We start from the raw sequence: 144,179 nt of genomic DNA, 5'->3' as shown, positions 1-144,179 counted from the left end.
TCCTTGGATGAGAAGTTCAGAACATGTGCTGTTGTGGCTAGTTTTTGGCTAGACTTCATCTCAAAAAGCTATCCTACCATCTCCTAAACTACCTCAACAGTGATGTTTCCATTCCTGTCCTTCTCCAGCTCCCTAAACAGCCACACCATCAACCATGACTCCTTTCTTACAAACCAAGTTTGATGAACCTTCTTAACATCTCGTAGCCTTCATCCCTGCTTCCCAAAGCAATAGTAACTCATGATCACAAGAATCAGCCACAACAGTACAGTGTTCTCAACCTCTCAGCTAAGAACTTCTTCCCTCCTGTATTATCAGTAGTGTCCAAGGTCTCACTTTCAGCTCTAAACCTGTGTTTAATCATTGCTGCTTTGGTTAGGGACCTATTTCCTTCCCGTCTGACACCAGTTTCTCAGAACTGCAGGTGGGAACTGGCATTATTGGATGTCCTTGGTTCTCATCACTCAACTGGCCCTAGTTTATATTAATTTCTTTGGTGTCAGAATTTATTTTCAGTAACTATTCTTCCTTTGCACTCTTTTAGTTTTTTATATCTTTTGTTTGTTACCTGTCTGAGGTAACCTGAGCAACAATTTGCAGTTGGGTGCACCCAGTGCTCTCTATCGCTGCTGGCAGGGCCTCCTCCACATCTTGGATGAGATCCCCCAGCAAGCAGACAGAGTGAACACTGGCCTTCTTCCCCGACCTTTCCGCTGTTTTCCTAAGGGGCTCCATCACCCGCCTAACGTTGGAGCTCCAAATCACTAATAAACCCTCCCCCCATGTGCCTGCTCGGACCTTGCTGGAGGAGCGGCCACATGTCCACTCACAGGCAGAGCGGGTGATGCCACACGGCCAGCCTCCACATTGACCCTCCGCCCCGTGCACCGTGAAGGCCGCTGAACGCTGCTGAACCTGCCACTCCCCTCAGGGAGAGGGTGGCCCAACCGTGCCCGGTACCCGCGAAGATGTCTCGACAGCAGGGACAGTGGGTGAAGCATGTAACACCTGGGGTGTACCTTGCGACGCACCAGACTCCCCACTGCCGCTACACTCCGAGGCAGCAGCCTGAAGATGGCTGACTGCGGCCATCAACACGTTCAGCTGTTCGCGAACAGTGGCCAGCTCCTCCTGCGTCCATACACAGCAGTCACACATCCTATCCATGCTAAGAAATCAATTTACTGTAGAGAGTTAATCAGCTTTTTAACTAGACTGCTAATTCACTAAAGATGGCTGATAGTTGACTAAACTGTGGTTACTAGACACTTCTTGCAGAAAATAGCACTACCTGTCTCTGGACTGTATTCAAAACAAACACTAGCACTACTGGCACTGTGGCTGACTAAAGGGACTTTCTCTGACTGTATTCAAAACAAACACGAAATCTGTGGAACACTATTACTAGCACTCAACAATTAAAGCTTCCTAAAAGGAAAAACACATGGAAGAAGAAGTAACAAGTAAGAAAAATACAGTTAATACTTAAATTAACGTAGCTCACTGCACAGCAGACGTGACGCAGATGGCAGTTACGACGATACTGACACGAATGCTATTTCATTCACAAAACTGTTCAAAATCACATGAAGTGAACTGTGGTCTATCATCTACACAAGTACTTCTGGCAAACTGTCTATGCAAAATATGGAGGACAACACTTGAATGGTGCTATGTGATGAGGTAGAAGCCATAGGCACCATGAATGGGAACTTGCTAAAAGAGTCTACCACTATGAGCCAACAAGTGTTCCAAAATGGTCGTGCAAAGTCTATGTGCACTCATTGCCATGGGGATTGAATCTTAGGCCAAGCTGAGAATGTCTGTGTTGGAGTGGATAGGTTTTCTTTGCATGAGCATCACTGTGATGTCATTTATTCAATATGGGAATCCATGCCCTTCCAAGAACATTGCCATTGTGCTAATTGTTTAGTGTGGACAATTCCCCAATGTCCTTGGTGGAGAAGTCACAACACATCCTTTCACAGCACTTTGGGATAAGCACATGTGATTGTCCACTTTTATTATGAACTAGAATCTCACACTGTTGGACTGAAACGTTATGCCAACGTGCAAAATGTTGGTGCACAACTGAGTTCTGTATACTATTCAATGAACGAGGCCGAGATGTGTGAACGTGATGCAACAAAATCTTGAGATCTGGGTCTGCTTCCAGTGGCTGTGCTATTTTTCTGTATTGCAAGGGAAAAGATTCCAGCAATTGAGAGTCCTGTGCATCAATTTGGCAACAAGATGCAGCAGATGCATCAAAATCAGCATCTGGGTCAGTCGGAGGGCGAGATAAGGGGTCTGGATTGGCATGCTTTGCCATAGGTCTGTATACAATTTCAAACTAATACTGTGAGAGCAACAAAGCCCAATGTTGCAATTTTTTAGCAGTGTGTGTAGGAACTGGCTTTGATGTATGAAACAATGACTGCAATGGCTTGTGATCTGTCACTAAACAGAACTTGTAACCAAACAAATAGTGATGAAATTTTGTCACAACATACACAATAGTGAGAGTTTTTTTTAATTTGTGAATAATTGCACTGAGTATGAGCTAAACAACTTTGAGGAAAAAGCAATAGGTCTGTCTTGTGCACCAGTTCTGTGCAAAAGCACGGTGCCAATTCTGTAGGAAGAAGTGCCAACTTGCAAAACTACTGGCTTTGCAGGATCAAAATGCACTAAACATCTGTCACTGAGCAAAGCATTTTTGAGTTTCTGAAATGTGTCTCGACACCCTTTGGTCCACATGAAAGGCACATTTTTCTGTCGCATGCAGTCCAATGGAGCCGCACTCTGAGAACATTCGGTATGAACCAAATTAAGTATATCATCCTGCCTAGCACTGACTGCTGTTCAGACACATTGGGAGCAACAGGCAGCTCATGGATTACAAGCAAATGGGATTGGAGGAGGTGCACACTGACTTTATCACATGACCTAAGTACTGGAGTTCTGTCTGAAAGAAGTCGCACTTTTCTTGATGATACTTGAATCCTGCTTCTGACAACACTTGAAAAAGAGTATGCAAACTGGCAATGTGTTCCTCTGGCATATGACCTGAGACAACAATATTGTCAAGGTAGTTTGAACAAAATGGCACTTTTGCAATCAGCTTTTCCAAGTAATGTTGGAAAATGGTGGTTATGGAAGCATTGTCAAAGGGCAAACACAAATACATGAACAGTCATAAGTGGATATTTACAACAAACACTTTCTGTGATTCTTCATCCAATGGAATTTGCAAGTAGGCACCACGCAAATTTATCTTAGAAAAGTAATGTCCTGCACCAAGCCTGTCCTCAAGACAAGGTAACGGGTAAGTATCAACTGCTGTCTGTGGGTTGACTGTATACTTGAAGTCAACACGAACAAAAATGCGACCGGAAGGCTTGGGCAACAAAACAAGAGGGCTTGCCCACAGAGTAGCTTGAATGGAAGCAATTACACCATTATGTTGCAATTCTTTGAATACACTGGCTACTTTGTCTCTTAAAGCAATTGGAATGGAACAGGCCCAGAAAAACTTAGGCTGTGCATTGTTTTTCAGTGTAACATGCACTACAAAATTATTAGCTTTTCCCATTCCTTCTGTAAATAGTTCAGGAAATTCTTGAAGGAAGCTAGCTACAATGTCTCTTGGTTCAAAAGCAGACACTGAAAGTACAGTGTCTTGGATGTTAAGTGCAAACAAGTCCAAATACTTACTCACTGTCTCTTGATTTCAACACAGTATGTAACGTCTATGCTCGAGCGTACATTAACTCTTTAAAGCCTGTACTATGGTAAGTTGACGGGCTTCACCTTACAAGAAAGGATTTTAGTAAATATGTTGACCGCGTGTACCTGAATGGAGGCAAAATCAGACTTAGGAGGGAGGAGGATAGTAGTGTTTAACGTCCCGTCGACTGCGAGGTCATTAGAGACGGAGCGCAAGCTCGGGTGAGGGAAGGATGGGGAAGGAAATCGGCCGTGCCCTTTCAAAGGAACCATCCCGGCATTTGCCTAAAGCGATTTAGGGAAATCACGGAAAACCTAAATCAGGATGGCCGGAGACGGGATTGAACCGTCGTCCTCCCGAATGCGAGTCCAGTGTGCTAACCACTGTGCCACCTCGCTCGGTAAATCAGACTTCCATCCACTCAGTAACAACACTGATACGTCAAGCAAGTCTAAAGTGCAACTACACGTTAGGATGGGCAAGAAACATACACAGCAGATGCTACCAATTGTAAATAATACGGTCGCCAGCCTAATTAGGCATTGAGTGAGTTTTATCTTGTACAAGTGGATGTACGTGCAAGCATAACAACACGTAGTAATACTGCATTATATGGTAAATTTTAGAACCAGAAAAATCTACTGAACTAATATTTTCCCTTTCTGTACTAATTTGGACAAGCTATAAACACACAACATTACACTATAATGATTACTACAAACTGCGTTTTGTCTATTGATCTGACTGAAATCGGGCTTAGGTTACCCTAGAAATAGCACTTTTGAAACACACATACAATGTCAATTTTAAGAAGGGTAAAACACTGATAAATTTAGGTTTTATATTGACTTTAACTTTGCTGGTCAAATCAGTTCAGTACACTTCAGAATTCAAATGAATAGAAAAGAAAAAAAAGGGAGGGGGGACCCTGAAACTATTATGATCACTGTAGTGAAAGTTTGATTATTGAGAGCATTAAGCATTCAAGATTTTCAAAATATGATTTACCGCTCTTTTTGTCTTATTTCCTGCTCATTTAACTACCATTATTTTTGTCTCAATTTAAATAAACTTCATTACTAAACCAATTTCAACATTATCTTCCAACTTTGTCATACCTATATTATTTGTCCAGTATTCATTAACAACAAAGATCTTTGAACATAATTTTAACATTGATAGGTCTGCAGGTAATTATTATTAACATAAACTTTAAATCTTCATCTTAGGATACTCGGATTGCACAACATGTGGAAAGGACCCTGTCTAGGTTAGTTGTGAGGATAATTAATTGATAGGACAGTTCTGGTAAAATTTAAGTTGTTATTGAACAGTATGTAGCAAAGGTGACACTGGTCCACACGAATACAGTACTGAAAGTTTCAACCTGTTCGTATCGATGAGGCAGTCGGCAGGCGGCGAGACAGCGAGGCACAAAGCACACGTGCAATTACAGCAATGGCTCATGAAATATCGGCACTTTACTTCTTCATAGCGTCGCAATTCTTTTCCATTTAGTGCCTATGGAATATTGCCATGCTGTATAGACGTCGGAAACAGCGCATCCGAGGTTCAACGAAACCACTTTTTCCAGGAGAGCCTCCTCGATCCAGCACATGTTTCTCAGATTGATGCCCAACTCCGACTAACTGCTGAGCCCGTTATGCCGTGCAGCGCCCGTGTGCATTTTCCCGCGTTCGCCTGCCTCCACCTTTTACCGCTCCCCTACAGACAGGGTATTCACCAAAGGTTTTACATTCCACATATTCTAATACATTGCCTACGGATGGACCAGGCGTACAAATGCAACTTTCACATCTTACAATAGTTTCAACATTAGGTACACTTCCCTTTGATTACAACATTGCTTGAAATTTGACATAAATATTAAAATTTACATCGAAAATTGTTTATAGCTTCTTCAACATAATGGCATGAAACAAAAAAAGAAATGAAATCAGAACATCGATTATACCAATTTATTGAAATTCAGAAAAAAAAATTTATTACATATACAGTAGGATAACGTTAGTGTTGTTATAAGTAAAAGTCACTGTCCTAGTGTGGGATTTGTAAGTGGCAGGGAAACTACAATGTCCAAGCACTGGAATTTCCTGTCTGTTGTAAGCAGTGAGGTGCTTGCTAGATTTAGAAAAGTGTGGTGAGTCTAACTGTTCGTATGTGGCACAATTAAGGAAAATTATTGAGGCACCTGTATCTGACTGAAAATTCACATGTTGGCCAGCAATTTGTAATGAGACAAATTGTTTGTTAGAATGTCATTGTACAACACTAGGGTGAGAAGGAGGCAGAACCTTAATCTTACTTTTGTCAGAACCTGTTGCAGGTTTTGAAAACACAGTGTTCACTTTATGTGCACAAGCCTGTTTTTTCTGGGAGCAGACAAAGTTGACATTTTTGAGCCATTGCAAACAAACTGCTTGAATATGGCTTTTTTTTTCCTCATGTGTAACACATTGCGTCATGTGATGGGCAATCCTGTCTTTTATGGTGAGCAAAACATCTAGGGTAAGACTTCAGTAAATTCACAGGCCTGATGATGATGATGATGTTTGGTTTGTGGGGCGCTCAACTGCGTGGTTATCAGCGCCCGTACAATTACCCAATCTTTGCTCAGTCCAATTTCGCCACTTTCCTGGATGATGAGGAAATGATGAGGACAACACAAACACCCAGTCATCTCGAGGCAGGTGAAAATCCCTGACCCCGCTGGGAATCGAACTCGGGACCCCGTGCTCGGGAAGCGAGAACGCTACCGCGAGACCACGAGCGGCGGACGAAATTCACAGGCCTGTTTACATGTCTGCATAGCTGTCCATGCAGCTGTGTATACGCTCGTTGTTGTGGCTGTGAAGAAGGGGCGACTTGACCCAGCAAATTGAGGCCTGTACAAACTTATCAGCTGCTGTGGCACCCGTATCATATTGCTCTAAGATCTGCAATACTTGGGGAAGTGATGCATCAGAGTACTTTAAGATTTGTTCCCATATTCTACTATCTGGGAATTGAATGTTTTGCATCAAGTATAATTAAATCACTGTAAAAGTTGCCACAACTACACTTAAATTTACACTTCCTAGTTAATTCTGTGTACCATTGGCTATATGTCTGTTCTGGCTTTTTCTGCAAGCAAAAGAACTGATATCTAGATGCAACTACTTGGACTTGCTGGTCTTAGTATTGAGTTAATGCAGCAATTACCTGGTCATAGACAAGTTCATCGAGAGACACAGTTGGAAATAGTTCTTGTATTAAGCTGAACACTGGGAACCCTACAATTGAAAGAAAGTATTGTAACTTTTGCAGTACCTTGAACACGATGAACTTGACAGTGTGCTTGGAACTGAGTCAGGTATTTAATCCATTCCTCCTCTGTTTCCTTAAATTGCTGGAACATTGGTATACTGGTTGGTGGCACTTCTTGGGCTGGTTGGTTGGTCAGTTAAGGTTGTGTGGCCGATGCAGCTTGTGCAGCCAGTAGTTGTTGTATTGTCACCAGTAAGGTAGCAATTTGTTGGTTCTGAAACTGAAAAACTTGTGTTAGATCCATCACATTGGCCATCTGTGGCTGAGGTGCAGAGGCAAGAGGTGGAGGGGGTGGGGAATTCATGGTTTACACAAATATGTTGTATCAAAAAGCAAGCAAAGCCTCTGAAAAGAGAAATTTGATTAGTTCTGTGGTTCCCCTCCTGGAATACATGCAAGAACACAACAACAAATTAGCAAATAGAAACACTTGAACACCATCACCTCTGCAAGCTAAAACACAGGAGAAGCAAGCAAAACCTTCAGCCCAGTTGATTATCTTCGATTGCCACTGAATTATCCTTGTTCGCCACTGTAAGGTTGTGTACCACGAGGAAGCAAGGGAGAGGACATTGTTATGGGTGTGTGGTACACTCTTTCTACAACAAAAATGCACACATGGATTAATACAGTTATTTATTTACATGAAATGGAAACATTTACTAAACTTGAATAGAGTCCATGTTTTGTGGTACAAGCTCATCAGTAATAGTCCTCTTGCAAACTGATGTAATGCCAATATCAGTAATCTTGCTGTTACAAACTTTAGTTCCTCACTGCTAATAAAGTACAGTTCTGTACTGTAGTCCTACTATAGTCACTAATCTGGTTGCTATGTATTGTCATGGCCTGTGATGAATTAAACCTGCCCTGTGAGTAAACTGATAGACACCAAACTGGATGATTGAGTGAGGCCCACCGGTCAGTGGTGGTGGCCTAAATACATGCTGTCAAGAGGGCATTAATGGCATGTTGCTTGTGGGTGTGTCTTTGGCCTCTCTCATGATAGGCGAGCTTGATCCAGTGTCTACTAATCGATCTTCATCTTTGCTGACCAGTGTGTTGGTGACAGCTTATGCCACACATTTCTCGTGCCACCGCTTGGTTAATAGATATTTTTATCAACCCAATTATATTATATTTTTGTGTTATCTTACATGTTACTGTTATTACTGAATGTTGACAATTTTACCCAGATATTTTATGCATACCTCACACTGCCAGTATAAATAAATTTACAATGGCCAAAATGAAAGCAGCTGTATCCGCTGTAGATCTTAGATGCAAATTGTGATGCTGTGTTAACACCTTGGCTGTTGCTGGACACCATTAGCTTAGACCGGGGTTCCACCATATCAGGAGGAAACTTCCATTCACGAAGGTGTACAGACAGTGATGAACTTGCCTCTAAGTGTCACAAAAACGTTATTTTTTAGTTTTACTAATACTAGGGAAATCTGAAATAAATAATCATTACATTTCCCTCAGACATATTCTTTTTGAATACAGAATAAATGCATTTTAAAAAGAATACAGAGGGTGTCGGATTGAATGCTCAACTTTGCATGTACTCTAAATTTCATTTACTAGTAGACCATGAGGAGATACAGCACAGGAACAGTTTCAGTAGAAGACAACAGTTTCTTCACATTTTTCTGCACCCTGCAGTCTAGCTATTTTGTGCAAATGACAGGACACTTTGGTTTCTGAGTATTAAATTTCTGGAGGCTGGCAAGTTTATTGTCATCTTAAGTGAATACCACAGACGTAATAGTTGAAATAGCCAACTAGTGACCTTTTTTTTTCTTTCTGTATGTTATTGCTTTTAGTTATGTGTACATCAGCCTTATATAGGAAGAAGATTAGCTTTTAGTATAATATTTATTTATTCGTCCTTTAAGTCTTCTTTAGAATGATACTGGATACTTCAGTGTATATTTACAGTTGTAGGGTAAATCACAGTTTGAGAGCTTCCATTATTTTACAGTAGACTTATACACACAATGCTCAAAATTTCAAGGGAAACTTGTATCAACATCTGGCATGGTAAATCTATTTTGATACAATCTGTGGTATAATTGCATAGCCTGAGATCTTCGCTTTCAGTGTATGTGGCAACTAAAGTCATTCACACTCTGCCACGTGTGTTATGCATTGCAGTATCAGGTGACCCCTCAGAAGGAAGCAAGTACTGGTTTCCCAATGTTCTCTAGTGAGTTATACAGACAGAATTTGTCATTTGGGGACATAGTATTCAACTAAGCACCAGCAATAAGACATCTTAATGTAGTGCAGGTTGCAAGGACAGTCTGTTTGATTCAAGAGGCATGGGCTTTCTGTTGTGTTACTGCCAGATGCCAATGATTCTCCAGCTGTCATCTATTAGGATGTGAACATGCTTCAGGGAGACAGGTCAGTATACAAAGCAAACTGGATAAGGTCATGTGAAGATCGATATCTGACAATCTCTGCACTGCAGTGTTGTATGGCTACCACCAGAGCACTGCAAGATGATTTCAGAAGGGTAACTGGAGCTGCTGTGTCTGATCAGACTACAAAGAAAAGGTTACAAGAAAGCATGACTTTATAACCCAGAAATCCTACTCGAGTTTCCCTCTTGACACAACACCGCCTCACAGCTCGTCTTGAGGTCAGCTGTTCCCATGTCAACTGTCAACTTTGTCACAGGTGAAATGTGTTATTCACAGAAAAGTTCAGATTTCTTTGACACAAGGTGATAGCCCTGTTAATGTGCGGAGATGATGCGCTAAGCGGTACCTGACAAATGTTGTTCAAGAACTCGACAGATTCAGCCAATGTTCTGGCTGATAAAGACCCAGCCAAACCCATGAACTACCAGGCAATTTAAAAATGTAAAAGCACTACCAGTCTTCAAAATAAGACTAAGTGTACTTGAAAACAGCATGCCTGTACAGTATTAAGGAATATTTTCACAGTTGTCCGAAAGAACTAGAATTGTTGTACTAAGGCATCAGTGTTGAAAGCCGTGTGGATCTTGTCATTGTCCACGATCACCTTACTTAGGCAGTACATAAGACAGATCCTGCAGGACAACATGGTGGCTGCTGCATACTGTGGTGACCTTAAATTCCTTTTCATGCATGATCATGCCAGGTCCCTTGTGGCAGGCATCAGCAGCAACGTCTTGCGAAACCTGGACATGGAGGTAATGGAATAGCCAGCAGTGAGTCCTGACTTAAACCCCATAAGCATGTGTGGGACATGCTTTACAGGCATGGTTGAGGTCCTCATGTTCCATCACAGATTCTCCAAGAAGTCTCAATGGTTCTCATTGAAGAATGGGAATGGACATCACAGAGTGACCTCCGTAGATTCAGACAGAGCATGGCACACAGTTGTCAGATGGTGATAAACACTAATGAAGAGCATACACATTATTGAAGCTCTCGGAGTCTGATGTAAAGCCCTCAGGATGATGGAATGAATAATTGTTTCCACATCAATTTCAACACCTGTCAGACACATCTGTTCTTGTGATGTATGTGATCTAGGATCCAATGCTGTTTTGTTGTGTACTTCATTTGTGAAGCATAAGGGTATAATTAACTAACATACCCTTGCAGACACCCAAAATCATGTTCCCTCAATTCTTTTGGACAGTGTACATATATGTATAAATAACAAATGAAAACACAGTCAAAACAAAACCTTTATTACTAATTTAATTTACTTGATATAGACACACAGTTTCACTTTCTGCTGCGATGCTTAACTGTCAATCAGACATACAAAAAATTTCATGTGTTCTTTTCACTGACATAGTATATGTAACATATTTCTCCGGATGTTGCCTTAGTACAACAATTCTAGTTCTTTTGGACTACTGTGGAAGTATTCCTTAACACTGTACAGGCATGATGTTTTCAAGAACACTTAGTTTTATTTTGAAGACTGGTAGTGCTTTTACATTTTTAAATTGCCTGGTAGTTCATGGGTTTGGCTGGGTCTTTATCAGCCAGTTATAGTCAGACACTGCTGCTGTGATAACAATCTTTGACTCTTGTGCTGTAATTTTGCAGTTCCCTGATTAGCATTTCTGCACAATTTAATTATAGATACATAACATATATAGAGAAAATGGTCAAAATTTTAAAGGCTTTGAATTCAATTTTTTCAGTTTTACAGCATGCTCTTGGTGATAGCCATCTAATACATCTGACTGCACTCACTCCCCCCCTCTACTTTTTCAGCTTCAGCAGTAACTCTACATGGTATACAGTCACTGTGAAGAAACTTCTAAAGAAACAGTGACTACTGAATAAAAAGTGTAAAACAAAGCATAAGGCTATAGACAGAAAGATGCTGAATGAAATGCATTTGGCTGTCAAGAGAGCAAGGGATGAACCTTTCAGTGACTAACATAGTAGAATTTTGTCAAATTATCTTCCACAAAACCCTAAGAAATTCTAGTTGTATGTAAAGGCTGTTAGTGTTCAGTCACTCACAGAGGAGACAAGAACTGTTATTGAGAGTAGCAGAGCAAAAGCATAAATGCTTAACTCCACTTTAAAATGTTCCTTTACAAAGGAAAACCGAGGATAATTGCCCAAATTTAATACTCATACCAGTGAAAAGATGAGTGAAGTAAGTGTTAGTGTCAGTGGAAACAGCTGAAGTCATTAAAACAGGACAAAGCTCCAGGGCCTGATGGAATCCCTATCTGATTCTTCCCTCAAATGAAAACCCAAACCTAGTAGTTGGAAGAAGGCACAGGTCATAACCATTTTCAAACAAGAGTTGTAGAAATGATTCACACAACTGTCATCCATTATTCTTGAAATCTGTTTGTTGTAAAATCTTTGAACAATTTCTGAGCTCAAATGTAATGAGATATCTCAAACAGAATGACCTCCTCTCTGCCAACCCAGATTCCAAAAACATTGATCATTTGAAAACCAACTCTCACTTTTCTAACATGACATACTGATAAGCTTTGGTTCAAGGCAGTCAGAGATGCAGTATTTCTTGACTTTCAAAAAGCATTTGGCTCAGTATCACATCTATGCTTATAGTCAAAAGTTTGATCATAGGGGGTACCAAGTCAAATTTATGACTGGATTGAGGACTTATCGGTAGGGTGGACACAGCGAGTTATGTCAGATGGAGAGTTATTGACAGATATGAAAGTAGCTTTATGTGTGGCCCAGGGAGGTGTGTTGGGATCCTTGCTGTTCATGTTATCTATTAATGACCTTGCAGACAATATTAATAGTAACCTCAGACTTTTTACAGATGATACAGTTATCTATAATGAAGTACTGTCTGAAAGAAGCTCCATAAATATTCTGTCAGATCTTGATAAGCTTTCAAAATGGCGCAAAAATTGGCAGCTTGCTTTAAATGTTCAGGCAAAATTGTGCAATCTACAAGACAAAAAAAGTGTAGTACACTATGACTATGGTATCGATGAATCATGGGTGGAATCAGTCAACCCATACAAATACCTGGGCGTAACACTTTGTATGAATATGAAATGGAATGCTCACATAGGCTTAGTTGTGGATAAAGTAGGTGGTAGACTTCAGTTTGTTTGGAGAAATGCAATCAATTTGCAAAGGAGATTGCTTACAAATCACTCACGCAACTCATCCTATAACATTGCTCAAGTGTTTGAGACCAGTACCAAATAGGATTAATATGGCATATTGAACTTCTACAGAGAAGGGCAGCATGGATATTGATCTGTGGGAGGGTGTCACAAAACTGAACTGGCAGTCTCTTGAAGATAGATGTAAACTATCCTGAGAAAACCTATTTACAAAGTCTCAAGAACCGGCATGCAATGCTTATGCTAGGGATATACTAAAATCCCTTATGCATTGCTCCCATAGTAATCTTGGGACAAGATTAGATTAATTGCAACGTACATAAAGGCTTTTAAACAATCATTCTTCCTGTGCTCCATGTGTGAATTGGATGGGAAAAAACCCTGATAACTAGTGCAATGGAATGTACTCTCTGCCATGCAGTTCACAATGGTTTCCAGAGTATAAATGTAGTCTGTTTATATCCTCATTTGTGCCCTACCCATTTTATTATACAGTACATTAAATGCGGATGAATTATTCCATAGTACATATTCAATGGTGTATCTACATCAACTGTGTGAAACCTTTTCTTCATTAAAAATACAGTACACTGCTGCTTATTTTTGAGCAGATCTTGTCTATATGATTTTCCCCAGGTAATAAAGATGTCTATTGTGAATCCCAGAAACTTGTCGCTATGAAATGAAATGAAATGTCGCGTGGCGAGGGCATACCTGTGGTTAGTCCTTATCACCTGTACAAGTCTTTTGAGGTGACGCCACTTTGGCAACTAGTGCATCGATGAGAGTGAAGATGACACAAACAGCTAGTCTCTGAGTGGAGAAAATCTCCAGCCCAGCTGTGAATCGAACCCAGGCCCCTCGGCATGACAAGCCAGCACGCTGTCCACTCAGCTATGGTGGCGGACACTTGTTGCTATCAACTTCCAGTATTATTTGTTATTCTCTTTACAAATATTTCCCTGTATGTTGTTTCTTTTTATTTATAAGTAGATTGTTTCCACTTAAATACAAGGGTAATCCCAAAAGTAAGGTCTCCTATTTTTTTATAAGTACAGAACTCTATTTGTGAGGCAGTTGGTCACACTGTTATAGAGAGTGCTTCACACACTGTGTGTAAACATGCGCACGCCATGCTGATGTGCTCAGTCTTGGCTTGGCAGCTGTTGAGAATGGAGCTCCCGTTGGATGTTACCGCCAAGTGCAAATTGTGCGCACTTATTCGGTTTTTGAACGCAAAGGGCACTGCAATGATTGAAATCAATCGCCAATTGATGGAAGTGTATGGTGAGTCGTACACAGATGTCAAAAATGTTCGTAAGTGGTGTGTTCACTATGAACACACGAGCAGGAGACCTTCAATTTCTGAGGAGACAGTGTTGAAGGTTGAGCAAAGCGTGCTTGAAGATCGGTGTATCAGCCTGGAGGATCTCTGCACGTTGGTTCCTGAGGTTTCCCAAAGCACTGCTCGCAGAATTTTAATGGAAACATTGAACTACCAGAAGGTGTGTGCAAGATGCCACACATGCTGACTGAGGACTACATGCAGCAACGAGTTGATGCTTCCCGCATATTTCTTCACCGCCTTGCAGCCTAACAAGACAACTTTTTGGACTCAATTGTCACAGGTGACGAAACCTGGGCATACCACTTTACACCTGAGACCAAGCAACAATTGCGCCACTGGCGGCATCCTTCTTCACCAAAGCCGGGGAAATTCAAACAAACACAGCCTGCGAGTAAAGTCACAACAACCATTTTTTGGGATCAGAAAGGGGTATTGTTGGTCGACTTTATGCCCACTGGGACCACAGTTAACGCTGACAGGTACTGTGAGACTCTGAAAAAACTCAAATGGGCAATTCAGAACTGGAGAAGAGGAATGTTGAGCAAGGGCATACACATTCTCCATGACAACGCTTGCCCACACATCGCTCGGCAAACCGTTGCTCTCCTGCAACAGTTTCAGTGGAACATAATCACCCACCCACCCTATAGTCCTGACTTGGTGCCCAGTGACTATCACCTGTTCCCTAAGTTAAAAGAACATTTGGCCAGAAAGCGATTCAGCTCCAACGACAAAGTGAAAGAAAAGGTTCATAACTTTCTGAACAGCATTGCGGCAAGCTGGTATGACATGTGCATACAAAAACTGCCACAGTGTCTACAAAAATGCATCGACAGAAATGGTGATTATGTCGAAAAATAGCTAAATGTTCAAGCTGTAAACTGATATAAACCATTGTACGAATAAACAGGTCTATGTACTTATAAAAAATAGGAGACTTTACTTTTGGGATTACCCTCGTATTAGTTTGCCCTTTCTATGTCCATGATAGTTTCTGATTTCTAAATTATGTATTGAGTTTATACATAGACCTACTATGAGTGTTGTATCATCTGCATACATTATTGTATTTTCTTTTGCATTATAATTCACATAAAGTATAAATATTAGTAGACCGAATGACAAGCCTTGTGTTGTTCCATCTTTTACCACTTGAAAATCGTAATAATAGGCTTCCACCACATTGTCTACCCTGTGTTTTAATTATATGCATTGTTCTCTGTTTCCTACAAATGATTTTATTAGGCTGGCACCATTGCCTCTGATACCATATACATGTAGTGTATGTAACTACACAAGGTGTAACAAAAAGGCGTGGCCAGACTTTCAGGAAACATTTCCAACACATAGAAGAATAAAATGTAGTATATGAATATGGATCTGGAAATGCTTTATTTCCATGTTAGATCTCATTTTCTACTTCTCTTCATAATCACATTAATCATGGGAAACATATAGGTACACAGCATTACATGAAATGTTTTCTTACATGAAATGCTCATAATACCCTCTTGGTTACATTTTGGTTAGAATGTACAGCAAGTTATAATTCTTAGGTCTACTGCCAGTGTTTGTTGTTCCAATGGAACAGAGATAATGTTGACATGTGACTCACTTCACTATGTACATTGATGTGTGTTGCTCTATTACACTGCATCAACTGTTTAGTGCTCAAAGCCGACTTGGCTTCCAATGCAGTGCAATGGAAGTGTACTCAAATGTGGAATTGATAGATGCCCATTTGCTGTTTGGATTAGCAGATGGTAATGCTCATATTGAGAGAGATTTTCAGAATGACAGTGCCTGTACGGGAGGATGTTTGAAACAATTGAGCATCATCTTAGGGAGCATGGGACATTTAAGTTTACTAATCATGACTGCGAGAAGCCTAGAGCGACAAGGACACTTCATCTGGAGGAGGAACTACTTTCTGTATTTGACGACAACCCTAGTGTAAGCAAAAGACAATTAACTGCAACAAGTAATGTTGTCTGGAGAGTGCTACACGAGAACCCGCTGCATCTGTACCATGTACCGTGTGTGCAGGCACTATCGGCAGCTGATTTTCCTGCAAGGGTACAACTTTGCAAATGGTTCATTCAACATTGTGTCAACCCTCACTTTAGTGCAATGTTTTGTTCATGTATGAGACTTTGCTTCAGTATGATCAGATTGTAACTTTTCACAATCAGCAAGTATGACCTGTCCAGAATCCTTGAAACACTGTGCAATAGCATCATCAGCAAAAATTTTCTGTCAGTGTTTGGGCTGGCATTGTTGATGACTTTTTGTTAGGATCTTGTGTACTTCCACCCAGGCTCAACAGAGAAACTTACCATGCTTTCTTAGAGAATACTCTACCTGCTCTGCTGGAACATGTGCCTTTATGAGTACAACAAAACATGCACAATGGATCTCCTCATTTTGTGCTAATGTTTGTAGGTCTTTAAATCAGTGTTGCAATGCAATGGCAGGCTGATACATGTATGTATGCTAACGGAGAGCATTTTGAACATTTTATTTCAGTCTATGTTTCATATTATGTTGATATGTTCTCTTCCTATGTGTTTCTCATGATTAATGTGAAGAGTTGTAGAAACTGAGCTCTAACATGGAAATAAAGCGTTTCTGGATGCAACATATTTTCTTCCTCTCTGTGTGAGAACTGTTTACTTAAAGTTTGGCCATACCTTTTTTGTTACACCCTGTGTGTTGTGGAGCTTGCTACTGCTGTTTTGTAGACTTAACTGTCCTAAAGCTGTGCTGTACTTCATCCAGGATATTTTGTTTTTCTTTGAATTTTATTACTCTGTTTGTAATAGCTGTTTCTACAATTTTTGACAAGGTGAGTGTAATTGTTATAAGTGTATAGGTTCCAGAATCGCCCTTGCCCCAACCTATTTAAATTGGTACTATATTACTCTTTTTTTTTCAGACATACTGGGAACAAACACCTGTCCATTATCAGGTTTACTGGGAATGTCAGAGGCTTTGCTAGGTAATGTGAGCAGTGTGTGATTAATTTCACAAATATTCCATATATGCCCTCTGTATCTTCATTTTTCAGTGTTCTGACCATAATTGTAATACTTCATTTTGTTTCATTAGTTTCTGAACTGTAATTATATAATACTGATGTAAGTGGAACATACTTCATGAGGGTCAATCAGTTTCTACCATTGTCCAACAATTATGAATATTATTTTCTCACTTCCTGTCTCATTTGATTCATTCTTGTTTGTATTTATGTGTGACCAATAGAAACACAGGGTGTTTATAAATGATTGATGCAGTTCTAAAAATTAATAATAAATTGATTTATTGCTGTATGTTGGCCAACCTTATAGCACAAAAAAGTGGCAGCTGTTCAAGTTTCTGATGCATTAATCACAATCCTTCAATATGTGCACCCTTGGTGCACAGGCATAGGAAGGAAGAGGGGGGTTTATCATGCCCCAGGCACCGGACAGAGGGACGCCAAATGGTCTCCAAGGAAAACAAGATTTTCTGGAAAGTAAATTGTTATTAGAATAAGTTCTATATATTATACTACTACATGTGTTTCTGGAGTGAGTAGGGTGCCAATAAAATGTATTATCATAACCCACGCACCGAGGAGTGGCGTGAGTCACCAACAAAATGTCATGCCCCAGGTGCAAGTTATGTTTGCTGTGCCATTGCCTTGATCACAAACATCTACATGGTAATAAAATTATTCACATACTCAGAATAGCATGTCACCTGTTATGGTCTGCGGTACATGCTTCATCAGATCGGATACTTCCTAAAGGGACACAGACATATATGGTACATAAACTCGGTCTTTCTCAAACACCCACAGAAAGAAATCAAAGAGTGTTAAATCCAGTGAGTGGGGTGACTGGGGAAGGAGGAGGTTGTGAGCTATTGCAGCAAATCTAATCCAGCATTGGTGAAAAACACAATTAAGAAGCTTTTGTACATTCTTGTGAAAATGTGGCGGAGCACTGTCCAGTTGCAAAATGTTATGTGTGTTCACCTTGCCACGTACATGGAAAGTGGCTTCATCACAGAAGATGAGTCATTCTACAAAACCAGCAACCTCCATTTTTAACTGCAGCTCTTCGCAAAAGTCATGCCTTTTCATTTTGTCTGCTGGTGTGAGGCCCTACACTAATTCCATTCCATACAGTTTATAATATGCAGCACCTTCCACACCATAATCTTTGGCATGAGTGATTTCCTGGTTGATTTACTAAGTGACTTTCAAGGACTTTGGTGGAATGCCTCGTCCACTCTTTCGACTCTTGCATCAGGCACACGGGGATGACCAGAAGCCTTCCCCTTACAACCTTACGAAGGCATCTGATATCCATGAACTGTTGGCACCACCTGCCTGTGTTATTCTTATGTGGTGTACCTTCCTAAACTGTGTACAAAACTTTCACTGCACTTTAACCAAAGATCTGGACACTTCAAAATGGGGTACACAGAAAGCCTTTCCCTGTCGGATGCCATCTTGGAAACAGATGTTATGCCAGCACAGTAAGCATGACAAGTGAACAGTGGATAGTGCATCTTAAACTTGGATAGTTGCTGTTGCTTATGCCATAAGGTTTTACGAGTAATTTTTAAAACCACACCATTTCATTCATATTGTTGTTGAGCCTTGGTGTGCCAGCCAGTAGTATCTCTGACATGAGTATGATTGATTTCCTTGTACAGAGGTTTGTCTTGGGGCTTGGGCTGGCTCGGGATATAAGCAAGTGTCGACTGCGAGTAAGGGGTGGCGGTTATCACATAGTTATACTGGAGGCGGCGGGAGTTGGCCACTGCTGTGCATTCTCCAACAACCTCGTGAGCTGTGGATGTGCCTGCTTCCTTGGAGGGACATGCTGTTAAGGTATTGCGAAGTGATGGTCTGACGTCTTCACAAAATCACCCCAGCATCAAGACACCCAGTTAAGTACTCTAATTACTAAGAGTGCTTAATTAACTGTGATTGTGATCGCTCTTGGTATAGTAAGACGTTGCCAGACGCGTGATGTTATGTGTGTTCAATTTCATTTGATGCCTCTTACTAAGCGTGTGCTCTGCTCCAGCATAATATTGATGTATTTGCAGAATGTTAGTTCATTAGCTATTATTAGCAAGTGCTTAATTTGCTTATGATATTACTTAATCCATGTCAATATGTCCTCTGTGGGCAATCTGTGTTTTTATTTTTAAAGGTTACCGTGTTGAGCTTTTCAGGCCAACTTAAGGTGGCCAATATGTGTGTCATTAAGTCCTAGTGAGTGTCAGTTCTCGTGAGCCAGTTCATGTCCCACTCTTAGTGTTTGTTCATCAGGTACTGTTTCACTTAAAGAAAGGATTTGCGCGTGAAATTAGTTGTTGTTTAGCCTTGATTTTGTAGTATTAATTTATTGGTCAATCTTGAATGTTAAAGTTAGGAAAAGTTTTTTTGGCCTCCTGTTGTCAGGTGTGGTCTGGGTTTCAGTGAGCTGAGGCAGCGGGCAACAAAAGCACAGAGCTTACCTTCAGATTACAAGTTTGGTGTACGGGCGGTGGACTTTGCTTGAGCTTGTGTGTTCCTCTTCAGTAGCGTTTGCTGGGTTCACATTTCAGTGGCCTATTCGACGTGGGGTTGCAAACGGAGCCACGTCTTGGTTTGAAGTTAAGTATTACTTCCCTCAGTCAGCTCCACTGTTCATGGTTAAACTTCGGCCTTAGAACCTTGGGCCTTACTTCTGTTGTTACACATTTATTATTGTACAAAGTTGTAACTTTTTATGCCCTAAATGCTCATCTTACAAGCCAATATGCGTCTGAATAATTTCGCGGTTCACTCTGCAAGGTCCTCTAGTCTAGTAATTTGCAGGATTGCCCAAGTTACATTTTAATAAATATGTTCTAAGTATTCATGTTAAAATTGAGGCTGTGTGTCTATTGTTATTTTACAGAGTATTGGAATTGAAAGGGTCTTAAATAACGTGTCTTAACTAGAGTTGTTTTGTTAAAGTTATGGTTAAATTCAGCCTTAGTGGCGTTTCTCAATGTTTATGGGAGATTGTTGGCTAATGATTTATTAAATTGCTTATGATTTTATATAGTGAGTGGTTTGTAAATAATCTTGCCTGAGTGGCGTCTGTCAATTTTTATGTGAGATTGTTTTTGGTAGTTAATAAACACATTAGAATTGAAATGTTCACTTTATTGGATCAGCCCTTCCACTCCCTTTAGATTTAAAGGTTAAACAAAGCAGGTGTTAAATAAGAATGTTCCAGTCGTTGTTGTAGTCTTCAGTCCTAAAACTGGTTTGATGCAGCTCTCCATGCTATTCTATCCTGTGCAAGCTTCTTCATCTCCAAGTAACTACTGCAACCAACATTCTTCTGCATCTGCTTAGTGTATTCATCTCTTGGTCTCCCTTGGCAGTTTTTACCCTTCATGCAGCCCTCCAGTACTAAATTGGTTATCCCTTGGTGCCTCAGAACATGTCCTACCAACCAATCCCTTCTTATAGTCAAGTTGTGCCACAAATTCCTCTTCTCCCCAGTTCGATTCAGTACCTCACCATTAGTTATGTGATCTACCCATCTGATCTTCAGCATTATTCTGTAGCACCACATTCTGAAGGCTTCTATTCTCTTCTTGTCTAAACTATTTATCATCTATGTTTTGCTCCCATACATGGCTATACTCCATACAAATACAGGGTGTCCCACTCAAACCTCCCTGATTTCAAGGACCCAGGAGAGAAAAACCACAGCAGATACAACAATAAAAAATGCACCACATTGTAGAGCACCTCAAAGAATTTATATTTCCCTATCAGAGTGCCAAGTATCATCACCAGAATGCAGCATGGCCACATGAAGTAAAAATGGTGACTCCACAGCCGCACACACAAGCAGTGGTTTGCAGAAACAAAATTGTTGATTACTGTGCAAAGAAATTATCGTCGTATATATGAATGTGATTCATCTGATGTGAAAACAATTAAGGAATGGTATAGGAAGTTTCTGGCAACAGGCAGTGTTCTGAAATATTCTGGCGGTACATGTTACAGAGTTTCCGATAAAATAGCAGTGGACGTTAGACAAATGTTTCTTAGAAGCCCACGTAAGTCAATTCATCAAGCATCTAGGCAGCTTGATGTACCACGATCAACATTGCATCGCGTAGTTCACCAGCGTCTTCATATGTGTGCTTACAAAGTGCAAATTCTGCAACATCTGACGCTGAAAGACAAACCATGCGGACGACAATTTGCTGGGGATATGCTGCAGCGTATTGATATGGATGCCAGCTTCCTGGAAAGATGTTTATTCTCAGATGAGGCAACCTTTTATCTATCAGGAAGGGTTAATAGGCATAATGTTCAGATTTGGGGTTCACAAAATCTGCACATTGTCACTGAACACGTTTGTGATAGCCCTAAACTAAACGTCTGGTGCAGGCTAATGCATGACAGGATTGTTGGACTGTTCTTCTTTGCAGAACAATCTGTGAATGGGTCAGTGTATCTGGACATGTCGCAGCACTTTGTGTGGCCTCAGATACAATACTTGCAATCCAACATCATTTTTCAAAAAGATGGAGGTCCGCAGCATTGGTCAATGGCTGTTTGCAAGTTCCTGAATAGGAAATTTTTCAATTGTTGGATTGGAATCGGAGGACCCATTGTCTGGCCACCACGTTCACCCAACATTACGCCACTTGATTTCTTCATGTGGGGATTTATGAAGGACCACATGTATGTGACCAAAGTGAACAATATTCCTACATTGTGACATGATATCACTAACGCTATTGCAACAATAACAGAGGAAATGTTACAAAGAACATTGCAAGAAATTGAATATAGACTCAATATTCTTCATGCTACAAATGGTTCATATGTAGAGGTGTATTGATGATAAATAAATAAATTCCTTGAGATATTCTACAATGTGGTGCATTTTTTATTGTCGTATCTACTGTAGTTTTTTTCCTGTATCTTTGAAATCAGGGACGTTAGAGTGGGACACCCTGTACTTTTAGAAAAGACTTTCTGACACTTAAATCTATACTCAATCTCAACAGTTTTCTCTTCTTCAGAAATGCTTTCCTTGTCATCACCAGTCTACATTTTATATTCTCTCTACTTCGTCCATCGTCAGTTATTTTGCTCCCCAAATAGCAAAATTCTTCTACTACTTTAAGAGTCATTTCTTAATCTAATTCACTCAGCATCACCTGATTTAATTCAACTACATTCCATTATCCTCGTATTACATTTGTTGATGTTCATCTTATATCCTCCTTTCAAGACACTGTCCATCCCGTTCAACTGCTCTTCCAGGTCCTTTGCTGTCTCTGACAGAATTACAATGTCATCTGCAAACCTCAAAGTTTTTATTTCTTCTGCCTGGATTTTAATTCCTACTCCAAATTTTTCTTTCGTTTCCTTTACTGCATGCCCAATATACAGATTGAATAACATTGGGGATAGGCTACAACACTGTCTTACTCCCTTCTCAACCACTGCTTTCCTTTCATAACCCTCGACTCCTACAACTGCCATCTGGTTTCTGTACATATTGTAAATAGCCTTTCACCCCCTGTATTTGAACCCCACCACCTTCAGAATTTGAAAGAGAGTATTCCAGTCAACATTGTCAAAAGCTTTCTCTAAGTCTACAAACACTAGAAACGTAGGTTTGCCTTTTCTTAATCTATCTTCTAAGATAAGTCGTAGGGTCAGTATTGCCTCACATGTTCCAATATTTCTACAGAATCCAAACTTATCTTCCGCAAGGTCAAGTTCTACCAGTTTTTTCATTTGACTGTAAAAAATTCATGTTACTTAATTTTATTTCATTCATAAACACTCTGTATGTGATGAGATTGCAATTTGGTGTTTACAGTATCTAGATTTTGCTTGCCTTGTCATCCTACTGTATTCTTTCTTCTTCTGTCACTGATGATGTGAGCATTAGAGACAGATAATCAGTTTAATTTTGTCTGAGCAGCAGATCATTGTTTAGCCCAAAAGGGAAATTAATCGGCAGGTGAATTAATTCATTATATTCTCCATCTTGTCCCAAATGAAAATTTACAAAAAAAGAAATGACTGCAAGTATCAAATCCATCTTTAAAACAGGTATTATAAATTGCTCTGACATTTAAAGATGCATAACCTATGGACAAAATGCTGCGAAGAACTAAGGAGACTTTCCGAAATGCAGCTGGTCTCTTAGTATTCCACATTTATTTCCATGTTGGACCTGTCTGAAATACAGCAGTATCAATTCCCTTGTAGTCAGCCATGGCAGTAGTGGAATTGAAGCAGTAAACAAACAAGTTTGCCAGCTCAACATTTGCACCTCAGTAACATGTCACATCAACATCATTACAATAACTGCAAATCATAGTGTCAGTGTTAACTGCTTTTCTGAGCTGATTGTTTCCAACTGTGTGAACAGACATTGTGTTTTGTTTTCAGCAAGTTATGTGCAACTATTGTAACAAACATGACCCTGTAACTTCTGCATAACAAATCAAAAATAGAGCATAAGTATAAAATCCTTCAATATGGGTATCCTTCAATATGGGTATTGACTTACTATTAAGCAAGTATTTTTGAAGCTTTCAAACATTTTGTCAAATATTTATCTTTCTCTACCAGAAACTTCAGCCAGCACCTTCATTAATAAACAGTTATGTTGCCAGTTCTAAGTTCCACTTTTGGTGTTGGCACCTACAGTTTAAGCTCTGGTCTTGTGAAATTTGCACATAAAAGTAAAGTGAATCCCAGTCTCAGTTTTTGATCTTGCAGAGTTTAAGCACTGAAACTATTGCTAGATATAGTGATGAAAACCCTATGTGAACTGGATTGTGATGTTGGGCATTCTACAGATCAGTTCTGTATAAGTAACTATATAAATTAGTTTTAACAACGGTATTTCATGTAACCTACTGTTGTGTTACAGTACAGACTAATTTATTACTAAGTATATTTATATAATGTATTACATAGTATATTGAAGTATGTTTATATAATCGAGTGTCATAACAAACTAAAAATATTCAATGTCAGTTGGAAGTGACATTTCCAAATTACACTGTCAATAAAGTATGGGTGTGTAAGGTATAACTTGTAAAATAATAAAATGGTGTCAATATTTTGTAAAACTGGATATATTGAAAAGAAAGACCATTAACTTACAGATACATCTGTAATAAAAAAGTACAGAAATGATACAGGATTATTGATCTTCACCACAGTTTTGAGGACCATACAAAAGAAATAATACCCCAAGTAATAATGTAACTTGTAATATTTAGTCTGATTGGAGAGAAAATGCAAAATTTACAGGCAATTCCAAGACGGAAATAACAAAGACACAATTCCGTCACAGGAATGTGCTTCTGGGTGTCTGTGTTTGTGTGTACAAGTGTGTGCTTGCATTAAAAAGAGTAACGACTTTCTGGAAAGCTAGTACAATTTTTGGGCTGCTGTGTGTATCTGTGCACCACCAACACACAATTGCAAGTGACTGGCTGTCTTGCTTCACTTTCATCTGTAAGGATTTGGTGATTTATTCACATCACTCAGATCATCAACTTGGTACTTTGTTGCCTATAAATTTCTGTATCCTTATTTACCTAAAATAGAAAATATATATTTCAATTTGGAATACAGGAATTTGTATCTTCAAGGGTAACACTCACTGTATAGGGAAGGTGTTTGGCAATAGGTAGGAACAGGGAAAGAAGATGAAAGCAACAATTTAGCTTTCAAACTTACATTCCTTTTCAGAATATACAATTTGAAAACTGAAGTAGGCTACAGTGTTCAATGTTTTGATTGTGTGCTTATCTACTTTTCAAAGACTTACCTGTACAGTGAGCCATTGTCTTACTCATTCCACTTCCTCTCCTGCATTCCTGGACAGTGAACAAAATTTTAGGCTAACAGTATATGAAAATAAAACTGTGTGCTCGACTAGAATTCAGACATGGACCTTTGTCTTTTGCAGGCAAGTGCTCTACTGTCTGATCTATCAGATCCACTGGGAGGATGAGTTATGAGCCATACCTGGATAGCTTAGTCAGTAGATCAGTTGCTCATGTGACGCAAAGGTTTTCAGGTCAAACTGCTGTCTGGTACACAGTTTTAATGTGCCAGGAAGTTTCAAATCAGGACATACTCAGTGAAAATTCATTTTGCAAATAAAAGTGCATTCCTTCCATGAAACCAACTAGTTAATGTAACTTTTTCAGGGACATAGTATGCATAATTGTTTCTTAAGTATAAATCAAATGACTTCAGTGTAAACAAAACCTGATTATTATGTTCCTAGTTTATTATTCTAGAACCAGAATAACAGCTCCATGCTAAATTTTTAAAATTCAAGTAAATACAATTTCCTTACAGTCTTAGACAGGTTAAGGGATAAGTATTTACTCCAAAACTGTCCTATTTGCACAAAAATAAATCAAAATTTTTTCCTCTAATTTGTTTTCATATATATTTCTTATGACACATCCAGAAATTGCCACTCTCTCAAACATTCCAATGTCTTACACTAGTTGTTCATAAAGTAGCTGAAGAGTACAGTCCTTACAAAGAATATTATACAAATGTCGGTGGGTAAGAATGATCAAGAATAAGTGTGATCAACAGTTTCTTTTCAACCATTGAGCTGCTGAAGACTATCCATGCACTCCCTGAACACCTTATAGTACCCCAGATGTTCCACTGGCAGAGTACACTGATGTCCACCCATGTAATGTATGCGAGCATAATCATCACAGTCCACTCTTCCATCCCAGTTGCAGTCCTGCAACATTATTATTTTTCTTAAATAACAAGCTAATGGTTCATATAAAGAAAAAAAAAGAAAAATAGTGGTGTCTAAACAGCTTACTCTAGACACACAAGCAGGGTATAGATTTACAAGTAAATGTTTAATCTTTCAGTTTATTTAAATTATAAATAAGTGATACAATACCACTGTCATCATCTTAATTGTACATGTTATGTTCCTCCAACACAGTATAATGAAACAAAAAAATATTAGTTCTTACAATATCATTTATTTAGGAAGTAAACAAAAAGATGTAATGTTCCAATTTGAACAGAATTTCTGTTGTTAGCTTTTTGTGGTAAAGAAGGTGTGTACATTTCTTAACACATGTACTGCTGCACACTTAGTGATGGATGTTTTACCACCAGAGCAGGCTTTAGGCATCAGTCTGTACTGCGGCCACCGTCAGCTGCACTGCAGTAAACATGTTAAGCAACTAGACAAAAAGTAACATTGGATTCTAGGTCAAGAGAGACTAAATGGTATATGACATGGAGCAAATATCCACTGTTAATTTCCATCTCATCCTCATTTGCTGTCTGTCTCTTGTGCTGTAATTATAAGTGAGTTTAATATCTAGTCCTTACAATTCCTGCTCTTCTCCAGGCAATGAAGTTTATAGTTACGAAACCTTCAGAGCTGGGTGTCTGTCTTTTACATGTGACTAAGAAGCTAATTTTGTACTTCACGTTGATAATCTGCAGTCTGAATAATGTTCATTCTGTTACAAAATCAACAAGATAAAACAACATTTTTATGTCATGTACACAAGTCTCACAGTATAGCTTCACAACTGTTGTTTCACAACTATTAACTGTTGTCTATTGTAAATGTGTAACTGACATTCTTTTTTCAATGTAAATTAATTCTGTACATAAAATATTTATATATTTATTTATCTGACTAAAAATAACTTTAAGTTGTCTTATTTTAATATGACCATAAAGTCAAAACTGAATTGCTCCAAAGAAAGAAATGTAAAAATATAAACTACATCTTACCTGTGCATATCTACTGAGATACCCTCTAACAGTAGCAGCAGCACAGAAAATATCTGTAACGCAGCGGTAGTATGCTGGGAAAAAAAAGGCCAAATCATATTACAACCAGTAACACCATATATCGAAAAACATTGTAGCGTTCAAATAGGCCAGTAAATACAAGGTTCACAGGTGGCTCTCCTTTTGATAGTGTATATTTGCCACTTACAACATTACAGTGTGCACAGTCAAGGGGATAGCAGCCATAGGTTAGGGAAATCAGTGCAGAAGGAGCATAAGGTCTGACCAGGATATTGCACAGATTGGTGGGGTAACACGGAGTTAGGTAACTGCACACATACACAAAAGTAACATTATGTGGAGGTATAGCATGAGACTCAGTTATGAAAGGTAAAGGAAATAGAAGACCCTCACTGAAAATATTAGGCACTGATTACAGCATGAGAAATAAACTGTCTCATTCTTCTGGAAACTGTTATTACCTTAAATGATAGATATACGAGACTGGAGAAACTGACCAGGTCAGTAAAATTTGTGTCCGAGTGAGGAAGATCGCCGATGGAAATAATATTTGTAAAAAGTGAAAATGAACATTTGAGAGTATTGCAATGATCAAAGGTGAATTTCTTTCAAATGAGAATATAGATAGCAAAGGTGAAAATAAAGAGTGAAGGGCATGGTTTACAAAAGAAAACTAGTATATGGCATATGATAGCTGAAGGAAACAGAACCGGTTACATAGGCATGTAGAACTTGGTTCAAATGGCTCTGAGTACTGTGGGACTTAACATCTGAGGTCATCAGTGCCCTAGAACTTAGAACTACTTAAACCTAACTAACCTAAGGACATCACACAAATCCATGCCCAAGGCAGGATTTGAACCTGCGACCGTATCAGTCGCGCAGTTCCAGACTGAAGCATCTAGAACCGCTCAGCCACTGCGGCTAGCATGTAGAACTGTTATAGATGGAGACATCAGTGTGTATATGCAGATAAGAGGAAGAGATATCAACACTAGTCTCATTTTAAACTACATTGTTACTAAAAAGGGATAGCTCAGACATGCCAAGTTCTGAGAAACTAGTGTGTTAAGGGCAGACTCACCATATACTAACATAGAACAGATGCCAAAGTTTTAAGTATTGGTACCTAGTTTGAGTGACATGCTTTTAAACCAGTTTTTACTTGACAGTCCTGGTACCATGTTTACAAAGATTTTATATCAAAAAAATGATGTATTATTGAAAATATAACTATTTATAAAAACAAAGGTAAGGTAAGTCTTTCCACTCCCAGGATTGGAATGACTTCTCACCCTCTCCCTTAAAACCCACATCCTTTCGTCTTTCCCTTTCCTTCCCTCTTTCCTGACGAAGCAACCGTTGGTTGTGAAAGCTTGAATTTTGTGTGTATGTTTGTGTTTGTGAGTCTATCGACGTGTCAGCGCTTTCGTTTGGTAAGTCACATCATCTTTGTTTTTGGATATATTTTTCCCATGTGGAATGTTTCCCTCTGTTATATTCATATGATAAATTTGAAAATATAACTAGATGTATAAAAAAATTAACTCCCCAAGCAATGGCAGGAGAAAGCACATATAAAAGTTAAGGAAATGTGCAAGCTTTTGGAGCCAGTGACTCCAATTGAATTGAATTGAATGAAATTTTATTGTCGTTTAGCTATTAAAGCAATTGACAAAGTCAAGTTACATAAATACAAGTTATACAGCATATATACATGGGTTGAAGATCAATATGTGATTATTGGTTTTCCACATAGTACTATATTTAAAATCAAATAATATGAAAAACATTGCATCATAAATTACTCAGTTAAAGAAATTATGCTGAACTCTCTAAACCAGTACCACTATGATGTTTTACAGTGATAAAATTCCTGAGGTGAGTAGCAAGGATTTGCAGCTAACCAACTGAATAATTTGTCTTTAAATAAATCAAATGGAGCTTCTATCCATTCTTGTGGCAGTTTGTTACACATCTTCATACCCACCACTTCATAGCTGTTCAGTGACTTGGATAATCTGTAGTAAGGTATGTCAAGATGGCTACTATTTCTGGTTCCATGAGAGTGTACATCCCTTCTACGCTGGTATTCTGATAAGTTGTTCTTTATATGCAGTAGGGCAGTATAAATATACATGTTTATAACAGTTAATATTTTTAAGTTGATAAAACAGTGGTTTGCTGTGGGCCAGTTTATCACTGTTTGTGATAATTCTAATTAATTTCTTCTGAAGTACCTTCAGGTGTGAGCTATTGCCCCATATAAAAAGCCCATGAGATATAATGCTTTGAAAAAAAAGCTAAGTAGGCTGATCTTACTCCTTCTGGCAGAAAGATGTAGGTGAAGGAAGAGGGATGAAGGAAAAGGACTGGTGAGATTTAAGAAATGGGGGGGGGGGGGGGGGGGAGGGGGAAGTCGCCCAGACCCATGGGTCAGGGGAGACTCACCAGATGGGAAGAGAAGGGAAGGCTGACTGTTGGGGACTGCACACGATGAGATTTGAAAACCTGGGAGCTTAAGGGAGGAACATAGGGTAATAGGCAAGGCAGAGGTTACTGATAAAACATCTTCCAAGAGTTAATACGAGCAAGAGCGGAAAGCTAAGTGCATTTTATGTGATAGAAATGTGAGATGGGGGACAGGGAAAAATGGACAGGTCAGAAAATAAAAGAGATAGAAAATTAAAAAGGAGCAAAGAAAGGAATAGTTACTGAGAAAAAATGCTGCAGATTAAAACTAGCTGGGTGGCCAGCTCCCAACTGTTGAGTTCCGAGAAACTGGTTTCTACGGGAGGAATCCTGATGGCACATGTGATGAAAGATGCACCAATGTCATGACTGTCATGTTGCAGAACATGCTCTACAACAGGATGTTTTGTATTGCAATGTACACCATCTGTCTATGACCATTCATCCTAACTGATAACTTGGTGACAGTCTTACCAGTGTAGAAGGCCGAACAGTGTTTACATATCAGCTGGTACACATGACATCTCATTTCACAGGTGGCTCTCCCTTTCATAGTATATGTTTCGCCACTTACAGGGCTGGTATAGGTGGTGATAGGAAGGTGCACAGGGCAAATCGTACAGTAGGGACAGTCCCGTGGGTAGTAGCTATAGATTAGGGGAATCAGTGTAGAAGGGGCACAAGGTCTGACCAGGACATTGCATGGATTGGTGGGGAAGCTATTCTACATTGAGGATAAAGTCTCAGACATAATGGACCTAATTTCAGGACTTGGTGTTAGAAAGTCATATAGCCTTGTTGAAGTAGCTGATTAATACATTCAAGACCTGATAATACTAAGTGACAAGAGGTGTACTCCTAAGCTGTTTTTTGGAGGGATCATCAGTCCCAGGATTGGATACAATGGCCCAGTAAATTTGCTTTTGAACTAGGCTGATGGGGTATTTACATCCAGTGAAGGCTGAGGTGAGAATGGTGATGTATTGCTGTGAAGTGTCCGCATCTCTGTTTGCCGCAAATACCAAGGCTGTACAGGAGGAATTGTTTGATACAGATGGCAACTGTCAAAATGTAAGTACTGTTGCTTGTTAGTAGGTGTAATGGAATGGAACTGTGTAGCCAACCCTTGGCAAGGATGAGGTCAACATCAGTTAAAGTGGTATGGGATTCAGAATAGGACCATGTGAAATTTAACTGAGAGAATGTATTGAGAGATACTAAACATCTTAACAGTCCAGCCTCATTGTGAGTCCAAATGGCAAAGATGTCATCTATGTATATATAAACCAAAACAGGAGCTGAAGGTTTGAGATCGCATGGCCAAGTCCCTGATCTGTTTGTATGTCTGCCCCTCAAAGGTAAAGTAGTATAAAGTTGATTAAAGTGAACAGGAAGGGTGTTACAGGTTTGGAATCAGGTGGGTGCTGGTTGAGTTAGTGTTCAGCAGCACACAGACCATGTCCATGGGGGATGCTGGTATAGACGGAGATGCCATCAATGGTGACAAGCAAAGTGTGTGATGGAAACAGGTCAGGCACAGGTTTCAGATTATCTAGAAAATGGTTGGTGTTTTTAATATAGGAGGGGAATCTTTATAATATAGATTGTGGGTGTTGATCAAGTAAGGCAGACATTCTTTTGGTGGGTACTTTGAAGTGTCAGCACTATGGGATGACTAGAGTGACTGGTTTTGTAGATCTTAGGAAGAAGGTAAGAGGCGGGAGTGTGTGTGGTCTGAGTGAGGTAACAAATCCTATGGATTGTGGTGTTAGTCCTTGGGAGGGTCTCGGGTTTTAACAATGGATTGTAGATCATTTTGTATCATAGGGATGGTATCTTGAGAGTAGATGCTGTATGTAGAGGTGTCAGACAGCTGGTATGGACTCTAGCTTACATACTCCTGTTGCTCAAGTACCACAGTGATAGATCCATTGTCTTCCAGGAGGATAGTGATGGGGTCATCAGATTTTAGGGAACAAGGAGCCTGGAGTTCTGCTGAGGACAGGTAAGGGTCATGTTCTAGGAACCTGATAAAGGGTTGTGAAACAATGCTGGATGTTAGGAATTCTTGGAAGGCTTGTGAGGGGTGATTTTGAGGTAGTGGTGGTGGATCAATATGGGATCAGGCTTAGAGCTGTTCAAGGCAGGGTTAGTGTCAAGCTTTCTGTTGGAAAGGTTTTGGGTCTGGGTTCCAAAGTGATATTTCCAGCTGCTATTACATGTGAAGGAAAGTAAGACCTTCACCAAGAGAAATTGAGAACACTGTACTGTTGTGAATGGTTCTTGTGATCATGAAATATCATTGCTCTGGGAGGCAGTGGTGAAGGCTAGAGGTTTGTCACTCATTATTATCGTGGTCTTGAATCAGCTACTTCAGCAAGGTTATGACTTCCTAAAATAATCATGCCCTGAAAGTAGGTACATTCAGTCCAACATTCTGCCCACCATGCCTAGAAAAGCTTTTTATTGACCCCCCCCCCCCCCCCACATATCTCTGCAATATCCTGGTCAGACCCTATGCTCCTTCTGCACCCATTTCTCTACCCTATGGCCCCTCCCACTGTGAGATTTGTCCACGGCATTTCTTCTCGGTAACCATTCCTTTCTTCATTCTCTTTTAGTTTTCTATCTCTTATTTTCTACCTGTCAATTGCCCTAAACTCCCCTCTCCTCCCCCCCCCCCCCCACCTCTACCTCATATAATGCACTTAGCTTTCTGCTTCGTATTAACGCTTGCACAATGTTTTGTCAGTAATCTCTGTTTTGCTTATTACCCTATCTTCCAGCTTTAAGCTACCAGGTTTTCAAATCTCATCCAATGCAGTCCTCAACAATCAGTCTTTTCATCCAGTAAGTTTCCCTGACCCAAAGTTCTGGGTGACTTTTCCAAACTTTTCCCATTTGCTACTCCTTACAAGTCTTTTTCCTTCATTTGTCTTCCTTCCCCTTCAGCCCTTCTGCAGGAAGAAAGAGCCACAGTCCCTGAAAGCCTCCACATTTCTTTAACCTTTATATGTTTTCTTTTTTCACTGCTTACACAGATTTTATAAATTTGCTTGTTGATACAAGGGGCACATGGTTTTACATATGTAGGCAAGAGTAACATTTAGCCATATAGGTACATGAATAAATATTTTGAGTGAACTAAAAATATAACTGACCAACTTTTCTTTAAAATGTTTACAAAGGGACATCATTACATCCCAACATTAACATAAAAGTTCACCAACCAACCAAATAGTATTACATGTCTAGTTGGCAAATGGTTTGAATTTGTTTCAATTTAGAATAGAGTGGAACAGAAGAAATTAGTCCTAATCTGTAGACATCATGAGCCTATGTGAGAGCGCCAGTGTAGCACGTCCACAACAATCATAAGCAGGTGTACACATGATATCTGTAAATATGTGAGGAAACTAGAGACAGATCGGATAGTGAACATTCTGAAAAAGTGGCACTGAACAATTCAGATCTCCGATTCTGTGAATAGATTTATGAAATAATTTATTCAAACCCTTGTCTTCCTATCTAAAAAATGACTCCAGCAGAAGCTTTCACCTTACAGAATGTTCTCTGCTAAGCTTATGTGTCTTCCCATTGTCTTGAATGTCAGTAGTAAAATGGAACAAAAAACGTTCTTGCATTGACTTATCATCTGTATCATTAAGCATTTTATCTAGATTACATGCTCCCTCCCCCACCCCTCCACCTATCTATTCTGATGTACAATATGTTTCATGTAAACGTAGGCTTCCATGGCCATTTCATTGTCAATAAAATTCTTCTGTTAGCGGTACACCCTGAGGAAGGCATCTTGCAACAGTCGCTGAAATGTTGGAATTTTATAGTTGACAATGTGGCCTCAAATCCAGAAGAATTTTACTGAATATGTGTCATGTTAGTGCTGTGGTTGTTAGGCTGTCAACACTTCCGGCATGGCTTACCACCGGGATTGGTAGGCCAGTCCCCACGCAGCAGTGGGGATCCTGCATCTCTCCAGTACTGTGGTGCCACCAGGAATGGACCACACAGCGTCCTCTGTGGCAGGCACATGGCGCTCATGTTGCAGCCTGAAGTCGCCTCACATAGGCAGCCCAAGCATGCGTCATCTGCCTCCGGTAGGAACACACCACCTGCCCAAGACACACAGTGACAATGTTAAATATATCTACAAAGTGCCATGTAAAGTTGGTTGTAAAACATCCAGCAGAAGCCTCTACAGTGACCTAACAACTCTTATGTTTACATGCTAATACACTGACCTCTTAATGGCATTTGTGGGTAATAACAAGAGTGCATTAGAATGTTATTAACATTGTGACAACTTCCCATTCCATATTTATTTCCAAAAGACTATGCGTCACTGTAAAAGGTTCTCAATGAAGTTTTATAGTGTGGTGCTAAAGTCTATAACAGAGTGTATCTAAATATCAGGCAGGAAATTAAAAATCTCCAGACTCAATGACACAGTAAAAGAGTACTTGCTTGGTGAATACTTCCATAATTTGTTCAAATACTGGGACTCATACATGTAAATTATGCTTACAGATAACTCTAATATTCGCCGTTATTAACTTTTCAGCTGCGTAGATTGAAATCAGTAAAATAATGTTAATGTTTAGTATGAAGTCCAGCAAGCTCCCAATTATCTGGAAGCAGTTTATCCAGTTTGTAGATTATCTGCAGACAGTAAAATGATTATTGAAAAATGAAAAAGTCTGAAGTACTCCATTATAATAAGAATGAATGTTTTCATTTAGCATGCACTATTATTCATGTGACTCACATTTTACAGGTGGAAAATGATGGGACCCAATCTCACCTTCGGACATCCTCCCTGAAACAAGTTTCTGTTTTATCCCATTTCATATCTTGGTAAAAGCGAGTGCCTGTGCACTTGTTACACGTTCGTGGGCTGATTTCCTGTCGATATATTTGCCTAGCCCTTTCTCTTGGAGAAAAGTTGAAAATTTCTAAGTCATTTTTCCAGTGAGTAATGCAATGGGCTTCCAAATGTGACATAACAAGAATTGTAAATACAGTAAACAGTAATTTCTGGTAAAAAACATGTACTTTGGATTATATGAGTTTTTTTTATTATCTGTGCTGTCTCAGGTCTGTATTAATTCTAATAATGGGGAGGTTGCTGTAGCAGAAAAAACAGCATTTCAACAGTGGAAGAGAAAGAGCAGTGGCTTCATTTTTCCAGAGTAGCCTCATTTCTCATACATATAAATATGAAGTAATTTCTATAATTATCAATATGAATAGATTAGTTCTAGCCATAATTCGTTGTTAGTATGCTAGGTAGAAATGGCCTGCAGTGACTACTTCTGTCAGTTAATGTGTAACTTGCCTTCTTTCATATCCTCAAATGTTCTTTTTCATTATGAGATTTATGAAATACAATTTGGGAGTGAATGAATGAGTGAGCAAGCTAATGAACCAATAAACAACTTAATTGTAAATGAACAAATTAATTAAGCTGATTATTTAATGTTACTGCACATTTTGAGGAAGTAATATACTCTTCACTCTTTATCACCTTTTAATGGTAAAAACTAAACAGATTCATTCATTTCAGCTTCAATTATCATCAGTATCACATTAAAAGGATTTCAGTATCTTTTCCTTTCATTTTATTCTGGTGATGTCTTAAACAGAAACTTTTAAGGTTGTATAGTGAATAAAACAAAACTCTTCAAGACAAAAAATTATATTCTTCTTATTCTTCTTTTTCTTGTGTCTTCATCATGCCTTAGTGCACAGTTGGCATGGTTACTGAAAGATTTGGCATGGTTAATTTAAGAGGTGGCCAGATGCCCCTCCTGCAACCACCGCCTTACTTCCAGGGACGTAATATGTGTACGCCAACAGTTTCCATGTGGTGTTATTCATGTGCAATTGAGCGAACATTTACTAAATGTTTGGGAATCATGTAACTGAGGTAGACATGGACACCAGCCCAGAGTTCATGTAGTAGGATGTGAAAAACTACCAAAAAACCACATGTAGGCCCTCGTCAATAATCTACCAGGTGGATTTGATGCGAGACGAGCACACCTCCCTTTCCCAGAAGTGGCACTTTAACACACATGGCTATTTCTTTGGGTAAGACATAAAATTATATTAATTTATGCAATTAAGCTCACTGAGTCGTATAATGATTTTATGTCATTTAGTGACAAAATATTGAGGAATGACTTAATTAGCATTAGGAGCCACAGACAGTGCTGTGAAGATTAGAGTTAAAGTCAAATTCAGTATAATCTGCCTAATGTTTCTACCACTGGAGCTCATATATGTCTATTGTCTGGCAGCTGCATTAACATTTCATGCACTGCAAGTCATGTGGTATTTCTGACTAATCATATTTTCCTAAGGAAATGACACACTGAACAGACATTTTGGCAAAAAGTCAGCTATACCTGTGGAAAGTATAAAAAATGATAAATAATAACTAAGGATTTCATATCTTATGCTGGTTCAGTCACTAGGAATATTATTATACTATTACAATGGCATGCAGTAAATTTCACTCCTATACACAGTGATAAAGGGTTTGTTTTAAAGTGTAAAAGGTGTTCCAGGTTTCAAAAATGGAGCATATATCACATTCTGTGCCAATGGAGTAAATTGTATATGTAACAGAGTATTACAACATCAGATGCAGTACACAACACTGACCCACCATAGTGAGTCAGCTAAGCACCTTTGTTGGTTTTCAACAGGCTCTGTACAGAGTATAGGTATGAAAATGCGAGGGCAGGTCATGACATCAGCCTGGACAACTCAGACATTAAGAGAATTACCCACAATAAGTATATTATCTTGCTCGAGTCTAGATATGACACAGCTTTAATCTGTAGGATGTTCATAGTGTTTCTGGTTAACTTCTTGATCTTGCTCCTCTCAGGGGACCTAAGTTTCCTTATGCGTGTTATGTTTTACATAATCCACTGTAAAGAGGGAACCAATTTTAATCAGTAAATATAACTTCAGTTCCATATTATTCAGTATATTATTTAATTATTTGTAACTTTACTATAATACTTTTTTTCTTTTTTACAGTAGTACAAAGTAAATCCTGACTACTGCTGGATTCAGAGTCCTAGTACCGGGTGTGGATCAAAAGACATGGGGGAGGGGGATGTCATGATGACTCCCATCCATAAATTGTTTTAGTAAATGTATTAATTTTTTTTCATAGGGTATCAGTTTCCATTTTCTTCACTAGCTTTTGGAGAATAAGGTATTTAGCATGAAAACTAAACATCCTGAAAACCAAAATTATAGGAAATTACATGCCATGTTTAACACAGGATGCTTTACAGTTTCTTGCTCACATGGAAGGGCCTGTGGGGAACATTTCAGCGAAGTTGAAGTGCTCATTCATAGAGAGACCATACCTGCTGCCGGCAACTAGTACGACATGATTTGAGTGGTCATATAGGAAGGGTCGACAAATCACAGGAAGTTGAGTGAAGACAGACACTCCCTAACAAGAAATTACAGAAATGCTGACTTTTATGAAGGTAGATGGAAACAACTGAAAGAAACAGAAATTCTCTCACTTAAATGTTCACAGAGCTGTTATCTGCAGACCCTTGTTCACATATGTAGTGCTGTAAAAGTAGTGATAATGGTGAATGCAGACTATTATTTTATACTGTATACATTTTGATGTTACCAAAGTTCTGAGAATCTGTTTGTATTAGAGTTTTTAAATCAACTGAATGACATATGTACTTCTCAAATTTTCAGACAAATGCTTTTCAAATGTTGTAATTTTCCAGCTGCAATTTCTTGGAAGTTATGGTAAAGCAATTTACTAATACCAAAGTAAACAAATTATTATTATTGTTGTTGTTATATTATATAATTAAAATTTTATATATTTTATTGTTATTTTTATTAAAATTACCTGGGGATGGATGGGTGAGAGAATGTAACAAACAGTACCCCCCTCCTGTCTGTGATGCACCGTCAAGGGTAACCGCAGCCATGGTCCATGGTCTCCGAGCTGATAGTCCATGCTGCTGCATACGTCGTCGTAGAACTGTTCGTGCAGATGGTTGTTGTCTTGCAAACGTCCCCATCTGTTGACTCAGGGATCGAGAGGTGGCTGCACGATCCGTTACAGCCATGCGGATAAGATGCCTGTCATCTAGACTGCTAGTGATACGAAGCCGTTGGGATCCAGCACGGCATTCCGTATTACCCTGCTGAACCCACGATTCCATATTCTGCTAACAGTCATTGGATCTCGACCAACGCGAGCAGCAGTGTCGCGATACGATAAACCGCAATCGCGATAGGCTACAATGCGACCTTTATCCAAGTCGGAAACGTGATGGTACGCATTTCTCCTCCTTACACGAGGCATCACAACAACGTTTCACCAGGTAACGCTGGTCAACTGTGTATGAGAAGTCGGCTGGAAACTTTCATTATGTCAGCACGTTGTAGCTGTCGCCACCGGCGCCAACCTTGTGTGAATGCTCTGAAAAGCTAATCATTTGCATATCACAGCATCTTCTTCCTGCCGGTTAAATTTCGCATCTGTAGCACGTTATCTTCGTGGTGTAGCAATTTTAACGGCCAGTAGTGTATATTTTCCTAGGAACCAGAAGAGGTGAACTGTCTAAAAACTGTATAAAGGACCTCATAAATCTATAGAATATATTTGTTCTACATAGTTCTCCTCTTGTCTGTTACTTAAAAATAAACAGTATCTATAGCAAAATTGAAATTGTCACTGTTTGATTCAGGTTTTATTTGAGAGTTGTTGAGTTTTAATTCGAAACTTAGGGATACTGCAATAAAAACAGTAAAAAATTGAGATTTATGACAGTGCGTTAGAAATTCAGTTACCTAAAAAAAAGGCGAAACACGAAATGTCAACATTGGTTCAATATTTCGTCGATTTTGTAAAAAATTTTCTGTTCTTGCTAAACAACTTTTACACTTACCAGTAAAAAAAGGAAAATCTGGCCTTTGATCATGATTAAGAACGTTCTATTGCGTACAAAATAGCAACAATAGTTACATAGATTTTTTTGTGTTTGTGCATGTAAACTGTACTTGCATCAAAGGTTACAAAAAATCGCAGAAGTTACGAGAGCAGCAAATTTTTATTACTTATACAATGAATTTTGTATTTTCAGGCGTATGAATACCCAGTGGGCTGATACTGAACGATGTACGGTTCTAATTAGTTCAAAGCAGACAAACAAAAACAAAGGTAATTCGTCGGCTCGCAGTTCTTCTCTCACTCATTCACTTATGTTTCTCTCCCTATTAACGCTACCAAAACTACCGGTAATACACTGAAGAGCCAAACAAACTGGTCCCGCAACAGGACGTCGCATGGACCCTACTAATATCTGAAGTCGTACTAGAGAGTATTGACACCATGAATCCTGCAGGGCTGTCCATAAATCCATAAGAGTACGAGGGGGTAGAGATTAACGGCATCCCAGATATGCTCAGTAATGTTCATGACTGAGGAGGTTGGCGGCCAGCAGAAATGTTTAGACTCAGAAGAGTGTTCCTGGAACCACTCTGTAGCAATTCTGGACATGTGGGGTGTCGCATTGTCCTGCTGAAATTGCCCAAGTACGTCGGAATGCACAGTGGACATGAATGGTTGCAGGTGATCAGACAGGATGCTTACGTACGTGTCACCTGTCAGAGTCCTATCTAGACGTATCAGGGGCCCCATATCACTCCAACTGCACATGCCCCACACCTTTACAGAGCCTCCACCATCTTCAACAGTCTCCTAATGACATGCAGAGTCCATGGATTCATGAGGTTGTCTCCATACCCGCGCACGTCCATCCTCTCGATACAATTTGAAACGAGACTCGTCCGACCAGGCAACACGTTTCCAGTCATCAACAGTCCAATGTTGGTGTTGACGAGCCAAGGAGAGGCGTAAAACTTTGTGTCGCACAGTTATCAAGGCTACACGAGTGGGCCTTCGACTCCGAGAGCCCGTATCGATGATGTTTCGTCGAAAAGAGTCGCAACCTGTCACTTGTTGATGGCCCAGCATTGAAGTCTGCAGCAATTCTCGGGTGGGGTGGTTTACACCTCTATCACATTAAACGATTCTCTTCAGTCGTTGTTGGCCCCGTTCTTTCAGGATCTTTTTCTGGCCGTAGCGATGTCGGAGATTTGATGTTTTACTGGATTCCTGGTATTCACGGTACACTCGTGAAATGGTCGCAGGGGAAAATCCCCACTTCTTCGCTACCTCGGAGATGCCGTGTTCTATCGCTCGCAGGCTGACTGTAACACCACGTTCAAGCCCACTTAAATCTTCATAACCTGCCATTGTAGCAGCAGTAACGGATCTAACAACTGCGCCAGACACTTGTGTTATGTAGGCGTTGCCGATCGCAGCGCCGCATTCTGCCTGTTTACATACCTCTGTATTTGAATACGCATGCCTATACAAGTTCCTCTGGCGTTTGAGTGTACTACCATTTACCACGCCACTTACTTACTTTATCAAAACTACCGAACCAAAGTTTTGGTAGAGCGCAACTTCAGATAGGACAATTACTTCAGCAGAGCTCCAGTATATTCTTGTCTCTGTCCTTGTCTAAGTGAGCTTATTGTGCTTCTCAGATAAACCCGAAAGCTATCATCAATCTGAAGACTGATTTGAATACCATAGCACTTTACTAGACATGCACCTTTTGGAGGTCGTATGCTGTTGCATTCCTTCGACCTTTGAACTGATTTAACCAGTCACTTTCAAGGGGGGGTGGGACCTATAGTTTAAAGATGGTAACTTACCCTCAACTTAAAGCCCATTAGTGATACAGCTCTGACTTAGCCGGGGATGAGGAAATTTGTTGTGATCTGGTCTAAAGAATTATTCAGGCACCCTTCTAAGTGATTCAGGTAAACCACAGACAAAGGAGAGTTACATATTAGCGAACATGAGTCCCAGTTTCTTTACCACTGTGTTACCTCGTTCGGTGAAAGACCTTGTATCGATCTGACAACCTTCCTTCTATAAAATCTTTCATATATTACGCAATTTTAAATGGATGGTAAAATTTTGTTTTCAAGTTTACAGCACTACAGCTTAGACAAGAGAACAGGAGCTTTTGCAATGTGGTGCTACAGAAGAATGCTGAAGATTAGTGGGTAGATCACGTAACTGATGAGGAGATACTGGATAGAATTCGGGAGAAGAAAACTTTGTGGTACAACCTGACTAAAAGAAGGGATCGGTTGGTAGGACACATTCTGAGGCATCAAGGGATCGCCAATCAGTACTGGAGGGCAGCGTAGGAGGTAAAAATCGTAGAGGGACACCAAGAGATGAATACAGTAAGCAGATTAAGAGGGATATAGGTTGCAGTAGTTACTCGGAGGTGAAGAGGATTGCACAGGATAGAGCAGCATGGAGAGCTGCATCAAACCAGTCTTTGGACTGAAGACCACAACAACGACGTTTTTTTATTTGTAATATCGATCGTCATTCCGATTAGTTGATCAGTCGTTGCTTGTGTATTTCAGGATTTCAGTTGCCGCGGAGTGGTTCACAAAGAAGGAACGTGTTACCATTGTGAAAAACCATTACAGAACCGGCTAGCGTTATGCATACTGTGCGAGGTGCATTCAAGTTCTAAGGCCTGCGATTTTTTTTCTAATTAACTACTCACCAGAAATCGATGAAACTGGCGTTACTTCTCGACGTAATCACCCGCAGACGTACACATTTTACACAACGCTGACGCCATGATTCCATGGCAGCGGCGAAGGCTTCTTTAGGAGTCTGTTTTGACCACTGGAAAATCGCTGAGGCAATAGCAGTACGGCTGGTGAATGTGCGGCCATGGAGAGTGTCTTTCATTGTTGGAAAAAGCCAAAAGTCTCTAGGAGCCAGGTCAGGTGAGTAGGGAGCATGAGGAATCACTTCAAAGTTGTTATCACGAAGAAACTGTTGCGTAACGTTAGCTCGATGTGCGGGTGCGTTGTCTCGGTGAAACAGCACACGCGCAGCCCTCCCCGGACGTTTTTGTTGCAGTGCAGGAAGGAATTTGTTCTTCAAAACATTTTTGTAGGATGCACCTGTTACCGTAGTGCCCTTTGGAACGCAATGGGTAAGGATTACGCCCCCGCTGTCCCAGAACAAGGACCCCATCATTTTTTCAGCACTGGCGGTTACCCAAAATTTTTTTGGTGGCGGTGAATCTGTGTGCTTCCTTTGAGCTGACTGGCGCTTTGTTTCTGGATTGAAAAATGACATCCACGTCTCATCCATTGTCACAACCGACGAAAAGAAAGTCCAATTCATGCTGTCGTTGCGGGTCAACATTGCTTGGCAACATGCCACACGGGCAGCCATGTGGTCGTCCGTCAGCATTCGTGGACCCACCTGGATGACACTTTTCGCATTTTCAGGTCGTCATGCAGGATTGTGTGCACAGAACCCACAGAAATGCCAACTCTGGAGGCGATCTGTTCAACAGTCATTCGGCGATCCTCCAAAACAATTCTCTCCACTTTCTCGATCATGTCGTCAGACCGGCTTGTGCGAGCCCGAGGTTGTTTCGGTTTGTTGTCACAAGATGTTCTGCCTTCATTAAACTGTCGCACCCACGAACGCACTTTCGACACATCCATAACTCCATCACCACATGTCTCCTTCAACTGTCGATGAATTTCAATTGGTTTCACACCACGCAAATTCAGAAAACGAATGACTGCACGCTGTTCAAGTAAGGAAAACGTCGCCATTTTAAGTATTTAAAACAGTTCTCGTTCTCGCCGCTGGCAGTAAAATTCCATCTGCCGTACGGTGCTGCCATCTCTGGGACGTATTGACAATGAATGCGGCCTCATTTTAAAACAATGCGCATGTTTCTATCTCTTTCCAGTCCAGAGAAAAAAAATCGGAGGCCTTAGAACTTGAATGCACCTCGTAGAGTTCCCGGTGTTTTAGAAGGAACAATGCTCCTACGGAATCAACAGTTCTGCGGTTGATATAGAAATTCGAGGGTACCGGGTACGTCGTAACCATAAAATCTCCTGTTGGAAACCGCACGGTTCGTACGGAACAAAACACTGCGTTAGTGCAGCATAGTGCAGCTGTGACCCCACACAAGTCGCTTCAACTCCGTTCTCAACAACTGGGAATTTCGACAGACTCTTTGCAAAGAATTTTGAAAAAAGGATCTTCATATGCACCCATACAAGGTTCAGTTGACGCAGTATCTTAAGCCCAATGACGATCTGAAACGGAGAAATTTCGCCGAGTGGGTTCTCATAAAACAAGGAGAAGATAACAATATCGCAAAGAGAATAATCTTCCGTAACGAGGCACATTTTCATCTGTGTGGTTCGTTAACGGGCAAAATTGTCGTATTTAGGATCAAGAAAACACTAGCCACATGCATCGACTGCGAACCACAGTTTGGTGTGGCGTATGGGCAGGTGGTGTGTTGGGCCTTTTCTTTTTTGAAGACTTCGACGGTAATGCAGTAACAGCGTCATCGTGAAACGGTCAGAAACAAGTGGATGAAGTGGATACAGCCAACATGTGGTCTTAGCAGGACGAGGCTACGTGTCACACACCCTGCGAGACTAACCTAACCTAACCTAACCTAACCTCCACTGCATAAAAAACTCCCTCAGCCTGTGATTTCAGTTCGCGGCGACTTGGAATGGCCTCTCATATCTTGTGACCTTACTTCATGAGACTTCTTTTTATGGGGTTACGTGAAGTCCAAGGTCTATGAGAATAAACCACAAACAGATCGCCAACTTAAGGAAGACGTTCAACCTGTCATTAACGACATCAGAAGAGACGTACAGTGAGTCCAAAAAGTATTCGTCTAGTTCTAATTTCTTTAAAAAACTAGGTATATGTCATGAGAAAGGAAGAGAACATAAAATATGAACATCCAATCATATGCAACGAACCTTGGTAAGTAATTTTTATTGATGGACAAGGAAATAAATAACATCCACAGCGATAACAAATTCGACAAAATGGAGGATTTATTCAAGGGCTACTACAAAAAGTATTCGTCCGCTCATATTTTTTTATTTACAATCTGAAAATATGATTTCAATCACAAAAATTAATATTTAGTGGGGTTTCCCTTTGCAGCTATTACTTCTTGTAGTCGTCTGGCCTTCGGCTTGACCAAGATTGCCATCAGAGAGGCTGGAATTTTGTCCCATTCGCCTTTAAGTGCTTGTTTTAGGTCTCTCTTGATAGAAATGTGTCTTCTCATGACGCTATATTCCGGTACTTTTCAACGGTGTTCAACAGGATTAATGTCTGGGCTCTGAGGAGGGGTGTCAAGTTGTTTTGGTATATTGTACAGGAGCCACAGTCTTGTATTTAGAGCCGTATGCCTTGGGTCGTTATCTTGTTGAAAACTGTAATTTCCTTGCAGACTTAATTTTTCGGCGCTAGGATTCAGATTGCCCTTTAAAATGTTGATATACATATGGTGATCCATTGTACCGTGTATGAAATGTAATTTTCCAACACCTGCAGCACTCATACAGTCCCACACCATCAGGGAGCCACCACTGTGTTTAACCGTTGGCATAAGATTGCGTGGCAACATCTCCGCATTCTTCTTACGCCACGCTATTCGCCTGCCATCCGACCCGAATACGTTATATTTACTCACATCATAAAATATTATTCTGTTCCAGAAGCATTCCTTTTTGAATCTATGTTCCATCGCAAAATGAAGACGTTTCTTTCGATTCTGTTCACTAACCCAAAATTTATTGCGCGCTACCCGGCCATGTCACCCATACGTTTTGAAGGTATTTCTGATCGTGTTGGCATATACCTTCTTTCCCCTGGGCTCTAACTCCCCAGCCAACTTAGGAGCGCTGATTTTAGGTTTCTTCTTCATTTCCCTCATGATAAATCTCACGTCTGCATCAGCCAAAGTATTACGGCGTCTGGTAGGTGGTTGGTTTCTTAATGATTTTGTGGCGCGACTGAACCGTCGATCTAGGACTACCGACTACTTTACCAATCTCGTAAGAAGATTTGCACTCATTATGTAAGCGCAGAATGTGTTTCCTTTCGATTAGCGTCGTCTCACTACCCTTACGGCCCATGGCGCTAATTGGACTGTATCGGCGCCGTTCAGACCCACAACAGGCGATAGAATGGGGCCGCTGGCGGTTGACTAGTGTGTGCCGTGGGTCAGCGTTATACACTCCTGGAAATGGAAAAAAGAACACATTGACACCGGTGTGTCAGACCCACCATACTTGCTCCGGACACTGCGAGAGGGCTATACAAGCAATGATCACACGCACGGCACAGCGGACACACCAGGAACCGCGGTGTTGGCCGTTGAATGGCGCTAGCTGCGCAGCATTTGTGCACCGCCGCCGTCAGTGTCAGCCAGTTTGCCGTGGCATACGGAGCTCCATCGCAGTCTTTAACACTGGTAGCATGCCGCGACAGCGTGGACGTGAACCGTATGTGCAGTTGACGGACTTTGAGCGAGGGCGTATAGTGCGCATGCGGGAGGCCGGGTGGACGTACCGCCGAATCGCTCAACACGTGGGGCGTGACGTCTCCACAGTACATCGATGTTGTCGCCAGTGGTCGGCGGAAGGTGCACGTGCCCGTCGACCTGGGACCGGACCGCAGCGACGCACGGATGCACGCCAAGACCGTAGGATCCTACGCAGTGCCGTAGGGGACCGCACCGCCACTTCCCAGCAAATTAGGGACACTGTTGCTCCTGGGGTATCGGCGAGGACCATTCGCAACCGTCTCCATGAAGCTGGGCTACGGTCCCGCACACCGTTAGGCCGTCTTCCGCTCACGCCCCAACATCGTGCAGCCCGCCTCCAGTGGTGTCGCGACAGGCGTGAATGGAGATACGAATGGAGACGTGTCGTCTTCAGCGATGAGAGTCGCTTCTGCCTTGGTGCCAATGATGGTCGTATGCGTGTTTGGCGCCATGCAGGTGAGCGCCACAATCAGGACGGCATACGACCGAGGCACACAGGGCCAACACCCGGCATCATGGTGTGGGGAGCGATCTCCTACACTGGCCGTACGCCACTGGTGATCGTCGAGGGGACACTGAATAGTGCACGGTACATCCAAACCGTCATCGAACCCATCGTTCTACCATTCCTAGACCGGCAAGGGAACTTGCTGTTCCAACAGGACAATGCACGTCCGCATGTATCCCGTGTCACCCAACGTGCTCTAGAAGGTGTAAGTCAACTACCCTGGCCAGCAAGATCTCCGGATCTGTCCCCCATTGAGCATGTTTGGGACTGGATGAAGCGTCGTCTCACGCGGTCTGCACGTCCAGCACGAACGCTGGTCCAACTGAGGCGCCAGGTGGAAATGGCATGGCAAGCCGTTCCACAGGACTACATCCAGCATCTCTACGATCGTCTCCATGGGAGAATAGCAGCCTGCATTGCTGCGAAAGGTGGATATACAGTGTACTAGTGCCGACATTGTGCATGCTCTGTTGCCTGTGTCTATGTGCCTGTGGTTCTGTCAGTGTGATCATGTGATGTATCTGACCCCAGGAATGTGTCAATAAAGTTTCCCCTTCCTGGGACAATGAATTCACGGTGTTCTTATTTCAATTTCCAGGAGTGTAGTTTAACCACTGCGCGCACAATTTCGGGATGTTCAGATGGTGGACGAATACTTTATGAACTAGCTGTTGTATTGCATTTTCTATTTTGTTAACTTTGCTGTCGATTTGGATATATTTCTTTCCTCACTCAGCGAGAAGCAGTACGTTGATGTTGTGGAGTAGAGTCCTGCATGACCGAGTAAGCGAGCACAAAATACGAGGTGGGGCGAGCACACCCTAAGTGGATAGGCTACCCGTACTAGTTCTTGTGACCGAGCATAGAAGCCGTGACCGAATACGTAGCACATAACTTCGAACACATTGCACGTGTTATTATGCGTGTGAACCTGCAGCCAGTACGGGCTTCTTATTTGTGGTGTGTCTCTCTCTGTAATCATGCAGCGCGAGGAAGCCAGTGTAGTAAGACGTAAGATTGAAACCAGTGTTTACACATTAAAGAAACGGGAAGGTGTAAAAAGCCAAGTATGGAGTACATTTCTGTTGGTTGTAGATGAAAACATTGCGTCTACTGGGTACGTATCGTGCATAAACTGCTCCACTTTATTGTTTTTCCAGTCGGGAACCACTCATTTAAAGAAACACAGTTGCAAGAAACCTCACAAAGGTCGTTTCTTTGGCCGTCCTTCCGTTATCTTAATATGCTTGAAATAAGTGAAAAGCAGGAAATTCTTAACAATGTGCGACAAATGTGTGCTACGTACGCAGGTACAACATTCAATCATTAACATAATCGTTTTTGCATAGTTAGTGGAAAGTGTATTATAGAGAAACGGGAATGTTGTGACTCGTATAATATTTCATTAACGTAAAACATCTCGTTTGTATGGGAACGGGGGTCAGGTTGTTTGGGGGGAGAGACCAAACAGTGAGGTCATCGAACGGGAATGTTTCGATGACTTCCATATCAGTTCTGTATTACTTGTCTCTTTTGTTTATTATCATAGATCCTTCAAGTACTGTGTCATCGCCACCCAGAAAGAGAGCTCGTTTCAAGGAATGGAGGAACAACAGATCATCCGCAGCAGATGAAGTAGATCTGTACATTTTAATGCACCCCGGAGATGATGATGACATCTTAAAGTGGTGGAGCAGACATGAAACAGATCTGCCAGGTTTGGCTGCAGTTGCAAGACGTATTTTATGTATCCCAGCAACAAGCGCACCTAATGAAAGGTGCTTTAGTAAAGCCGGCATGTTACTAACAAATTGCCGCAGCCAATTAAATCCGGAACGCGTTAGTGATTTCCTGCTGATCAAGAATAACTATAATTTTGTTTATGTTGCAAACAATTGAAACGTATGACAAGTTACGTCTGTAAATGTTTAATGTTCTTTGTATGCTTTCTTTATGAAGATGGTTGTCTTCTAGATTACAGGGAAAGCACTTATTTAATGTTTCCTATAATTGAAAGGAAAAATATATCTTTTGTTTGGAAATGAGACTCGTCTTCTATCCGCGATTGTATCTAAATATCAATTTACTTTCCAGGTGCTCTATGAATTTAGCTGTGTCACGTACCCGTTCTTGGAAATGTTACTTTTGTATTAAAAGAGAGAGAGAGAGAGAGAGAGAGAGAGAGAGAGAGAGAGAGAGGCGTTGGGTTTGTACAGTACAGTACAGTGCAGCGAGCCGGGGCGAGGCGAGGTGGGACGTCAGCGGTGACCGGTCATGCTCGGTTATCCGCGTGTCCGGAATCCGGACATCACACATGGGGCGAGTACGTGGCCGAGCCGAGTCGTATGCGACCGGACACGAGCTGCTCGGTCCCCCCGTCAACAGGCGAGCCGTGACCGGTCAAACACTGAGCGTTGCAGCACTCTATTGTGGAGGTTACTGGTGCAGCGCCGACCGCTGTGGTCGAGCGGTTCTAGGGGCTTCAGTCAGGAACTGCGCTGCTACTACGGTCGCAGGTTCGAATCCTGCCTCGGGCATGGACGTGTGTGATGTCCTTGGGTTAGTTAGGTTTACGTCGTTCTAAGTCTAGGGGACTGATGACCTCAGATGTTAAGCTCCATAGTGCTCAGAGCCATTTTTGAATTGATTCAGCAAGACGTTGACTCTGACGTCGACCAGTAAAGTGAAACCATCTCTGCATACAAGCTCTACCAGTAGGGTGGCGTAAGGCCGTCGGATTGAACGGAGGTTATGTTTAAAAAGAGGGTTTTGTAAGTAATATATTGGGAACTAATATGGTGTATTGGAACCCTGAATGAAACAAACCTGCTTACAGAAAAAATGACTTGAATTACTTTATTGGACACCGCTCATATTTTCCGGGCGTATCTCATCTTCGGATAAAAAAAGCTGACTAGATAGAACAGAGACGTGAAGAACCACTCAGAATAAGAGCTGCTGAAGACCTTTCATGAGCAACAACTCTTCAGTTTAAAACAAATTTATATTCTCCAACTAGGCCAGGCAGTCGAGCATGTATGTATGAAGGAAACTCAAGTATGTCCTGGACTCCAACTGATTGCAGGTCCGTGTCAAATATGTTGGTGTTTATGTCATGGATTGCGCTTGCACATCAGCAAGTGACGTCTGAAGGGTGGCGTTACCATACGTTACTGCCCCAATGTATCCGGACATTATGAGGGACAATTTTAGACAACTTGTTCAAAATATGAGCACTGCTGTTGAATTTGATCATCCACATAGCTCATACAGTCTTTGGCTACAATTTGTCTAACATCTCTGATTATACAGGGTGAAGCGAAATTTGTGCACTCGGGCTTTGCAGCGCGACTCCTCACATGCCAGCGATAAAAAAAATGTGTCACAAAATTTCGTCCGGCGAGTACATCTGGCAGAAAAATGTAATCTTGCAACACTGTAACCACATGAAGATTAACTACTTCTGACAGCTTTTCAACAAAAATGACTTACCGCGGTACTTCTTACATGACTGGCTCTTTAGATTTTGTATACATTTCTTTTCATGTTACACAGACTTTGTTTTCTAACAGATATGCAGCTGGAGGAATATTTTTGGACTCACTGTATGTGAAAGGATCGTCATGAACTTCACAGACTAACTGCCTGCCGAGACAGTTGATGTGGACATACGGCTGCAGTTAAATGGGAGTGAATGTAGATGAAAATGAATTTTTTATTTCGATGCGTTTTTCACTTAATTATTGCATTTTTAAAAATTGCGAGATATCTGAAAGACCCTGTATTAAGACTACGTTAACTGCTTTACGTGCAGAAGTGTATTAGCAGTTTAAGCTGCCCACGATACACTTAATAATACGCTGCCTGAAAAGTGCTACCTGTCGAGCACTTGTCGACTATTAGCAGGGCGGCTACAGTGACATAGATGGCAAGTGGACGAGTTTGAGTCACAGAGGCATGCGTTGAACCGGACGTTCAGCGCTCTGGTGCGTGGCCATCCTCTGACACCCACACGCCGTTCGGCGCCGTTCGAGCATCCAGTGGGGGCGGTAAAGACGGCTTCTCGCCTTTCTGGGAAGCAGTAGCACCGTGTGGTGGCGGGTGCTACACGGCGGGACCAGCGTCCTCATATAGGGGAACGCGGGCGGCCGGTTCGTGACTCATCTCGGCAATCACGGACCAGGAAAAGCGTAAACAGGAAAACGTCTCTGGCCGCATGGTTTTATTCTACAGGGCAGAGCAAGCACCACACACCACAAAAAAGGTAACTGGAATAACGGATGACGAACAATTTGACTCTAGGCAAGGCAATGGCACCAGAGGGGCAATTCTGACGCAACTTAGAAGCAAGGCTTAAGAAAACCCAGGACACGTCCAAAGAATCTGTCGATCTAGTAAAGGTGTTCGACAATATATAGCAGTCAAGAAAAAATTCTCAGAAAAAGCTGTAGCCAGAGACGGGTAATAGACATTACGTACAAAAACCAAGAGAGGACAGTAAGAATGGATGAAATGGTTCGCCTCTTACTTTAAGAACAGAAAGCAGAAGGTAATTCTCCGCAATATTGAGAGTGGTAGTGTTGTTCAGTCCCAATGGGGCACTGTTACGTGGGGCGTTCCCCAAGGGTCGGTGCTGGGGTCACTGCTGTTTCTTATTTATATAAATGACATGCCTTCTAGTATTACAGGTGATTCAAAAATATTTCTGTTTGCTGATGACACCAGCTTGGTAGTGAAGGATCTTGTGTATAATATTGAAACAGTATCAAATAACGTAGTTCATGAAATAAGTTCGTGGCTTGTGGAAAATAATTTGATGCTAAATCACAGTAAGACTCAGTTTTTACAGTTTCTAACTCACAATTCAACAAGAACCGATATTTTGATCAGACAGAATGGGCATATTATAAGCGAGACGGAACAGTTCAAGTTCCTAGGCGTTCGGATAGATAGTAAGCTGTTGTGGAAAGCCCATGTTCAGGATCTTGTTCAGAAACTAAATACTGCTTTATTTACCATTAGAACAGTATCTGAAATAAGTGACAGTTCAACACGACAAGTAGTCTACTTCGCATATTTTAATACGCTTATGTCGTATGGTATTATTTTTTGGGGTAATTCTTCTGATTCAAAAAGGGTATTTTTGGCTCAAAAACGGGCTGTTCGAGCTATTTGTGGTGGAAGTTCGAGAACCTCTTATCGACCCCTATTCAATAGTCTGGGAATTCTGACATCGCCCTCACAGTATAGCTTTCACTCAGTTAATACTAGGCAGAAATCAAATCTGCATGTGGAATGCACTTCCTTGACTCTTGCGCAGAAAGGAGTGCAGTATTCTGCTGCATCCATTTTCAATAAGCTACCACAAGAACTCAAAAATCTTAGCAGTAGCACAAACACTTTTAAGTCTAAACTGAAGAGTTTCCTCATGGCTCACTCCTTCTATTCTGTCGAGGAGCTCCTGGAAGAGCTGAAAAATTAAGTAAATTCCAGTGTTTCATGGTTGATTTTCTTTATTTAAACTTACGAGTTCTCGCCTGAATATGTTTCTTATACTTCATTTTATCTGTTTCTACAATCGTGTTATAATTTCATGTATTGACGCGTTCCATGAGCATGGAGACTTCTCCTTAATTTGGTCCCACGGAACAATAAATAAATAAATAAAACAAATTAAAAAAAGAACGAAATGTTCGGTTTAAAAAGGATGTAAGACAGTCTACACACCGAAGAAGCAACGACGGATAGAAAAGAAAGCTTCAAAGTCTACTGGTTTCAAATGTAAATTTCTGACAAGTAAATGAGTGACATCAAACGCTTACAATCGCACGAAAATGTGCTTAGAATATAAATCGCTTATTCCGAAAATAGTGGTACGAGACATTTGCACGCAACACTGCGTGTCTTATGACGAGAGGCATTTGAATAATGACTCTTTCCAGGTCTAAGAGAGGAGCATTGGTAACGCGAACAACAAAAAATTGATGTAATACACCCATAAACACACATACATTTCAATGTCGTGACTTATTCTTATACCTTCTTCTGCTTAAACTAAGTGCACTATCTGAAGAACAGACTTCTACTACCGATCTTATAACATTGTGCAGCTATTCAGTCTTCAAAGGGCAGGTGTGGGATTTCAGTGAAGCAGTCAAATCAAAGTGGAGCACTACAGCATGCACGTCTGATTAAAGCCACTTTTTCTCACCCGACAACAGTATCAAACGCCGCACTAATTACGTTTTCAAACGGTGATATGAAACTGTCATACCCGCCTTTTGCCAAGAATATTGTAACACGGGCTTGTACTTTGGAATAAAGTCTTTTGCTGAAATGACGACCGTGTAATTTTACTTGTGGTTTTTCGTATTGTAGTCTTACAAAATGAGCGAGCCTTCTCATGCAGAACTTATATTACTTGTTGAAGTATACACAGTGCAATTGTCGACATTGAAATTAGTGTGTTTTTGGTCATATTATAAGTGATATATTTTCTTTCTTCCCGTCACCAAAGTTACTATCTTAGACACTGAATGGATGATCAGTGATCAATCAAATATCGCTCATTGTAGGAAGGGCAGTTTTAAATGCGAATAGCTCACACCATTGCTTTTGGGATAAGCGATTTATATTCCAGGCACATTTTACTGCGGTTCTGAGCATTAGAGGTCACACATTTCCCTTGTGGGTTTATACGTTTGGAGACTGCACTGCATGGTAGCACACTATGGACTGTGGGAAAACTGGAACAGAAGAGAGTCAAAGCGTTTGAGATGTGGTGCTATAGAAGGATGTTGAAAATTAGGTGTACTGCAAAGATAAAAATATTAGGATGTTTTCCGCGGAATCGTCGAGGAAAGGAACATGCTGAGAACACTGACAAGAAGAAGGGATCGGATGGTAGGACATGTGTTACGACATCTGGGAATAACTACTAGGGGAAATTGCAAAGAGTGAAAACTGTAGGGGAAGGCTGAGATTGGAATTTATCGAACATATAAGGGGGGACGTAGGTTGTAGGTGCTACTCTGAAATGGAAAAGGTGAAACAGGAGAAACAGTCTGCAGTTCCTTAACGAGTAATAACCCACTTTCGAGAGCTAATCAAGAACTGTAAACAGCTGTAAACTGCTCTGCAGACACATCCCAGATGGTTGCGTATAGTTAATCAGGGTACAGCCACCAACGTCCATGCCGAAGGAATTAGTTTGTCGCGAAGTATTAGCAGTTTTCCAATGCGTTTCTCACACGCATTGCTCATTCAAGACGTCGTACGCCTGAAAGATTTATTTCAGACAATTGTTTTCTTACCTCACAACATTCATTTTATAATCCTTTTTCAATCGTATCATTTTGAACCAATAGGGCTGGGACAACCCCTAGATGTACATGTAAAAATCTAAGTGGCGTGTAGTGCTGCCGATTGGTAAAACATCGAGGGTTTAAAACTACTTGGAAAATGATTACTGTACCTGACTGAGATCGGATTGCAGTTTAATGTTCTTTTTTTGTAGTGCTGAGACAGTCGAAGGAGAGGGTGACAGAGTAATCTCCCAAATTGCCCAAAGGGGCCATCCATCGGCTAAGTGCCGCCAGCCAGAAGCCGTCGCCAGATGTTGTCCGATGATATCGACCGACAGTTTGCTCATAGCGCGACCTTTCTCCCTAACACCAATTTTTGGCTGTGTGTAAAGAAGTGCATTGCGGATTTTGCTATTAAAACAACTCGGAATGCGTGTGAATGACTTATGACTGTCCCTAAAACAACGTAACGACTACCATATACTCTTTCCTCAGTTAACTGAAATAACCAGACAATTTTTACAAATATGTGAGGTGGAGAGAGAAAAGTTCAATTACACATGGTGATGATAGGTGGTGACATTGAAAAATACGATGTAAACACACTGGACAACTTGAAATACATTCAGCAAAAGAAGCATTTGTCAATCAGTAAGCATATGTGTGGAAGATAAAAATAAGTTTTGGAATAAGACTTTCTAGACACGCAAAGCACTGAAAAGTGGAAGCCATATTCCACATTTGGCTATTGGCTAAGCATCAAAATTGACATGCGCCACTTTTCTCACTTGAACATACATTTATTTCAGGTTATAGTCTAGCTCTGAAATTTCCGATACAGCTTTTGCCCATGTTGCAGATGACATGCTGCACGAAGTACACTGAAGCGGCAAAGAAACTGGTCTAGGCATGCGAATTCAAATACGGAGATACGTAAACAGGCAGAATACGACGCTGCGGTCAGCACTGCCCATATAAGACAACAAGGGTCTGGCGCAGTCGTTAGATCGGTTACTGCTGCTACAATGGCGGGTTATCAAGATCTGAGTTCGAACGTGGTGTTGCAGTCGGCGCACGAGCGATGGGTCACAGTATCTCCGAGGTAGCGATGAAGTGGTGATTTTTCCGTACGACCATTTCACGAGTGTACCGTTAATATCAGGAATCCGGCAAAACACCAAATCTCCAACATGGCTGTGGCTGTAAAAAGATCCTGCAAGAATGGGACCAACAACGACGGAAGAGAATCGTTCAGCGTGACAGAACCCTCCCGCAGATTGCTGCAGATTTCAGTGCTGGGCCATCAACAACTGTCAGCGTGCGAACTATTCAACAAAACGTCGGAATAGCCGAGCGGTTCTAGGCGCTTCAATCTGGAACCGCGCGACCGTACGGTCGTAGGCTCGAATCCTGCCTCGGGCATGGATGTGTGTGATATCCTTAGGTTAGTTAGATTTGAGTAGTTCTAAGTTCTAGGGCACTGATGACATCAGATGATAAGTCCCATAGTGCTCTGAGCCATTTGAAACATTTTTAGAGGATGTGTGTGTGAGAGAGGGGGTAACAACGACTGCAGACAGAAATAAATCGAGCTCATTCGTATTCTCTACATCATGAGTCAGATGAGGAGTAAGTGGGTAAATAAAGTAAGTACAATTAGTCTGAAAGTAATTCGTGCCTGCACAAGATTCAGATCACTCACTATGTTCCGTAAACTTGAGTCTTTCCATTTGGTTAACGTTGGTCACGGATGCGGAAATGCCTCAGTCGATCTTGCTTTAAAAGTCATTTCCCAAGAAGCACACAGGCAAAAAATAATCACCTTGAGGAGACATGACGGTGATACCGTGAAAAACCGCGCCTGGCGTTGACAATGACCTTAATGCGGCGAGGAAGAAAGAGCACAAGTTTCTCCAGATATGCGGTATCCCGCTGAAGGCTCTCATTGAAGCTACTTAATTGAGGATGTTGCTGCTATGTATCATCCGCTATTCCAAATAACCCGAGACATTTTCTCGCGGAACTAAGACTGGGTGATTTAGCGGGACGCTAGAGTGCCTGAGTGTGTGTCAAGGCAGGAACGTTTGCGGGCAGAACTGCATACGTGGCTGTTGTCAGTTTGGAAGACGGAAGTGTCTACAACGTACTCATGAAGAAGATGTAGAAGGAAGGGCAATACTTGGTCACCCAGGTTGTTGGAATAAACGTACTAGTTCATTTTTAAGATAATCAGAATGCCTTTCTTTAAAGTCAGTACCGCCATTAGACTCTTGATTTATTTACAGTGTTACATTTACACTTACACAATCATGATTTCGGCTTCAAAGTGCCATTATCAAGTGTTTTAAGTGTTATAAATTGCCTGGGATGCCATACACTTAAATCACTTTATAATGGCACTTTGAAGCCGAAATCATGATTGTGTAAGTTTAAATGTAACACTGTAGATAAATCAACAGTCTAATGGCGGTAATTGCTTTAGAGAAATGCAGGGTGATTCAAAAAGAATACCACAACTTTAAAAATGTGTATTTAATGAAAGAAACATAATATAACCTTCTGTTATACATCATTACAACGAGTATTTAAAAAGGTTTTTTTTCACTCAAAAACAAGTTCAGAGATGTTCAATATGGCCCCCTCCAGACACTCGAGCAATATCAACCCAATACTCCAACTCGTTCCACACTCTCTGTAGCATATCAGGCGTAACAGTTTGGATAGCTGCTGTTATTTCTCGTTTCAAATCATCAATGGTGGCTGGGAGAGGTGGCCGAAACACCATATCCTTAACATACCCCCATAAGAAAAAATCGAAGGGGGTAAGATCAGGGCTTCTTGGAGGCCAGTGATGAAGTGCTCTGTCACGGGCTGCCTGGCGGCCGATCCATCGCCTCGGGTAGTTGACTGTTTATACCAACGTCTAATACACCACCTATCAGGAGGTTTAACACCATACGTCGTCCGAAATGCACGCTGAACAACTGTCGTCGATTCACTTCTGCCGTATTCAATAACACAAAAAGCTTTCTGTTGAGCGGTCGCCATCTTAGCATCAACTGACGCTGACGCCTAGTCAACAGCGCCTCAAGCGAACAAATGTACAACTAAATGAAACTTTATAGCTCCCTTAATTCGCCGACAGATAGTGCTTAGCTCTGCCTTTTGTCGTTGTAGAGTTTTAAATTCCTAAAGTTGTGGTATTCTTTTTGAATTACCCTGTATAATATGATTGTGACCCCGCGTTATAAAAAAATTATAATCAGAATGAATGGGCTCAAGTCATGGCAAGAAAACCATACCAAAAACATCACAAAACCATCTCCTGCGCGAACTATACCCTTCACACAATGCAGGTGAAGACTTCACTGGGCCATCACAGTGGCGAAGTCACGACTTCTCAGACCACGTTACACGCCTCCAGTCAGCTACTGTTTGGTTTCTGCGTTGTTTACGTTGTGTACGACTTTGCACACAGTGAGCAGAAGATTTACTTAACTTGTATTTCTCCAAGTGTACAAAGACTCATTACAAATAATGCAGCTAGAAACGGAGTCCAGCTATCAGAATGTCTCTACACCAAGCACGAACAATGGAGCTGGAGCCTCGACTTGTAGCGAAGAGGTTCCAAGTGCTAGTGGGTTGAGCAGCTGCCTCCAGCCAACCTACATCACGGCAGCAGAGGGCGTTCGTGGTACGGAGCCACTGAAGGCGTAGCGTGGCTGGCTCAGTGGTCACGCTCCATTGGGTACGTCAGATCCCGCACGACCACTATCGGCATCAAACGAAAAATTGCAATTCCGTTGTCGACTTAAAAAGACGCCCTTGGGGTGGTATCGATGTCTGATACCACAGTTCGGCCCACTGATGACGTGCAGCTTTATGCGTCACTCTGAGCAATGAGCTTTTGCGACATACACAACACCAAATGTCCATTGCATGTAGTTCCCTTCGTAACGTTCGCTCGGAAGCCGTTTGAGATGGACTTGCACTCACTTTCAGCAGCAATTCCTGTCGGGCTTGGCACCGATTGTATTGACAAGACGTTACCCTCGTCTCCCGCCCTGTAAATTAGGGTCGTTTTACAACCACTATCCTCACGCCGTCAAGTGGAACAACTCGCTTCGAAACCTGGACATAGCAGAAAAGAAACTGGCCAGGTTCTAACAGGACTCACGCACTGAGGGCTCTGTACAAACTTAATTATGTGTACTATATCGACAGTTCATCCATTCTGGGAATCGAGAATTTCGACGATTTTCGCCCATTATCGACACTGATACTGGCAAGATATCGTTCCCTAGATTCCAAGGTTTTCCAGAACGTTTTAAGTTCTACAGTATAAATGTGACATAAAGTCATGGCGGAGGCAGGCGACCTTTACTATAACAATCAGTAGTTCTCCATTCAGACTGACTGGGTCGCTATGGTAAAAGTCAAACATCAGGCAAGGAATGAATTTATTGCTCATAAGATGCGTTTCGGAATTTATCCAAAGGATAGTATACTCGGGAGCTTGATTGTCATGGAATGATAATTGCAAAGAGGTAGGAATTATTAGAATACACACCACACTGATAGACTGAGGAAAAACTCAATAAAGAGTGGGTAAAAGAACAAAATGGCCTCCCATCCGCATCTTACGTACGTTTCTAGAAGGTTTATCACACTATTCTTGGATTGTTTAAATACAAAAGTAAAATTATCGCGAGCATGAATATTTATAGGTTAATTCCACTATCGTAAAGAGTCAACCACTCACTAAGTGGTCTTGCATTGAATCATATTTTATTTTCGTTCTTTTCCTTTCTTATATACAGGGTGTTTCAAAAATGACCGGTATATTTGAAACGGCAATAAAAACTAAACGAGCAGCGATAGAAACACACCGTTTGTTGCAATATGCTTGGGACAACAGTACTTTTTCAGGCAGACAAACTTTCGAAATTACAGTAGTTACAATTTTCAACAACAGATGGCGCTGCAAGTGATGTGAAAGATATAGAAGACAACGCAGTCTGTGGGTGCGCCATTCTGTACGTCGTCTTTCTGCTGTAAGCGTGTGCTGTTCACAACGTGCAAGTGTGCTTTAGTCAACATGGTTTATTCCTTAGAACAGAGGATTTTTCTGGTGTTGGAATTCCACCGCCTAGAACACAGTGTTGTTGCAACAAGACGAAGTTTTCAACAGAGGTTTAATGTAACCAAAGGACCGAAAAGCGATACAATAAAGGATCTGTTTGAAAAATTTCAACGGACTGGGAACGTGACGGATGAACATGCTGGAAAGGTAGGGCGACCGCGTACGGCAACCACAGAGGGCAACGCGCAGCTAGTGCAGCAGGTGATCCGACAGCGGCCTCGGGTTTCCGTTCGCCGTGTTGCAGCTGCGGTCCAAATGACGCCAACGTCCACGTATCGTCTCATGCGCCAGAGTTTACACCCCTATCCATACAAAATTCAAACGCGGCAACCCCTCAGCGCCGCTACCATTGCTGCACGAGAGACATTCGCTAACGATATAGTGCACAGGATTGATGACGGCGATATGCATGTGGGCAGCATTTGGTTTACTGACGAAGCTTATTTTTACCTGGACGGCTTCGTCAATAAACAGAACTGGCGCATATGGGGAACCGAAAAGCCCCATGTTGCAGTCCCATCGTCCCTGCATCCTCAAAAAGTACTGGTCTGGGCCGCCATGTCTTCCAAAGGAATCATTGGCCCATTTTTCAGATCCGAAACGATTACTGCATCACGCTATCTGGACATTCTTCGTGAATTTGTGGCGGTACAAACTGCCTTAGACGACACTGCGAACACCTCGTGGTTTATGCAAGATGGTGCCCGGCCACATCGCACGGCCGACGTCTTTAATTTCCTGAATGAATATTTCGATGATCGTGTGATTGCTTTGGGCTATCCGAAACATGCAGGAGGCGGCGAGGATTGGCCTCCCTATTCGCCAGACATGAACCCCTGTGACTTCTTTCTGTGGGGACACTTGAAAGACCAGGTGTACCGCAGAATCCAGAAACAATTGAACAGCTGAAGCAGTACATCTCATCTGCATGTGAAGCCATTCCGCCAGACACGTTGTCAATGGTTTCGGGTAATTTCATTCAGAGACTACGCCATATTATTGCTACGCATGGTGGATATGTGGAAAATATGGTACTATAGAGTTTCCCAGACCGCAGCGCCATCTGTTGTTGAAAATTGTAACTACTGTAATTTCGAAAGTTTGTCTACCTGAAAATGTACTGTTATCCCAAGCATATTGCAACAAACGGTGTATTTCTATCGCTGCTCGTTTAGTTTTTATTACCGTTTCAAATATACCGGTCATTTTTGAAACACCCTGTATAAGCTGTATGTAAACTGAATGGGCTATAGACACCGACGAAAATAAATTAACGAGTTGTTTTGTGGCAAGGATAATGTTTTGATACGGCGTTAAATATCTTTTTTTAAAAAAAGAAATTCGCTCTTCAATTTATTAATTCCTGTATCTTCACCTTTTTGTTTTGGTAAGCAGTCGCATACGGACATATGCTTGGATCCGTCGTATCAGCATTGTTAAAAATGTGTATTTCAACCGTATATTAAAAGTGTTATAGAAAGTTATTAGAAAAACAAAATTTATTCGCACATTTACGACGTCCACTCCTATCTGTTCATCATTTCAGTTGCTGCCGAGATCCTGCTTGAAGAGGTTCGGAACAGACAAGAAGAATTTGCGCGATATCCTGAGGGAACAATTCTGCATCGACATTGTCAAAATCAAGATTAAAGACAATGGAATTAATTTGAAGCCGTACGTAACGCAAATTATGAATATTGACCTTGAATGTATTGATATTGAAGGTCTGTTGGTATTGGTATCAGTTAAAGTTCACCCAGGATTGTGTACAGATTCACAAATTACCTTCAAACTTCTTTCAACTATTCTGTCCAATCAATTTTTCCAATTATTCAAGCAGTTATTAATCAATTTCAATTCCCTACCTATACCTATTCAGTCTCAAGATATCACACTTAAAGCGAGCCGGCCGGGGTGGCCGAGCGGTTCTAGGCGCTACAGTCTGCAACCGCGCGACCGCTATGCATGTGTGTCATGTCCTTAGGTTAGTTAGGTTTAAGTAGTTCTAAGTTCTAGGGGACTGATGACCTTAGAAGCTAAGTCCCATAGTGCCCAGAGCCATTTCACACTTAAAGCGACGAGATTCCAAGTCACGAAAATTACTAACTATGAACTTTTTTTTTTTGTAAATTACCGTTGTGAAACAAATTGAGGCACTTAGAAGAAGAAACGGCAGAGTACATGCACCAAGGAATTAAAAAATTCATCCATGAAGCAGTATTTGAAGCAATGGGACAAGAGGAAGACAGATAGCGGCGCCGACTATGGTGCACCCCAAGCACTGAAGAAAAAGTGAACCTAAAACAGATGTTCTATAACGATTGGTTGAGCAAACGGGACAAAGACGATAGAGCCTTGTATGTCAGAATGAACAGAGAAGTAGAAAAGGACAAACAAATGGTTCAAATGGCTGTGAGCACTATGTGACTTAACATCTGTGGTCATCAGTCCCCTAGAACTTAGAACTACTTAAACCTAACTAACCTAAGGACATCACACATACCCATGCCCGAGGCAGGATTCGGACCTGCGACCGTAGTGGTCACGGGGTTCCAGACTGAAGCGCCTAGAACCGCACGGCCACACCGGCCGACAGAAAAGGACATCTGCAAAAGAAAAATGAAACTTAGAAGAATACATGCGAATATGCCGACCGATGCATGTGGGGCACAAAAGTGGTGCCATCATAAAAGATGATTGCAGGGCTGTGGAAAGAGGGGATAGAAAGAGCAAACCAGCCGATTACCAGTCTGGTAGAGAGGAAGAAGCATTTTAAAGGCCTGTTAACAGAAGAAAGGACGGAGTACAAAGGCCGGCCGCTGTGGCCGAGTGGTTCTAGGCGCTTCAGTCCGAAACTAGGCGACCGCTACGGTCGCAGGTTCTAATCCTGCCTCGGGCTTGGATGTGTGTGATGTCCTTAGGTTGAGAGGTGGCATGAGCCCCCTCTCATATTTCTATCTTACGATTTTCCTCTCTAATTGCATGCAGTGAAAAGTCGCTATTCCTTCACACGCGGACTTCCCACGCAGCGTCTCTCGTCACCCGGGTGGTCCGGTGACAGGCGGGCTCTGCTGATCTGGAAAGCGTTAAGCCGACGGGTGTGAGGAAGTTGAGTGAATGCTTTGCAGACGCTGACATTGTCAAAAGACACGCCCGGAGGGGTCTGAAGTAGCGGCTGGGCTAGAGGTTCCGTTACTTCGCAGAAACTTAGCGAAAACACTTTCTGGTGGGCTACCAGCGAGGCGTGGGAATGACTTGTGTACCCAGGCAGTTGTGGCGGGAAAATTCCCGCGCTTTCTGCAAAATAGTAACTGTGATTGGCTTGCTCAGGGCATAGCTCCGTGACGTAGCAAAATCAGCACAGAAATTGGCCCCAAGAATCTCCATTGGTGGAATGGTAGTGCTCCGGCAATAGAGTGGAATTTTCCGCCGGTTTTCGAGTTGCTGATTGGAACGTTTAACCACGGCCACTGTCGTGGGGGCGGGAATGTTGTGTGTTCGGCCTGTACGGGTGCTCTAGGTAGTCGGCTCTCGCCTTTCGGTTGAGGACGTCGAAGCAACCAGCCATCGCCTCCGGTACGCCAGATCGTGTTCTGGCAGTTAAGAAGACAGTTTGGTAATGTATGTCCGCAGCACCGGCAGATAGGGATTTTCCTAGGTGATAATCAGAGCTCAGCAGAGCACGCCTGTTTGTCTTTTTGTAACTTTGTTCTGTCTTGAGTAGCAGCAATTAATGTTGGGTTAGCTATGTGTCTCTCTTAAGATTTGAGTGGCAAGGAATTGGCTCGAGATACTACTTCGTCTTAAACCTCACAATCTAGTTTAGGGACAACTTCACCTTCATAGCGTTTGTTTGAGTATCCAGTTTGAGCCAATTTGATGTATTGTAAATGTTTTGTGTGTTTTTGTTTATTATTTTGTGTTTAGTCTTAATAAATCATATTGTTATTTTGGACAGAACTTTCATTCTGTTAATCGGTACAGCAACCCATCATTTCTCACTACGTTAATGAAACCTTCCTTTATTTAACTTATTTATCAAATTAAATTATTGGAGGTGCCAAACACTTTTCTACTCCACTTGCAGGGTTGATTACAGTCAGTTCGCGTATATTTTTTAATCCATGTGCAACAGCAAAAGTCGGAGTTAGAATAGGGGGGGGCTTAGAGCATCATTTACATATGGGGATTCTAGAAGAATTTAGTGTTAAATACACTCCTTGCCCCGGCACCTCGCAAGGTTAGGTAGGTTTACGTAGTTCTAAGTCTAGGGGACTGATGACCTCACATGTTAAGTCCCATAGTGCTTAGAGCCATTTTGAACCATCCACCGGAACTGTGAACAAGCGCTGACACCACGATTCTACCGATCTGAAGAGAGTGCTGACCAAAGAATGCCACACTGCAGTGGTCAATGAAAGGTGTCTCTGTTCCGGGTAGTTGCGAGAAGGACCGTGCAAAGCCGAGGCGGGCCGGGCCCTGGCCCGCACGCGATCCTCACACACCGCACGTGTGAATTTTGGAACATCGCGACTGGGCCTGCGCTATAGGCACGATAAGTAAAATTTCCTTATTTGCTATCCTTCCTGGTGGTGCAAATATTAATGGCGACACGTGTATTTTAGTGAGCAACAACATTATACAGGGTGTTACAAAAAGGTACGGCCAAACTTTCAGGACACATTCCTCACACACAAAGAAAGAAAATATGTTATGTGGACATGTGTCCGGAAACGCTTACTTTCCATGTTAGAGCTCATTTTATTACTTCTCTTCAAATCACATTAATCATGGAATGGAAACACACAGCAACAGAACGTACCAGCGTGACTTCAAACACTTCGTTACAGGAAATGTTCAAAATGTCCTCCGTTAGCGAGGATACATGCATCCACCCTCCGTCGCGTGGAATCCGTGATGCGCCGATGCAGCCCTGGAGAATGGCGTATTGTATCACAGCCGTCCACAATACGAGCACGAAGAGTCTTTACATTTGGTACCGGGGTTGCGTAGACAAGAGCTTTCAAATGCCCCCATAAATGAAAGTCAAGAGGGTTGAGGTCAGGAGAGCGTGGAGGCCATGGAATTGGTCCGCCTCTACTAATCCATCGGTCACCGAATCTGTTGTTGAGAAGCGTACGAACACTTCGACTGAAATGTGCAGGAGCTCCATCGTGCATGAACCACATGTTGTGTCGTACTTGTAAAGGCACATGTTCTAGCTGCACAGGTATCCCGTATGAAATCAAGATAACGTGCTGCATCGAGCGTAGGTGGAAGAAAATGGGGCCCAATCAAGACATCACCAACAATGCCTGCCCAAACGTTCACAGAAAATCTGTGTTGATGACGTGATTGCACAATTGCGTGCGGATTCTCGTCAGCCCACACATGTTGATTGTGAAAATTTACAATTTGATCATCAGAATCGAGGAAGTACTACAGTACATACTGACGAAACTAAAATGAGCTCTAACATGGAAATTAAGCGTTTCCGGACACATGCCCACATAACATCTTTTCTTTATTTGTGTATGAGGAATGTTTCCTGAAAGTTTGGCCGTACCTTTTTGTAACACCCTGTATTTAACGCAACAAAGTTTCGTGATTCTCTCAGCTCCTCTTCCCGTCTCGCAGACACTGTCCCTGACAGCCAGGCTTCCTGTCTCCCTGACAGCCAGGCTTCTAAAGGCGTAGCGGCAGACAGGCACGAATTCCACTCGTCATATGCCGTGTCACTGCTAGGCGCCACCCACCCAGGCCCGTAAATCAACGGTAGTCCTCCTACGGGCGCCTCTCCACCAACCCGCAGAAACGGCACGTCATCCCCAAACGGCGCGACCGCGTGTCGGAACAGTAGCCACTTCCTGTCTCACTTGGCTAACGGCAGGAGTCGCGTGTGTTTACACTGCCGCGCTGCACACTTCTGCGGCATGCGTGGTCGCCACGAATGTTTTGTCTTCCTGCAGCCGAGAGCAAAGTCAGCAGTTCTGAACAAGTGTGCTTCAATCTGGCCGCAGCTGCTGCATAAACACTCGTTTAGGCAAGTTTTTTTTTCTGTATTGTTATTTTAACACCTTGCATAAGGAGGGCTGGCAGCAGCATATTACGCTGCTCCTCAGCCTCAAGTTGTACAATGAAAATGCAAAGGAGACGCAGAAGATACAATACAAAGCGGTGGGCAAAAAGACCGTAGACACAGGAACAAAGAACACGAAGCCGTTCACACTCGACGAAAAAAAAAACACTAAAAACTGTGGCACGGCGCACAACTCTGACGACTTCGACGGCACAGGTCAACGTAGGAGCGTGACGGCGAAGAACACTACACACAAACACGATGGCACACACACGAGAAACTGATGGCGATGATATCCGGCGCGCGAATGTCCACGTAACGTGGGCGAGTCCGGGGACCTGCCAAGAGGGGAAGAAGGGGGTGGGGGAGGGAGAGGGGAGAGCAAAGATGCCAATGGCAGAGGAGGTTTTAGGCAAGTTCTGATACACAAATAACCAGCCTGTACAGTGACTTGTTGACTGAGAACTTATACTGGAAAGACGTAGCAAGAAGAACAAAATAAAAGGCAAAGAATCTGTCAAAGTTATGGGAATAACGTGAACGAACGGGCTGGTTCGTGTTAACGTTTAGAAACCCTCAAAGCGCTGCAACAAGTAATTTAATGTAAGACAAATGGGTACGTAAATGTTGGGAAAAACTGCAAAAATGGATGACAAATGTTGAACATGTGACGTCACCAGATGACGTACTCCGCCTCACTTGCAGCGGAAAAGCCTGTCGGTCTGTCGCATCTCATCATCCGAATCGAAGTCAAGTGTGTGTGTGAATTCCTAAGGGACCAAACTCCTGAGGTCATCTGTCCCTAGGCTTACACACTACATAAACTAACTTATGCTAAGAACAATACACACACACACACACAAACACACACACACACACACACACACACACACACACACACATGCCCGTGGGAAGACTCGAACCCCCGGCGGGAGCGGCCGCGCAATCCGTAACATGGCGCCTTAAACCGCGCGGCCACTCCGCGCGGCGAAGTCAAGAATTCACGTTGGTATGGCTCCGGGCCTAGCGCGCGACTCTAGCGCGAGGGTCTCGGAGTTTGAGTCTTGTGTCTCGCACGGCTGTTTTGTTACACTGCGTTAGACAACTATGTGTTTACACTGAGGTAACATCCATCATTTTATCTAGCACTCTCTCGGTCTCGGCTGGTTAACTGCAAAGTACGGTACAACAAACACCTGTCACGTAGGTCGGCCTGAAACTGCCGTTAAAAGTATGCGACCATTATTATTAATATAATTGACTCAATTTTAGAAAAGCTGAGTAGCCGCAAACAAACAGATACCAATTGTTTATTGGTGCACTTATTCCAAATGACGTGTTTCGGGCTCTGCCCATCATCAGATTTCAAAAATGTTCAAATGTGTGTGAATTCCTAAGGGGCCAAACTGCTGAGATCATCGGTCCCTAGACTTACACACTACTTAAACTAACTTATACTAAGAACAACACACACACCCATGCCCGAGGGAGGACTCGAACCTCCAGCGGGAGGGGCCGCGCAATCCGTGACATGGTGCCTTAAACCGCACGGTCACTCCGCGCAGCCATCAAATTTCCTGGTATAAACTATATAACAATAATTTGTTATACATTTCTTTTAAAACGCTCAATGTTAGCAATGCAAAGACGAACTAAGTGTCGGAACCAATACATACGATTTCATAGACAAAAATAACTTCGACAGGTTGCTCCTTACTCATACATTCACGAACCAAAAGATTTTCAGCTTATTCCTTACTCATACATTCACGAACCAAAAGATGTCCAAGTTTAAATTACACCTAACATCTTTTGTTCGTGAATGTATGGGTAAGGAACAACCTGTCAACGTTATTTTTGCTAGGAAATGGTGTGTACTGGTTCTGACACTTAGTGCGATTTTGCGTTTTCTTGTTAACATAGGGTGTTTTAGAAAAATATAAAGAATTATTGTTATATTATTTACAATATACAAGGTGAGTCAGTAACTATCACCATCAAGAATAACTCCGAAAGCATGATAGGAGCTAAAAAGTTTGTGGGAAAAAAGTTGCACGGAACAACGGGGGCCTAACATGACGTTGGTGTTTTGTTGCTGGGGGAGGTTGCGTCAAAGATATGAAGGGCAACTTTGTTTTTTTAAATGGGATGCTATAGTTTGGTACGTATTTTCTGATAGCGGCTATCGAGACGAATCCAAGATGTGTAACAGTAAGGTCTTTGAAGGTCAACAAAGGTCAAAAAGGTGGCATGAACGTCCATTTACAGAAGTTTCACAACTGCGCACACTCCGCAGCAAAATAAAAGATCCAGAAACAATTCGCAGCCCTTGGCTAAGTCATTTTCTCGGCAAAACCTTTCTTCCAGCAGCGCTAGCCCAGCAAGGTATGCAGGAGGGCTTCTGAGAAGTGTGGAAAGCACTGTTTGGCAACGGTAAGTCAACCCTCCGCAATGTGGCTGCCAGAAACGACAAGGGTATGATTGCTAGGTGTTCGGTTGTCTCACTTTCATCAGGCGTCTTAATGATGAAGTAGAGAACGCAGACTAATGCCCGTTCCAAGCTAATGTCGTAAGTGCGAGGAATAAGTGTAAGGAGGAATACGAAAAGAGGATATACCGTAACGATACATACAGGATGTTCGGAAATTACCGCTACAAACTTCTAAGATATGTAGAGAATAGTGGTACATAATACTTTGAACATGAACCCATGTCCGGAACCGTCACCAAACGGCGCTACAGAGATATAGGGGCCGGCGTCTGTAAAAGTATAAATATACGTAGTGACTCAGTGATGACGTTACAGACTTTCAAGGATGGCAGAGAAGGATAAATGTATCAATCTGAGGTAGGCATCCCAATGCCAGAAACGAACGAGTCGAAAGTAAAAAGTGAGAGCCGTTCTGATACCTGTGACATTAGAATACACGTACCGTTACTGCTAAAACTGCAGGGCAGGCAACTTTCAGAGGTGTCAATATGGACAAAGCATGAAAACATGTAAACATGGGTTCTAAGATGCTAGGAGCAGTGGGTCAGCTTCACTAGTCTGAAACACATTTTCTCTATTGAACAAGTGCTCATAGCTCTTAAGGTATGTTTCTCTGCCTCGTGATGGCTGGGTGTTGTGTGCTGTCCTTAGGTTAGTTAGGTTTAAGTAGTTCTAAGTTCTAGGGGACTGATGACCATAGATGTTAAGTCCCATAGTGCTCAGAGCCATTTGATCTTAAGGTATGCATTTGAAACTACTTTGTTTAAATGTGTGTGTCTGTACTTCAATTGCTGAATGACTGAGAAGATAAAACTTCATATCATGTCAACACTGACCCACAATATTCTAGCGCAACGCAATCTGACTGCTCAAAAAAATTAGAACCTGACTTTAAATAATTAATTCAAAAGAATGACCATGACTAAAAAGAAATCTTAACAATAACCTATACATTTCATTAAGCATTTGCCTCACAAAAATCTTCATTACGCGAACTACCGCAATACAGCGAGCGCCAATACTGCAGCTAAATAAAAGATTCTAACTTCTAGAGTCACTAACTGCTAATAGGCATGTGGTTAGCAAACGAAAGATTTTGTTGCAAACCAAATAATGTATTTTTTTTTACCTTCCAGTTCAAACACGAATATAAATCGTCATTGGCATCCAGTACAAAGATATATAATCATGAGTAATTTTCAATCTCCAAGTCGGATACTGGCAGATCGTTAGCCTACGCTAACACTCCAGACCTCTACCCTCCATCATCAATGCTAACTTCTCACATTTAACATCCAACACTGCTGGCTGTTCACCTCTAACTGCCCAAAAGTACTTCCATCACTGCTGGCGACTAGCTTCCAACAGCCCAACACTACTGGCGATTAACTTCCAACGAGTCCAACCAGCCACCGAGTCTCTTACATGGAAATCGCAGCCAGAGATCCAATGCAAAGCGCTACACAGCACTGCCAACACAGAAGCAGCCCGCTTACACATTTTAGAGCCCAGATGTACTAGACATTTTTTCCTTGTTTTGCTCCATATTTCCACCTCTAAAAGTTGCCTATCGCACAACCTTTGCAACAGCAGTACCTGTACATGTATTCCACTGTCACAGGTATCAGAACGGTTTTCACTAATAACTTTCGACTGGTTCGTTTCCGGTACAGGGACCCTTACCTGAAATTGATACGAGTATCTTTATCCTTCTCCATCGTCGTAGTAAGTTTGTGACAACACGAAATGACCTTGCATATACATACAATTACAGGCGCCGGCGCCTATAACTTTGATGCTCTGTAGCGTCGCTGGATGACGTTTCCGGACATGGGCTCCTATTCAAAATATTATGTACTTACGCGCCTCTATAGGTCCTAGAACTTTGTAACTAGAATTTCCAAACACCGTGTAGATAAACAAAGCAATCTTGCCTTTCTGCCTGTACCCTACGTTTTAAATATGTCGCCGGCCGAGGAGGCCGAGCGGTTCTAGGATCTACAGTCTGGAACCGCGCGACCGATACGGTTGCAGGTCCGAATCCTCCCTCGGGCGTGAATGTATGTGATGTCCTTACGTTAGTTAGGTTTAAGTAGTTCTAAGTTCTAGGGGACTGATGACCTCAGAAGTTAAGTCCCATCGTTCTCGATTTGAACCATTTTAAGTATTGTAAGTAGGCTGTTTATGTTTTCTTGTTGGCAACGTTACGTAGCGCTCTGTATGAAAATCACTGGCTGTGCTGTGTGCAGTCTGTGGCTAGTTTGCATTGTTGTCTGCCATTGTAATGTTGGGCAGTTGGCTGTTAACAGCGCATAGCGTTGCGCAGTTGGAGGTGAGCCGCCAGCAGTGGTGGATGTGGGGAGAGAAATGGCGGAGTTTTGAAATTTGTAAAAATGGATGTCATGAACTGCTGTATATATTATGACTTTTGATGACTATTAAGGTAAATACATTGTTTGTTCTCTATTAAAATCTTTCATTTGCTAACTATGCCTACTAGTAGTTAGTGCCTTCCGTAGTTTGAATCTGTTATTTAGCTGGCAGTAATGGCGCTCGCTGTATTGCAGTAGTTCGAGTAACGAAGATTTTTGGTGAGGTAAGTGATTTGTGAAAGGTACAGGTTATTGTTAGTCAGGGCCATTCCTTTGTAGGGATTTTTGAAAGTCAGATTGCGTTGCGCTAAAAATATTGTGTGTCAGTTTATGTACAGTCTTGCACAATTTTTCTAAGGGGTCGTTTCAGTATGTCGAACTGAAATGACCAAATTTATTGCATATATTTTCGTTTTCTGTCCGGCGACTATGTTTCAGTTTAAAATAGATTTTAGGGCAAAATGTCCCATTAAATGTAACGCCCAGTCCGGCTTTCCCATGTATCTTTAACCTGGCAACCCGGCGAACGGTCTACCCGACGGGAGGCCATAGTCACACGACATTTACATTTTACGTGGCAAAACAAGGCAGGCGTGTCGTGCCACCGCGTTACGACTGCACTCTGATAACCTCGCCGTTGAGCGCCCATAAAGTGTAATCACACACACACACACACACACACATTACGACTGCTGAGGGGCGAGGACCGTCGAGGGGAAAGCGCCGCCAACTGCTTTCCGCAGTGCTGGAACCATTATTCGCGTTTTGAGCTGATACTGAAGCAGTGTTGGCAGACGCGGAATTATTGGCAGCGCTCGGAGACAAATGAATATCTTCGCTACTAGCAGCACACTAAAAACGGGTCAAGTTATCGTGGCCAATCAGTAGGAGGGAGATATTGACAGAATTGAAGGCGGATGGTGGGTCACGGCTGGTCGTGCAAAATCAATAAGAGTATTGACCAGCCGGTCGAAGTGGCCGTGCGGTTAAAGGCGCTGCAGTCTGGAACCGCAAGACCGCTACGGTCGCAGGTTCGAATCCTGCCTCGGGCATGGATGTTTATGATGTCCTTAGGTTACTTAGGTTTAACTAGTTCTAAGTTCTAGGGGACTAATGACCTCCGCAGTTGAGTCCCATAGTACTCAGAGCCATTTTTGAACCAAGCATTGACCGCGAAAGGCAAGGTCACGGGTCTGAGTCCCGACCCGGGACACTGTTTTAGTCTGGTGGGATGTTTCAAAACGGTACTTTCCGCTGCAGACTCAAAACGCAGTTCCAGTAATGTCTGTCGTAAGACCGCTGCCGCTTTCCAAACGCTGCCTTTTAAACCACGCAGGTCTAATGAATTCAGCCTTGCTGCTGCTGCCGCATGACTAAGAGTGTACCACGAAGCACTACCATTTGACACGCTCATGAGCAATGGAGTGATGAGCCACGCGCATCAGTTCAGAATGTGGAGCAAAAACACACTGCCTGTTCCTTCAGACACGCAAGGAAAGTGCCGAACTTAGGTAATACACCTTTCCCTTTAGTTATAAAAGTGGCACAAGCGTAGCCGGATATACGACAGTAACAACAGTGCTCCCGATTCCTCGTAGTCTCAATCTCTATGTGTGGGAATCCACTTAACGTTGGCGAGTATTGTATGATGAATATATAGGGGACTATGGCATAAGGATAAACAATGTGACATATATAGATTTGGGTCGATCCAAGGAGCGTGCCCAGAAAACGGAAGTGGTTAAGGTGCATACTGTCTTCCTAAATAAAGAGACTTATTTCCGACACTTTATAATATAATGAAAGAAACAGAAGAATAAAAAATAAAACGTGGCCTTTTAGACATATGTAATTAACGAGATTATTTTTTCGGCACTCGGACAAGCACAGTAAGCTGTAAACGGGTAAAGAATCTGTCCATGTTAGTTCCATATACACTCCTGGAAATTGAAATAAGAACACCGTGAATTCATTGCCCCAGGAAGGGAAACTTTATTGACACATTCCTGGGGTCAGATACATCACATGATCACACTGACAGAACCACAGGCACATAGACACAGGCAACAGAGCATGCACAATGTCGGCACTAGTACAGTGTATATCCACCTTTCGCAGCAATGCAGGCTGCTATTCTCCCATGGAGACGATCGTAGAGATGCTGGATGTAGTCCTGTGGAACAGCTTGCCATGCCATTTCCACCTGGCGCCTCAGTTGGACCAGCGTTCGTGCTGGACGTGCAGACCGCGTGAGACGACGCTTCATCCAGTCCCAAACATGCTCAATGGGGGACAGATCCGGAGATCTTGCTGGCCAGGGTAGTTGACTTACACCTTCTAGAGCACGTTGGGTGGCACGGGATACATGCGGACGTGCGTTGTCCTGTTGGAACATCAAGTTCCCTTGCCGGTCTAGGAATGGTAGAACGATGGGTTAGATGACGGTTTGGATGTACCGTGCACTATTCAGTGTCCCCTCGACGATCACCAGTGGTGTACGGCCAGTGTAGGAGAACGCTCCCCACACCATGATGCCGGGTGTTGGCCCTGTGTGCATCGGTCGTATGCAGTCCTGATTGTGGCGCTCACCTGCACGGCGCCAAACACGCATACGACCATCATTGGCACCAAGGCAGAAGCGACTCTCATCGCTGAAGACGACACGTCTCCATTCGTCCCTCCATTCACGCCTGTCGCGACACCACTGGAGGCGGGCTGCACGATGTTGGGGCGTGAGCGGAAGACGGCCTAACGGTGTGCGGGACCGTAGCCCAGCTTCATGGAGACGGTTGCGAATGGTCCTCACCGATACCCCAGGAGCAACAGTGTCCCTAATTTGCTGGGAAGTGGCGGTGCGGTCCCCTACGGCACTGCGTAGGATCCTACGGTCTTGGCGTGCATCCGTGCGTCGCTGCGGTCCGGTCCCAGGTCGACGGGCACGTGCACCTTCCGCCGACCACTGGCGACAACATCGATGTACTGTGGAGACCTCACGCCCCACGTGTTGAGCAATTCGGCGGTACGTCCACCCGGCCTCCCGCATGCCCATTATACGCCCTCGCTCAAAGTCCGTCAACTGCACATACGGTTCACGTCCACGCTGTCGCGGCATGCTACCAGTGTTAAAGACTGCGATGGAGCTCCGTATGCCACGGCAAACTGGCTGACACTGACGGCGGCTGTGCACAAATGCTGCGCAGCTAGCGCCATTCGACGGCCAACACCGCGGTTCCTGGTGTGTCCGCTGTGCCGTGCGTGTGATCATTGCTTGTACAGCCCTCTCGCAGTGTCCGGAGCAAGTATGGTGGGTCTGACACACCGGTGTCAATGTGTTCTTTTTTCCATTTCCAGGAGTGTAAATGAAGAAGCCCTTCTCTTGCTCTAGGTCTGTGGTTACCAATTTATAATATAATGTCCGATCACTGTATCCACCTACAAAATCTTGACCGTATCCATGTTGCGTTAATCGGATCTTAGCCATTTTCCGAAGTACGCAGGTGGGCTTCAGTTTTTCTTATTACAGTACTACTTGAAATAATAACTGATACAACCTTTTAGGTAATAAAATACACTACTGGCAATTAAAATTGCTACACCAAGAAGAAATGCAGATGATAAACCGGTATTCATTGGACAAATATATTATACTAGAACTGATATGTGATTACATTTTCACGCAATTTGGGTGCATATCAAGTCTGGAACCGCGCAGCCGCTACGGTCGCAGGTTGGAATCCTGCCTCAGGCACGGATGTGTGATGTCCTTAGGTTAGTTAGGTTCAAGTAGTTCTAAGTTCTAGGGGACTGATGACCTCAGATGTTGAGTCCCATAGTCCTCAGAGTCATTTGAACCAATTTAGGTGCGTAGATCCTGAGAAATTAGTACCCAGAACAACCACCTCTGGCCATAATAACGGCCTTGATACGCCTGGGCATTCAGTCAAACAGAGCTTGGATGGCGTGTACAGGTACAGCTGCCCGTGCAGCTTCAACACGATACCACAGTTCATCAAGAATAGCGACTGGCGTATTGTGACGAGCGAGTTGCTCGGCGACCAATGACCAGACGTTTTCAATTGGTGAGAGATCTGGAGAATGTGCTGGCCAGGACAGCAGTCGAACATTTCCTGTATCCAGAAAGGCCCGTACAGGACCTGCAACATGCGGTCGTGCATTATCCTGCTGAAATGTAGGGCTTCGCAGGGATCGAATGAAGGGTAGAGCCACGGGTCGTAACACACCTGAAATGTAACGTCCACTGTTCAAAGTGCCGTCAATGTGAACAAGAGGTGACCGAGACGTGTAACCAATTGCACCCCATACCATCACGCCGGGTGATACGCCAGTATGGCAATGACGAATACACGCTTCCAATGTGCGTTCACCGCGGTGTCGCCAAACACGGATGCGACTATCATGATGCTGTAAACAGAACCTGGATTCATCCGAAAAAATGACGTTTTGCCATTCGAGCACCCAGGTTCGTCGTTGAGTACACCATCACAGGCGCTCCTGCTTGTGGTGCAGCGTCAACGGTAACCGCAACCATGGTCTCCGAGCTGATAGTCCATGCTGCTGCAAACGTCGCCGAACTGTTCGTGCAGATGGTTGTTGTCTTGCAAATGTCCCCATCTGTTGACTCAGGGATCGAGACGTGGCTGCACGATCCGTCACAGCCATGAGGATAAGATGCCTGTCACCTCGACTGCTAGTGATACGAGGCCGTTGGGATCCAGCACGGCGTTCCGTATTACCCTCCTGAACCTACCGATTCTATATTCTGCTAACAGTCACTGGATCTCGGCCAACGCGAGCAGCAATGTCGAGATACGATAAACTGCAATCGCGATAGGCTACAATCCGACCTTTACCAAAGTCGGAAACGTGATGGTACGCATTTTTCCTCCTTACACGAGGCATCACAACAACGTTTCACCAGGCAACGCCGGTCAACTGCTGTTTGTGCATGAGAAACTTTCCTCATGTCAGCACGTTATAGGTGTCGCCACCGGCGCCAACCTTGTGTGAATGCTCTGAAAAGCTAATCATTTGCATATCACAGCATCTTCTTCCTGTCGGTTAAATTTCGCGTCTGTAGCGCGTCATCTTCGTGGTGTAGCAATTTTAATGGTCAGCAGTGTAATACTATATTCTTCTGTTCGATACACATAGAAAATACATACTCCTCACTTATTGACATCGCCTAAAATGACGGTCTACGACTACGCGCTGAGATAACTAGCAGAGTGTGAATCCTTCTTTTTACTGAGGAACAGGAGAAACATCTTATGTTTTTTAACATCTGAAAATCAAAAATACATGACGGTAGGCACAGGCTCTACCCTGGGCTACCGTTTCATCTTTTCTCTATGCCTTCAAAGAAAACGAAAACATAAAAGTATGAAATACAAAAGGTTAGTTACAAGTGGCCGCTGGAAATAAGCGGGAAACCCGGGTTCGTGTCCCATTCCAGCACAAATTTTAGTGTGTCACTACTAGGTACCTAATAAAGCTGACGTCAAATAATTCGTAGTCAGCGAATAAATTTCGAATTTTTTCGTTAAAATTAATGGGAAAATCGTTATAACGTACCTGATTAGAACCAACAAAGTTAATGTGCTTAACAGATCAGCAGCGATGCTGTCCGTCGTAACCTGACATTTCGCAGAGCCAAGGTTTGAACCGCTGACACCCTATAAAACGGCCGTCCCAGCCTGCAGCCACATTCAATCAAGTCGCCACCAGTCGCGTCATCTACTGGGTGTCTCTCCTAAGAGTCGTCGCACGCATTTTCTCTGGAGTTGTGGCAGATATCTGCAATTTCGATGTTGCAGCGAGTAGCTGGAGTCAGCCAAACACATACCGTTCGTCATGTCTTCCGTGTGACGTCCAGTGTCGGCGGAAAGCGTCGGTTTGTTTCTTGTTACAAACAAAATGATTGTCAGAGCGAAATTTTATGCACATTCGATAGAGCGGTCCCAAATTAGTCTAGTGCTGTAGCTGTTTTATCAGAAAAACACGAAGAATAACCGGTACTTCAGCAGGGAGAGCACTGCCCTGGGCTGCGTTGACTACTGCTGTCACACCTGCAGTAACGGTTATTTTTCGTGTTTTTCTGTCACTGTTAAGACATATCGATGAAAGAAATATCGCACTAGACTAGTTTTGAGACCGCTCTATCGAATGAGAACCAAAAACATACCGCTTTTGTTGGTAACATGTAACAAACCGAGGCCTTCCTTCGACACTGAGACTCGCACGAAATACATGACTAGAGGTGTTTGCTTAGGCTGACTCCAACAACACACTAAGAGATAGGATTATAGCTGAACAGGAGGGGAAAATTAGAGCACTTCAGGCTGATTTGGACAGAGCAAGGGAGGAACTGAAGAGGTTAAGGGGGGAGGAGGGCAAACAGCGGTGGGAAGTGGTAGCTGGGAACAGGGACCACAGAAAGAGGACAGCGTCTGACAGTTTCCCAATTGGCACCACCAATAGATTTGCCTCGCTACCACAGTTAAGTAAGGAAGAGGCTCCAGTAGAAGTAGATGTAGTTAAGATGCAACAGAATTTCATTGGGAAACCAACTGTTCCAAAAAAAGTAGAAAGTAAGAGGAAAGTTCTGTTGCTAGGTAGCAACCATGGAAGAAGTGTGGGCCAGATTTTGCAAGAAAAATTAGGTGACAGGTACCAGGTCACAAACTTTTTCAAGCCAAATGCATGTCTTAGCCAGGTGGTAGAGGATATAGGTTCCTTGTGCAAGGGATTCACAAAGCAGGATCATGTGATGGTAGTGGGTGGAGTGGGAAACAGTATTGATAGGGATCAGGGCTACAGCATTGAGTGTGACCTGGTGAAAATAGCCTCAGCAACGACCCATAGCAGTTTTGGGCTGGTGCCTGCTTTCGTGCGGTATGATGAGCCCCAGTTGAACCGCTCTGTCAGGAGGGTAAATATGGAGCTGGATCAGTTGCGTAGGGTGGCCACTCTGTCGGACATTGGATTGGTTCCTGTCGAGGCTATTGATAGGGGGGATTTCACAAGGCATGGCCTACATCTCAGTAGGAAAGGGAAGGATAAACGGGCAGTGTTGTTAGCGAAATCTATAAGGGGGACACTAGTACTCATGGATGTACCTCTTTTTTAGGCTAATATCAGTGTCCAATGAGAAGTTCAGGCAGGCAGGTACTAAAGAGGTCCAAAACTCACAAAATTCTCACAACAGGAAAGTAAATAATAATGTTACCATATTTAACCAAAATATTGGTGGATTAAAGAAAAAAGTAGATTCTCAGAAAAGTAAAGTAAAAAACAATGTTACCATTTTTCACCAAAATATTCCGTGATTGAAGAATAAAGTAGATGAGCACCTGGTTTGTTTAGATGACATTGAATCTAATAATGTAATAGATATACTATACCTGTCTGAGCATCACACTGAGTCTGATATGGGAAAGGTAAATATCAGTGGTTATAAACTAGCTGTAAACTAGCTGCACATATGAGTAGAGAGAATAAGGTGGGAGGAGGAGTTGCCATATATGTCAAAAGTTATTACTGTGTATAAAGCTTAGATACAAAAAAGTTTTGTCTAGAGCAACATATAGAAGCATGTGCCTGTCAACTTAAACTGAAGGAGGGCTCTTTTAAAATTGTAACAGTGTATAGGTCCCCTTCAGGAAACTTTCATTTATTCCTGGAAAACTTGGATTCCTTGTTGTGCTATCTGTCAGATAGGGGAAAGCAAATTATTATTTGTGGGGACTTCAGTGTTGATTCATTGAAAGAGTGTAATAGGAAGAATGACCTGGAAGTCTTGCTCGGTTCTTTCAATTTGACATCTGTCATTAATTTTCCTACTCGGTAGTAAAGGACAGTAGCACATTGATAGATAACACTTTTATAGACCAAGATAGGTTTAAAAACATAAATTCTTGTCCTCTTGAGAATGGGCTTTCTGATCATGATGCTCAGCTAATTACAGTATATGACATAGCTCCAGTCAGTAATTCAAAACTACCCTCCAAAGTTGTGCATTCAATTAATGACTCAACAATTACAAACTTCAGAGAAAATCTTCAGCAGTTTGACTGGGATGAGGTTTACAAGGAACCCAACGCTAATTTAAAATATAACTTATTTCATGATACACTTGTAACAGAATTTGAAAACTGTTTCCCCAGGAAAGTAGTTAAATCTAATTATAAGAAACTATGCAAAAAAACCTTGGCTTACTAAAGGAATAAAAATATCTTGTAACCACAAAAAGGAACTGTATCTAACAACAAGAAAGAGTAATGACCCAGAAACAGCCAAATATTATAAAAACTACTGTGCTACATTAAGAAAGGTTATTAAAAAGTCCAGAAGCATGTGCATCATGTCTGAGATTAATACCTCTGATAACAAAATCAAAACAATTTGGAATATTATTACAAGGGAGACAGGAGAATCAAGAGTACAGGATGACGGCATCATCATCAAAGCGAATGGAAACTTGATAAACAACAAGCCAGAAGTCGAAACCATTTTGAATAATCATTTTTTAAATGTTGTAGAGAAAATAGGATCTAAATGTTCATTAGAAGAAGCAAAGCAGTTAATGGAAGAGGCCTTACCCACACCATTTGATACAATTGAAATTCCACCCACCTCTCCATCTGAAATTAGGAAGATAATAAACTCTCTCAAGAATAAATGCTCACATGTGATTGATGACATTTCCAGCACGATAATAAAAGCTTGTACCCAAGAAATAAGTGGGATTCTTAGCCACATATGTAATAGCTCTCTGAAGCAGGGTATTTTCCCAGATAGACTGAAGTATGCCATTGTTATACCACTGCATAAAAAAGAGGATACGTCTGATGTCAACAACTACCGCCCAATCTCTCTTCTGACTGCCTTGTCCAAAATTCTTGAAAAAGTAATGTATTGTAGAATAGCTTCACACCTTTGTAAAAACAAAGTTTTAACAAAATGTCAGTTTGGTTTCCAGAAGGGTTTTTCAACGGAAAATGCTATATGTACTTTCACTAATGAAATAATAATGCTCTGAGTAACCGTAAGTCACCTGTTGGGATTTTTTGTGATCTATCAAAGGCTTTTGATTGTGTAAATCATGGAATACTTCTAGATAAGCTCAAGTATTGTGATATGAATGGGACAGTGCTCAAATGGTTTAAATCATACCAAACTGGAAGAGTGCACAAAGTTGAAATAAACAGTTCACATAATATGCAAAAAACTAGTGATTTCTCAAACTGGAGAACAATCAAGAATGGGGTGCCGCAAGGTTCGGTCTTGGGTCCTCTGCTGTTCTTAATATATATTAATGACTTGCCATTCTATATTCACGAAGATGAAAAGCTGGTACTTTTTGCCGATGATACAAGTATAGCTATCACACCGGACAGACAAGAATTAACTGGTGAAATTGTAAACAATGTTTTTCAGAAAATCATTAAGTGGTTCTCTGCAAATGGCTCTCATTAAACTTTGACAAAACATAGTATATACAGTTCCACACAGTAAATGGAATGACCCCATTAATAAATATAGACATCCATCAGAAATCGGTAGCTAAGATAGAATATTCAAAACTTCTAGGTGTATGTATCGATGAGGGATTGAAATGGAAAAAAACACACTGAGGATCTGCTGAAACGTTTGAGTTCAGTTACTTATGCTATTAAGGTCATTGCAAATTTTGGCGATATACATCTGAGTAAATTAGCTTACCACGCCTATTTTCATTCTCCGCTTTCGTATGGCATCATATTCTGGGGTAACTCATCATTGAGTAAAAGAGTATTCATTGCACAAAAGCGTGTAATCAGAATAATTGCTGGAGCTCATCCAAGATCATCCTGCAGACACTTATTTAAAGAGCTAGAAATCTTCACTGTAGCCTCACAATATATATATATATATATATATATATATATATATATATATATATATATATATATTATCTTATGAAATTTGTTATTAACAATCCGAACGAATTCAAAAGCAATAGCAGTGTACATGGCTACAACACTAGGAGAAAGGATGATCTTCACTACTCAAGGTTAAATCTAACTTTGGCTCAGAGGGGGGTAAATTATGCTGCTACAAAAGTCTTTGGTCACTTACCTAATAGCATCAAAAGTCTGACAAATAGCCGTGTAGCATTTAAAAGGAAATTAAAAGAATTTCTTAATGGGAACTCCTTCTACTCATTAGATGAATATTTGGATATAGTAAGTGGGTAATCTCCCAACCTCCAAAAATATGTATATATATAAAAATAAAATTAGTGAGTGTCATGTAATATTTTGTCTAATGTAATATCTTGTATAGACACCTTTTATTAAGCTGACACGTTCCACATCATTACGAAGTGTCGTATTCATGATCTATGGAACAAGTACTAATCTAATCTAATCTAATCTAAAAACACGAAATTCAGACATCTGCCGAAACATCAGAGAAAATCGGCATCGGTACACCGAGTAATTCGAGGAGCTCACTGCCATTCCGCTGTCTACACATCGACAAATATATCTACACGAACACAAAGCCATCATTTTTTATGTGGGACATGTTGTCCCAGAATGAAATTAAAAATAGTTTCCTCCCCCCCCCCCTCCTCTCCCCGGTTCTTATCAACGTTACCGGGGACTTTCCCACAGATGTAAGGCCAATGCCAATATTCCCTTCCCAAATATTGCCAACTGGGATATCCTCGGCCTCACTAACAGCTCGCCTGGTATTTGGCTGCAGACACTCTGACTCTACAATGGTATCAACTCGAAAAGCCTACTCTACAAAAAAGGACTGTAATGTCAGTCTGCCTCTTGCAGCCACATATATGTTCGTCGCAGAGAGCCTTCATTAACACTAGTAGAGGTACGGAACTGCGCTAGAGTTGAACATTACTCCCTTCTTTGTAAGTTCATCTTTATACGAGATGGTTACAAGGCCTCGGCTGCTCTATATAAAATGTCAAATCAAGACACGTTCAACCGTCTACACTTCCAATTTTGTTTTAGTTGTACTATCAGTTTCAGCTTAGCATTACGGCATCTTCATGCCCACTAATCGACCTGTATGAAGAATCCGATCTTTTTTACAATCGAAATAGGGGCCAGCATTCAGTCACTGACAGATATTAGTGACAGTATGCTGGCCCCTACTTCGATTCTAAAAAAAGGTAGGAGTCTTTCTACAAGACGATTAGCAGACCTGAAGATGGCGTGATGTAACGCTGACACTGACAGCACAAATAAAATGAAACTGGAAATTTAGACTGTTGTAGATGTTTCGGTTTGGTATTTTTTATTGCTCTCTTCTGTAGAAGGCGATTCTCCAGTTATCAGGGTCAGCAGACTCCTATCGTTGCTTCAAGTAGGGCTGTATTTTGTCTTACATTCACTAAAATACACCATCTGATCAAAACACTTATTAGTATATATAAATAAGTGGTGTGTCTACACTCTGCCCTTATGACGGTTTGAATTCTGCTTAAGACACTTCCAGTAAGGTGTCCGAATGTATGTGGAGGGATGGCAGGCCATTCGTCCTCCAGAACCGGAGCCTGAGGGGGAAGAAATGTTGGACGCTGAGGTCTTGAGCGAAGCCGAAGCACTAACTCATCCCAAAGGTCTTCCACTGGGTTCATATTGGGGGTCTCTCCAGCCAGGGATGTCCCTTTCAGGAATCTTATTTTCCACTGATGGCAACGTGCATTGTCAGGCTGATCAGTCATCGCCTCCACACTGATCCTCTACTGTATGTAGTACACAACCCTGTAAAAGTGTTCCAATCCCCCCGCATTTAGCTTTTCCTTAAGCTCAATAAGGGGGCCACAACCTAACCATGAAAATCAGTCCCATACTGTAACACCACCTCCTCAGTATTTCACTGCTGGCAGCTGGCACTAGAGATGATGCCAGCTAATGTTCTCCAGGCATTCGCCAAACCCAGATCCTTCCGTTTGGTTACCACACGGTATAGCGTGATTCATCGCTCCAAATCACTCGTTCCCAGTCATCCCAGGTCCAGTGGCGTCGCTCTCTAAAGACACCTCAAGCCCTACTGAACACTGACTGCAGAAATGTGTGGCCCGCTAGGAGCTGCTCAGCCAGCGTGTCCCATTCTGCTGAACTCCTTAACCACAGTCATTGTGCCGGCTGGATTGCTGGTACCACTTTGGAACTCGCCAGTTTTCCTTCCGCTAACTTCATGCGATTTCTTACAAACCACCCTCACGAATGCTTGAAGGTCCCCGTCCGTCAGTATATGAGATCTACTTGATGTTGGTCCAGCTGTGATTGTTCCTTCACGATTACACGTGGCAATTGCATCACCAAGCGTCGACTTTTGCAGCTTTAGACGGTCTGAAATGTCCGTTATGTTACTCAACTGACATCCAATGTCTAATGCACGCTCGAAGCCACTGAGTTCCCCTGACTGATTCGATGGTGATGATGTTTGGTTTGTGGGGCGCTCAACTGTGCGGTCATCAGCGACCATATAAAGTCCCAATTTTTACACAGTTAATTTTTTTTTTCACAATCCAATCTAGTCACTGTCGCAAATAATGATCGTGATGAAACTTCCTAGCAGATTAAATCTGTTTGCCGGACCGAGACTCGAACTCGGGACATTTGCCTATGATTATGATGATGGAGACAACACAAACACCCAGTTCCCGGGCAGAGAAAATTCTCAACCCGGCCGGGAATCGAACCCAGGACCCCGGGATCGCGTTACACAGTCCAGTATAGCTACTGTCACGAATGATGATGATGGTGGTGATGATGAAATGATGATAATAATACAAACACCCAGTCCCCGGGCAGAGAAAATCCCCAATCCGGCGGGAATCGAATCTGGGACTCCGTGATCCAGAGGCAGCAACGCTAGCCACTAGACCATGAACTGCGGACTTTCTGCATTGCGTATGGGTGTTCGTATACTTTCGATCACACGATTTATGTTACATCTCTCCCCCTGCTTCCCTCCTTACAACATAGGTCATAGAAAGAAATGTGTACGTCTATTGATGCGTCAATAATCGAGACGTGGGAGGAAATAAAAATTACATCCTCGTCCTACGCTTACGGTCTTCCTCATTCCCACGTATGTCTCTCTTAACTGCCCGCTGCACGCCAGTGCATTGCATAAGCGCCCATATACTGATCCAATGTAGGTGCAGCGACGTGCATTGCAAGTGGGTGGCAATCATCAGCAGAAAATGGAGACGTCTAATGTACTACTTACCTTATTTGTCACTGCGTGCCCCTGGACTGCGAACTTAGCGCTCTGATCACGTAGAAATTATTATAGAAGCGTCACACGTGCTTGTGACCGCACTGAAATCTTCCGAGTGCAGGTATCACCTTAACAAATGATCCATCCGGTTGCATCGCAAGCCGCCATGTTCTCCTTGGATGTGCATAAGGGGTGTGTGAAGGACAGAGGGGCATACTCATGGGAACATCGTGACATCCTCTCTTCGTATAGCGAAGACATTTTTTATGCTTTTGCCACAGAAAGTTGAGCTAGTAGCCTAACCCTTATAGGAAGTATGACTCCACCGCACAGAACTCCTTTATACCCGTTAGAACAACCGCAATGTAGTTCGAAAAATGGTTCAAATGGCTCTGAGCACTTTGGGACTTAACATCTGAGATCATCAGTCTCCTAGAACGTAGAACTACTTCAACCTAACTAACCTAAGGACATCACACACATCCATGCCCGAGGCAGGATTCGAACCTGTGATCGTAGCGGTCGCGCGGTCCCAGACTGTAGCGCGTAGAACCACGCGGTCACAACGGCCGGCTGTAGTTCGAACACTGATAGTGGGACCGGATACTGTTTACAGATCACCCCCACTCCCCCAAATTCAATTTCACAAAGTGGGATATGTTACAACAACGTCCCCCAGCTGTGTCTATCCATCATGACGTAACATGTCAGTCCAAAAAGAAATTGAGGCAAGTTGGAGGTTGTAAAGCTTCAGATGTTCCGCATGGTATCCCCCCGCCTTGAGTGTAACGCTCCAAACCTTCACACAACCATTTGAAACTGTCAGAAAAGTCCTTCTTTGGGATGATGTTCAACTCTCTCGTCACAGTGACTTGGATGTCGCATATGTCGTCAAAGCGTTCACCTTTCAATTGAGTTTCTGCACTTTGTAGTTCTGCGGCAGATTTGTATTGATAGTACCAAGAGCAGTCAACGCGATGAGTTTTTCCAGAGCAGAATAATTGGCCGCAATTTGCATTTCAGCCAAATCGCGGCAGGTGCTCACGCGTCTTCGTTTTTGTTCGGGAGTCAACGTGTGCAGGACAAGCTTTGCACACATTATTTTCTTCTTCCAAACGTTCTGTAGAATTTCTTGAATATTTCTTTACAGACGTTCAGTTCGTTGCTCCACGGCGATTTACGACGCAACAACGCCGTCACACCAGGGCTGCACGTTCACTGCTGAACACAAGACAACTCTCTGGTTAAATGCACATCCGTTGTTTACAGTTGTTAGTTCAAACGGGTACTGTGATTTCTGCGCTGAAGTCGGTTGTATGTCGGGAATTAAATCACAGTGACAGCACAAGAGGACGCCACCAAGCAGCCATTCTTCATTCCCAGCGCCTCAAAATTCCGACCCGTGCCTCCCAGATGGCGCTCATAATCTAGAACCAACTTCTTCTTTAGCAACAAATCCTTCAAAGCGTAAGGCCATTCTGCTGCTAGCTCGTCAGCCGGCACAGCGGCCGCTGAAACCCGAAATTACTTTCTGCTTTCGTCAACGAGGTCGTAAAAGCAAGATTGTTCCACCAGTAGCGGATGAGTGGAGACGTGCGGTAACATTCAGACAGTTCCTGCAGTTCCACAGATGTGGATCCATCTGCGGTTCATCAGTTCTTCTGTGCCTCAGTTCCAGTCTACACTTCCAACCTACACTGAGCAACAGTTGGCGTCATACTAGTTGGCCGCTAGTTTTGTACAGTCAGACGCCGAGCGTCTTGTGAAATTGGGATTCAAAGACTGAACTTAGAACTCACTTACGTCATGCCCACTTGACAAGGATTCCAAACACTTGAACAATAGAACTGGTCGCCCTAACATCTTATATGCAATTTCTGTTATAGATCCACTGCACTTAACCCTGAACCCTTCCAACAAATCTAAGTCTTTTATTTGCTCTCCCTAATGCTGATATTTCGTGACTGCCCCATTTCATACTGTTTCTTAGTATTATCCCAAAATACCTACAGTATGTGATGGGCACAAGATGTTCACCACTAATCTTGTGATAAAATTGGGTTCTTTGTCTTTGTGGCGGCTATTATGCTATCTTGCATTTCTCCACAGACAGCTTCCACTTATTGCACCACCAGCCTTTTCTCAGTGGCTCCACCTACCTAAACATCCAATATATGTATATTGAACACACTTCTCCTCCCCCTCCCTGTGTCCACCTCTTTCTCCCTCTGTCTGTACACCTCATCTTCCCACCTTCCCACCTCTTTGTATGTCTCCACCTCCCCATCTGTCTCATCAACTCCCCCTCCGTTTGTCCATTTCCTCCCCCTATCTCTCTGATCTTATCTTCCTCAACCTCCCTCTGACCATATCCTCCTCCCCCTCTGTCTTTCCATCTCCGCCTACACCCTTTTCCTCCTGCCCACTGCCCCTCTACACCTTCATGCATCTCCCATTTCTCCCCTGTCTCTGTCCATAACCTTATCCTCCTCACTCTGTGCAACCCCTCCTCTACCGATCCCAACCTCTCCCCAGCCATGCATGTGTAGCCCCTGCAATACAGTTCAACGAAGCAGGCTAATACTATTCCCACAATACAGCTATCATGCAGGACAAGGTACACAGGGGCTTGAAAATCATTTATTCGCCCCTGAAATAGAGGCCGCTGCCTCTACAGAGCACGTTGATTTGGCAGGCTGATACTGTTTCCATATAAAATGCCTGTTGAGCAGGGCAGGCCAGGGGCTGAAAAAACATGTTTTTTCTCGTATCCCCACTCCTATTGGAGCTGAGAGCTTATAAACCCCACAGCGCTGTGACTCGTAAGGCCTGCTGTTTCTGCATCAGATTGGGCTTATATATATATGGTGTTACAAAAAGGTACGGCCAAAATTTCAGGAAACATTCCTCACACACAAATAAAGAAAAGATGTTATGTGGACATGTGCCCGGAAACGCTTAATTTCCATCTTAGAGATAATTTTAGTTTCTTCCACCGACGCTCAATGGAGCACGTTATCATGATTTCATACGGGATACTCTACCTGTGCTGCTAGAACATGTGCCTTTACAAGTACGACACAACATGTGGTTCATGCACGATGAAGCTCCTGCACATTTCAGTCGAAGTGTTCGTACGCTTCTCAACAACAGAATCGGTGACCGATGGATTGGTAGAGGCGGACCAATTCCATGGTCTCCACGCTCTCCTGACCTCAACCCTCTTGACTTTCATTTATGGGGGCATTTGAAAGCTCTTGTCTACGCAACCCCGGTATCAAATGTAGAGACTCTTCGTGCTCGTATTGTGAACGGCTGTGATACAATACGCCATTCTCCAGGGCTGCATCAGCGCATCAGGGATTCCATGCGACGGAGGGTGGATGCATGTATCCTCGCTAACGGATGACATTTTGAACATTTCCTGTAACAAAATTGTTTGAAGTCACGTTGGTACGTTCTGCTGCTGTGTGTTTCCATTCCATGATTAATGTGATTTGAAGAGAAGTAATAAAATGAGCTCTAACGTGGAAAGTAAGCGTTTCCAGACACATGTCCACATAACATATTTTTTCTTTCCTTGTGTGTGAGGAATGTTTCCTGAAAGTTTGGCTATACCTTTTTGTAACACCATATATATATATATATATATATGGTAATTGCTTAGCAGGTCACAGCGTGAAAAAATAGTTGTCTGTTCAATCATGAAACAACTAAGATTAGAGGTTAATGTTTCTTCGACAATGAAGTCATTAGAGATGGAGGAGAAGCTCAGATGGAGGAAGGCTGAGGAAGGAAATCGCCTGAATCCATTTGAAACGATGCATGCCAATACCGACCTTAAGCAATTTAAGGAAATCACCATTAACCTGAATCTAGAAGGTCGTTTGGGTATTTGAAACATTTGTCGATCTGAATGCATAGCCAATGTCTTACCACCTCACTCAGTGCAGATAATCATGCATAAATATTAAGAATGAAATAAACCAAGGAAGAGTCGTATTCAGACATGCTTGAAATATTGATACATAGATACATTCTCGCAGGGAACACTTGGCAAGAAATGCTTAACTGTACCAAATCAAGATGCACAGAGCGCCTGAAACAGAATCCTTCTGTAGCCATTGCACACTGCAGTGTTCCCTGTTCTTTGCATCCCAATAGCAACAGGCCTCCAGCACAACTTAACATGGACTGTGAAAAATTCCTAATTTCAAAATCTAAATTGAAAAATTTCCTTGTGGTTCACTACTTTCATCCGGTGCATACCCAGAGTTGGTTCTGGGGATATTGGGAGGAGGCGTACAGTTTGTTACAGCATCTCTCCACCCCCACCCCTTCTTCCTCCCCTACCACCTATGGATCTGTTTCCGCATTTCACTCCAGCCAGAAGCTCTTCACAATAGTATGGAGCATTATGTTGTTCCAAGTTATTTTTTCACAAATATTATTTTTGTGACCTCAGTCTGAAGACTTGTTTCATGCAGCTCTCTTCGCTAGTCTATCCTGAGCATGTCTCTTTATCTCCGAATAACTACTACAACCTATTGCTTAGTGTATTCGTGCCTTGGTCTCCCCCTGTAATTTTTATCTCCCACACTTTCTTCCATTATCAAACTGATGATCCTTTGATGCCCTTCTTTTATCCAAGTTATGACATAAATTTATTCCTTCCTCATTTCGATTCAGTATCTACTAATTATTTACTCGATCTACCCATCTAATCTTAAGCATTCTTCTGCAAGATCATATTTCAAAAACAACGTTTCTTTCTTGTCTGAACTACTTATGGACCCAGTTTCACTCCAGAAAAATACCTTCAGGAAAGATTTCCTAATTCTTAAACTTACGTTAGATGTTAACAAATTCATCTTTCACAGAAATGATTTTCTTGCTATAGCCAGTCTGCATGTCGTATTTTCCCTACTTTGGCCATCATCAGTTACTTCACTGTCCAATTAGCAAAACTCATCTAAAACTTGTAATGTTTCATTCCCTAATCTAATTCCCACAGCATCAACTGATTTCATCTTACTACGTTCCACCGCCACCCTGAGACTTTACTTATATGATAGGAGAAAGAAAGGTAAGCCAACGTTATAGCATTTGTCGGAAAGCTTTTGGCAATGTTGACTGCAGTACTCTGAAATTCTGAAGGTAGCAGGAGTAAAATACAAAGCGTGCAAGACTATTTACAACTTGTACAGAAACCAGGCGGTAGTTGTAAGAGTCGAGGGGCATGAAAGGGAAGCAGTAGTTGAGAATGGAGTGAGGCAGGGTTGTAGCCTATCTCCAAAAGATATTCAATTTGTACACTGAGCAAGCACTAATTGAAACCAAATAAAAATTTGAAGTACGAATTCGAGTTCAGGGAGAAAAATAAAAACTTTGAGGTTTCCCGATGACATTGTAATTCTGTCAGAGACAGCCAAGGATTTGGAAGAGCAGTTGAATAGAAAGGACGGTGTCTTGAAAGTAGGATATAAGATGGACATCAACAAAAGCAAAACGAGAATAATGGAATTTAGTCGAATTAAATCAGGTAATGCTGAGGGAATTAGATTAGAAAACGAGATACTAATAGTAGTAGATGAGTTTTGTTATGAAATGACTGACGATGGCCGAAGTTGAGAGGATATAAAATGACGACCGGCAATGAGAACAACAGCATTTCTGAAGAAGAGAAATTTACTAACATTTACTGTTTATAAATCTTCTCTGAAAGTATTTGTCTGGAAATTGTGGTAAGGTCTTATATTCGGGGATGCAGAGGCTTACGCAGGACAGCATAGCATGGACAGCTGCATCAAACCAGTCTTCGGACTGAAGGTCACAACAACAACACTTCTCATTACCCTTGTTTACTAATGTTGATGCTCATATTATAATCTCTTTTCAAGACAGTATCCATTCCGTTCAACTGCTCTTCCAAGTTGCTGTGTCTAAAAGAGTTATAATGCAATCAGCAAATCTCAAAGTTTTTATGTCTTCTCCCTAAACTGTAACTCTCTTTCCAAATTTTTCCATGATTTTTTTATTGTTTACTCAATGTACAGGTTAAATAACATCAGGCACTGCTTCCCTTTCATGTCCATCGACTCTTACGAGTGCTGTCTGGTTTCTGAGCAAGTTGTAATTAGTCTTTCGCTTCCTGTCAAAAAGTTTTTTTTTTCCACTCAACATTGTCCAAAGCTTTCTGTAAATCGACAAATGCTATAGATATAGGTTTATCTTTCTTTCACCCATCTTTCTAGATAAGTCGAATGGTCAGTATTGCCTCGCATGTTCCAACATTTATCCGAAACCCAAACTGATCTTACCGATGTCGGTTTCTAACAGTTTGTCTTTATTTCGCAACCATGACTTATTAAACTGATAGTTATTTAACATTTACACCTGATAGTTATTTAACATTTACACCTGACAGCGCCTGTCTTCTTTGGAACTGAAATAATACATTCGTCTTGAAGCTGGACGGTATCTCGCTTGGCTTACATACCTTATACACTAGATGGAATAGTTTTGTCATTCCCAGCTCTCCCGAGGGTCTTAATAATTCTGCGGGAAGTCGTCTACTCCAGGGGTCTGGTCACGACTTGGATCTGTCAGCACTCTTCTTGCACTACTATTACTCGCATCTCTTCTACATATATTTTCTCTTTTCTTTCTATGATATTGCTTTGAAGTTCATTTCCTTTGTACAGCCCTTCTATATACTCTTAGTGCCTTTCAGCTTTCCTTTCTTTCCTCAGAACTACCTTACCATCTAAGCTCTCGATATTTCTACAGATGCTTCTCTTTTCTCTGTAGGTCTCTTTATTTTCCTATACACAGCGTCTATCTTGCCCCTCGTTATGCATGCTGCTAATGTCTTTACATTTGTCATCCTGCCATTCAAGCTTAGGCATTTTGCACTTTCTGTCAATCTCATTTTTTAGACGTCTGCAGTCCCACCGGCTTCATTCATTAAATTTTTTATATTTTCTCTTTCTTCCTTTAGTATATACAATTGCCATTACCACAATGAGATTTTCACTCTGCAGCAGAATGTGCACCAATATGAAATTTCCTGCCTGATTAGAACTGTATGCCAGACTGAGACTCGAACTCGGAACCTTTGTCTTCTGCAAGTGCCCTACTAACCGAGCTACCTAAGCTCGACAGCACGTCCTCAGAGCTGTACTTCCGCCAGTACCTTGTCTCCTACGTTCGAGACTTCACAGAAGCTCTTCTCTGAAACTTGCGGGCCTAGCACTCCTGGAAGAAACGATATTGCGGAGACGTGGCTTAGCCACAGCCTGGAGACGAGATTTTCACTCTGCAGCGGAGCGTGTACTGGTATGAAACTTTCTTGCAGATTCAAACTGTGTGCCGGACGGAGGCTCGAACTTTGGACCTTCGACTATCGTAGGCAAGTGCTCTACCAACTTTGTTTTCTTCCTAATCTCATTTTGTTCCTTATTGTTCGTTGTAATGGTTCGGGATGGACGTCCCAATACACCATTTCAAGTTCATCGTTGACCCATTCACTCAGCTGTTTTTATTACAGAGGACAGCTAACCCTCTGACAGAATACGCTGAACTATCGTGCCGGCTCCAACTGAGCTACCCAACCACGACTCAACACCTGTCCTCACACCTTCAGCTGCAGTGTAGATGTAAGGATGGGTCATGAGTCGCGCGTGGGTAGCTCAGTAGATAAAGAAAAACAGAAGTTGGTACAGCATTTGCCGGCAAAAGACAAAGGTCTCGAGTTCGAATCTTGGTCAGGCAAACACTTTCAATCAGTCAGGAAGATTCAATAGACATTATGTTGTTCACATTTTTCTTTAATTTATTTCACAGGCACACTATACACTAGCATGCAGTGTCTTGACCTAAAGCTCGTTGCACTCGAGCTACTTTCTGGCCAAAACCGAGTACTTGAAGTGCGTGTGCCTTTCGTGCCTGTGTGTAAATCAGCAACCAACAACAACGCGAGTGTGTCTATGACGTCAATGGACTATATAGATGGTGCCGGCGCATGCGCAGAGACAAGGGACTATGGTGGTGTCAGCAAACATCGGAAGTTGTAACTTATTCTGGTCGAGCGCACTCCTATTACACAAATGGATTTTGTGCCTTCGTGTCTTCTTAATATGTATTATGTAGTTTGCTTCGTTTTCGTGGCACATTAAAAAGTTAGACAAGATCCTGTTATTTTTTTCCTATCAGTGTTCTCCTACAAGAGAGACGAAATATCGGAAAGTAAAAAGCATTTATGTTTTACAGAAAAACACCTACTCTGTGCTTAAATAAGAACGTAAATAGATAAACGTGTTTCAATGAAAATTATTTCAAGAATGAAAATGGCAGAATTATTGGGTGAGAAAAATAATTTTCGTTATTATTTGGCACTTCGCAAGAAAACAAGATAGAAGGGATAAAACAAAAAAAGATGCTGTTTACTGCGTTCTACATATTGTCTGATGCGTTTTCAAGTATATGTTTTCTGGAGCAAATAAATGTATATGCTCTGAAATGTTTGGATGAAATTTTTGCTATTCTTCCAGTTCTCAGGAGCGTGAACAACTTTTGCACGGCCTTTGACAAGAATTTCCACTATTAATTCTGCTTCAGTCATTAATAAACTGCACTGCCATGCTTGCTCCTACGTTTTATTACTATATTTCGATTTTTTCGTAAAAAGAATAGTTCCCCATAACCTCGTTTTCACCATTTAGATACCAAACAGCCCAGCACAACAACACAACATCGACAATTTTGGCGCTGACGTGCAAACGAAAGTGACCACTCAAAACAGACGAGACTCAGTACGGGAATAAAACGCCACAGGTGCTGCTGTAGACGCAGTTATCTCGAGTAGCTCATAGGGTAAATATCTCTGGAGTGAGCATCCACATGCGCAGAACAGATTTTGTGTTGTCAACATACATTGCCGGCCTGGTCAGGTGTTCTCGGGACGTCGTGTGTTTGTCCGTTTAGCGCCCTGTATATTTAGAATGTCACTACATCCCTAATACAGATGGATTCTTTTCGTACGTGTCGTGGATTATTTATATATAGTTTGCGCAGACATTTTTAACAGTATCCATTTGATACCGGGAATAAACCAGCTACGTAACTTCTAAGGGCAAGTGATATTGCATTCTGCTTCTTTGCGATAGGTGTCACAGTTCAGATGCACCCAATTTTTGGTAGTTTGCGGTATGATACGGCACTTTTTAGTATTACAGAGCCTGAAGTGCATTTTTGCAGTGATAGTCTTGAAACACCACTTGACAGTACGCTAGTACTTTCGCAAGTGTCCGAAAAACACCGAATTTGCCACACATTAGCGATTACATCCCTGCTAATTCGTCCTTCTTTCTACTATTTCTGCGTATTTATTTTCTCGTTTTTTGTGACCTAAAGCACAATTTTTCTTACTGGTGACACTTTGAACTATTTATTTAACGCAATTCACGTACTTGCTCCCAGTTTAGTAAATAAATAGTAGACTGAGTAATCTATATACATAATCGACAAGTCACTGATAAATGCATGGAGGATAGTATTTGCTGGAACAACTAACCATTCACTTTCCTGTTCCACTAGCAAATTTTCGAGAGGAAGCGATTGTTTGTAAGCTTTTGTACGAGCCGTAATATCTATTATATAGTCATAAAATCGTAGAGAAATAGGTCTATAGAATCAAGCCTTCATTATAATGCGTCTCGAAATTTTTAAACATATACAGTGTCTCTTACTAATATGATAACTATAATTAGAGCTACATGGTATGTACCCATGAAAAGTTACTATCCCTCCTTTCACATATCTTTCTTTGCATCCGTAGCGACAACAGTAATTCACCATAGCAACAACAGTAATTCACCATCACTATTACACTATCAACAAACGGTGAAACACAACAAAAACTCTTGATATTATAAACTTCAAACGCTGCAGAAAGCACACACGCACAGCGAGGACCCGAAAACAAGTGACACTCCTGGTTTAATGTTGACAACATGCGCAGAACGCAATGCTCACTCCAGAGATATTTACTCTATGGAGTAGCTAGTTGAGTGTCGACCGTGTAAAAGGTACTTATGCGCGTGTAGGTAAGATAGAATTTGGTCTTACAGATACGATTAGAATAAAATGACAACTAAAATGGGCACTGGCAACTGTCCGTGCAAACGTGTCCTTAAACATTTACTACTCCTCTCGCTACAGCGGGTGTTCCAGCCTGAGTCACCGGCAGCAACACAAACACACCAGCTCTCTGTCCCGCCTTCCTGACCGCACACGCAGCAGAAAGGCCTTGTGGCCCATTCACGACGCCTACACCAGCCAGCGCGCTCCACCCACAGCTACCGAAGGTTCCCTTTCGCCACTCTGCTTACATCACGAGGCATCGTGGAGCACGCAGAGCGGAAGCACGCTCTGTCTGGGCGCTGCCGTGACGTCACCGTATTACGCGTTGCCAATACACGTTCAGGCGACTGGGAGTCGGGACTGCAGCCAACTGCAGTAGAGCCATGACGCGCTCGGGAAGTAGGGACGTGTGACGGAGGAATGCAAGGTCTCGTTACGTCACCAACGGGCACCTAAGAGCCGTAAATGAAGAATCCCGTGAACGAAAAAAATCCTCTACGACATGTTACACTGTTTCTCAAATACTCCTCAGAATACTGTCTCCTGCTTGATCAAAATAAGTTAGTGGTAATCTCAAACTTTTCGCAACTGATACAGTTATCAATGGCGAATTTCTGTTCGGTAAATATTGCCCCAATATCCAGTCACACCTCGGCAGAAATCAGTGTGGTGCAAAGACTGGCAACTTACTCCTAGTAAAGAGCAATATATAATCCTGCACTCCACAAAACCTATACTCCGATTAAAATTACTTGATAGTTTGACACTTCACGACTGGAGCTGGTCTCCTTCAGTCAGAGCGTCCAATGTCATGCCCGAACCGCTGACGTTGGCAAACTGCAACAACACTCGACCAGTTCACCTTATCCAGCTTTCTTTCTTCTAGTGTTCAAACCCGAATCCTGGATCTAGCCATTTACTTTCCTATTTCATCACACACGATAACCACAAAACACACACAAACAACGATGCTAACGATGTACAGACGTTTCATACACAGTACTAACCAAACACTACTTCATCCTTCCGCACTTGACACGATTCAGCTCACATATATAGTTATTTCAGTCACAATGTTGCAATTCATCGTTGCTACCGGTACATAAGAGTCATAAATACAGGGTATCCATAAAGTTCGGGAAAACTTTCAGTTATTTATTGCATAAGAACCAAACATTGTACAGATATTACACATATGTCATTTTGAAGAGAAACCATGAAATTCTTTTTTATGTATATCGCCACACCATAGTTGGGTAATTTGCCGATAGTCAGCGCTAGTCTCAAACATGCCGAGTTCAGGTGCGGAGCGAGATTTCTGTGTGTTGGAGTTCGACAAAAACTCCGTGCAACTTTTTTCTGTGGGGACACATTACAGATCTGGTGTACGTACCACCCCTACCACGTGATGTAGCAGAGCACCGCGAGAGAATACGGGAAGCAGCTGCCACAGTCGACGATGCCATGCTGGGACGGGTATGGCAAGAAAAAAGTGGTTCAAATGGCTCTGAGCACTATGGGACTTAACTTCTGAGGTCATCAGTCCCCTAGAACTTAGAACTACTTAAACCTAACTAACCTAAGGACATCACACACATCCACGCCCGAGGCAGGATTCGAACTTGCGGCGGCAAGAATTCAGTTACCGTATGTCTGCCGGGTCACTCATGGTTCGCATATCGAATGTTTGTAAGAAAAACGTTCAGAGTTTCTCTTCAAAATGCAATATATATGACGTCTGTACAATGTGTAGTTCTTGTGCAATAAAGAATTGAAAAGGTCCCCTTCGGTCATTGTAGTGTCGTCTCGGAGGTTAAAATGTTCAAAATTCGAAACACAGCAAAATTTCTTTTATTTCTAAATCTAGGTAATAAAAGGACTTTCATTGTCATTTTTATTCAGTTAACTGATTTAAATGTAATTTTTTTAAACTTTTTATTGAATCCTGCCTAGTCGTCGAATATGGGATGTCTAGGAAACCTGCTTTCTTGGAGCGCTAGACAACAATTCAGGCAAATCGTATTAATGAGTTTTATTACGAAATTAACAATGACACTACTTTGACAATAACAAAAAAGAGTCGCAAGCAAATGGCGACATGCAAATAAGAAATCACTTCAGTATGTACTATCCCTAAGTCGCCGGTCTAATCTTGCTGCTAATGTATAAATGGGCCGCGGCCAGTCGCTCGCGGCGCTTTATGGCCTCTTCGCTAGAGGCCGCTGCTGTTGCGTTGTCATCCTAGAGAGGGGTCGGTCAGCATGCGATTGGCTGACGTCTTGTCACAGCCCTCTCTGCTCTTTTGTTACCGACTGGCGTGCCAGCGGTTGACTTTACGCCGCAACAATGCGATGGCTAGTAGAAATCCTTGGGTAACAGAAGAAATATTGAATTTAATTGATGAAAGGAGAAAATATAAAAATGCAGTGAATGAAGCAGGCAAAAAGGAATACAAACGTCTCAAAAATGAGATCGACAGGAAGTGCAAAATTGCTAAGCAGGGATGGCTAGAGGACAAATGTAAGGATGTAGAGGCTTATCTCATTAGGGGTAAGATAGATACTGCCTACAGGAAAATTAAAGAGACCGTTGGAGAAAAGAGAGCCACTTGTATGAATATCAAGAGCTCAGATGGAAACCCTGTTCTAAGCAAAGAAGGGAAAGCAGAAAGGTGGAAGGAGTATATAGAGGGTCTATACAAGGGCGATGTACTTGAGGACAATATTATGGAAATGGAAGAGGATGCAGATGAAGATGAAATGGGAGATACGATACTGCATGAAGAGTTTGACAGAGCACTGAAAGACCTAAGTCGAAACAAGGCCCCCGGAGTAGACAACATTCCATTAGAACTACTGACGGCCTTGGGAGAGCCAGTCCTGACAAAACTCTACCATCTGGTGAGCAAGATGTATGAAACAGGCGAAATACCCTGACTTCAAGAAGAATATAATAATTCAAATCCCAAAGAAAGCAGGTGTTGACAGATGTGAAAATTACCGAACTGTCAGTTTAATAAGTCACAGCTGCAAAATACTGACGCGAATTCTTTACAGACAGATGGAAAAACTAGTAGAAGCCGACCTCGGGGAAGATCAGTTTGGATTCCGTAGAAATGTTGGAACACGTGAGGCAATACTGACCTTACGACTTACCTTAGAAGAAAGATTATGGAAAGACAAACCTACGTTTCTAGCATTTGTAGACTTAGAGATAGCTTTTGACAATGTTGAGTGGAATACTCTCTTTCAAATCCTGAAGGTGGAAGGGGTAAAATATAGAGAGCGAAAGGCTATTTACAGTTTGTACAGAAACCAGATGGCAGCTATAAGAGTCGAGGGACTTGAAAGGGAAGCAGTCTTTGGGAAGGGAGTGAGACAGGTTTGTAGTCACTCCCCGATGTTATTCAATCTCTTTATTGAGCGAGCAGTGAAGGAAACAAAAGAAAAATTTGGAGTAGGTATTAAAATCCATGGAGAGGAAATAAAAACTTTGAGGTTCGCCGATGACATTGTAATTCTGTCAGAGACAGCAAAGGACTTGGAAGAGCAGTTGAATGGAATGGATAGTGTCTTGAAAGGAGGATTTAAGATGAACATCAACAAAAGCAAAACGAGGATAATGGAATGTAGTCTAATTAAATCAGGTGATGCTGAGGCAATTAGAAAAGGAAATAAGACACTTAAAGCAGTAGATATGTTTTGCTATTTGGGGAGCAAAATAAGTTATGTTGGTCGAAGTAGAGAGGATATAAAATGTAGACTGGCAATGGCAAGGAAAGCGTTTCTGAAGAAGAGAAAGTTGTTAACATCGAGTATAGATTTAAGTGTCAGGAAGTCATTTTTGAAAGTATTTGTAAGGAGTGTAGCCATGTATGGAAGTGAAACATGGACGATAAATAGTTTGGACAAGAAGAGAATAGAAGCTTTTGAAATGTGGTGCTACAGAAGAATGCTGAAGATTAGATGGGCAGATCACATAACTAATGAGGAAGTATTGAATAGGATTGGGGAGAAGAGAAGTTTGTGGCACAACTTGACCAGAAGAAGGGATCGGTTGGTAGGACATTTTCTGAGGCATCAAGGGATCACCAATTTAGTATTGGAGGGCAGCGTGGAGGGTAAAAATCGTAGGGGGAGACCAAGAGATGAATACACTAAACAGATTGAGAAGGATGTAGGTTGCGGTAGGTACTGGGAGATGAAGAAGCTTGCACGGGACAGAGTAGCATGGAGAGCTGCATCAAGCCAGTCTCAGGACTGAAGACCACAACAACAACAAAATGCGATGCCGCATCATTTTCATTATCGTATTGATTTTTTTATTTGTCCTTTTTTTCTGCCTATCATTCTCTTTTCAGTAATTTTTGAGAACATTTCTCTTGGAGAACAGCGGTCTCGCATAAAGTACTTTAAAAATGAACACAAACAGTCTCGACCGCAAAAACATTTATTTTGTGGTAACCGGTTTCGGTCAGTTTTTGACAACCCCAGACCTTCGTACCATGATGGTAGACGGTGGTGGTGAATGGAGCGGGTTTTGTAAATCCATAAGCAGTTGACGTTGGTGGAGTCACGAACCTGCTCTATTCACCACCACCGTCTACTGTCATGGTACAAAGGTCTGAGGATTGTAAAAAACTGACTGAAGACAGTTACTACAAAATAAATGTTTTTGCAGTCGAGACTGCTTGTGTCCATTTTTAAAGTACAGTCTTCTTTCCATTTGGAATCTGCTAGTACCGTCTATAATTTACAAGAAACTGTCAACCAGGACTGTTCATCGGTTGGTAAAGCGGCGGCAGTTCGTATAGCCAGCGTGAGGATAGTTTCAGGCAACGAACGTCAGTGAGGAACAGCAGTTTGTTTTTAGCGCCGAAACTGAAGTTTTTCTGTCTTGAGTTTGCAGGTAGAGGTAAGCTTTAACTGCCGTGAACAAAGCGAGAGTGATTTCAGTTCTGCCGCCGATTGCTGCGGTCCAACCAGTAATTAGGAGGACCCCCTGATTTCGAAAATTTTAGGCGAGTAGGATGCTAGTAACTACCTTGATACGTAATCTAACCAACCATCTTTCAACCCTTGAGTGATCTCCATCGAACATCAAAGTTGTGCAAAACACAGTTTGAGAAAAGCTGGTTTAAGGAGTTAGACATTTCACCTTGAACCTGGAACGTATATATGCTGCCACAATATTTGTGATCAATAATTCATCAGAATTAATAAGAAAAAATGACCTGCACAGTTCCTATACTAGAACAAAAAATGACCTCCATTACTCGTAACATAAATTAGTTAAATTCAGAAAGGGCTAAGAAGACTGTTACCATAATGCTTTACAAGTTAGCTAAAGAAAAAATACATTACAATCAGAAAAGGAACATTATAAAGGGAGTTGAAAAAAAGTCTTCAGGTCAACTTGTTCTATTCCCAAGCAGACTTTTTAATTTCGAAAATGTGTGTGCAAAATAATTACACGCACACTTCTGTTGTTAAACTGAACATTTTTACGTCCATATTAGTTACCTGTAACTGATAGTATTTAAGTACTCGTATGAATGATGAGCAGCGTTTAATCCGAGTGGTTTCTACTCATCGATATGCACTGTCGTACTGACTCACGGAACATGTAACGAAATATCTGACCATCAGGTTTTCCATGTTCATTTAACGGATAAATGACTTTTCGATAAATATTATCTCCTCTGGCCTGTATGGATGTATGTACGCATGTAACTGTGTATGTTTAAAGGAAATTAAATTAACTAGCTATGATTTCAGTGATACGATCATAGTTGCTTCATATTGGTCACTGTTTATGGCATGACACTGGAGCAGATTGTACAGTACATAGCATATTTTTCTTTTTTCTGACCAGTTATTTTAAAAGAGAATTAGAAAACTTAATTTACCGAATTAGTGTACGGCTGAAAGTTAACTACGTGACAGCAAAATGATGTAAGTCATCACACTTAAATGATGCTAAAATGAAGGATGTGGCGTCATTGAGCCACTTGAACCAGATGTTCATTTGAAGAAATAAATAGCAGAAAATGAATATATAGTCAGACTGAGGGAAGCGTTTGCCTGGAATTACATTTTAAAACAGCTAAATGTGCAGAATGTCAAGAGCTTTTTTGTACGTTATTCAAGTATTCCTGATTCAAGATGATATGAAATTATATTTATTTTACCTCAGGCGAAGAAAGCCCTATTTGTTGTCCTCTTAGCGACAGTACTACATAGTTGCTGTTCTCAGCGTAAAGGACACTCTTCATTTGGTGAGGATATAGTTCATGTGGGTACCAAATGCCGTCTTCAAAGGTAAATTTGTGTATGCCGGGAATAGAAGTAAAAAAGCAATGCAAAGCGCTTAGTTCTAAAGGATGGCAGCGTGTTTCCAGAATGAGATTTTCACTCTGTAGCGGAGTGTGCGCTGATATGTAACTTCCTGGCAGATTAAAACTGTGTGCTCGACCGAGACTCGAAGTCGGGACCTTTGCCTTTCGCGGGCAAGTGCTCTATCATCTGAGCTACCGAAGCACGACTCACGCCTGGTCTCACAACTTTACTTCTGCCAGTATCTCGTCTCTTACCTTCCAATTTGGAGTTCGAGTCTCGGTCGGGCACACAGTTTTAATCTGCCAGGAAGTTTCGATGGCAGCGTGTATTGATTCCTATGCGCAAACCATTCAAAACTGTAGAGGTGCATGAGCCGGCAGATAATCATAAAACGAGGTAAGTAAACAAATGTATGGATAAGTGTGGAGATAGGGGTTAAGAACGTCATACTGGCTTCAGATCGAAATGGAGATGAAATCGTCTCGTGATCAAAAGGATATCCTTCAGAGGGCTCAAAAATAGAAATTACTTGGACCGCGATCTAATGGGAGATGAATGGATCACATCAGAAAATGGCCAGAACTAATTTGCCTGTGTACAACTGTAAGTCATAAATTCGTGATCCAGAAGAGACTTTCATCACCCACTGGGCGAAAAACTGTGACTGCTTATGCGACTGAAACATTTTGCGTTCGTACATTACAGACATTAGAAATGCATGTTGTGGTCAGTTCGTGGTGTAGACTTGCAAGGCTGAGGAGTTGCCGTTAGCATCGTCTGGGAAACCGGTACAAAATGGTAGGACCAGGAGTACCAGGTAGAGCGGACCTTGCAGTGTCCATACCCCTTCCTCCCACTCCGAGCAGCCTGTCCCGTCTGACTCACGCACTGCGGTCGCCCTTGGACCCACAGAAACGGACGTGACTGTTGCTCCATTTTGAAATGCGAACTTGCTCGCACTCCTCTACAAAAAACTGGGGGGGGGGGGGGGGGGACAGATCTTGAGAGGTCGTCATAAAGATGTGAACGACTAAATAACAAGAACAGAGAGAAAGCTGTTAGAATAGTTTCTCTATTTGTTAGTGTCCAAAATAAGGTTACTAGAGATGGACCAATTCTCGCAGCTTTGGTCCGGAAGAATAAACCAACGAACACAACCGAAGACTACGATAAGAGGTTACTCCTAGATGCACATGAAGTGACTCAATAAACGGAATAGTCAAAGAAGGAACGCCTGGTGAGTGTCTAAACTAGCTCCTCTCGATTATGAACCGAGCTTCGTGCTGTGACATATCGGTAGACTGCAGTAACCTCAAGAGCGTCCAGTACCTATTTTCACTTCGCTACTTTGTACTAAACAGGCAGAATGAAAGCGCTGTTTAATCAAGCTATTATTGAAGTACGAGCTTACTGCGAAAGGGACCCCAGTAAGAAGAAAAGAGAAGAGACATCATGAAAGACACAAACGCACTTTTTTTTTAAAAAAAAAAAGCTTTGTTACGGAAATCGCTTTGTATGGGAAGCAAGGAGAGGATGTTGTTCGGTGGCCGGTATGCTCTTTCTATAACACAACTGAACGCATGTATCAACAGGGTTCTTTATTAACATAAACAGAAAGCTATTTAACTTAAGATATGTGTTGTTGTACAAGCTCTTCCGTAATACTCCACGTCAGCCTCACTGCTGGTGAAGTGCAAGTCCAGCTAAGTGCACTGCTCTGGTCGCTAGTTAATGACTGACTCTCTCTGCGATTGGGCTGACCGTATGTTGACTCGATTGGGCCCTCCGGTCCGCGTTGGCGATATAAATACTGGCGGTAGAGAAGGCGTTGGCGGCACGTTGCCTGCGAGTCTGTTTTTGGCCTCTCTCCTGATAGGAGCGTTCCTTGCGTCTACTATCGATCTTCTCGCAACCTCTTTGCCGCCCGAAGTGCTGGCGATAGCTTACCCCAGCACACTGGGTATTTTATAATATCAATAAAAATTTGAAGTTATTCAAGTTTATCCATATGGCATTCTGTAGGAATGTAATGACAGATATCACGATATTGATCACTCTTTTCTTCAGGAAGGAAATTGTTTCGACCTTGTCTGTTCTCTAACGGTATATAATTCGTTTCCAGTCTCCTTCGCCAGCCGGTGTGGCCAAGCGGTTCTAGGCACTTCAGTCCGGAACCGCGCGACCGCTATGGTCGCAGGTTCGAATCCTGCCTCGGGCATGGATGTGTGTTATGTCCTTAGGTTAGTTAGGTTTAAGCAGGTCTAGGGGACTGATGACCTCAGATGTTAAGTCCCATAGTGCTCAGAGCCATTTGAACCATTTCTCCTTCGCAAAGGGGCGTGCTGAAAAGAAACGCCTCCGAATTTTTTATTCTGTTCTCAGTATAGGTCAAGGTATTACATGTCATGGACATTATTTGGTCGACTTTCACGCTCAGCTGACGCTAGTTGCAACATCCAGGATGCCCTCCTCCAATTACAACGACTGGGGAAGGAGGTAGCTTTCTGCTGGGTTCCAGGGCACATCGGCATTGCTGGGAAAGAAAGGGCAGATCTCGCAGCCAAGGAGGTCTGTCTAGATCCACACGTATTTCAGTGTGCCATCCCCCTGCACGCACTCACCTCGGTATTGAGCTCATGAGTCATGCGTCGGTGGGAGGATGAGTGGCTGGGAATGACTGACAATAAGCTCCGTTTAGTCAAGCCCACAACGCGAGTGTGGTGTACTTCTTCCCAGCCCCGTAGACGGAACGAGTTTCTCCTCACTCGTCTTCGGATAGGCCACAGTCCTACGACGCATAGCTTCCTGCTCCGGCGAGAGGTCCATCCAATGTGTGGTACCTGTGGCGTCCAGGTCACTGTGCGCCACGTTTTATTGGATTGCGTTTTATTTTCTGACCAGTGGGCCGCGGGACTGGACATCTGTCCATAATTTATTTTGCGTTTTGGGCATGAGGGTGATGGCATCTATAACAACATTACGACAGGTGATGAAAGAGGCGTTCACCATTTTGACCCCGAAAACAAGAAACCATCAATGGAGTTCACCCACAAAGGTTATCAACCGGCAAAAAATACAAGACCATGCCATTAGGAGGCAAAGTTATGCTCACAGTGTTCAGGGATGTTCAAAGTGAGGTGTATTTGGAATTCATGCCCGAAGGCACCTCCACAAAGTCTCCGTGGTGCTGTGAGACCCTCAGAAAACCGAATGCACAAATTCGAAAAATCCGTCCACACTTGGAGTTCCCTCACCTTCAGCATGATAAAGCCAGACCACAGAAAAGATCTGCAAGACGGATTCACAGTCATCGACCATCCTCCATACAGTCCCGACTTGGCCCTAACCGATTTTCATCTGTTTCCAAAACTTAACAGAACTCTTTCAAGGACGTCACTTTGGTAGTGATAAAGTGGTGCGAGCAGAGGTGAGCTTGTGTCTCCGTAAACAAATTCTGTAGTGACGGTACTAATAAACTGGTCTTTACGAACTTCCAGCATGCTTATATGTATCCGCTGTAACTGTTTGTTTGCAAATTTTTGACATGGTTTTTGCATTTTCGAAAACACAATTTTTGACTATATTACGATGATTTGAGAATGGGTCCCGGTCCGAAACTAGTCATCGAGTGAATAAAAAAAGTGAGATTTGCAACTTTGGACCTGTTTTTCGTTGTACTAAAATCGGTCTTTCGTTGGGAGAAATGCGCTCGTCGCCAGATGATTATGTTGAGAAATAAATGCGTAAACGTGAAGAATAAAGACGTAGAATGTTAATAAAGTCTGTTTTACTTAAAGAGCTTCAAGAGTTTTTACGTAAAAAATTCGGAGGTGTTACTCTTCTGCACGACTTCGTATCTTTACAGATGACTTGTTTTCATTACAATTACTGTAGACAATTTAAACAGAGTGTAATATTTCGATCAGGACACAAACATGTTAACAAATTCATAAACATACAGCAACAGCAAGAAAGGTACCTAGTTCTGAGCCAAGTATTTGACAACCAAAATGCTCGCACAGAATCGAAAAATCACATTGTATTACTAAGACATAAACGAGAAGTATTTTAGTGGCTACCAGGGATATGTTCATACCGCAATGCACAGAGAAGTCTTGAGGAGGCATTTATCGAACGGTGCATTTCAAATGGCTGATGATCATGTCGATTGCATACTTTTGTGAAGATGCATTCCGCACCAGCCTCAAAACAGGAGCAACTCCAAGCCTACTGGAATGACCTTGTGAGCGCGATAAGATCTGTTATTACTGTACGGAATGCAAACTAAACGCAAGCGATAACTGACTCGAGTTGCCGCTTGTCTGGTGACGTCAAGGATGGCAACTGTCGTTTAGATAGCTTCACTGGAATTCAACGCTTAGTTTGGTTTATTGCTTCTCTCCTGTTTTTTAGGGTTGCCTACTTCAACCTGTGAAAACCTTTGCTGTCTGTCTGTCCGACTCTCCAAAACCCGTTCTCTCAGGAAAGAATAAACATATCAAGTTGTAATTTATATCACATATTAAAGTCTGCGGTCTCTTGGCGATGTAAAAAACTGAAGTGTCTAAGTCATTACAATAAAAACACACGGCAATTTATGTCACGTAATTTGATACTCGCAAACGCACTCGTCGAATCATATAAGTTACTTCCCTTTGACCTAGAAGCATGAAATTTGACAAGAAGCAATGCCTCACACTACAACCAAAGAAAAAAAAATCCTAAAACGGTTAACTTGTAATTATATCATATGAAAAAAAGTTGCCATTTGTTATCAGACCTTTAAGACCCCTTTTTCTCGGGAACAGGTAGACGTATCAAGCTGAAATTAAAGTTACGTACTAAGGTCTGTCGTCCCTTGGCGGTAAACTAACGTTAGCTTCTAAGTCAATGCAATCAAAAGATGCGATCAGTTATGTCATGTATTTTGATACTCGCAAACTCACTCATCAAAACCTGTAGGATACTTCTCGTAGGCCTAGAATCATGAAATTTCGCAAAACGCAATGAATCGCAGTATCAACCAAAGGAAAAAATCCGAAAACTGTAAATTTGTAATGATAGCAAACGGAAAAAGTCTTTGTGCATCTGTTATCTTACACTCTGCCTGTTGGTCCGTCTGTTAAGACGACTCTTATCAGGAACGGGTACACACACCGCTTTGAAATTTATGTCACACACTTAAGAGCTATGGGCCCTTATCGGTGTAATAAATATAAACTAAGTCAATGTAGCCAAAAGATAATGCCATTTATGTCACATATTTTGATACCTGCAAACTCAATCAAAAGCTATGGGCTATGGGTACTTCCCGTTGGCCTAGCATTATGAAATTTGGTAAGAAGCAATGTTTCACAGTACGAGTAAAGGAATAAATCAGAAAAGTATTAATTTGTAATTGACTCATACGGAAAAATATTCTTTTCTCATTCATCATCCGACTTCAAACTTGAAATTAGAACTCTCTCGAATGTCTTGGAATCCCTTGGACAGATATTTTGGCAGAGCCCTCATTGTGCGAGTCCTACTTGCAACTGGCTTTTTTTTTTTTTTTTTACTTTTGTTGTTTCAATCTTCGAATACCACCAATAGTTTACTGGCCTTAGAAAGCTACAAGAGCAGTGAGTGGTGGCGGCTTTGTTGAACCGCATGACGCGACGAAAGTGAAAGGCAGAGAGAGGTATTTCTGCTTGCGATGGAGAGTAAACGGAAGCGGATGCGATAGCCACGGCTGGTCGCCTGCATGGAGATGAAAGTGCCGCGGCTTATACGAACAATGCTTAACTGGTCTGACAGACACGGAAGTCGTTTTTTGACAGCAGACTACACATATAAAAACCAGGAAGTCTGTCATTGGTTCCGTACCGTGTATCCTAGACAGTCGGAGAGGGTGGTTCCGCTTGTTGTCGAAAGTACAACTGTGTGGGTCATTAAGCGACATTTGTGACTAGACTGACGATTTCTTGGTAGGGGGACGCAGCATGGTATCTTGGGCAGAGGGTCAGCGATAGATGTCCAAGTAGCTTCAAGTGCGCCTCAGGGAAAGCTGTTGGGACCCTTGTTGTTCATGTCGTATTTTAAAGACCTTGCGGTCAATATTAATAACAACACCAGACTTTTTATGTAAAGATGAAGTGTACGGAAGAAAAGCTGCTTAAGTATTCGGTCGGTTCTTGATGAGATTTCAAAGCGCTGCATAGATCAGCAATTTGCTTTAAATGTTCAAAAATGCAAAATTGTACACGTACGTAGTAAGCTGTAACTGAAACGTCAATGAATCACAGTTAAGATTCGACCAACTCATAGAAATACTTGGGTACAACAAGTCGTAGAGATATGAAATAAAACTATCACGTGTGCTCAGTCGTAGGTAAAGCAGATGTCAGGCTTTGGTTCATTGGTAGGACATCAGAACAATGCAGTAAGCCTGCAAAGTAGAATGTATATAAAACACTTGTGCGACCCATCTTAAAATATTACGTAAGTGTATTGCATACTGAAAATATAGCGCTGTGTTGTCCGGACAAGACACAGCCAGGACAAAAGCACGACAGGCACAAAGATGCGAGGTGGTGAGAGTGCCGTAGAGACTCGCCACTTGCACGAGTTCCACCAGCGCCACGGGCAGCGCTGAGGATGCAGACATCGACTTCCCCTCGGCCAATTGCCGGCCGAGTACAATCCGCTAATGACAGGACGACAGTCGACAACAGACAGGAGCCTACTCGGAAGGTAGAAGAGCAGCTCTCGACCACTTGGTTACAGATGATCGTCCAGGGCTGATGTAGACAGGGAACGTCGTATAGCGAAGTCTTCGAAGTGAACAGACAGTTCTTGTAAATTGCATTTGGTATGTACTATGAAGTTTGCGTACAATTATTTGCACTTAGCCATTGAGGGCCTTTTTTGTGTTACTTACACAGGTTGAAGCGAAATTCGCGCACTCGCGCATCGCAGCGCGACTCCTCACATGCCAGCGATAAAAAAATGTCTCTCGCAAAATTTCGTCTGGCGAGTGCATCCAGCAGAAAAAGGACGTTAAAGAGTGGCAATTTGGCAACACTGTAACCACATGAAGGGTAATTTGCTGTGTCAGGAGATAGTAGTTGCGCTGTGGAGTTGGTGCAGAAGCTACAGTATTTAGTTAGTATGTAGGAGGTCGCGGGTTCCGTCCTGGGGTGGGGTGTACTTTTTTTTTATTTGCCAATTTCATTCTGACATTTCATACTGTAATATACGCCGTTTCTTACCTCACATGTGTCCTAAATTTACAACATTTTATAACTCTGAACATAACAAATACGTGGTTAGACAAATAAGAAATAGAAAGCTGAAGCAGATGACCTGTCAGAGGACAGAATAACTATAAAAACAATATCAATTTCGAGATACTAAAGATGCGCCTGTTCCATGTAATGCGCATTACCGCTCTGACAGATATTGTTCTGCATGATTCATACCGACATCGCTAATTGTGAAATGTTCTGTTTCGAATTACACTGTGTCCCTAACGGTAATACACGTGATGTTTCCACAATCCCATCGATAGAATAATAATAATAATAATAATAATAATAATGCAGTGAAATATGTACTAAACAGCATGTGGTTACCAGACTCAGTGTTGAAAGGCATGGCACCATGGTGATAACACATACAAATAGTAACCGAGTTTGGACCATTCGCAAAGCACATTGGTAGTCCTATTGGTAAAATAAGGCCCTAACGAAATGTATGGACTTGAACGAGGCAAGAATAATAGTTGCTACTAATTTCTGGGACCATTGGAGGAGGATGCGAAGAAAACAGGTTTCGTATCTAGTGGATGAGATAAATGTGAAATTCCATGACATGAAAAGGGCTTCTTTCAAAGCTGACTGTCTTCCATTTCTACGATTGTAGTATGTAAGTGCAAGTGTTTTCTAGAGGACCCACTGCAATAGCTGTTGACTATTAAGATGCCAGATACCGTACCACCTGCACTGCATTTACCGAATAAAAAACATAGGCCTCAACCCAGGATCGAATCATCGACCTGCTGCATGCTAACCCAAAACTCTATCCACTGCACCATATATATATATATATATATATATATATATATATATATATATATATATATATATATATATATATATATATATATATATATATATATATATATATATATACAGGGTGGTCCCGAATTCATGGTACAAACTTTAATGGTAGGTACAGGACATTGTAACAAGGATTTATTGTATAGGAATGTATAGTCGCAGGTGACGCGGTGAGGCGTAAACAGGGGAAAGAGAAATGGAGTGATCGGTTGGTGTCACTGCCGGTAGAGGGCAGTAGATGAACATGATGTATCGCAGTAGGGACAAGCGCCATTCACAATTGTGCTGCCGTAGACGATGGGTGACTTTACGTATGCAGAAAAAGCAGACATGCATTACATGTACGGCCGTGCAAATGGTAACGCCAGAGCTGCGTTACGAATGTATCGCGCGGAGTATCCTAATCGACGAATGCCGGATCATAGAATTTTTCAACGGTTACATCGTCAACTTTGTGAAACAGGTACGTTCGACGTCAACAGACATGACGCTGGTCGATTAAGAGCTGTACGCACTCCAAGACTGGAAGAACGCATCTTGAACATAGTGGCTGATAGACCCGAGTCAAGCACAAGAACTGTTGCGCGTGACGTACATGTGAGTCATCAGACTGTATGCAGAGTGTTAAATGAAAATCGCTTACACCCCTTCCATTTTCAAAAAGTACAAGCATTGAATCCGGCAGATTATCCTCTTCGCGTGAACTTCTGCCAGTGGTTGTTGCAGCAATGTGCGTTGCAGCCGGATTTCGTAGGTCATGTGCTATTTACAGATGAAGCGACATTTTCACGCGAGGGTGTCTTTAATGCGCACAATTCCCATGTGTGGGCAACAGATAATCCACATGCAACGCGTCCACATGCGTATCAACAACGTTTCGGTATTAATGTGTGGGCTGGTATTGTGAACGACTTTTTGATTGGGCCATACTTACTACCCACGCGACTCTGTGGCGAAAGCTATCGTATTTTTCTGCAAGAAGTGTTACCAGAACTGCTGCAAGATGTTCCGCTCGCCGTTCGTAACCGCATGTGGTTTCAGCACGATGGAGCGCCAGCACACTTCAGCACTGCTGTACGGAATTACCTGAATGCCACGTTTGGTGCTAGATGGATTGGGCGTGGTGGACCAGTCCCTTGGCCACCCCGATCTCCTGATTTCTCGTGCCTCGATTACTTTTTATGGGGACATCTTAAGAGTCTTGTTTATGAGACTCCAGTTGACTCAGATGAGGATCTCGTTGCTCGCATATCTGTAGCTGCTGCAGGTGTGCGTGAAATACCAGGCATCTTTGAACGTGTACGCCAATCGCTGCACCGACGCTGTCAAGCATGTATCGCTCATGGTGGACGCAATTTTGAACACTTACTGTAAACATGACACTTGTCAACAACGATTTCAATAAAATCTTTCGTTTTCCTTTCGGCCGTTATTTCCCCTGTTTACGCCTCACCGCGTCACCTGGGACTATACATTCCTATACAATATATCCTTGTTACAATGTCCTGCACCTACCATTAAAGTTTGTACCATGAATTCGGGACCACCCTGTATATATATATATACTCCTGGAAATTGAAATAAGAACACCATGAATTCATTGTCCCAGGAAGGGGAAACTTTATTGACACATTCCTGGGGTCAGATACATCACATGATCACACTGACAGAACCACAGGCACATAGACACAGGCAACAGAGCATGCACAATGTCGGCACTAGTACAGTGTATATCCACCTTTCGCAGCAATGCAGGCTGCTATTCTCCCATGGAGACGATCGTAGAGATGCTGGATGTAGTCCTGTGGAACGGCTTGCCATGCCATTTCCACCTGGCGCCTCAGTTGGACCAGCGTTCGTGCTGGACGTGCAGACCGCGTGAGACGACGCTTCATCCAGTCCCAAACATGCTCAATGGGGGACAGATCCGGAGATCTTGCTGGCCAGGGTAGTTGACTTACACCTTCTAGAGCACGTTGGGTGGCACGGGATACATGCGGACGTGCATTGTCCTGTTGGAACAGCAAGTTCCCTTGCCGGTCTAGGAATGGTAGAACGATGGGTTCGATGACAGTTTGGATGTACCGTGCGCTATTCAGTGTCCCCTCGACGATCACCAGTGGTGTACGGCCAGTGTAGGAGATCGCTCCCCACACCATGATGCCGGGTGTTGGCCCTGTGTGCCTCGGTCGTATGCAGTCCTGATTGTGGCGCTCACCTGCACGGCGCCAAACACGCATACGACCATCATTGGCACCAAGGCAGAAGCGACTCTCATCGCTGAAGACGACACGTCTCCATTCGTCCCTCCATTCACGCCTGTCGCGACACCACTGGAGGCGGGCTGCACGATGTTGGGGCGTGAGCGGAAGACGGCCTAACGGTGTGCGGGACCGTAGCCCAGCTTCATGGAGACGGTTGCGAATGGTCCTCGCCGATACCCCAGGAGCAACAGTGTCCCTAATTTGCTGGGAAGTGGCGGTGCGGTCCCCTACGGCACTGCGTAGGATCCTACGGTCTTGGCGTGCATCCGTGCGTCGCTGCGGTCCGGTCCCAGGTCGACGGGCACGTGCACCTTCCGCCGACCACTGGCGACAACATCGATGTACTGTGGAGACCTCACGCCCCACGTGTTGAGCAATTCGGCGGTACGTCCACCCGGCCTCCCGCATGCCCACTATACGCCCTCGCTCAAAGTCCGTCAACTGCACATACGGTTCACGTCCACGCTGTCGCGGCATGCTACCAGTGTTAAAGACTGCGATGGAGCTCCGTATGCCACGGCAAACTGGCTGACACTGACGGCGGCGGTGCACAAATGCTGCGCAGCGAGCGCCATTCGACGGCCAACACCGCGGTTCCTGGTGTGTCCGCTGTGCCGTGCGTGTGATCATTGCTTGTACAGCCCTCTCGCAGTGTCCGGAGCAAGTATGGTGGGTCTGACACACCGGTGTCAATGTGTTCTTTTTTCCATTTCCAGGAGTGTAGTTCGTTGCGTTTTGTCTGGGCGGTCGCCACAAGACATTCGTTCAAGGTGATCTTTGATTCCTTTACTCAATGTTTTGTTACAGAGGGCAAGCAGCCCTCTCACCAAACGCGATGAGCTACTGTAGAGCAAAAGGACTGTGTGCAGGCAGAGGTAGTTCGCATACATATGCTTACGGTGTTGCCAGATTGCCACTCCTTAACGTCCATTTTCTGCTGGATGCACTCGCCATAAGAAATTTTGTGACAGACATTTTTTTTATCGCTGGCATGTGAGGAGTTGCACTGCGAAGCCCGAGTGCGCGAATTTCGCTTCACCCTGTATATTATATGCAGTATTGCAGACTTAATTATTGGGCAAGTCACAAAGATAAGTAAACCTTTTTAACTCATTTGTGTGACTTTGTTACTAACTGGTTGGAGTGTTGTAGAACCTTCGTTCTCCTGTTATCTCACCCTGGGGCACAGCTGTGTAATAGGGGCAAGGAGAAAATCTCTTAGCGGTGTACTGCAATAGTGACGAGGCCTTTACAAAAGTGGCGACGAGGGTTTACGAAATATACAAAGGTTTATCTGACCCATAGTAGGTCGTCACAGAGATGCTGAAGAAACTGAACTGGCAGGCTTTTAAAGTTAGACATGACCTATCCTAAGAAAGCCTACTTACAAAGTTTCTAGAACAAGCTGTAAGCGATAAATCTAGAAATATACAGGATGAGCACAAAGTCTTGCCCTGATTATAACAATTCATTACAGAATAACCGTTTGACATAATAAGTTACATTTGATGCCGTTACATAGGTTAGTTTTACTAGTTTTTTTTAAGACCACTTACGTTAGTAAACCTCAACGTGTGCTCCCTTGGTAGCTTGGAGAATATCGCGGCGGTATTCCAGTTCCCGCCAGTTGTTTCATAACATGTCTTCTGTCACAGTACCCACAGTAGCTTGTATCCTAGCCTTCAGTTCGTCGACGTCAGCAACTGGTCTGACGAAGACTCTGTCCTTGATATTGCCCCAGAAAAAAAAGTCAAGGGGCGTAATGTCTGGAGAGCGGGGTGGCCAGGGTGTTGGACCGTTGCTTCCAATCCACCACCACCACCACCACCACCATCACCACCACCATCATCATCATCATCATCATTTAAGACTGATTATGCCTTTCAGCGTTCAGTCTGGCGCATAGTCCCCCTTATAAAATTCCTCCATGATCCCCTATTCAGTGCTAACTTTGGTGCCTCTTCTGATGTTAAGCCTATTACTTCAAAATCATTCCTAACCGAATCCAGGTACCTTCTCCTTGGTCTACCCCGACTCTTCCTACCCTCTACTGCTGAACCCATGAGTCTCTTGGGTAACCTTGCTTCTCCCATGCGTGTAACATGACCCCACCATCTAAGCCTGTTCGCCCTGACTGCTACGTCTATAGAGTTCATTCCAAGTTTTTCTTTGATTTTCTCATTGTGGACACCCTCCTGCCATTGTTCCCATCTACTAGTACCTGCATTCATCCTAGCTACTTTCATATCCGTAACCTCAACCTTATTGATAAGGTAACCTGAATCCACCCAGCTTTCACTCCCATACAACAAAGTTGGTCGAAAGATTGAACGGTGCCCAGATAACTTAGTCTTGGTACTGACTTCCTTCTTGCAGTCAGTACCAATCTACCACACTATCAAAATCCAATGTGGGGGGGGGGGGTGCCCCATCTTGCTGGAAAATTATGGTTGATATTCTTCTGTGGGGTTTGATAGTGCGTGTTTATATACTATGACAGTAAAATACCCCTAGCACCCCTATCACTGAGGGCTTGGTATGAAAAGGAGTGATATAAAAGCAAAAATTTCGAACGCCTGGAGCAATTTCAACCAAATTTGGTACATACAGATTATTCGTGTAAAAATTCTGTGGGATTAAGATATCCCTACTACCGTTGGAGGTTGGGGTGACTATGAGAAGGGGTAACATTTAATGCACAAAAAATTATCGGCTTTTGTTTACGTAATTGTGTCTGCTTTGTATATTTGTATCTACGATGAAAGGAAAAAGAGGCATTGTAAAGCAGGGTGGGCATAGCATGTAACTGTGTACAATGCTCTAATAGCTGCCTCCTGTTGACAAAAGTGCAGAATGATTTTTTCCACCGTGTACAAGCTCTACGGACTGATCGATGAGAGGATACGGAACGAAAAAGTTTTAATAAACTTATGTCAGGAAATGTATGGTTTCCATGCTAGAAATCATTTGTTCAATCATATATTGTTGCAGAGGCTGCTGTCTAACATGCGCTGTACTATGCAGTCTCAGTTACATCACGTGGTGAAAATGGTTCCCATGTTCCTCAACGCATGCGTGTAAGCGCCGTAGTAAGTTCTGTTTCACACGTTCACATCGGCCAGGCTCCATCCCAACAGTGTCAGCATGAATACGCTGCTCCAGTGTTTCCACATCTGGAGTGGGCTCTGCATACACGATACTTTTCAGATGGCCCCATAGCCAGAAATCGCATGGGTTGAGAACCGGTGAACGAGCAGGCCATGCATCTGGACCCTCTCATCTGATCCATCGAGGTTAACGGCGAAGCGGGCTGGAGCACTATCATGTAGCAGCCACGTAACCCTTCGAATCATCAATGGTACTTCTTCCAGCAGGGGAGGCTAGGTCACCCGCAAGAAAAGCCGACAGTTCCGGCCTGTTAGGCGACGTGGAAGGAAGATTGGTCCCAAAATACGGTCGCCAATTACCCCGGCCCGTATATCGCAGCTGCACCGATGCTGGTGACTCGCTGTCCCCATACCATGGAAGTTCTGCATAGTATCCCACAGACGACTTATGGAAACTGAAGGTAACTACTCCCCGTAAAGGTGGCCTCATTTGCAAATAGAATGTATAACACAAATCCCGGAATCGTGGTTGCCTTGTGAAGAAACCAGTGACAAAACTGCTCCGCCGGCCGGAGTGGCCGAGCGGTTCTAGGCGCTACAGTCTGGAACCGCGCGACCGCTACGGTCGCAGGTTCGAATCCTACCTCGGGCATGGATGTGTGTGATGTCCTTAGGTTAGTTAGGTTTAAGTAGTTCTAAGTTCTAGGGGACTGATGACCTCAGATGTTAAGTCCCATAGTGCTCAGAGCCATTTTGATAACTGCTCCCGATGTGAAAAGTCTGTCGCTAGTTAGCCCTGCACACGCTGAGAGTGATAAGGGTGGTAACAACTGTCATGGAGTATGTTCCACACGGTCGTCTGGCTTACCCCGTACTGGCGGACAACTGCCTGGTACTGACACGACGGTCGGCTTCCAGAGCGTTAATCACATTTTCCTCCAAGTCTGGTGTCCGAACATTTCAGGTACGTCCTTCATCATTTCCCTGCGTCTCACAAACGACGAAACACTGATGCAAACGTTGAATGCTCTGGTTGCTGTCGGCGACGATAGGTATCCTCATACAATCTTGCTGCTCGCCTCCGGTTGTCATTTGCCTTTCGGTAAGTAAACATAATGTCGGCAAGCTCTCGATTCGAAAGGGAACCATTGTGTACAACGCTGTATCACGTCTACTACAAGGTGTGTCAGCAAGGGAAGTGAATCGGACACAACATTACCAATTACTATGGCAGGAGAGGGTGCTAGGGCGTGACGTATAGGAACAGTACCACCCTCTAGGAGGAAACGATGCGTACTGTAACTGTGGCTGCGTGGTACAGCGCGTATTAGACCGCAGTCTCTGTAACAAAGTGTGACTGAATTAATGGTCTCTAGCATGGAAACCATGCATTTCCGGACATAAGCTCATTGGACCTTTTTTGTTCCGTATACTCTCCCATATCAATCCCTAGAGTTTGTACACGGTGGAAAAAATCACCCTGTATAATACCCTCTCTCCATTCTTTCTCTCCTTTTCTTATTCACTTCCGCGCTCGGTCAATACAACTGCAACCCAGCCGCTGGCGTCTGCATATTCGCAACACGTTCTCGTTGAGATCGTGGCCTTGGCTGCCTGTCAGTGGCGCGTCTCTGAACGCAGTCGTTGTATAGAGCGTCTCATACCAGGTCAGCAGCGCTGCTGCATTAAAACTAAGTCAGCTGACGTAATCGACAGCAGGATATAGAGCTAGAGGTGGTTCGTAAATCTGTGCTCATGATCTGAAAAACTGGAGTTCAGCATGTTGATAATTTCGTGAAGGGCAACAAAAATCTGTTGTTCCCAAAAACATCGATGCCATGGCCATCATGACTGAATCGGCACGATTGTGACTTACAGAGAGTTAGAGCTATCTTTGGGTATATCAAGATTGCAGTACATTCGCTCCATAAAAAATTAGCTGTGAAAATGTTCTGTTCTGAATTTCGAACAATGTGACCGAGGTTCAAACCACGTCCCTGTCATTTGGGGAAAGGAAATGCTCAAAACAATCAACCGAGGAAATTCAAAATCCTCATTCATTATCGTAAACAGGACAAGAAAAATTGGGTGTATTCTTAAGAGCCGGAAACTAGGCAGCCGTTAACTTACTGTCTGGACGTCCCAAGACGCAAGAAACCAACAAGAGTTTTTCGTTCGTGAAGCACTAAAAATAAAAAAATAAAAAAAAGTAACATAGTTTGTTTCTTTGCTTACACTAGACGTGTCGTGACCATCGCTTTAGTGTAGCAATCACCAAACTTTTTTACTCAACAAGCAATACTGACTTTGTGGGGCGGCATTTGCACATAAATTAGTAAGCTGGCACCATTTGGAATACTTCGTGTCGGCTTTTTTCAGTTTCAGATTGTTGCCACCCACAGCGATCCTGAAGTTGTGACACTGAAATTGCCCGACGAAATGTTGTTGTGTAGTCCTTGTGAGTGGGCGATTAACTGATTAACAACAGTAATTGCACTTATATTTAAATGAATTATGCAACATGAGACATGATCACAACTGTTTACTACAAGTTTTATAAGTCATTTTTCTTCTGCTCATTATGTTGTAACACAACAATCTTAATTTAATTACGTATTCCTTGCTACAGATACACTGTTCAGCCAAAACATTATGACGACCAACCTACTGTCGATATAAACCGTCCCAAATAAACTGACCATGCAAAACATTATGACCACCGACGTAAACTCCTCCCAAACCTGGGCGTGAAGGCCCAAAGGTACCGACCGGCCGCCGTGTCATCCTTAGCCCACATGCGTCACTGGATGCGGATATGGAGGGGCATGTGGTCAGCACCCCGCTCTCCTGGCCGTATGTCAGTTTCCGAGACCGGACCCGCTACTCCTCAATGAAGTAGCTCCTCAGTTTGCATCACAAGGGCTGAGTGCACCCCGCTTGCCAACAGCGCTCGGCAGACCAGATGGTCACCCATCCAAGCGCTAGCCCAGCCCGACAGCGCTTAACTTCCGTGATCTGACAGGAGCCGGTGTTACCGCTGCGGCAAGGCCGTTGGCCACACCACCGACGTACTAAAGGTATAAATCCGCCCAGGCGATACCAGCATCACCTGGCAAGGAATGACTGCAACTCAGACACACACTCGGCACATGCTGTATCAGTCAGCGTGCTGTGCGTAAAATGGGATAGGCGCGCGATCTATCTGGGTTTGGCCGAGGGTAGATAGTGATGGCGCGGAGGATCGGCACGAGCATTTTGGAAACTGCACGACTTGTCACGTGTTCGAGGAGTGCCGTGGTGAGTGTCTTCAACACGTGGCGAAACCGAAGTGAAACCAAGTCCAGGCGTCGTGGGTCTGAGCGGCCGCGCCTCATTACGAGTGTCGGACGTCGTAAGCTGGGCAGACTGGTAAAACAGAACAGGCGGTGTGGTGGAACTAACATCAGACTTCAATGCTGGCCAGAGTAAAGTATGTCGGAACACACCGTGCCCCGAACACACCTAACGACGGGCCTCCGCAACCGACTACCCATGCATGACCAATATTAACAGCACATCGGCAGCTGCGACTGAAACGGACATGTGACCATCGGTACTGCAGTGGCACAGCGTTACATGGTCTAATGAATCCTGATACCCTTCTTCATCATGCCGATGGAAGTGCGCGAATCCTCGTCTTCCAGGGGAATATCTCCTTGACACCTGCATTGCGGGACGGGGGTAAGCTAGCGGCGGCTCCGTTATGTTCTGGGGAACAACGTGGGCATCCCTAGGTCCAGAGGACCTCATACAGTGCACCATGACGACCAAGGTGTATCGCACACTGTTTGCAGACCACATACAGCTCTTCATTACGATCATGTTTCCCGACGGCAGTGACATTTTTCAGCAAGATAACGACCCATGTCACTATCCTAGGAGTTGACGGGGTGTTTCGAGGAATATAGTGGTGAGCTCCAATTGATGTGATGCCCCCCCTCCCCCCACTCGCCAGATCAGAACCCGATCGAACACGTATGGGATTGATTGAACGTAGCTTCAGAGCATATCGCCCCCTCGCTGGAATTTACGGGAATTAAGTGACTCGTGTGCGCAGGTGTGGTGCCAACTACCTCCAGCGACCTACCAAGGCCTCATTGCTTCCATGCTACCACGCGTCGCCGCTGTTATCCGTGTTGTAGACTGACAAGACAGCCAGTCCACAGTGACGGGTAATCGAAAGGGACGCATTTAATTCACGCAGGCTTGCTTAAGTCTGAAAGACTATAAAGAAAAGTTCGTAGCTGCTGGAATACTTAACTTTAATCCATCATTTGTATACAGCGTTCTTGATGATAAAAGTGAGACTCTCTCTTGAAATGGTTAATGGCGCCTTGCTAGGTCGTAGCCATGGACTTAGCTGAAGGCTATTCTAACTATCTCTCGGCTAATGAGAGAAAGGCTTCGTCAGTGTAGTCGCTAGCAAAGTCGTCCGTACAACTGGGGCGAGTACTAGTACGTCTCTCAAGACCTGCCGTGTGGTGGCGCTCGGTCTGCGATCACTGACAGTGGCGACACGCGGGTCCGACATGTACTAATGGGCCGCGGCCGATTTAAAGCTACCACCTAGCAAGTGTGGTGTCTGGCGGTGACACCACAATCCGTGCCAGAGGTGGACGTACCGGCTATTGGGTAGGTGGTCATAACGTTTTGGACGATTACTGTATGTACCGCATGTGAGGATAACCGTCTCTAAAGCGCACTTTCGTGAATCTGTGTTACTTCCGTGTCAAACTTTATACGATGTCAACATATCGGTACTAGTAGCGCATGCCCGTGACTTGTCAGTACAGGGAGACAAACAACACGACATTCCCTGCCCTCACACCTTGTAACCCCGCAGTGGCCATGCTACGTACCACCTTCCGCCCCTGAGGTAAGCAGCCTACGTCCGATTTCACAAACATTACACATGCGGCCCGCGGGTCGCGTTTTGACGACCATTGCTTTAGTGGACCGACGAACAGATAATGTTGAATGGTATACAACAATTTCTTTCTACCTATACATATACACTCCGCTAGCCACCAAGCAGTGTGTGGCGGAGGGCACAATTCGCGCCTAAGTCATATCCCCCCCCCCGGGGTCTGTTCCACTCGCGGATCGCGCGAGGGAAAAACGACTGTCTGAATCTTTGAATGGTGATCATTGCGCGATTTGAAAGTTGGTGGTAATAATATATGCTCTACATCCTGGGTGAAGATCGGATTTCGGAATTTAGTGAGCAGCCCCTTCTGTATAGCGCGCCGTCTATCTGAAAGTGTGTCCCATTTCAAACTTTCTATGAGATTTGTAACGCTCTCGCGATGGCTAAATGTACCAGTCACGAATCTTGCCGCTTTTCTTTGGACCTTCTCAATCTCTTGAATCAGACCCAACTGGTAAGGGTCCCATACAGACGAACAATACTCTAAGACTGGACGAACTAACGTATTGTAAGCTATTTGAGTCGAACACCTTTCGAAAGTCGAGAAATATGGCATCAACCTGGGAGCCGGTATCTAGAGCGTGTTGTATCTCATACACAAAGAGGGCCAGCTGTGTCTCTCATGACTGCTATTTCCTAAAACCGTTCTGGTTTCTGCAGATGAGGTTCTCAGAGTCTAGAAATGTCATTATGTCTGAACACAAAATATGTTCCATGAATCTACAACAAATCGATGTCAGTGAAATTGGCCGGTAATTATGTGCATCCGATTTTCTACCTTTTTTTATAGATTGCTATGACCTGGGCCTTCTTCCAGTCCCGTGGAAGTTTCCGCCGTTCGAATCATCTCTGATAGATGACGGATAAGAATGGTGCTGTATTTGTAGCATAGTCAACATAAAATCTTACGGGGATACCGTCTGGGCCAGATGCCTTTCTGGCGTCTAAGGATCTTAACTGTTTTACAATCCCATATACACTAAACACTATGTCAGCCATCCTTTCGTTTGTTCGATAATTGAAAGGGGGAATGGTGCTGCAGTCCTCTATCGTAAACGAGTTTTTAGAAGTTAGGTTTAGAATTTCGGCCTTCTGTTTACCATCATCAGTTACATTACTCCTACTGTCAGAAGGTATTGAATTATTTGTAGCGTTCATAGATTTTACGTACGACCAAAATTTTTTGGGGTTATTTTTAGAATCTGCAGATAAAATATTGCTTTCAAATTCGTCAAACGAGCCTCTCATTGTCCTTCTGACAGCTGCTTTCGTTTCGCATAATTTTTGTTTGTCAGCGGGGCAGTGACTACGCTTAAAACGACTGTGCAAAATTCCCTACTTTCTCAGCAACTTCCTAATATGTTTGTTGTACCAAAGTGGATCCTTCCCTTCCCCTATACTTTTGCTAGGCGCATACTTCTCTAGCACATGGTGGACAATACCTCTAAATGCCGACCAAAGATGCTCAATATCTTTGTGTCCCGCGGTGAATGCTTGGAGCTGACTATGAAGATTTGCCTCAAGTCATCGCTGAAATCAGGAAACAATCTAAAACGACGCACATTTCTTCATCATAACAATGCCAGCTGTACCAAAGTGCGCCACACAGTTGCTTTCACAGTCTTAAACGTCACACCTATTAGAATAGTCTAGGCTATTACGGCATAGTCGGATGAAAAAACTTGTTGAAACCAAAAGTTTCGTCCCTTTCAAGCGGTGTTGTAGCCTTTTCGAAGGTCAGCTGCTAACTGAAGTAAAATTCCATTTCTGCGTGCTCCCGCGCAGAGGCAGGAAGTCAAATGTTTCGAGAACTCGAGCGCAATGGGCCACTGACGATCGCTGTCATCTGCTGTTGTTATCACCCCATGGTGGGGGTACTCCATTTTCAGCACCGAAATGCACATACCATTTAGTTTCACACCCTCCTACTTCCGATTAAAATTGTTGGCATGTTTAGTAAATTTTACGGTCTCTCAGTATAGCTTTACATGGAATCCGCTTGTGGTTGCCAGTACCTGAGTCTTATCAAATTGAATCCACTTGTCTCCTGGCTGCAAAGCACATTTTGCAACAGATCATCCGCCACTTTCTCTCTTTTTACAGTTGCACCTGTTTTCTAATCGTTTTGCGACCGCTCTTTTAGTAGTACCAACATACACGTCTCCACAAGTACACGGTATGCTGCAAATTCCTACTTCTTCCAGAGGTTTACAAGCATCCCTGCCCCACTCTTGATGTTCCTGCATCTTCTGCGTAGATCCGCAGATAGCGGTGATACACTGTTTCGTTATCATTTCTGTGTTAATGAGCGACCGTGACAGACCTACCCTGAACCTGGCTGTACAATATTCTACAATCAAATAAAATTTGTGAGCTCGTTTCTTCCGCAGCCCGCACGTCAGAAGGGGGAAGAAAATCGTACGTGCGAGACAGTAATAGGGAAGGGACTAAAATTTACTACTCTTAGTGTCCCATTTCCTAATCTGATTATCTCAGAATCGTCTGGCTTAGGGTTCCGTACATCAATCGTTAAAAACGGAACCCTTTTAGGATCACTTTGTTGTCGACCTACCTGTCGGTTTGTCCGACTGTTAAAATCCATTTTTCTCAGGAACGGGTTGACGTATCAAGTTGAAATTTATGTCACATACTAAGGCCTGCGATCTCTTAGCAGAGTGAAAAAATGAAACTTCTAATAAATACAGTGAAAAGATATGGCTATTTATGTCACATATTTTCATAGTCACAGAGTCACTGTCAAAGCCTATAGGGTATCTCCCACTGGCGTAAAATCGTGAAATTTGACAAGAAGCGAACTTACGTAGTAACACCAAAGGAAAAAATCCTAAAACTGTAAATCTGGAGTTATATCACACGAAGAAGAATTATTTGTCATTTGATATCAGACGGTCCATCCGTCTGTTAAAGACCCATTTTTCTCAGGAATGGACAGACATATCAAATTGAAATTCATATCACGCTAAGGTCTATAAACCCTTGGTTGTGGAATAAATGTAAGCTTCTAAGGCAATGAAATCAAAAGATACGGCCATTTGTATCACATATTTTGATACTCGCAAACTCACTCATCAAAACCTATAGGGCACTTTCGGTTGACCTAAAATCATGGCATTTGGCGAAAAGCAGGGTCTCACAGTACAAATACGAGGAAAAAGCTGGAAACTGTTAATTTGTACTTATATCACACGACAAAAATATATCTTTTCTCATTTGTTAGCCGACATTAAACTCGAAATTAATACGCTATCGATAGTCTTAGAATCCCTAGGACCAATGTCTTGTCAGTATCAATGTCGATAACAGACAAAAATGGTCGACATTCTCGAATTCCGGAATGTATGAACTGCATATATAGATAATTAAGTTTGTAAGAAACTTTCAGTATGCGAGTCCTAATCGCACCCGGGAACTTGTTTTACAGATGCTTATCATATAAACTCTTTTCAAGATACTGTGCATTCCATTCAACTCCTGCTCCAAATCCTTTTGGTACTGTCCGTAACGTCACAAACAGTAACCTTGCTCAGTATTTCCCACGAGCTCCTTCCCAACCCCCTCCGCATCACCCCAAAATGGGTCACAACGTTGCGTTTGGAGCTAACGATAAGTGCGTCTAGTGGTGAGGAGCAGTCCTCGCAGAACTTCGGTGACGTTATCAGTAAATACTATAAAAAGTTGCCGATTAACTTCCCGCTTCAATTTCGGAACCCCATGCTTTCGCTGACTGCTTCCGTCACTGTCGTCAGGGGCCGGGCCCGGCCGACTTTACCTGCGTACAGAGTGGCGGAAAGGCAGGCGACGCTGGCGGAGGCTGCGCTGGCGACGACGAGCAGCTTGAGGAGAGCCGACATGGCGGGCAGCGGCGGCGGGCGGCGTCGTGGAGGGACTGCGCTGGCGCCCGGCGCGCTCGCCCGCCATTTATATGGCGCGAGGCGCTGGCACGGCACGCCCACTCCGCGGCTGGCCTTGCGGGGACGTGCGTTGCCCCCAGCGGCGGATCCACGCTTACCTCCGACCTGGCTGCGTCACCACGCAGTTCCGCAAGCCCTTAAGGCCCTTTTAAGCGAGCGAGTTTCTTGTCTCAATCGACTAATTGTGGCAAGTGGACTACTGCAGCACCCCTAGCGTTTTATTCCTGTCCTGAGCCTCTCCCCAGTGATAGTTTTCGTTTGCACGTCAGCTATGGGGCCGGGGTGGCCGAGCGGTTCTAGGCGCTACGGTCGCAGGTTCGAATCCTGCCTCGGGCATGGATGTGTGTGAGGTCTTTAGGTTACTTAGATTTAATTAGTTCTAAGTTCTAGGGGACTGATGACCTCAGTAGTTAAGTCCTATAGTGCTCAGAGCCATTTGAACCATTTGAGCCATCAGCTATGGAATTGCGTGTGTTGTGAGAGCTGTCTGCTGTGCAGTTTGGTACCTGAAAGGCGAAGTGAGTTTTTGAAGGACCTTTTTCTTTTACGAAAACATCGAACTACACTACTGGCCATTAAAATTGCTACACCACGAAGATGACGTGTTACATACGCGAAATTTAACCGATAGGAAGGAGATACTGTAATTTGCAAATGATTAGCTTTTCAGAGCATTCACACAAGGTTGGCGCCGGTGGCGAAACCTACAACCTGCTGACATGAGGAAAGTTTCCAACCGATTTCTCATACACAAACAGCAGTTGACCGGCGTTGCCTGGTGAAACGTTGTTGTGATGCCTCGTGTAAGGAGGAGAAATGCGTACCATCACGTTTCCGACTTTGATAAAGGTCGGATTGTAGCCTATCGCGATTGCGGTTTATCCTATCGCGACATTGCTGCTCGCGTTGGCCGAGATCAAATGACCGTTAGCAGAATGTGGAATCGGTGGCTTCAAGAGGGTAATACGGAACGCCGTGCTGGATCCCAACGGCTTCGTATCACTAGCAGTCGAGATGACGGGCATCTTATCTGCATGGCTGTAATGGACCGTGCAGTCACGTATCGATCCCTGAGTCAACAGATGGGGACGTTTGCAAGACAACAACCATCTGCACGAACAGTTCGACGACGTATGCAGCAGCATGGACTATCAACTCGGAGACCATGGCTGCGGTTACCCTTGACGCTGCATCACAGACAGGAGCTCCTGCGATGGTGTACTCATCGACGAACCTGGGTGCACGAATGGCAAAACGTCATTTTTTCGGATGAATCTAAGTTCTGTTTACAGCATCATGATGGTCGCATTCGTGTTTGGCGACATCGCGGTCAACGCACATTGGAAGCGTGTATTCGTCATCGCCATACTGGCTTATCACCCTTTGTGATGGTATGGGGTGCCATTGGTTACACGTCTCGGTCACCTCTTGTTCGCATTGACGGCACTTTGAACAGTGGACGTTACATTTCAAATGTATTACGACACGTGGCTCTACCCATCATTCGATCCCTGCGAAGCCATACATTTCAGCAGGATAATGCACGACCGCATGTTGCAGGTCCTGTACGGGCCTTTCTGGATACGGAAAATGTTCGACTGCTGCCCTGGCCAGCACATTCTCCAGGTCTCTCACCAATCGAAAACGTCTGGTCAATGGTGGCCGAGCAACTGGCTCGTCACAATACGCCACTCACTACTCTTGATGAACTGTGGTATCGTGTTTAAGCTGCATGGGCAGCTGTACCTGTACACGGCATCCAAGGTCTGTTTGACTCAATGCCCAGGCGTATCAAGGCCGTTATTACGGCCAGAGGTGGTTGTTCTGGGTACTGATTTCTCAGGATCTATGCACCCAAATTGCGTTAAAATGTAGTCACATGTCAGTCCTAGTATAATATATTTGTCCAATGAATACTCGTTTATCATCTGCATTTCGTCTTGGTGTAGTAATTTTAATGGCCAGTAGTGTATATTAACACCGGAAATTAGAAACATGCATTAAAATTCATAGTGGTCTTATAGTATATTCAGAACAAAAACATTAGGAAAAGTGTGGTCTCAACATTTCTGAACATTAATATTTCTTTGCAGAATGAGAATGGCGACAAAAATCATGGAATACCTCCTAATATCGCGTAAGACCTCATTTTGCCCGACATAGTGCAGCAACTCGACGTGGCAAAGACTCGACAAGTCATTGGAAGTCCGCTACAGAAATATTGAGCCATGCTGCTTCTACTGCCGTCCATAATTGTGAGTGTTGCCGGTTGGGGTTTGTGCACGAATTGACCTCTCGATTATGTCCCATAAATGTTTGATAGGATTCATGTCTGGCGATCTGGAATTGTCCAGAATGTTCTACAAACTAACGGCGGTATAGTGTATCGTTCAATCGTACAACGTCTAAAATTATATGATTCCATTTCACAAACACTAAATGGTTAGTCAGTAACAACTATGCAAAAAAAGAAAAACAACTAATAATATTTTAAATTTTACTTTTACTGAATCTGAAAGAAGTTATAAGTGGTTCAATCATAAACTTCTATGTTATGGAATAATTATTATTAGAATTAGGTTACACCTTAGCTTACTCCACACTAAAGGTCTTGGTATCATAAACAAAAGACGTGGTGTCGCATGAAGCATTAGGAACTACATATTTTACGATTTGTGCTCCTTGTCATCAACGTTATGGAAGTTGCTATAGAAAAAAGCTTTTTTTATGAATAATACTTAGAAGTTAATTTACCACGGATGAGAAAATTGTGTCAGTTGTAATTTACCGCTGCTCCACGTATATCAAAAATACAGTTGCAAAAGAAAGGAAATTAAGTTTGAGCCTTCTCACTGAGCAATGCTGAGAAGAAAAGTTCATTATTTCAAAATCTAGAGGACACGCTCAAGAAGGAAGACATACGACATCGTGGCCATAAAAGACATCGGAAGAATTTTCCTCAAGTACTACATAAAATCACTACACAAGGGATTGCTAAGAAAATACAAGAAACTTTACACCCTTTTAATGACATATGCAGTTCCGAAATTAACTTGGGAATCAATTGTAATGAATTTTGTAACATACAGTATGTTATCAAAAGTATCCGGACACCCCCAGAAACATACATATTTCATATTAGGAGCATTGTGCTGCCACCTACTGCCAGGTACTCCATATCAGCGACCTCAGTAGCCGTTATACATCGTGTAAGAGCAGAATGGGGCACTCTGCGGAACTCACGGACTTCTAACGGGGTCAGGTGATTGGGTGTCACTTGTGTCATGCGCCTGTACGCAGGATTTCCACACTCTTAAACATCCCTAGATCCACTATTTCCGATGTGATAGTGAAGTGGAAATGTGAAGGGGCACGTACAGCACAAAAGCGTACAGGCTGATCTTGTCTGTTGACTGACAGAGACTGCCGACAGTTGAAGAGGGTCGTAATGTTTAATAGGCAGACATCTATCCAGACCATCACACAAGAATTCCAAAATGCATCATGGTCCACTGCAAGTACTATGACAATTAGGCGGGAGTTGAGAAAACTTAGATTTCATGGTCGAGCGGCTGCTCATAAGCCACACATCACGCTGGTAAATGCCAAACGACGCCTCGCTTGGACGATTGAACATTGGAAAATCGTTCTGTAGAATGACGAATCACTGTACACAATGTGGCGATCCGATGGCAGGGTGTGGGTCTGGCGAATGCTCGGTGAACGTCATCTACCAGCGTGTGAAGTGCCAGCAGTAAAATTCGGAGGCAGTGGTGTTATGGTGTGGTCGTGTTTTTCGTGGAGGGGGCTTGCATCCCTTGTCGTTTTGAGTGGCACTAGCACAGCACAGGCCTACATTGATGTTTTAAGCACCTTATTGCTTCCCACTGTTGAACAATTTGGGGATGGCGATTGCATCTTTCAACATGATCGAGCACCTGTTCATAATGCACGGCCTGTGGCCGAGTGGTTACACGACAGTAACATCCCTGTAATGGACTGGCCTGAACAGAGTCCTGAGCTGAATCCTATAGAATACCTTTGGGATGTTTAGGAATGCCCACTTCGTGCCAGGCCTCACCGACCGACATTGATACCTCTCCTCAGTGAAGCACTCCGTGAAGAATGGTGTGCTATTCCCGAAGAAACCTTCCAGCACCTGACTGAATGTACGCCTGCGAGAGTGGAAGCTTTCATCAAGGCTAAGGGTGGGCCGACACCATACTGAATTCCAGCATTATTGATGGAGAGCCCCACGAACTTTTAAGTCATTTCCAGCCAGGTGTCCAGATACTTTTGATCATACAGTGTACATCTAACTTTCTGAGGTCAGTCTCACCGTTGTATCATCACCATTACCACTGTATTATATTAATTACAGTATGGCGAACAATTGCGGCAAGGTGACATGGTGCTTTATCACCCATAAAATTTCCATCGGTGTTTCAGAACGCGAAGTACGTGAATGGCTGGAAATGGTCTGCAAGTAGCCAATCATAACCATTTTCATTCAATGATCGGTTCAGCTGGGCCAGAAGACCGAGTCCATTCTATGTTAACACAGCCCACACCATTATGGAGCCACCACTAGCTTGCACAGTGCCTTGCTGACAACTTGGGTCAATGATTTCGTGGGGTCTGCGCCACGCTCGAGATCTACCATAACTTTTTACCAACAGAAATCGGAACTCAGCTGACCAGGCCACCGTTTTACAGTAGTCTAGGGGCCGACTGATGTGGCCATGAGCTCCGTAGAGGCGCTGCAGGCAATGTCCTGCTGTTAGGCAATGTCGTGCTGTTAGCAAAGGCACTCGCGTCGGTCTTCTGCTGCCATAGCTAACTAACGCGAAATTTCGCAGCAGTGGCTTAGCGGATACGTTCGTCGTACGTCCCACACTGATTTCTGCGATTATTTCACGCAGTGTTGCTTTTCCGTTAAACCGACAACTCTACTCAGGTGCCGTTGGTCTCGGTCGTTAAGTGAAGGCTGTCGACCACTGCGCTGTTCGCGCTGAGAGGTAATGCCTGAAATTTGGTATTCTCGGCACACACTCGATACTGTTGTAAGAGGTCCATGACTAAGGAATTTATTGCTAGCGCACTCGAGCAGACGTAGTTTCGATGGGCTGCTCACGCGCTGCCTGCGATATGTGAGCTACAATAGAATCGCTGACCAGTGAGCAGTGTCGGCTGCAGTAGGAGCAGTGTCGCAGTAGTAGTGGTAGCTCGCAGTCGGGCGGCTGGGCCGATCGTGCCTGAGTGATGCATACAAGGTAAAAATCAGCCTCGCGCATATCTAATTTGTTACAACTAAACTTGTACTATTGTTATATCAAGTCCCATGTAAATGAATTTTAAAAATCTTTTAATAATAATCTTTCTTATAAAATTAACTTTTGACAATCATTCATCTGCATTTAAAGATTTTACTAATTTCTCCAATCCATGGTCATCTCTATCATCGTAAAGAAAAATCACTTGTTTCTTTTTATACATAACAAATCTAGTGGCCAGCATTGCACTGGGCTGTACCGGAAAAATTTCTTATAGGAGCAGATATATACGGGGTTATTACAAATGATTGAAGCGATTTCACAGCTCTACAATAACTTTATTATTTGAGATATTTTCACAATGCTTTGCACACACATACAAAAACTCAAAAAGTTTTTTTAGGCATTCACAAATGTTCGATATGTGCCCCTTCAGTGATTCGGCAGACATCAAGCCGATAATCAAGTTCCTCCCACATTCGGCGCAGCATGTCCCCATCAATGAGTTCGAAACGGCAAGGCTTCTGCTTCAGCCTTTTCAGTAAGATTTTCCAAACCGTTGGCTGTGGTACGCTTAGCTCCCTGCTTGCTTTATTCGTCGACTTCCGCGGGCTACGCGTGAAACTTGCCCGCACGTGTTCAACCGTTTCTTCGCTCACTGCAGGCCGACCCGTTGATTTCCTCTTACAGAGGCATCCAGAAGCTTTAAACTGCGCATACCATCGCCGAATGGAGTTAGCAGTTGGTGGATCTTTGTTGAACTTCGTCCTGAAGTGTCGTTGCACTGTTATGACTGACTGATGTGAGTGCATTTCAAGCACGACATACGCTTTCTCGGCTCCTGTCGCCATTTTGTCTCACTGCGCTCTCGAGCCTCTGGCGGCAGAAACCTGAAGTGCGGCTTCAGCCGAACAAAACTTTATGAGTTTTTCTACGTATCTGTAGTGTGTCGTGACCATATATCAATGAATGGAGCTACAGTGAATCTATGAAATCGCTTCAATCATTTGTAATAGCCCTGTACGCGTTATCTGGCGACTTCACTGAGATTAGATTTTTCAGTTTATTCAGAATGAATTTTCAGGGCCATGACGCAGCATTTCTGACGTCCAGATTTACCAGTTTAGGTTCACAGTCAGTTAATTATTGAAACGTTATATGTGAGCTGTTGTAACTGCGGCCAGGACGGTCGCGGGGTAGCAATGACGGAAGGCGCGGCGGGACCCGCGAACAACAACACAACGGATGAGGACGGACACGACCAACGTAGGACAGAACCAATACGACAAGACCGAACAACAGAGTCACAAGGAAACAAACACGTCCACTCGAACACGAACCAGGAAGTAAGCAGTCTAGCGCAAAGCCGGCCAGAGTGGCCGTGCGGTTCTGGGCGCTACAGTCTGGAACCGAGCGACCGCTACGGTCGCAGGTTCGAATCCTGCCTCGGGCATGGACGTGTGTGATGTCCTTAGGTTAGTTAGGTTCAATTAGTTCTAAGTTCTAGGCGACTGATGACCTCAGAAGTTAAGTCGCATAGTGCACAGAGCCATTTGAACCATTCTAGCGCAAAGCGAGGTGTACACCGACGTAAGCGAGATCAGACTGACTGGCTGAGTTTTTTTTTTCTCTTTATTGAATTTCTATTCCCCACGAAGGGGGCGGGCTGGCAACAGCTTATTACGCTGCTCTGCAGTCTACAGACTTTTTAAAACGTAAGGAGAAGAGAAGAAACAATAAAAGCAGGCGATAAATCGGCGACTTAAATTGTAAAACGGCGGAAAATTGTGGAAAGTTAAAACATAAAGCAAAGGGGTTGGCAAAGCTAATAAAATACGCAGGAAGCAAACAGGCAACATAGTAGACAAACAATTAAAAAACATGGTGACAGTCTGGTTTCTGTTCACAAGAGATATAAAACGCACACCCAGCGACAGTATGATGTCCGTTCGCAACACTTCAGAAAAGACACAACACTGAACACTCCCTGTTAACACTGCACTAAAATGTCGGCGCAAAGATGACACACCATAGCCAAGGGCAGATGGGGGGGGGGGGGGGGGGGGGGGAAGCAAGGAGGGAGAAGAGGAAAAAGTTCTAAGGCCTCCGATTTTTTTTCTCCGGACTGGAAAGAGATAGAAACATGCGCATTGTTTTAAAATGAGGCCGCGTTCATTGTCAATACGTCCCAGAGATGGCAGCACCATACGGCAGATGGAATTTTACCGCCAGCGGCGAGAATAAAAACTGTTTTAAATACTTAAAATGGCGACGTTTTCCTTACTTGAACAGCGTGCAATCATTCGTTTTCTGAATTTGCGTGGTGTGAAACCAATTGAAATTCATCGACAGTTGAAGGAGACATGTGGTGATGGAGTTATGGATGTGTCAAAAGTGCGTTCATGGGTGCGACAGTTTAATGAAGGCAGAACATTGTGTGACAACAAACCGAAACAACCTCGGGCTCACACAAGCCGGTCTGACGACATGATCGAGAAAGTGGAGAGAATTGTTTTGGGGGATCGCCGAACGACTGTTGAACAGATCGCCCCCAGAGTTGGCATTTCTGTGGGTTCTGTGCACACAATCCTGCATGACGACCTGAAAATGCGAAAAGTGTCATCCAGGTGGGTGCCACGAATGCTGACGGATGACCACATGGCTGCCCGTGTGGCATGTTGCCGAGCAATGCTGACGCGCAACGACAGCATGAATGGGACTTTCTTTTCGTCGGTTGTGACAATGGATGAGACGTGGATGCCATTTTTCAATCCAGAAACAAAGCGCCAGTCAGTTCAATGGAAGCACACAGATTCACCGCCAAAAAAATTTCGGGTAACCGCCAGTGCTGAAAAAATGATGGTGTCCATGTTCTGGGACAGTGAGGGCGTAATCCTTACCCGTTGCGTTTCAAAGGGCACTACGGTAACAGGTGCATCCTACTAAAATGTTTTGAAGAACAAATTCCTTCCTGCACTGCAACAAAAACGTCCGGGAAGGGCTGCGTGTGTGCTGTTTCACCGAGACAACGCACCCGCACATCGAGCTAACGTTACGCAACAGTTTCTTCGTGATAACAACTTTGAAGTGATTCCTCATGCTCCCTACTCACCTGACGTGGCTCCTAGTGACTTTTGGCTTTTTCCAACAATGAAAGACACTCTCCGTGGCCACACATTCACCAGCCGTGCTACTATTGCCTCAGCGATTTTCCAGTGGTCAAAACAGACTCCTAAAGAAGCCTTCGCCGCTGCCATGGAATCATGGCGTCAGCGTTGTGTAAAATGTGTACGTCTGCAGGGTGATTACGACGAGTAGTAACGCCAGCTTCATCGATTTCGGGTGAGTAGTTAATTAGAAAAAAAATCGGAGGCCTTAGAACTTGAATGCACCTCGTAGCATCCTGCACCGGGTAGCTGCCCGTGATTCCGGAGACTGTTGCAGTCCCTGGTCCCCACCACCCTCTGTCCCGTTTGGCCTGCTCTGTCCGACCATAGGTCAAAGGTGGTTGTACTGGTCACCCGTGATCCTCAGCCGCTGCTGCACCCAGGACAGAAATGGACTCGAACCCGCACCCTCCTGGATGCGGTGCTGCAACTTGCTGCTAGTGGTGCTTGCCAGGTGGCAACACCTGCGGCTGTCTCCGGCATCGCTCCAGCACTACTGTGCCTCGCGCAGAGCATGGCTCGCCTGGACCCCTGTACGCCAGGTGGGAAGCGAACGTGGCCCATCCTGGACCCGCTGCAGACTGCTGTCACTGCCCTCTTTCAGACAGACCGTGCAATCTCCAAGTACTCAGCTGCCGTTCCGTCCCGACCCGGTGTTGTGTCCCCAGAGGCGGAATACAGTCCGAACAAATACATAGAAAAAAGTACAATTTACACAGAATACTTACAACATTGCTGCCAGACTGGCCCCTATAAGTGTAGACCAGCACAGGTCCGACCAAACCCTCGACTGACCTGGTACACCCAGCAAGCTAAAAGTGCCTGATTATTTATACTGCTTTTCCCCTCGCTTCTGACGTAGTTTCAGAGAGCGATAGAAACTATGGTAAGGGTAAATTCCCATACATCAGCCACTTACACATTGCCACTCCCAGCTCCGACCTACTGCCTCATTTCATACACTGCAATAGCTTCAAGCAACGCTGCAATTCCCTGCCTCGCTGTTGCTCCACGCCATATTTACTCTGCCTGGCCTACAGGCTGCCGAATACTACCACACACTGCCAGCAGCCACAGACTTCATCATCTAACTGCGCCTTATTGAATTGTAACAAAATTCCCCTTCTCTATGACTAAGACTATTACTAGCACGGACAACTGATTTCAACTTAGCGATATTATTTTGTGCAAATTTTGTAAGATTCTCATTTATGAGTTCTTAGTTTTGTTTGCCGTAACACTGATAAAAATACTTGATTTTCCAACTGCGTCTTTGTGCCATACAGAATTCATATCCATTTTTGAAACATTTGGAAACCTGTGAGCTCTGAAGTTACTCACCCACAGCGTAACTGTGTTGCATGTCGGAACTTTTCCTCGTGGACGTACGAGGGTGGTTTGAAAAGTTCTCGGAACGGAATAGCAAAAAGTACTTACATCACTGAAACGTTTTTTAGTTTTTAGTGTAGTCTCCTTGTAGATTAATACACTTGGTTCAACGATGTTCCAGTGCCTTGATCTCCAGCAAAAATTTCATTGAGATTGGTTAACATTTAGTATAAAAAAGTTGACATTGAACTTAGAAAAACAAACTTTTGGGAAAATGAATATTAACATTTTTGAAAAAAATCGATGCTACTAGAAGACAGACACCCATTAAAATTCACCATCACCATGTTTTCCTTTTCTGCTCCTGTAAGGTTTCTTTTTCTTGTAATTTCAAGACGAGGGTGGCCCTATTTCTCAGTTTTTCCTCCGCTGAGCAGCATCTTGTGGACTGCTTGATCTGTCATTGATTTCTAGATAAGCAGATTTTCTTCCATGTGGGTGGTAAAGGACTGCTGGGATTCCCGCTTTCTTCAGTCTTCAAACAATACATACTGAACTAGAAACAACTTCTACAAGACGCAAAAGTATCTGGTTTTTCTTTGTGACACTTGGAGCAAATGACTTTGAGCAAACTTCCATTTGCATTTTGTGTCTTGTCGTCGGTTCATCTTGCCAGTAGTCCATTGGATGCAAGTCTCTGACAGACAGGTACTATCTTTATCACCTAGGCAGCTGTCAGTATGCCATAGCTCCTAGGACAGTCAATATTTCAAATATTTCTCAGACCAACTTATAATTCAAGTACAGCTAAATCGTTTTGGGATCTAAGAGTAAACACTCCAAAGATTTGAAATTGACATGAACATCTTTTTTTTTAAAAAAAACTGATGTTCTGGGTGGAGCCTCTCCTCAAACGGGCCCTGTCCACAGACTTACCAAGGATGGCCTAAGCAGAGCTCAGAGATGGACGATAATTAACGTGACTACACTGCTGGCCACTAAGACTGCAACACCAGTAGGGTGGCACGCAACAGACGTCGGGCTAGCATAGCTGGATATGGAAACGTTTAGCATTTCAATGGAAATGGGCGTTTGGCGTCATTGGCCAACTTGCACCTTGAGGGGCAGGTCCAGCCGCCTTGGTGCAGGTCTTATTACATTCGACGCCACATTGGGTGACTTGCGCGCTGGATGGGGCTGAAATGATGATGAAGACAACACAACACCCAGTCTCTGAGTGGAGAAAATCCCCGATCCAGCCGGGAATCGAACTCGGCCCCCTGACCATTCAGCTATCAGGGCGGACAGCATTTCAATGCAACCGCACGAATAGATCGGGGCAACGCCATGAGCGCTTTGTATACTAGGGTTTCTCATTCAGAAATTGCACTGAATGGTGTTCGTTTATTAGGAAATAGTGTTATGTCGTGTGTAAGAATAAGAAATGTCTACCAGCACATGTCATGGCATTATTGAGGCCTACCGAGATAGCAGTTTATCATTCCACGATATTTATTTATTTAAACTGGCAAGGTTAGCACCATCAGGCCCTCTCTTATACCTAATTAGGCAATATTAATATTTCTCATCACATTAATTAAGATCAGCATGTTGTAAGTTACACATTAAATAAAACGTTTAGTAATTACTACAGTGCACAAGAAAAAAATAAACATAGTTTACATTCGTTCATGACCACAAAACGATAGAGACAGGTTACAGGAAACTGGATTTAATCTATAAGGGCTAGAAGCAATTGTCGTGAGAGAAGGAGAACGTAATAAAAGACAATTAATGAAGATAGAGTAAAAGAAAGGTGACATGACTAATTGGAAAATGTAAAGAACAAGGAGTGTAAATGGGAGAATTAGGAGCATTTCCTCTATGGTTAGGCAGAATTGAAAATTTGGCCATATACGTTAATTATTAGGGAAACGTTACAAAGATGACAGAAAGAAAGGGTTTCAGTTTCTACCGGGCATTTGACTGTGCGCAGAATGCGGGGCAGCTTATTCCACAGGTTGACAGCTGCAATAGAGAAGGAGTTACCAAGTGTTTTATGTTGCATTGGTAGTTGAGGTGACCAATAAATACAGTCAGACATCTACAAAAAGGTAACACAGTAGTTTATTTGCACTATGTACACTTAATAATTGAGTTCTCTGAAGGCTGTAGGTTCTTACATGATGCTGAATTCTATGCTTCAAGAGTAATATTCTTGATAGAACCAAATAGTCTTGAATGCTGATACACTTGTATGCCTCATATGACTATGGTTATGCCAATCTCTTATTGATTCAGCTGTAGGTGGCAAATATTGTTAATTTACAATAAATTTTCTCCATAATTTTTTAATACTATTTTACTTTTTAGACTTCGTTTGCTATGAAGAACTGATAATTTCTACTATTAAGACTATTAAGACTACCTCTAGTCGACTGGCTAGGTTTTTATCATTTGACATGAAGCCCAGCTTCTTTTCCACCCATGTGGGTGACAGATGACATTGAGTTGAATTATTTATGACATAAACATTATGGAAACTGCATACAATACCTGCTTTTTATACTTATGTTACATACTTTGTTTAATGATAGGTTATGAGAAATATCACAGATAATAAATTTATGATGCCAGATCTTAGCTGGGTAACATCCTAGATTGTCATACCTTAATATGGATCCTCTTATGATATTGACTCCGATATTGTCTGATTTTCTTAAAAGAAGGAGTGTTAATTTTTGACTGGGTGATAAATATGTGTGTAGAAGTTATTTATATTTATACTGGTCTATTATGTCTGAGCTTTATATATCATGAATTGATCAATTACAATATTTGACTAAGCTGATTACTATATTTTTGTAATTTTTATGTGTTTACTTAGTAAATCGTAATTATGCTTTGTTCTTGAACTTTTTTAGCAATAAGTGGCATTGTTGGAGAGGCATTTCTGAAATAAACGTTATGGCAAATGATTGTATCCTTAAAGTTCTTGTAAATGATTATAAGAATGTATATGTTTTGTTAATTTGATATGTTATAGGTGTATCACTTCTGGAAGGTTACGATCCTGATATGCCAAGATGTACCTTTGCTCTTCAGCTCATGTGGGTGACAAACGACATTTTAATAGAAGTGTTTGTGACATATACATTATATAATTGCTTCTAATCCTTATTATTTTATATTTATGTTTAAAGGTTATATATTGTGTTTGGTGTGAGGTACAACACAGCTGTTATGCTTATGATGCTGGTTCTCATTTCATTAAGCTCCTAGATGGTCTTTCCTTATTACTGATCCTCATACAATTATTGAACGTGATATTGTCTCATTCTGATGAAGGCATGTTGACTTTGTGGTTAGGTGACAAATAGAGTGACTGACGTTACTTACATTTTTATTGATCTATGAGTATGTACTTTCTTCATTTCTCAAAAGACCAAGTCTTGTCTCCGCGGCCACAGATTCCTCTCTTGAACAGTCCTCTTCATCTCCATGTATGAAAAACGTCCTATCTCACCGAACACGTTTTTTTAATAGGTTGCTCTCGGTCATCCCCTCGTTTTCTCCCCTATAACGTTGAGTATTTCTTTCTTCTCTATCCTATTTCCTGTGAAACCAACTCACTCGCTTTTTCTGTCAGTTCAGTTTTCTTGCAATTCACCTACAGAACTACGTTTCCGCAGCTTCGAGGCGAGCTTTCTCGTGCTTTGCCAACGTCCAACCCTAAATCGCTTCAGGCAAATGCCGGGATGGTTCCTTAGAAAGGGCACGGCCGATTTCCTTCCCCATCCTTCCCTAATCCGAGCTTGTGCTCCGTCTCTAATGACCTCGTTGTCGACGGGACGTTAACAGTAATCTCCTCCTCCAACGTCCAGGTTTCACATCCGCATGTCAGAACATTCCACGCAAAGATCTTTACAAATCTTTTCTTAATGTGTAAGCTGATGTGCTTTATCAGTAGAGGGGTCTTCTTATTTTGGAAGGAACACTTGGCCAGTGTTATTCTTATCTTGATTTCCTTGAGGCAACTATTGTTTTCCTCCACAATCCTCGAAAATTTCACTACCTATTATTATATCAGTCTTGCCTCCATCACTTGTCTTGTCTGCAACAATGATTTTCGTGGTCTTGGCATTTATTTTTAGTTTTAGTTTTGTTATCTCTTGATTTAAGACTTGAAACATTTTATTTAGTTGTTCCTCTGAGTCTGCAACTATCACAGTATCATTGGCAACTCTGACGCAGTGAATATCAATAACATTCATCTTATAAGACACAGCAGCATTTAAGAGAAAATATAATAAGAGGACACCTACCGCTCAGTAAGATGCTATTACCAGCGCAGTTTTCCGATGTGTGAAATATGACTGGGGATCACTAGCATAAGAAACTAGTTTTGATGAAGATGTGACATATAAAGAAAATTAAGTTGTAACAGAAAAAAACAGCAAAAAAAATACGGAAAAATATTTACTAGGTTTTTAAACAGTGACGAAGAACAGTTACTGAACAAACATTTGCTGTAAAATTAAAGGAAAAATCATGACAGTGTTACAGTTAAAAATACGGTTAATGGCAAGAGAGGTGGACTCACTCAGTGAATGTGAACAGTTCAGAACGGCGAAGGAAACAGTTCTTGGAAATTCCATAGGACCTTTCAAAGAGATAATTTACTGAGAAGGAGTCTATGCAAAAACTAAATAAGAATCTACAAACTCCATGCTATTAAGGCAGATAAGGGGAATATAGCCATATTGATTCACAATAATTATATTAAAAAGCTCATAACATTGTAGTTGTTATGAAAGATCAAAACCATTCCTAAAAGAACTAACTATGAAGATAGATAAATTGCATTTCCAGTTATCGACTAAAGATAAAGGCTTCTAAAGGCTATATGCCTGCCCTGTGAACAAGAACTAAATTATATAGAAAAGAGATGTCAGTCAGCTCAGTAGTTAATAACATAGTTTTTCCTACTTAGGTCTTGAAAGTGAGAATAAAATGAAATGATCGTATGGCATTGCTGGCCAGAGTTCCGATCTCGGGAAGTTCGGTCCCCGAGATGAAAGTCTTTTCGGGTGAGGCCACATTGGGGGACTTGCGTGCCGATGATGAACACAAGGAGGAGGAGGGGGAGGAGGAGATTAGTACTTAACGTCCCGTCGATAACGACGTCATTATAGACGGAGCACAAGCTCCGATTGGGAAAGGACAGAGAAGGAAATCGGCCGTGTCCTTTCACATGAACCATCCCGGCATTTGCTTTAAGCGATTTAGGGAAATCATGGAAAACCTAAATCAGGATGGGTGGACACAGGTTTGAAGCGTCGTCCTCCCCGAGCGGAGAAAATCTCCGACTGGGCCTGCTGCATCACAGTCCGACGCACGTACCATTCTCCTAAGGAGGCGAACTCTTGACAGTGATACTGTCCCGGTCTGTAATAACGCTGTGACTATGTGGCTTGCTCCAGATCAGTTTCTAATGCACTCGAAAACAACAAAAGAGAACCAAAGATCGGTAAATACTCGTTCGGCGTGTCTTCCTAGCCAGCTGTGTCGTCTAAGGTAACGCGCTGTGCAGTAGCTTACGAGGCAAAGAATCCAGACCCAGAGAGACTCCGCTCGACGGATTTACGACCGTGGAGGCTGGCATGCCTGCCGGCCCGAGTGAAGGCTTAGGCAGTTTCCCAAGCACGTGTAGCCAAATGTTGGGTTGGGCCCCAAATTCCCCCTCAGACAATATGATACACAAACAGTTGAAATACGATAACACCAGAACAACGTTTACATGATTGATAAATTGATGGTGCACACGACAAGACTTCCCTCGCTTACTTCGACGACCCGATTTTGTCTGGTTTGCTGGATTTTGTGGTCGCATTCCATTTTCTCTGTGGGGATATTAATTATGTTCACTAGTACGACGCAGACTGTGGTATGGGTTATTGAGAATAGGACGCAAGGGGAGCGCGTTCGGGTGCAGAAAGGTGGAGAGTTAATAATGGCGCCTTTATTGGCAGTAGGTAATCCTGCGGTGCATTTTAGAAAGGCTTCGGAATTAACATTCGTCGTCAGGTGTCGGCGCCATTACTTGCTAAGCTTTCAGCTACCTCTAATGGTGTTCCTTGCTTCGTTGCAATTTCCTTGATTTACGCTGACGTGCATATTCAGGACACGTCATACTCAATGCATCGTACTCATCGCCGCAATGAATGCACTTAGAGTAATCATATTCTAAAGCCCGAAAACGGAGACAACCTCAACACGATTTTAGAACAATTCTTTCGGGGTCTTTATATGTGGATAGAATGTGCTCACTTCATACCATACATACTGGTGCTAGAACGCTGTATTGTTTTAAATAAAAAACATGACTGCTGTACCACACGAGATTTTTGATAATATGGGTGAGTCAGGAATAATTCCTCTCAATAGTCCACTATTGCTTTGTTGTGACACAGTGCCTTCAGCAGCACTTACTTCAGCTTCTACTTCAGTATTGGGTTTACAAAAAAATTCAGACACTTGCAGTCTAACTCATTTCGTATGTTTCTCTGTTTTCAAGTGGAGTTCCAGTACGCTGGCGCCATGATTTAATATTGAAAGATAGGTCCCTTGGCAACAAACAACACATTCTGTTTCCCATTTGTACACTCACGAGACGAAAGCTTCGACATCTTGCTCGGAGTTTATCAGTAAATGTGCATTTCCTTTACGGCATGATGAGAAATTATCAAATTATTGCAAACAAAAGCGAAACAAAGAATGATAAAACGCTTTGTTCGGCTACAAGAAAATCTTAACTTACAAAATAAAACGACTTTTCTGTGGCTAGACTGTATTTTTAAAATCTTGAAGCTGTTGTTTCAGTTTACCTTACAAGATGATTTATTGGATCACGATATGTAATTTAAACAAGATGCAGCTGGATGAATACACTGGTTAGCTAAAAATACGTTTATCGAACAAAAATAAACTGTTGAACAAAAATCGGAGGGAAGAGGAATTTATCACAGCCAAGGAACTTGGATACCACAGCTACCTCTAAGCTAAAAAGATCGAAACATGGACATCAGAGCTATCTCTAAAAGGTAGAAAGATCGAAACATCTATTGTAAGCAATGTACATCGATATTTTCGGTTGTACTAGCATAAGAGATCGAATGTAAGCAAGTAACAAATAAAGTAATTCAATAACCGAAGAAAAAAGTATGTAAATTGTTGATACGAGACGAAAAAAATAATTAAAAGATCATAATTCCCTAAACTAAAAAAGGCGGACATTAGCAGAAACCGTAAAAAAGTATGTTGACGCTACATTAGAGGTCGAAAATGTGGACATGTCCACATAAATATGGATATATAGTAACCGTAAATGCACAGGAATTCTATAGTTGGGCGGCCAGTGCGAATGTGGTCGCTTCTGCAATTCTCACAGCGTGGAGCGCATTGGCACTCACTGCTAATGTAACTGAATCGAAGACAATTAAAATAGTGACGCGCCCGCGGTATTTATGTCCCACACAGCAGCGCATCCAGTACACCGTGACGTACTCAGGTAATCTTTGTGGATCAAAGGTCACTACGCACGTTTTATGTGTATTAACTGAGATCTCTCCATTTTAATTTACATTTTTGTCACCAGTCTCACTGCAAGGGCTCGAATAGGAGTCACTTTATATCATTCAATATTTCTTCTTCACTATCGAGAGTACATCACAAGGGTGATGTACTTGAGGACAATATTATGGAAATGGAAGAGGATGTAGATGAAGATGAAATGGGAGATACGATACTGCGTGAAGAGTTTGACAGAGCACTGAAAGACCTTAGTCGAAACAAGGCCCCAGAGTAGACAACATTCCATTGGAACTACTGACGGCCTTGGGAGAGCCAGTCCTGACAAAACTCTACCATCTGGTGAGCAAGATGTATGAAACAGGCGAAATACCCTCAGACTTCAAGAAGAATACAATGATTCCAATCCCAAAGAAAGCAGGTGTTGACAGATGTGGAAATTACCGAACAATCAGTTTAATAAGCCACAGCATCAAAATACTAACACGAATTCTTTACAGACGAATGGAAAAACTGGTAGAAGTCGACCTCGGGGAAGATCAGTTTGGATTCCGTAGAAATGTTGGAACACGTGAGGCAATACTGACCTTACGACTTATCTTAGAAGAAAGATTAAGGAAAGGCAAACCTACGTTTCTAGCATTTGTAGACTTAGAGAAAGCTTTTGACAATGTTGATTGGAATACTCTCTTTCAAATTCTAAAGGTGGCAGGGGTAAAATACAGGGAGCGAAAGGCTATTTACAATTTGTACAGAAACCAGATGGCAGTTATAAGAGTCGAGGGACATGAAAGGGAAGCAGTGGTTGGGAAGGGAGTAAGACAGGGTTGTAGCCTATCCCCGATGTTATTCAATCTGTATATTGAGCAAGCAGTAAAGGAAACAAAAGAAAAATTCGGAGTAGGTATTAAAATCCATGGAGAAGAAATAAAAACTTTGAGGTTCGCCGATGACATTGTAATTCTATCAGAGACAGCAAAGGACTTGGAAGAGCAGTTGAACGGAATGGATGATGTCTTGAAGGGAGGATATAAGATGAACACCAACAAAAGCAAAACGAGGATCATGGAATGTAGTCGAATTAAGTCGGGTGATGTTGAGGGTATTAGATTAGGAAATGAGACACTTAAAGTAGTAAAGGAGTTTTGCTATTTGGGGAGCAAAATAACTGATGATGGTCGAAGTAGAGAGGATATAAAATGTAGACTGGCAATGGCAAGGAAAGCGTTTCTGAAGAAGAGAAAGTTGTTAACATCGAGTATAGATTTAAGTGTCAGGAAGTCGTTTCTGAAAGTATTTGTATGGAGTGTAGCCATGTATGGAAGTGAAACATGGACGGTAAATAGTTTGGACAAGAAGAGAATAGAAGCTTTCGAAATGTGGTGCTACAGAAGAATGCTGAAGATTAGATGGGTAGACCACATAACTAATGAGGAAGTATTGAATAGGATTGGGGAGAAGAGAAGTTTGTGGCACAACTTGACCAGAAGAAGGGATCGGTTGGTAGGACATGTTCTGAGGCATCAAGGGATCACCAATTTAGTATTGGAGGGCAGCGTGGAGGGTAAAAATCGTAGGGGGAGACCAAGAGATGAATACACTAGGCAGATTCAGAAGGATGTAGGTTGCAGTAGGTACTGGGAGATGAAGAATCTTGCACAGGATAGAATAGCATGGAGAACTGCATCAAACCAGTCTCAGGACTGAAGACCACAACAACAACAACATCGAGAGTATCTACATTTCTTATTCCAGCCAGGCATTAAGTTAGTATGTGGTTTGGCACGTATGCTAAAAGATTTTGTTGTACGGAGAACATTGAGAATTCCACCAACAAGTTATCTCTCTTTGACGTCTCTAGTTTCAACTTGAGCCTGTTTCTTCCCATTGAGATTATGTTTTGAACGTCCCTCCTACACTGTGGATTCATTGTGAGAAGACGAGTTTCCGTAGTGCCATGGGGGTCCAGCTTTCAATCTTTCACGACTTTCTTCATATGTGATAGAGCGCCAACATCGACATCTCTGTGACGATTACTTTTGTTTGCTTCATACGTAAACCGATTTCCCAATACCGCTTGTGGGTGGCCACGTAAACACTTCAAAATCGATTCTGGAAATCCCCTTCTAGTTGACGGTTGTCCAAATCCGCAAACGATTTTCGCTCCCATGTATGCGCAACCGGTTTTGAAACGTGCTTTGGCTGTCAGGTTTAGTCTTATTTTTAAAAAAAATTCGGCTAGTATATGGACGAAGTGGCTTTTTGTGCAGTAAAGCATAAGTAGAAATATTGGACTGAAGTTGTTTACAACTCGTCTAACTGAAGAGAAATAGCGGTTGCGCCGACTAAATCAGGAATTGTAACAGCTGTTCTCGAGGCTCTACATTTAACTGGGCTAGAAAATCCGCTTCAGACCTTAACATGTAAACAAGACAGCGGAGAACGGTTTCCGAAATTCTGTATTCGTCTTTCGGAAGATGTGTTGCACGTAAACGTAGTGACAAATTCGTAAACCACAACAACAACACCTAATTACCAATAAACAAGTGAAATGTAATTTATCGTGCCCAGTCCTGTTTCCTATTATTTCTCTACCGTAACAGCTGTTGCAAACGAAATAAAACAATTATTTACTGATTACTGATTGAAAGCCTATCAAATCTGTATGTGGTGTGACGACCGTTGCAAGGAAAAAAAAAATACGTGTACCCACAAACCCGATTTTATTTGCCTATTCTTAAATCTGCTACAAGTAAAATAAAGATTTCCGTTTACTCTCATGATACCACGATCTTCAGTTTCCTCTATTATTGTGACAACGAGGTATCTGGCGTTTCCTAAACAATCAGGAGTTTCACTTCTCAATGTACTGCGTGGTGCTTTAATGCATTAGGTTAGAGCATAAGTTCGTAGTGTTTTTGTTTTGTATGTTGGTATTTTTGGTTGCTGTGAGTTTATTTATCGATTGTCATTTTTATTTGTAGTTCACTGCAGTTACTTGAGTTTAAAAATCGTCATTTGGAGATAGTGAGTGGGGTTCTGGATGCTGGAAAATGATGCTAGAAAATGGAGTGCCAAGTGAAGAAAATTTCAGACATATTCTTCTGTTTGAATGGTTGGATGTGAGGTCCGCCAGTTATGCAAAACACCGTTTTTCTCTGTACCCAAACATGTTTCGACACCACTGTGCCATCATCAGTGGGTTTCCGTTTTTATTTATTCTGCAATGTGAACATTTTCCTTAAATGATTATAAAATTATGTGCATTTTTAGTTCAATCGTTTCTTTTTGTAAATACCTTTACATTTTGTGTGCATGAATTTTCTGGATCACTTTTGTGTTAATTACTACAGGTAGCTTGTCATCTGCAACGAAACGATGTTGATGAGAAAGTTTATTGCTGGGAATTAAGCTATCTTCTAGAATGTAATTTAGTTTTTCGCGATGTTTTCGCACCTATTTTCGTATTTACTCACGTTTTCGTGTGGCAAGCACTTCCAATCTCCGCATCATACTGAGACGTTGTGATGCACACGGAACTATAACAAGTATTTTTCACAAATAACGTAGTAAAACACTTTTCGCTACACCAGAACACAGTGTGATTGTGGTTTGTTATGTGTCCCAGACCAGTCAATGTTCATTTCTTCACCAGAGAGTTCGGTGCCAAATTTGAATTTTGTTTGCATTTTATCTTTGTGTGTGTGTGTGTGTGTGTGTGTGTGTGTGTGTGTGTGTGTGTGTACGCGCTCGTCTGTGTGTGTTTTCTGTGCTTTTTAGCTGCTCGCACTCAGCGTTCTGGCGGTTCACTGGTTATTAAGGTACCAACATTTCATATTTGGAATGGCTTATCTCGAGCTTGCATTAACCTGTGATCCTGTAACGTTAATAACTTACTTATGTTACCTAGAAAAAATATTTCCAATGTTTCATTACCCTACATAAATTATTTTTTAGTGTTGCGATTTTTTTTCCATCAGTGTATAAGTGCACCAATGTTGGTACTGATACATGATAAGTTCATGGATATATGAATAAATATTTCCTTTTTTCTCCTCAACTGTTACATTGTGATTACTGGTATCAAAATTATCATTATTATTATTATACTAATACAATTACTGTTATTATTAATATTGTTATTCCTGTTTTTATGCTGAGACATAACTCATAACAGCTTCAAAAAATTTTAATCATGTCCTATTATATACAGAGAAGAGCCCCAATAATTCGAGCTCTGGTATTTCGAGCTGCTCTTAAGATAATTTAAATTTTACGTAAAACTACAATAAAAACCCGTTTTCATACGTTGCCCGCACTTACGTTTTATCGACTTTCGAATGTATTACATGTTGAACTTTCTTTAAATTTTCCATGTACAGTACAGGTAAAATTCTCCCACTTAGGGTTTTCGTCATAATGCATAGAAATAAACTGCAATTTGCTTGAAATTCTGTGAAACGACGCGGACATTTGGATACACTTTCGATAACTTTTCTTATGTCTTGACCAAACTTTTATTTTTCCAACAACCTTAAGCGTTTTGACTTTACGTCATTTTCAATGGCAGTTTTATGTCAGATATGAAATTGTTCTTAGATATACCATATCACGTTAACATTCTCGATCACGAGACAAGTGTAAACTATTTTCAGTTTGAACTTGTCTCGTGATCGAGAATGTTGACGTGATGCAATGTATCTAAGAACAATTTCATATATCTGACATAGCACTGCCCTAGAAAATTACGTGAAGTCGAAACGCGCAAGGTTGTTGGAAAAATAAGAGAGCGGTCAAGACATTAGAGAAGTTATCAAAAGTGCACAGAAATGACCTTGGCCTTAGATTGCTAATGATTTTCTATTACAGATGGACATGTACCATTAGGTTACAAAAAGTGCGCTTGCTCTTTCTTTGTCGACCCATCACTAATTGGGACCGCCCGACAATCAGCTTTACAGTGCACACCATTCTTATTGTTACCCATATTGTTGTGCCTACTCAGGAATAGTGGCCATTAAAAAACGTAACGCCAAAGTAACAATACAGTACACATCTTACAACATTGGATGAACACTGTAGTATGTAATGTAGTTGGTTGTGTAATAACAGCTGTATTGCAGAGAGCCCACCTGTGTCACGTTAATTTTAAAGTCTCATATGTATGTACAGTGTACTGTACGTATGTAACTGCGCGTTTCTTAAGATTTTAATTCATACATTACAATGACTGGTAGGAGTAAGAGAAAATTTGTGCCGTTGAATGTGAAACTAGATGCTTTGAAAAGACTAGACAAAGGAGAAACATTAAAAAACTTGCTGCTGAGTATGGAGTGGTGAAATGACAGTTGGAAACTGACGCAGAAATACAGACTAAACTGAGACGTTTTCATCAGAAAAGTGTTCTATGTCGTCATTTAAACGGAAATCAGTGAAGAAATGTGAGTATGAAAAAACAAGTGCCGGCCGAGGTGGCCGAGCGGTTCTAGGCGCTTCAGTCTGGAACCGCGCGACCGCTACGGTCGCAGGTTCAAATTCTACCTCGGTCATGGATGTGTGTGATGTCCTTAGGTGAGTTAGGTTTAAGTAATTCTAACTTCTAGGGGACTGATGACCTCAGATGTTAAGTCCCATAGTGCTCAGAGCCATTTGAACCATTTTTGAAAAAACGAGTGAAGCTTTGTTCGTTTGGTTTTGCTCAATAAAGACAAAAACGAAATCTAATTTCAGGACCTATTCTGCAAGAAAAAGCTGTATTTTTAGAAATGAGTTAAAGGAAGGTGAAGGCGATTTTACTGAAAGTTCAGTACGATTGGATAAGTGGAAGAAGCGATACGGCGTAAGGTAGCTTGAAACTTTCTGCGGAGTGTCAAACAATTTTGTGAGAAATTGAGAAAAATTATGCAAGAAGAAAATCTTACTCCTGATCCACTGCCTAACTGTAACGAAAAATGCTAA

The 144,179-nt window shown here is 42.6% G+C and overlaps 1 protein-coding gene across 1 annotated transcript; it reads right to left on the bottom strand.

The window, feature by feature from the left end:
* Window positions 1-24,217: 24,217 nt before the first annotated feature.
* LOC126161428 (lysozyme 2-like) lies at window positions 24,218-120,832 on the bottom strand. The gene is made up of 4 exons (XM_049917228.1): window positions 120,721-120,832; window positions 33,271-33,459; window positions 26,834-26,907; window positions 24,218-25,805 (listed from the first exon to the last, which is right to left on the bottom strand). Exons 1-4 carry the CDS (start codon window positions 120,800-120,802, stop codon window positions 25,656-25,658), a joined length of 495 nt encoding a protein of 164 aa, XP_049773185.1. The 5' UTR covers window positions 120,803-120,832; the 3' UTR covers window positions 24,218-25,655.
* Between the last annotated feature and the right edge of the window lie 23,347 nt (window positions 120,833-144,179).

This window comes from Schistocerca cancellata, chromosome 2 (genome assembly GCF_023864275.1).
Source record: "Schistocerca cancellata isolate TAMUIC-IGC-003103 chromosome 2, iqSchCanc2.1, whole genome shotgun sequence".
Taxonomy (NCBI): domain Eukaryota; kingdom Metazoa; phylum Arthropoda; class Insecta; order Orthoptera; family Acrididae; genus Schistocerca; species Schistocerca cancellata.
This window is presented reverse-complemented; position numbering and strand designations above follow the sequence as displayed.

What these genes read in the sequence shown, in the direction of transcription:
- LOC126161428 (XM_049917228.1), bottom strand. Translation starts at nt 120,802, where the DNA reads ATGTCGGCTCTCCTCAAGCTGCTCGTCGTCGCCAGCGCAGCCTCCGCC. An exon ending in TTCCGCCACTCTGTACGCAG is followed by an intron (nt 33,460 to 120,720) that starts GTAAAGTCGGCC and finishes TGTCTTGGGCAG; the next exon opens with GTGGTGTGTTCCTACCGGAG. An exon ending in ATCTCAGTAGATATGCACAG is followed by an intron (nt 25,806 to 26,833) that starts GTAAGATGTAGT and finishes ATAATGTTGCAG; the next exon opens with GACTGCAACTGGGATGGAAG.